The sequence below is a fragment of the Babylonia areolata genome, chromosome 8 (genome assembly GCF_041734735.1).
Source record: "Babylonia areolata isolate BAREFJ2019XMU chromosome 8, ASM4173473v1, whole genome shotgun sequence".
NCBI lineage: Eukaryota > Metazoa > Mollusca > Gastropoda > Neogastropoda > Buccinidae > Babylonia > Babylonia areolata.
The window spans coordinates 4,694,200-4,826,699 of record NC_134883.1 but is presented as its reverse complement, the minus strand read 5'-3'; the positions used below and the strand labels follow the sequence as shown (position 1 = coordinate 4,826,699).

General features: G+C 41.9%; 3 protein-coding genes across 10 annotated transcripts in view; 2 read left to right on the top strand and 1 right to left on the bottom strand.

Annotated features, from left to right (window-relative positions):
* The first annotated feature begins 14,636 nt into the window (after positions 1-14,636).
* Positions 14,637-63,479, top strand: LOC143284474 (uncharacterized). Of its 4 annotated transcripts, none has more exons than XM_076591144.1 (16): positions 14,637-16,138; positions 21,156-21,331; positions 24,971-25,191; positions 26,632-26,789; positions 27,040-27,128; positions 27,788-28,013; positions 28,812-28,994; positions 29,294-29,447; positions 30,032-30,114; positions 32,830-33,047; positions 33,740-33,763; positions 36,081-36,291; positions 37,718-37,903; positions 39,368-41,887; positions 46,696-46,790; positions 55,148-63,479. In XM_076591144.1, exons 1-16 carry the CDS (start codon positions 15,260-15,262, stop codon positions 56,211-56,213), a joined length of 6,489 nt encoding a protein of 2,162 aa, XP_076447259.1. In that variant the 5' UTR covers positions 14,637-15,259; the 3' UTR covers positions 56,214-63,479. The 4 variants fall into 4 exon arrangements, with proteins under 4 accessions (XP_076447259.1, XP_076447256.1, XP_076447257.1 ...); XM_076591141.1 differs by having other exon boundaries at positions 39,368-42,292; XM_076591142.1 differs by lacking the exon at positions 33,740-33,763 and having other exon boundaries at positions 39,368-42,292.
* An 8,567-nt stretch (positions 63,480-72,046) lies between these two features.
* Positions 72,047-92,075, top strand: LOC143285010 (DNA replication licensing factor mcm2-like). The gene is made up of 18 exons (XM_076592177.1): positions 72,047-72,088; positions 73,199-73,398; positions 74,464-74,633; positions 75,020-75,108; positions 75,988-76,165; positions 76,615-76,724; positions 77,332-77,441; positions 78,193-78,400; positions 79,167-79,301; positions 81,246-81,437; positions 82,481-82,825; positions 83,395-83,559; positions 83,984-84,058; positions 84,964-85,050; positions 85,924-86,088; positions 86,430-86,612; positions 90,976-91,131; positions 91,516-92,075. The coding sequence occupies exons 1-18, from the start codon at positions 72,083-72,085 to the stop codon at positions 91,624-91,626; spliced, it is 2,685 nt and encodes an 894-aa protein (XP_076448292.1). The 5' UTR covers positions 72,047-72,082; the 3' UTR covers positions 91,627-92,075.
* A 13,724-nt stretch (positions 92,076-105,799) lies between these two features.
* The window catches only part of LOC143284473 (uncharacterized), a 51,138-nt gene continuing 24,437 nt past the window's right edge, over positions 105,800-132,500 (bottom strand). For 3 of the 5 annotated variants that reach the window (XM_076591136.1, XM_076591139.1, XM_076591137.1), the window contains 4 exons: positions 112,624-113,058; positions 111,531-111,776; positions 110,413-110,640; positions 105,800-109,304 (listed from right to left, as the gene is read on the bottom strand). In XM_076591136.1, the coding sequence (XP_076447251.1) occupies positions 108,342-109,304; positions 110,413-110,640; positions 111,531-111,776; positions 112,624-112,764 (1,578 nt within the window). In that variant the 5' untranslated portion in view covers positions 112,765-113,058 and the 3' untranslated portion in view covers positions 105,800-108,341. Of the gene's footprint in view, positions 109,305-110,412; positions 110,641-111,530; positions 111,777-112,623; positions 113,059-116,109; positions 116,206-129,642; positions 130,019-132,500 lie in introns of those variants that run through there. The other 2 variants (XM_076591138.1, XM_076591140.1) reach the window with 2 other exon arrangements.

The window sequence follows — 132,500 nt, the reverse complement described above, 5'->3', positions numbered from 1 at the left end:
TGGGGATTCAGAGTATTTATGAAATATTCAGAGGAAGTGGAGACATATGATGGAGTGATGGCCTAGAGGTAACGCGTCCGCCTTGGAAGCGAGAGAATCTGAGTGCGCTGGTTCGAATCACGGTTCAGCCGCCGATATTTTCTCCCCCTCCACTAGACCTTGACGCGCTCTCCCTGGGGAGAGCAGCCCGAATTTCACACAGAGAAATTTGTTGTGATAAAAAGAAATACAAATACAGAGAGAGAGAGAGAGAGAGAGAGCATCAGCCAACACGGATCAAGAACACCTGGACGTCACGACAGCGGAGCCCATCAACCCCAGGCAAGGAGTGTCTGAAGACAAAACTAACGAGTCCACAGCCGGTAGAGGACGTGACTCATTGTAACCGTATTGTTAGAATGTCCTGCAGTCTTTGTCACACCACTGACACCATCGCTAGCGATACCACTTTCAAAAAAGGTCGTGGGTAAGTAAGGACAGCGTGAAACACGATGTGCAAATAAGGGAATCGCGTCAACTAAGTGGTTCTGGGTCGTTGTTAACTCTGCTGTGTCTCGCCCAAAGTTCACATCTTCCTGCAAGAGATTACACAAATGGCGATGAGGACGATTTTTTTTTTTTTTTTTTTTAATGGACATTTTTATGATGATGATGACGGTGGTGACGATTGATGATAATGGTGATGATGATGATGATGATGGTGATGATAATGGTGATGGTGATGATGATGATGATGGTGATGGTGATGATGATGATGATGATGGTGATGATGATGATGATAGTGGTGATGGTGATGATGATGATGATGATGATGATAGTGGTGATGGTGATGATGATGATGATGATGGTGATGATGATGATGATGGTGATGATAATGGTGATGATGATGATGATGATGATAATGGTGATGGTGATGATGATGATGATGAGTGAACACGGAGGTTGCCTGTCGACATGACTGATGACTTTGTTGATGTCAGTGAAATTGATTGTGATGATGTTGATGACATGATGATGTAGCAAGGCAAAAACTATATCTTGTCGACATCGTCCGTGGTACAAATTATATAATGGTAACAATAATGATAATGATGCTCTTGGTGGTGATAACGACGGCGACGATGATGATGACGATGGCGACAACATTGTGTGTGTGTGTGTGTGTGTGTGTGTGTGTGTGTGTGTGTGTGTGTGTGTGTGTGTGTTCTGAATGCGCAGACAGAGAAAGAGAGGGGGCGGGGGGACAATTTCAGTTTCAGTTTAGAGGTGTCAAAGCGAGCGCACTGATGTGAGCTACACTGCATTTGCTTTAAAAAAAAAAAAGAAAAAAGGAAGAAGAAAAAAAAGGAGAAAAAATCAATACGAGAAAAAACAAACAAAAAAACAACAAAGGCAGATGCCTGCTCTCCACATGCACCCAACGTGCTGATCAGGCCTTGAGAGGCACAGTGTTCGAACAAATATTTGTATTTCTTTTTATCACATCAGATATCTCTGTGTGAAATTCGGGCTGCTCTCCCCAGGGAGAGCGCGTCGCTACACTACAGCGCCACCCTTTTTTTTGTCTTTTTCTTTTTTTTTGTATTTTTTCCTGCGTGTAGTTTTATTTGTTTTTCCTATCGAAGTGGATTTGTCTACATAATTTTGCCAGGAACAACCCTTTTGTTGCCGTGGGTTCTTTTACGTGCGCTAAGTGCATGCTGCACACAGGACCTCGGTTTATCGTCTCATCCGAATGACTAGCGTCCAGACCACCACTCAAGGTCTAATAGAGGGGGGGGAGAAAATGTCGGCGGCTGAGCTGTGATTCGAACCAGCGCGCTCAGATTGTCTCGCTTCCTAGGCGGACGCGTTACCTCTAGGCCATCACTCCACTCCAGGGTGGGTGGGTGTGTGTGTGGTGTGGGTGTGCGTGTGTGTGTGCTATCTATCGGCTTTTTGATGTTTTGTGTTTGTTTTTCTGTCAACAGTTCTGCCGCGCCCTTACTGATCAGTCTTTACGTTTCGGTCATATTTATGTACAGATCGCTTGCAGTCGTACCCAAAGTAAGTGAGAAATTATCACTGCCGACAGGAAACTTCCGGTCGTGACGTCCGTACATTTAAATAGGATGTCTCAACTTCGTCGGAGTATTTCGCTTTTAATAACTGAGTATTTTGAGTCATCAGTTTATAATCCGCAAGCAGACACAATTATATACGGCATACATACATACACATGCACACGTACACACACACTGACACACACACTCGCGCGCGCACACACAGACAGACACACACACACACTCGCGCGCGCACACACAGACACACCGACACACACGTGACACAGCAATTGTCATTTTCATGCATGTACTGACGGATGTCGCCTGAGGAACCTGTCTGGTCAGCTGGCAGGTTGGCTGGCCATCCAGTTGCTAGAATGACACACTGTTGTTGGCTGGTTCGGTTGCTTGCCTTGCTTAGCAAGCTTTCCTTATTGCTTATAAAATGTCCATAACTTCCGCCGGATTCGTACAGTGCCCACCACACCACTTATTCCGTGAACCACAGGTGGTGGTCACACATCAATCAAGCCTGCTGTTTGTCTGATTTCAGGACTTATCCATCCAAGGAACAGTACAGGCACGGCGAAACAGCAGACCCAGTGTCCCGTCAAAACCACTCGCCACACTGTAAACGCCTCACTGGACAGAAGGTGGAAAGTGAGATCCATAGGCGCCCAACGTCATAACTTTTGTTGTTGTTGTTTGTTTGCAGTGGTCTCTTGCCATTTGTCTCTCTTCAGACACTCCTTGAAGAGAAGGACTCATTGTCACTGTAAACTGACGTAAACTGCCACGTCTGCAACATTCCTCTGTCAGTCTCTCTCTCTGTCTCTGTCTCTCTCTGTCTGTCTGTCTCTGTCTGTCTGTCTGTCTCTCTGTCTGTCTGTCTGTCTCTCTGTCTGTCTGTCTGTCTGTCTCTTCCCCCCCTCTCTCTCCCTTTCTCGCATGCTAACTCCCCCTCCCCCTCTTTCTCTCTGTTCCTCACTTACGCATCGACGATAATAGTAACAGTGACGCTGGTGATGATACGATGATAGTGAGAAGAAACTATGATAAAAATGATGATGATGATGATGATAATGACTTCGATGACAACATCCCCAACATCATCATAATGAACACCATCGGCAGTCAGGCAAACAGAGACAACGCACAGACAGACAAACACACCGTTGAGCCCGAGATGCATACGTTGCTATATTATTATTATTATGGTGGTGACCCCGTCAAAACACAAGAGCCGGATCTTTTCAGACAGCGGGCAGAACAAGAGGGGCAGGGAAGGCCAGGTCAAGTGTTTCCTCCGGACAATCCCAGCGACAGTAAGAAGGTTACAATCAAGTGGGGACTTGGCACTCACTGTCCCTGCTGTGTGTGGAACAGGTTGGTTCACTGAAAGGGCAATACAACCACCGGGGCTGGGTGGTGTGGCCAGAGGGGAGGAACAGAACAGGGAACAAGTAGGAAGCTGCAGACAGAGTGTGCTGAAAGGGGAGGGGGTGAGGCGGGGAGGGGGGGATGGGGGGAGTGGAGCTGTTCTTTTCACTTGAAGCTTTGTCAGCAGCATCACCACAACAGCGGTGGTCGTTGTAGCAGTACCAAAGACCTTGTATATAATTATAGTGCCTGTTGTAGTAACAGCGCAGTATTGTGACCTTCAGGGCTTCATCAGTGCCGTTGGGTTGTTAGACTCCGCCACTTTAAAATATATATATACTTTTTTTTTTTTAATAGTAATAGCAATAACAGCAACAGGAACAGTAGTGCTGATAGCAGTAGATGCAGCAGCAGAAGTTTAACAATAGCAAAACTCATGTTTTCTGTGTGTAGTAGAAACAGACGCACGGCAGCGAAAGCAACACCAGAGGCGCGGCAACTGATTACAGCAGTAACACAGATGCTTTGTCTGTCGCACTTTCATTGGTGGCTGCCCCAACACTGAGCAGCACGAGGAAAAGTCGTCAAAGAAATTGGGTTGGTTCTACTACCATCTCTACACTACATTACAGCTCAGTGCAGAATTAACAGTTGTGCATCTCCCCCCTCCTTCTTTGTTCGTGGGCTGCAACTCCCACGTTCACTCGTATATACACGAGTGGGCTTTTACGTGTATGACCGTTTTTACCCCGCCATGGAGGCAGCCATACTCCGCTTTCGGGGGTGTGCATGCTGGTTATGTACTTGTTTCCTTAACCCACCGAACGCTGACATGGATTACAGGATCTTTAACGTGTGTATTTGATCTTTTGCTTGCGTATACACACGAAGGGGGTTCAGGCACTAGCAGGTCTGCACATATGTTGACCTGGGAGATCGGAAAAATCTCCACCCTTTACCCACCAGGCGCCGTCATCGAGATTCGAACCCGGGACCCTCAGATTGAAAGTCCAACGCTTTAACCATTCGGCTATTGCGCCCGTCAACAGTTGTGCCAAATAGTAGCAGTAGTCTAACAACAGCAAAAAATCATGTTTCGTGTGTGCACTTCAAGCAGAGGCAGAAAAAGCAAAACCAGAAGCGGCAATTCATTATAGCAGTAACACTAACAGTCGCATTTTCAGTGGTCAGTGCAGGTTGCACCACTATGGTCAAAGAACTTTGAGTGGTTCTGCTACCATGTACACACTGCATTACAGCTGCAGAATTAACAGGTGTGGCAATGGTGGCTGCAAACCATCGTCGGACAAGCAGTAACAGTACAAATAACGGCAGAAGTAGCAGCAGTGACAGCGGCAGTAGCGGTTGTGGGATAGTCGTAGCGACGGTGTGACGTAGCAGCAGCAGAAATGGCAGCAATAGCAAGCCCACCATCAACACCATCACCACCACCTATCGGTATTGTCGCTGCAGCAATAAATGTTAATGACTGAAATTTAATTACCTTTTAGCGTGTTCGTATCTGAAGGGGGTCGTTTACAATGATATTGATTGCGCTCGGATATATTGATAAAACCAGCGGCGGCAGCGGCAGTACTGAGAAGCAAAGAGTCAACAGCAGCGGAAGAAACAATGAGTGCTGCAGGGCTTCGAGAGAACACAGATCTGCCCATGATGGTTTCACACACATTTTGAAACTCGTTCTCGATCTCCAAAAAACTGGTTGTGTGTCTGTGGTCGATGGAGGGTCCGAGTGAGGTGGCTTAAAGAAGGCGGGGGCTCACTGACTCGATCAAATCAGTCATATAATCTGGGTACAATTAACAACATGTAATGTAACAGCGATTGCTATCAGTCGCGCACGCCCCCCCCCCCCCCACCCACACACACACAAGATTAGGATTGGTTAATATTCAGTGACCTCCCCCCCTGCCCCCCCCCCCCCCCCACCCACACAAGATAAGGATTCAGTGACCTCCCCCACCTATAAAAAAAAAACCGCCATCAGCAACGATGAAGACAAACTTCAGTCATACGTGGGGCGCGCCCACACACACATAAAGACGCTTGCACACACACGTGCGCTCGCGTCCGCGCGTGCGTCAGGTCACTTTAGTGTAATAATGTAACCTGTATGATGTAGACACACGCCTGGGGGAGAGGGGGGGGGGGGGTAGCATGATTCACTCGATGATTTGGTGATTTGGTTCACAGGCGGCAGATGCGCAGTGAAATACGAAATGAAAAAAAAACAACAAAAAAAACACACAAACAGAAACAGAAACTAACCCCAAACCTGAACGCATGTTCACGCCATCAGCTGGGACTGATGAAGACAGACGTCAGTCACGACTTGAACTGTTGTTGTCATGACGTACATGAAGCGGGGCACGTCTCTGTCACCATGGGGAAAGAATGCTCACTTCCCTTGTACACTGTACATTGTTTTCTGCCAAAAATAGGTGGCTCACGAAATGTCGCTCAGTGGTATTGGTGGTGAGAGTGTGTGTGGGAGTGGGGGACGCGGGGGGGGGGGGGTGGGGGTGGGGGAGAAGAAGAAAAAAAGTGTCGACTGCTGGTATCTCATTACCTTTGTTGGAATTAAATTTCTCTTTCCTTTGAATCCCCCAACCTGTGTGTGTGTGTGTGGTTGCCAATAGTCACAGTCTGGGTGATGTAAAATATATTGGGGGTGAACGGCACAACTGACATGAGCGTTCAGGACTGTCAAGAGCGGTATGGTGTGCACCCAGTTGGTTTGAGTGCTCGTGGGAACTCTACCACCCCCACCCCCACCCCCACGCCCCCAATGAGGTGATCTGGCGGTTCCACAAGAACAGGTCTCTTGATCAACCACGTCACCTCCATTTGCCTGGAGTCGCTTAGTCGCTGACATCAGCAAATTCAGTCATGTCAGTGTACGTACGTGTGTGTGCCAGTGCATGTTTGTGTGAGTGCGTGTGTGTGTGGGTATGTGTGTGCGTGCGTGCGCGCACGCGCGCGTGTGAGTGTATGTGTGTGATCGTGCTGTAACGTTGACATCGTTTGTGTGTGTGTGTGCGTGTGTGTGTGTGCGGTGTCACATGGTATGCCTCTGTGTTTTGTGTGTGTGTGTGTGTGTCAGCGTGTGCGTGCGTATGTGTGTTCATGCATGTGTGAATCTGTGTGCTTGCGTGTGTGTGTGTGTTTTACTAGAGTATACACGCGTGCGAAGTCGCACACACACACACGCATGCACGCACACACACACACACACACACACACACACACACACACACACTGGTACACATGCACACACATATATATGTATATGTATATATGTTGGGTTTTGTGTGTGTGTGTGTGTGTGTGTGTGTTAATCAGGAAGATATCTTCAATTCTTGTTACCTTCCTTCCCCCTAAAGCCACTCCTGTATCTACCCATGTCAAAACGGGTCTGCAGCTGACATCGATGGTGACACAGTGAACTCGTGACGGTAAACGAGGCCGATGTAGTCCCGGTAAATGAAAGGAGGGTTAATTTGTGTCAGTCATCGACTGTTCACATTTACATCCGTCACGCAAGTTTCTCATTCATGTGTTCTGTTCCCCCCACCCCACCCCACCCCACCCCATCTTATCCGGCTTTCTTGCCGCTGAGTTGGGTTGTTGTTTTTTTTGTGTGTGTGTGTTGTTGTTGTTGTTGTTGTTGTTGTTTTTCTCCTAACACAATATACTTTTTGTTCCTGAACCTCTGTACAAGCGGAAAGTCCGCTTCATGCGATCTTTAGTGACCTACTACAGACATAAACATTAATCCTAAAAAGAAGGGTAAACAAAATTACAGTGAGTGGGTAGGTAGGTACGGCACTACAATGAGGGGTCTGGGGTGTGGAGGAGGGTCGGTGAAAAGTTGATTGTGCAGTACTGGTAGTTATGTGTATATATGGGCTTCGTTGGGGAGATCTATCCAGTCAATCTCCGTGAATCAGACTGACAACATACTTGTCGATTCCTACGGTTTGTCCACAATGAGTACAGAAATACAGAAGAATTTTGTAACTTTTCTCGTCTCTTGGTGATACGTGAATATAATGAAAGATTCTCTATTGTTAAATCAAAGACCAGCCAAGTATGAAGGTTAAGCATCGTATCAGTCACACAAAACCTCGTATTTCTTATTATTTTGACTGATATTTTTGTGGTTTAGTCCGGTACATATCCACGATTCGTATCAGTTTCCACACCGATTCACCTTTTAAGCATTCATCTCGTCTGCGGCAGCGTTAACAGCAGCTAGTGATCTACAGGTTAGGTCCTGTCGGCGCATACACTTGGTCAGTGGACTTAAATAAAAGTTTAGATGGTTTGAAATGATTCAGTGAATTAAGAACAGCAACAATGAAACAGATCATCATCATAGAAAAATTATACATTATCATTACTATTATCATTATCATTAGCATGACCATCTCCATCATCATCATAATGAAAATAATGATACCAGCAATTGAAATGGACTTTACAGAAATGTTCACACAAGTATGCTGGTGGGCTATACTAATAGTTCACGTTTTACACCAACAAAATGCATCATCATAAGCTTCAGCAGGGGAAATGGCCATACGCGGGGCACGATAACTTTGGAAACCTGTTCGTGTTTCCTCGTGATTGAGGTAAATTGAAGTGAAAACACAATTCACTGATGTTTCGATTATAATGCTAAGATTTTTTTTTTTATTACAGAATAAAATGTTATATGAACGGAAATTTGTATCTCTTTTTGTTTGTTGTTGTTGTTGAAAAGTGGTCCTTTTACAAGAAAACTGTTCCATTTATGAACCTACAGAATATGGTCTGTTTCAACACATACTCATATTGTTGTTGCAGCGATCTCCCTTAAAAGAATGACGGAAATGAAAGTGTGATCAAACAAATGTTAAAACCAATAAAAAACAAAACAAAACAACAATGACAATAATAATGCAAATCCAGCATGGTACAAGCTCTCTGACACGTCGAAATCAAGAGAAACAAACGTAGGTATATATAACCGCCTGTAATATGGTTGCCCTTGTTTAGCCGAATGAGAATCAGAACGAATGTGGAAATCATGGACAATAAAATGAATTAAATCTGAATAAGCAACATGTGTGCTGCTGTCAGCCTATTTTGACTCCAGTGGATCAACACGATGACTTTTGTCAGTCTTGTCTTGATTTTGGACGAGCACTGAACCGTAGTTAGTACCTATCCTGCCGGGCAAGGGGACACAGGTCGCGCGTGCACTCCTTCCGAACTGGTCACGGGTCACGAACTGAACAAAGAGGATGCGATGACACAGTCTTACTAGTGTGCCCGTGCCCACCGCACTTTTCCCGCGGCTGTCTAGGTATTAATTACCTGGCACTCCTGCATGGTGATACACACTGTTCGAGCTATTCTGTCTCGGTTTCTGGTATAGCTGATATAACGTAAAGATAATTGTTGTTTTGCATTTTGTCCATTATATCAAAGGCTGACCGCTCTCAGAGAGAAGAGGGAGGGTGTGGGGTGAGAGGAAGAGGAGGCAGCAGAGTGCAGACAGCCAACAGAGTTATGTTTGCGTTGCATTCTTATTTCAGATGTATAATCTAAACTTTTCTCCTTTTTTTTTTTTTCTGTTATTCAAATCATATACTGCCACTCGAATATCGCTAATTAAGATAACGTAGTGATCATTCCAACATTAACAGGCACTTAAAATGCTTTGACAGCTGTTTGATCCTTATCTCTTAGTTGATTTTTTTTTTCTTTCTTACTTTTTTGTTTGTTTGTTTTGGGTGTTTTTGTTTTTGTTGTTTTTTGGGGGTGTTGTTTTTTTTGTTTTTTGTTTGTTTGTTGTTGTTGTTTTTTTGGGTTTTTTTGCATCACCTCAAGCATGTTACTACTGTTTTTAACAAATTCTGAAGTTGCACGTTTTGACAAATCCAAGAAGTGAAACGATGATAACTATAAGATAAATATATACAATGATTGTAAGCTGTGCCGCGGTGTGTGCCGGCTAATAGTATATAGTTAACTATAAGCTGTAGAGCAAGAAGTAAACGATGCTTACACGCGAGTGGTCAGCAGTGGTGGTCAGGAGGTTAGAATTTCCATGTAGCAGGTGAAAGAGAGGTTAAGAGCCTTGAATGAGTCACGCGAAAGGATTGTTCTCTCATTCCGTCGGACTTGGATCAGTGGGGACCTGAGTTTTACAACGACAACAAAAACCAACAACAAAAACAATACAAACCCAGGAAAAAGAACACACACACACACACACACACACACACACACACACACACACACACACACACACACACACAAAGTTCCCACCTGAGCCATGCACTTAACGCCAACAAATTCGATTGAAAACTCTACTTTCATTAACCAAAACGTAACAGCGCAGACACAGGGAAATGGTGCAGTTTACAAATACACGAGGATACCCGCTCCCGGGAAGAAAAATCTAAATACATATATTGAACACAGTGAAAAGTAAATCGACACAAAACAACACAGAATGTACGCCTTCAACCCAATGACAGTTCACCAGTCCTAGAATACAACCCAGACTACAACCCAGTGTGTAATAATCACAGAAATTGAATTAAATCTGCACTCTCTGTTCTAGTTTCTCTTACCACCAGTCAACTCAGACAGTGGAAACCGTGAGTGAACGTTAAAATAAGTTGTGATATGAAATGTCTAGATTTGGAAGAAAACTTACAATTGATTTAACCCCCACCCCAACCCCCCACACAGACACAAACAACAACAACAAAACACGAGTGAAGAAATCAGTTATGAAATCAAAAGATAACGGGTTACCATAATTCTCTTCAGGTCCATGCCAACGGAGACTGATGCGAAAAGAAAGGAAAACATTCGATCGATATCAGCAACCAAAGAAAATGGTGAGCATTCTGTCCTTTACATTTAGGTTGCCAAAGGCAGAGGGAATTTCCAACACTGGCGTGCACGCAGCAGGTTAACTTGAGGTAATGTCTGATACTATGAAAACATGGAGTGATGGCCTTGAGGTAAAGCGTCCGCCTAGGAAGCGAGAGAATCTGAGCGCACTGGTTTGAATCACGGCTCAACCGCCGATATTTTCTCCCCATCCACATTGAGTGGTGGTCTGGACGCTAGTCATTCGGATGAGACGATAAACCGAGGTCCCGTGTGCAGCATGCACTTAGCGCACGTAAAAGAACCCACGGCAACAAAAGGGTTGTTCCTGGCAAAATTCTGTATAAAAATCCACTTCGATATGAAAAACAAATAAAACTGCACGCAGGAAAAAACAAAACAAAAATATGGGTGGCGCTGTAGTGTAGCGACGCGCTCTCCCTGGGGAGAGCAGCTCGAATTTCACACAGAGAAATCTGTTGTGATAAAAAGAAATACAAATACATAATAGATATAAATGCTGACCGTTGACTCCGTTGTCCAGTCAGATAAAGAGACGTTTGTAAGCTTTATCCGTGGACAGGTTGGTCAGAGCTTGGCAAAGGGCATCCAGTACTATCCCGATCATTAGTTCTGTTATCGTGGTCATCCGCAGTGACAGGTTGGGCGGGTAAGCGTCATACTCAAAACTTGGATCACTTATAGAAAACTGTACATTGACACCGCCATTGGCTACTGACTGGCAATGAACACACAAAAGAAGCTGTATCCGCATGTTCACAAACGCTATGCGAACTATTGCAAACAGGACATGTCTGCACTTCTGCATATTGGACTTTCTTTTTTTATCTTAGCCCCACTGACCTCATCCCAGGCTATACATTCAGTGATACTTTCATCTCTTTCGACCGTTTTACATTCACTTATTTCACTGAAAAATTCTGTGTTTGGCTCTAACCAGCCGAGTGAATGCAAGAAGAGAGAGAGAGAGAGTCTGAGAGAACACAATTGATTTATATATGGACAGGTCATTGCACCATTCGAATGGGGTGTGAGTTCCAGTCATCTGTGCGCAAATAGTTTACAATCAGCATACCACAATAAACACGCTGATCCCATTCAAGAGAAGATGAGATCGAAACTCATGCATGTCACAAGTTAAATGGTTCGCACGCCAGTATGAATTGACATTTGTTTGTTCATGGGTAAATGCCATGAATAAAAAAAATATGCAGTTGATTTTATTTATAGTTTTTTGTATCAGAGTTGTGTTCGAAAGCGACAGACAGCGGACAGTCAGCCGTCAGAAAGCCGCCGGAGAGACGGCCGGAGATCATCTACAAGGGTTTCATTCTTTTTTTTCTTTTTTTTTTCTGTCTTCTTCTTTATTTGCACCTATAAACATACAGATGTGATCTCACTGTCGAAAGAATGGTCCCCGCAAAATTAGCGCAAGGTATCCGTACTATGAAATAAAATTCACGGAGTTACAGGGGCACACACGTGCGCGACGGCGCGCGCACACTGACGACACACACACACACACACACACCACACACACACACACACACTTTTTTTTTTTTAATGAAAAAAAAAAAAAAAAAAAAAAAAAAACACGTTAACCCTAATCTCGTGCCATCTGCACGTCGACATGGCACACCGAAGAATCGATAGCTCATGGGCTAGGCTTATGGATTTCTAAAAAGGTAGCTCACTCAGTGTTTTCGGTGTCATTACGTCACTGAGTTGCACCCAGAGTTCGGGTAAGGTGTTAAATCCGAATACTGCTATGACTCGAAAGTTTCTGAAGTGACGAAATGAATGGAGAGGAGTGCCCACTGTTTCTCTGCCAATGTGTGAAAAGTGAAATTTAAAGGGAACTCTATCACACACTGACGCCGTCGCGAATGTGCTGTCATTTCACATAAATCAGTTTAAAAAAAACTATTCTTTTCAACTTCAGTTCTCTGTTACAGACAACACATAAATTGTCTTTTTTATCTTGCGATTCAGCAGTCAGCGGTGCACGACATGGACTGTCAGATTTTAATCAAAATATAAATGGTATGCGAAGGTCATGCGGCTGTGGGAACGAACCGAGCATTATTTCTGAGTCACACATATAGTCAACGTAGAAGGTAAATAGCAATACAACAATATTTGCGTACTCCGACACCCAGAGTTTTCATTTCTTCCGCCGGTTGAAAGGACATGTTCACGGTACATTCTGTTGATAAAGGACAACACAACAACGACAAGGACAGTAAGCAAGCTTTATGCCAAGTCTGCGTATTTGTCAAAAGGTTAAGTTTGAGTTTGTGTCAACGAAACCAGCTGAACTTTTGAAGGAAAATGCAACACCAAGTTCAGTGTGTTTTAGGCGTACACGACCCAGCCAGCAGACGGTGATTTTTACTTGGCAGTTTCAAGAGGCAAAATGTATAGTCTTAGGGTTTGTTTGTTTTTTTATCTTTTTTTTAAAGACCACTCTCACATGCCTTGAGTTCAAAGGTTAGGTTAGATATGTTTTATTCCCGTCATTTTTAGAATACGGAGGTGCCCGACAACTGATGACTTTAACTGAACGGTGTTGCGGTATTCTAAAAAGATCGTGCAGTTTTAAGCGGTGTGTGAAACGATATTGTTTAACTGAGCTTGTTACGTAAGAATAATAGGGCATCACATTGTAAATATCATTTTAAAATATCGAAGCACCATGACAAACTGACATTAAGCAGGTCTATCATCAAGACCTCTTGGACAGGCTTGATTCTTCATAATAGTCTGAATTAATGCATAATCACTGAACCGCTTCGATTAAAAGAGGGTGGATACACACAAATGATTACAGTGGATACAACCCAAAGGCATATTACGAGTACCATCCAGGATAAAGTTGACCACAGCCCGACTGACACATTAGATCTACATAATCATTTTCACGGAGGTAAATGCCCTGCTGCCATGCAATTTCAGTTCTGTTTCCCAGAAAGTACAGAAGCATGCTTTCAAACAATTTTCCCAAACATATGCCGTGTTTCCTTTTTCTAAAATATGAAATTAACAATTACAACCACTTTGAAGTCTTGCACCAGTACACACAAGAACACACTCACACGCTTGCATCGGAATATACGTACTATGCAGAGAACATTTCTTTTCGTTTTTTGTTTTTGTTGTTTCCTTTTCTAATTTATTTATTTTTTACATTTTATGAATCATTCATTGATTGGTTCATATGCTTTTGTTCATTCTTAAATAGTTATCAACTTAGAAGAGAAATTCAGAGCTGCTACATATTATAAATATGGCTTGTTTGCTTAGTTCTCAGCTGATGTTTAATTGCAGTATCATCCATTACTTGAAATTAATGCATTCCTGTTAGCAAATATCTACGTGCTTTCCCGTTCTTCGTTTTTTCCTTTATCCACTTGTTGACTGTTTTATTCAATGCATATTTTCCCCACCGTTTTTTTTTTTCTTTCTTTCTTTCTTTCTTTTCGTGTTTTGTCTGGTATATTTATCAATCTATGAAATTGATAATAGGGCATTAGTGTTTTAGCCATTTAATGTGATTTTTCTCTCATTCAAAAGTTTATTTTACCGATTGGAGATGACTGTGACATTCAGGTGGACTTAGATAATATTCAGTCTTTCGACTTGTCTTTCAGTGAAAAAGTCAGTCTCTTTCATGGATGGGTAGTATTTTGTATGCATACATATATATTTGACAAGTTGTATTATAACCAAGACACACACACACACACACACACACACACACACACACACACACACACACACACACACACACACACTGACACATATCAAATTCACACACACACACACACACACACACACACACACACACACACACACACACACACACACACACCGCGCACGCGCGCATGAAAGATTGCCCTATCCTACGATCGATGTCACATTGTTGTCGCTCTTCACTGTCGGCCGTGCGCACTGCTTGAAAAATATCAGTAACAGACCGAGGGTGCAGTGATGCCGAAGACGCTTCACGCGTGTGCCTGTATCACTAAACCACAACCTTACTGTATGCGCAGACGGATATCCGACGAAGCACGCATATATCCATGGGCAGACAGAAAAGAAATCCATTTGTTTCACATTAATTTTGTATCGTTTCCCATCGGTAAAATAAACTTATTTGGTCGATATTACAGTATACACTAGCTTATATTTCTCTGTAGGGAAAATAAGCTGTCATTGTTCAACGTAATCGGCTTGTTCTTGGTTAGGGACTATTTTCAAACTGTCTTGCTGGTGAAGTCCGCCATACTGTGTTGTGCTTACCCTGTGTGTGAGTAACAGAAACGCCTCCATCCACTTTGGACGAATTTGAATGGAGAAATGGCTCTGTGGAAATCTAGTCACAGTGAATCTACTGGGGTTGTGCGTACGAACCTTATCAGCAGCTGGGAATTTGTTATTACTTCTTCAGTCGTCATAATTTTTTAGCGGTCTGTACTGATCGCGTGGGCTGTCTTCGGAAGAAACGTCTGTCTTGGACAACGTTCACGTCTGTTTTACCAAACAAATGGTCGTTGAAGTGTTTGTGATTCAAATGGAATATTTCAAATAATGGATGTACTTCGTACTCAAGATCACATCGTGTCTTATGAATTTGGGATAAAATTAGTTGACATTGTAGCCCTTCAAGGTTCTTTCTTTTTTGACAATGTTCGTGTCAGACTCCCGGGTTTGTTGCTTGACATGTGGCCATCTTTACTTTTGAACAGAACACGACGTAAACCCAGCGGATCATTAGCTGGATAAAATTCAGAACATTCAAACACGGTGTCTCACAAGTTCGTGAGAAGGCAATTTGAAGCACCCGACAATTGTTCTGCTCATATTGATTGTGAAATTTCGTATGGCATATTGTCACAAAGATGAGTAAGATTCAGATAGAGAAATCTCCGAGCGGAGGATTTCCTTCCGAAAATAACTCCGAACATTTGAAATCAAAGCGAACGCGCATAAGAAGAGCATCTGGAGATGTGGGGCAGAAAATCAGCTCGGCCTTCAGCATAAAAAAAATTGAACGCAACGGACAAAGTATGGAGAAAGCTGGTGGTGAGACAAAGGAAGCAATAAAGACAGGAGTTTCCTGTTTAAGGACCAAAACATCAACTCCATCAAGAGAACGCAGATGCGTCTCAGAGGAAATATCAAAAAAGATGGAAAGTGCAGAAAGTGATGAACCAGTGCCACCTGTGAGGAGACCATCACGATTTCATGTTACTAAACTGCCTGTTCCTGAGAAACCTCAGACTCCCATCAGTGAAAAAAGTCACAATGTTCAAGAAGATAGCAAAGCAAGGACTTGTGGTGGTGCTAGTTTAGTAGGAAGTGCAGATAGATCAGTTGATACTAACAGTATTACAAAAAAGGACTCGGGTAAAAATAGGCCTTTTAGGGGGATGCAATGTGTAGAAGAATCTGATGACAAGAAACCAGAGTACAAATCTGAAACGGACAAATCCTTCTTTGATCTGCCAGCAGGCCACTTCTATCCAGTTGAAAGAAAGAGTGAACCTGTTATTGACAGTGGATATGCTGACACAGGGATGAAACTTCAGCTCCAGATCAAAGAAATACAGGAACCTGAGAGTGTGAAAGAAGTTGAAGAAATTGAGAAAGCTGTTGCCCATTCACCTGATAATCGTTTTCTGAAGTTTGAACAAGAAATTGGTCGTGGTTCTTTCAAGACAGTGTACAAAGGATTGGATACAGAACTTGGAGTAGCAGTTGCATGGTGTGAACTGCAGGTTTGTGCAACTCACATTTACTTCCCATATTTAAATTACATTTTTGTGAAAGGCTACAGCATATATATATATAGAGAGTCTATATATATATATATATGCAGACTAAAACTAAAATCTAATGTGAACAAACATGCAAACACAGTGCATACAACACACACACACACGCACGCGCGCGCGCACACACACACACACACACACACACACACACACACATACATATATATATATGTATATATAGAGAGAGATTTTATTTATATATATATATATATACATGTGACTGTATGTTTGTGTGTGAGAACGAGAGAGAGAGAAAACAAGAGAGAAATTGATTACCATATGAACTGAGAAAGCAAATATTTTAGATTTTTTTTTTTCTAACAGTAAATTGAGATCTATAGGCCTAGATCAACAGAAATAGAAATGTGTAAACATGCACTTACATGCCATAGATCATAGATATTTTCGTAAATTCTTTTTGCAGTTTTGAATTAAAGTATTTCACTTCAGCAGTTATTAGTCGTTTAATGCATAAAGCTCGTGTTAAAATATTTCACTTAAGCAGTTATTCATGTGTAAAGCATGATGGATAGTGATATATGGCATTAGACCGATTAGCAGTAATGAAATAGTGTCATCACATAATTTGCCCCAAGAATTAAGATAATAATTAAGAATTAAAAAATCTAAAACATAAATTTTGTGGTGGCAAGACTGTTCATATACATAACTTCAATTAAGAGGGGAAAAAAGAAAAGAAAAAGCCCACCTTTTCTTCCATCCTTTGAATAACCCCAACAGCCATTGACTGATTTGTCTGTTTCAAAAAAAAAAAAAAAAAGGGGGGGGGGGGGGGGTGAGTTTAAATCTGCAGAATACTATTTTTGCTCATTATCCAGATTACACGTTATAGATTGATTGTAACATTAGGCTACCAGACTCCCAACATAATCAAACATTGCAACTGAAAAAATCAAACATTGCAACTGAAAAATGCCTCCCTTATATTTCCTTAAATATGCCAGTTGATCTTTGCACATCCACTTTTCCGAACACACAGGTTCATACACAGTGACACAAAACACATTAGATACTGATATGGCATTTCACACCTGGTACTGAACTTTTGTCCAATTTCAACTCCTTTTTTTATCTGTTCTTTTTCTTTTCTTTTTTAGGTGTGCAGTTTCATTTATGCTCAGACTCACTTAGTAATAAAATAGTAATTCTCAAAGATATACATTGGTCATAGTTAAAAAGGATTCCTCTGAGTTTCCCAGCCAGCTCAACCCTGGCAGTAGTTAGCAAGGGAATGGACACTATGAAATATGAAAGGAAATGGTTTTAAAAAAACGACAATAAACAACTGAAGTCAGAGTAAGTCTAAGTAAGTTAGAAGGTTTGCATTTTTTTCCCTTTTGGGATTTAGTCATTTCTTTTTATGGTATCATTTGGCTGTGACCCTGAGCTTTGGATTAACTTGTTTCTGATCAGAGCTGAGGAACCTCACATCTGGTAGGATTTTTGATTGCACTTCATGATTCATTGATTGGATTGGGCCTCTTTTTTTCTTTATTTTTTTTCATTTTTAATAAAGGATTGCATTATAATGTGTCTGCATTCAAAGTAAAATGAAGTTTTGTCTTAATATCTATTTATATAAAATTAGTTTTTGAGAAAGCCATCAAATTTTGAAGCATTCTGTTTCTTTTATTATCTTTTTCTTCTTGAACTTGTGTAGAGTGTGTGTGTGTGTGTGTGTGTGTGTGTGTGAGAGAGAGAGAGAGAGAGAGAGAGAGAGGGGGGGGGGGAGATTAAAATCTATCAGAAAATTTTTTTTAAAGAAATTAAAGCAGGTCTTTTTTTTTTTTGTTAAGTAAGCATCTAACTTCTAAGAATATTTTAAAGTGGGGAATGGAGTGTTTTTCATTTACTGTAAAACTATGAAGTTAAATGCTTTGTTGTAAGTTTTAGTGCAGTATCAAACCAGTTATTTGTATACTCTTGCATTATGACTATAATAGTCATGTCACCAATGTGTTCAGTTTAAGTATTTATTCAGTAACTGCAGACTTCTATCCATAGTTATCATTTGTTTGATGTTTTCACAGCATTTGCAATGTATGTTTGCGTGGAAACTACACACATAAACACACATACACACATGCAAACACACTCTCTCTCTCTCTCTCTCTCTCTCTCTCTCTCTCTCTCTCTCTCTCTCTCATGAATTCAGTAGCACTGGCCATGAGATGATGATTTTGTTATTATATATTTGTTTAAGTCTAGCCACAACTCTTCTTTCTTATGAATCATGTTGAATGACTCTTGATAACGAAAGGCTCCTGCCATCCCAGGTTAAACGGTATCCCAATATGATGATGATGATTTTGAGCCACTCATATCATGATCTGTCCCTGCCTGGTTACCTGGTGGTCTTTTAATAGTACAGTTTGCAGCCTGCCTTCAGGATTTTTTTAAATTATTTTTTAAATTTATGTGTGTGTGTGTGTGTGTGCAGAAATTTCATCTTTTCTGTTGCTCTCTTTGTTTCTGCCTTTTTTTCTTTCTTTTTTTTTTTTTTAATTCCTTCAACGTTGTCTGCCTTTTCTGCTTCCCAGTTTATTGCTGTAGTAGTTCCTTAGCAAGCCTTGACATTTTTTTGGCTCCCGTATGTGTTAATACACTATGCGAGTTTATATAATAACACTGTATTTCGGTTGTCTCTGAGTGTGTGTGTTTGCCCATGGTAAATTTTAACATAATTCATTTTCTCTGGAAATACTATGCTGACACAAACTAAAGTTTGGCTTAAAAATAGAAAATCAGTTCTTTCCACAGTTCTATTTTTAAAATGACTGTGCACTTCTGTGAAGGGCACCCCCACCCCCCACCCCCACCCCCACCCCCTAAAAAAGAAGCTGAAAATGTTTCTAATGTTGTGTCAGTTGACTTTACTATTAAATTTTTCATTCCTGTGCACAAACTTAGCACTTTTATCTGATATGACACTCAGATTAACTGCAAGCTGCCATTTTATCATTTTTTGTTCAAAAAGGAAACACTTCTGCGTTGTCACAAAAAGGAAACACTTCTGCGTTGTAAATGTAATGGAAGTTGCATTGGAGCATACATCAGCTGTGGAGAGCGGAATTCTACCAGGAAATAGGACATCAGTCTGAATGTACTATGGTGAATTCTATCAGGAAATAGGAAATCAGTATTTGATTTGATCTCACTAATGTAACCCTTTGTCACTTACACTGTCCGTGCACATCCATTTAATTATCAGTAGGTATGTTTGCACACAGACAAACATAGAATGGTTCAGATTTATTCACTGCCTAACTTAAGTTAATTTGCACTATAAATGTGTGTCTTATAACATTGTTAGTTACTATAAAAAGTATAAAAGTATAATTGATAATCTCTTCCTCAGTTCATCTGGTTTCTAAATATATAATCTATTAGTGCAGCCATTGGAACCAAGATTTCTTCTTTTTTTAAAACAAAAGCTGCAAGTTCACTGATTCCAGCAATAGGAAGTTTTGTTTAGTAGCTCATGTCAAAGTTAAAAGCATATACTTGATATAGTGCTATGAGGTGATAATAAGTTGGATATTACCAGTGCATTATGTTTACTGTAAGTGTAAGTCTGTGGCTTTCATAATGTGCACACTTGACAAGTCAAGGAGAAACGTGCCCAATCCTTTGATCTGGAGTGATAATGTACAGTCAGTTTGGTTGGTTTGTCTTTTCTCGCTTTTTTCCCCATTTATCAAGCTGTCAGTTGCGCTGAAGATAAGGAAAGTTTGAAACATTGTATAATTTGCTTGAAGATTTCTATTATGACCATAAAACAAAGTAGTTGCAATAGATGTGGGCTGCTGAAGATGGTATTGTTCCATATCCACCCACTGACCCAGCCTCTTGTTTTTGATGGTGAGCCAAAAAAAAACCAACGACAAAATTGTGGTTTGGATAGATCTGTATCAGTGATTGTAACTTGTAAGCACTTTTAATCACCCCTGCTCTGCCACTTCGTCTACTGTTTTCTTGTTCAGTTATTGTTCACCAGAACACCAGAAATCTGCAATAGCAACATGTCTTAATAGATGAATAAATCACACACGAGTCATGAAGGCTTTTCCTCTTGTTTCTCTCTTTTCTGCAGTCTGTACTCTCAGTGCTGTTTTGTCTGGTGATTAGGCAGTGTTATTCAACTTACTGTAAAGACTGGACATGAGCTGTTCTTTCGGCAGTTTTACTTGCCATGATGGTTTCAGTTTCAGTAGCTCAAGGAGGCGTCGCTGCGTTCGGACAAATCCATATACGCTACACCACATCTGCCAAGCAGATAGATGCCTGACCAGCAGCGTAACCCAACGCGCTTAGTCAGGCCTTGAGGATGGCCTTTCAGAATGTTTTTTGTGTAGCTTTGAAGTCATTGCTGAAAAAAATATATCCTTTTACTACGAAGTTGTAATCTGAGGATGATAAATCAAGTAGAAGAGCTGATATCCTCAGCACAGCCATGTCCTCAGCACAGCTAAGTCTTATAGATTTGCCAAATGGAACCTAATCAAGTTAATATTAATAGTTCAATTTTTATGAATGTCATGAACTGTGTTGTTTTGTATGTGTTTGTTTGCTGTTGTTTTCCTGTTGACAGACTTTTGTGTTTAACATAACTGAAATTTTAATGGCCTGTGCAGTTGACTGGACTGGCTTAAGCAACAGTGTCAAATGTCACAATAACTGATTGATGCAGGGAAAACATAAGATACCCCATAGCCAAAGTTGTCAGTAAAGGTTATGATATTAGCCAGTGACATTTAATGGTGTTTTCTTATAAATGCAAATCAGTTTCGAAATAAACAGCTGTATTGAAGTGATATTGCTCAAATTATTAATCTTCTAGAAAGTTATGGTGAGTGATCATTTCAGTCTTTTTGTATTGTATATTCTGAAAAGTATTTTGTTTTGTGATCAACATCCATTTATTGTGTTTGTTTTGCAGGATAAAAAGTGGAACAAAGCTGAACGGCAGAGATTCAAAGAGGAAGCGGAGATGTTGAAAGAACTTCAACACCCGAATATCGTGAGATTCTTCGACTACTGGGAAGAGCACAATCACAGAAACCGCAAAGTCATTATTCTCGTCACAGAACTCATGACTTCAGGAACTCTCAAAACGTAATGATTTCATTCTTCTTTTGTTCTGTTCTGTTCAAACTAATTTTTTTAACTGTGGTATGGGAAGGGGTTAGAGAGAAGGGCAGGAGGGGAGATGCATGCATGTTCATCTTTCTGATCAAGCATTATATACATATGTGGGACTTCCGGATCAAGCTGGATTTCCACTTACTCCAGATTCAATCTTTTAAATAGTCTGTCACACACATGCAGTGGGGCTTGACACTTCTGCCAATACATTCAGCAAGAGAGGAACCAGCTGCACATATTCATAACTTAAAGTAGGAGTAACTTTGGGAAAATTTCAAGAAAACTTTGAAGAAGTTGACAAACCCGGGACCCTCATTTGATTGGCATCTGTCTCTCACTTGAACATTGACACATTTCTTTATCACCATTGCCTTGTTCCCCCATGGCTTTATTTCCGTCTTGCAGATGTCAGGCATGCATGTGTGTTGGTGTGTGCGCATGCATATGTTTGGGAAAAAAAAGTGAAGGAAAGAAAGAACATGAACGGCACATCCCTGCCATTAAAATGGTGTTTAACAAGAGTTCTCATGATATTTTTGGCCCTGGGATTTCTATATTTTCTTCAGTTTCACAGGGCTAGAACCACACTAGGGGTAGTGCCCACTGAACCAATACTGGGGGCTTACTGCTGCCCCCAAACACTGCATTTCAGGATACAAACATTTTTCATGTCCTGCCCATGTGTTTGTGTTTTCTCTTGACTCTCTGTCTTTCTGTCTGTCTGTCTGTTTCTCTCCTTTTTCATTTGTATAACATCTTTTGAAGTGTTATGTTTTCATCTCTCCATCTCCCTTAATGCTCATTTTCACCATATTCATTCCCACTACATTGTATACAAGCTGTCGTGCTTTTTTTACTCGCGGATTTTCCATTCCCTTGTTTAGTTGGGGTTTTTTAAGCTGAAGGTACTTTATATAGAATCTCAAGTTAATGGATTTCAGTATGGTTTCCTTTTGTTAATTATACTATAGTGTCTACAGTCATGTAACAAATGTTGTTTTATGCAAAGAAGCAAGGAAGGAACCAAAAAAACCCAGATACATATACTGAGTTTATTTGCTTTTCAGTCAGTGCTGGTACTACAAGAGTGCACAGTATTTTGTTATTTTTGCAGTCTTGAATGATGCCTGTGGAGCACGGTTAGGATGGTTATTTTATATTTCACACTTTTATTTTGTTAACTGTTCAAACAATTCATTCTCTGTGGACATATCAGCAGTTAAGATTTGCACTAAGGGTGGTTTTCTTATCCCCAGCAATCATCAAAATATGATTCACATTTTTTGTCGTCACATCCAACATTTAACAGAGCAGTCATAATATGGAGATGTGAATTTACTGTTTTCAAACTTTTTCATTCAACTTTGAGCGTGTAAAAATGGCTCGGTTCACCTGTAAATGCAAATCTGGCAGTATTTTCATGTAAAGTTCTCCATGTTTGATTTATAACAATTTCAGCAAGAATTTTGAAAATGTCTCATTCCACAATTATGACCAATATATAACAATGACATAGTCTTCATCATTATCAAGACTTGCAATTATAAGCACGTTTTCATGAAGAAAACTGAAAAATACTTCTTCTTTTTTTATCTCTCTCCCAAAAGTGGAAGTTCAGTAAAGGGCATTCAGTTCCACCCACTCGAAGCACTGCTGTGTTTAGACTTTTACAAGTTTAGAAACAGATTTGTTAAACAATGTATTAAAATATTATGTGCAAAATTACTCATTTAACTGCGCAGATTAATAATTTGATGAAGATCTTAGTACAATTGTAGTAAGTGGTATGGTAACTCTACAGTATTAGGTATACCTGTGTAATTAACAGTGGTTATCAAATTGCCATTTTGCTGAAATAGCAAAAGATGATTTTTTTAAAGTTGCATATTTATGTGGATGGTTTTATACATATTATTATTAATGTTTGTGTAACAGAAGGTATATATTTATAATGACAAAGTTAAACTTATACACCAACCATTGCTGAGGACACCCAAGTGTCAAGTAGTCATTAATAGATTACTACTTTGTGTGTGTGTGTGTGTGTGTCTGTTGAAAATTTGGAAAAATTAAGTAGTTGTATCCCAAGTAAGATAATGATGAATTGTTGCAAGAGAAGGAAAAAACATCTGTATTTGGGTCTGTTGTTCTAAATGTACAAGTAAGAATCCAGTTCGACCACATTTTATTCTTGTTTTTTTTTTTAGGTGTATCATATAACACACTGTTCAGTGTTTAACTTCCACATATACACTAATGCAGTGATACACAAAAAGTATTCAGAAGCCATTTGACATATTGATATAATCATGCACTTTGTCTGCATTTTGTCCATTTTGTATGCACACCTTCTACAAGTTCTAAGCAATTTTGACACATTTAAAATTGATACTTGAACTGAAAACTAAAATTTAGTTATGGTATTGTCACTTGTCTCTGTACATTTGGAAAAATAGATACTTGGTCAGTGATGTCATATAAAAAGAAATTGTAGTGATTCGTTCACAAATTAAATATTTATTGTGCACTCATTACTGTGTAGATAAATGTGCATGGATGGAAAGTTTGAGTAAGGATTTAGGTCAAAATTGAAATTCATGTTTTTTATTTTATTGGAGACTCCCCAAGAAATTTCTTTTTTATTTCTTTTAACTACATATACAATACATCCTCTTCGGGATCACTGTTTTAGTGTTTAGTGTTGAAACTGTAAACAAACAAGTTACCGCAAAGAGGATGTGGTTAAAATAAATCAAAAAGGAATTTCTGAATGAGTCTCCAATAAACTTTAAAAACAAAAACTACATAATTTACTTTGATCAGTCAGTTGAATTGCATGGAGTAGTGACTGAAACATGACACATGAACTTGTTGAAAATGGATTGGAACTGGAAGAAATAGCCAAAGTAGATTCTATTGAAAATTAACAAATAATGAGGCCAGGACTGGCAGGAGATGAACTGATTAACAAATAGTAAAGAGTGGTAACTCTCTCCATTCACAAGGTACACAACTTCAAGTCAGTGCTGCTTTCACTACCAATTCAGCTAGCACACGGGTAAATAAAAGGTACATTGGAACAAACCCAGTTGTGTACCTTGTGAATGGAGAGAGTTACCACTCTTTACTATTAATTTTGTAGATTCCATTGAGTTTTAATTTGTAATGATTTTAATGAGTTTATGAAAGTTAAACTGGATTTTGATTGTCAGTGTTTCAGCTATGTTATAAGTAATATAACATTTGAAGTACAAGTTGTAATTTTACATGTACTTTGTTTGAGTTGTAATTACTTAGCTGTTTCATGTTCTATCTATGATTCCATGTGTGTGTCTGTCTGTCTTTCTCTCTATCTATTTATCTATCTACCTATCTTAGTATGTAGATCTAACATTTATTAATGACTACTGACTTTTGCATATGACCATTGATTTAATTTGTTAACTGTGCCTTGTTTTTAGAAAAAATAGGCCAGACACCACATGTTTATTTGATCTTAATTGATTGAGATTTTATTTATCTATCTTAGTATCTATTTTGTTTAATTTATAATTATTTATTTCATTTCATTTATTTAAAAAAAAAAATTTTTTTATAAAATGTTTTTAGTTATCTGAAGCGGTTCAAGAAGCCCAATGTGAAGATATTGAAGAACTGGTGCCGGCAAGTCCTGAAAGGGCTGTACTTCCTTCATACTCGCACACCACCAGTCATCCATCGGGACCTGAAGTGTGACAACATATTCATCACTGGCCCAACAGGCTCAGTGAAAATTGGAGACTTGGGATTAGCAACTCTCAAGAACCAGTCCTTTGCAAAGAGTGTTATTGGTAAGCCATTAGCTTTCCTTTGATACTACTGAACTAAACCAAATGGAAACAACGTGAAAAGAAGAAAAAAGTATGATTAAAATTTTTTTGCATCTTGATGGTAATTACTTGCATATATGACTTTTTCTTGCCCATGGAATTAATTCAAAAAATCTGGATGATTTAGGCAGATCTCAACAAATGATCATGAATCCTTCTGTTGCTCAGTTATACATGTGTTGATTTGGAATACCTGCAAGGTGAGTTTCAACTGTTTGTTTATTTTGTGGTCTTGTGTACTGTTGAAAAAGTGCATATCCACTTTAATACATGTACCAAGGTAAGGAGTGGGGGGGAAGTAGGTATAAGTCAGTGCTTAAGTTTCTTTTGTGTGTGTTTACCTGTGTACTATTTGTTTTGTTATAAATAAAAGAAGAAAAAAAAGTAGAGTTTCTGCTTATATATGTGTATGTTTTTAAAACAAATGTTATTTCTTAACATTAATAACAACAACAGGTTAATAGTTTAATGCTTTTAAAGGTAACACTAACAGAAAGGAAATAGTCTCAAAAGGTGTGATTATTAATTCAGTTTGTCAAAAGAAAACAACGTCCAGTGTCAGTCAGTATGTGTATACTTTGATGCCTTAAGTATTTATTTTCATTGCAAAGTCTATTATATCAAGAAAACAAATATTCAGATTGCATGTTATGTTGATTAATAAAAAAAAAATAAAAAAAAGTATCCTTTGATTTTTTCCTCAGGTAGGTTAATGATTGAAAATATATTCTTTTAATTACATTTTTTTCAGATTGGTATGTTAATAAGTAAATTATAATCAAACAGTAAATCCAGTAACTATTACTCTGTCTTTTGAATAAATTTTTCAGCTGTTCTGACAAGCATTGCAGAATGTTTTAAAATAAATTGCGTTGTGGGGAATCATTTTCTTGACTTTTCTTTTTTTTTTTATCAGAATTTCAGATAATTAGCTAGAACTGCAAATTGTAAATAAAAATAATAAAAAATTAAAAAAAGGTTGAAATCTCCAGTGTGTTCGACACAGTCTGGCACAAAAAAAAGAAAGAAAGAAACAATATGGTTGTTGAGGCTGTTGCTTTTACTGTGTTATTTGTCTTCTAATGCTTCTTTCTTTTTGTCTTTTGTTTCTTTTGTTTGTCCTCCAGCAAGATAGTCTTCTCATAGTCTTCAAATGGAGGTTAGTATGTTGAGAGTATATTGTGGTGATGTGACAGAAATTGTTATATGTTGTTAACAGTTGACTTCACTTTGCAGTATGGAAAAGATGGATGTCATTGGAGCTTTGTACTAATCTTCATACATTGGCATTCCTTTCTTTTAGGGGCATGGAGCTTTGAGCTGTCTGCTGTCAACAGTCTGGACACACTATCACCATGCTTCAGCAACGGGTCACACATCGTCCTGCTTTGTCTTGTGTAGGTACCCCAGAATTCATGGCACCAGAGATGTACGAGGAGCACTATGATGAAGCAGTGGATGTCTACGCTTTTGGCATGTGCATGTTGGAGATGGCATCGTCTGAGTACCCCTACAGTGAATGCAGCAATGCTGCTCAGATCTACAAGAGAGTCACTACGGTAAAAAGAATAATGTCTTTTATCTCTGTATGTTGTGTTACATTAAAACAATTGACATGAAACTTTTTTTTTATACCAAACTTAAGTACTGAATTCTTAAATCAAGATTTTTCATAACTCACTATTATACTTTTATAGAAAAAAGTTTATCTGTTTGTTTTTTCTGTCAATAGATAGGGTTTACATTTTTTTTTTTTAATGCTTATATATATATACACCAGTATATGTATATTTGTTTATACTCTTTCAGGGTGTGCTGCCAGAAGCACTAGATAAAGTGGCAATCTCTGAGATCCGAGACATCATCAATCATTGCATCTGCAGCAAAAAGGAGGAAAGGTAAAGCTAATTATAGATTGATTATTTGGAGGTACCAGTATTTGAAATAGATGGGTGAAAAGTACCTCTTAGTCCTACTGACGCCATTTGGAGGTATCTGTATTTGAAAGAGATGGGTGAAAAGTAGCTCTTAATGACGCCACAATAAATAAAGCAAGCACATTAACTCACGCAGTACGGCCAGTCCTCTCTTCTCCTCTACACAGACCCCTCAGATGTCCAGTGGGTGTCTGAATGACCCAACCTTTAGCTTCCGTCGTCAGAATTGTGGTATTCTTTGTCAACATTCACCTCTTCAGTATAAGAGCCTTCCACTTGCAATATTTTGATGATGGTAATTGGGGGTGAAACGCTGTTAACGTCATCTCTTTCGCCGTTCGTATGGAGAGAGTTAAAAGAAGATAGGGGCCAATTCTTTCAGGAAATAATCAATATAATATATAGCTATTTTTTATGTTCCATAATGATGGTCACTGGAAATAGATCATGATGCATAGTTATTCTTTATGCTCCATAATGATGTTCACTGGAGATGAACAGTCAATATTAATCATGTAAGGAAATATTTGTGTTTAGATGTTGGTGTGTTATGCAAAAGTAAGACTTCAATTTTAAACCATGTATCCATTTACTAGCATAACCATATTCTGTACATGCAGGTACACCGTGAAGGCCCTGTTGCAGCATGACTTCTTCCTTGAAGAATACGGTTTTAAGGTGGAATTGGTCAACAAAGAGGATGAAATGAACAACCGGCCCAATATCCAGATGCGCTTGCGTGTGGTGGATGCCAAAAAACGCAAGGACAAGCACAAGGACAATGAAGCCATCCAGTTTGACTTCAACATCCAGACTGACCAAGCAGAGGCTGTTGCCCAGGAACTGGTAACATTTTTGTTTTTCTACAAGTGTCCAATGCCTCAAATATAATAAATGCTATGGGTGACCCATACATTGTTGATGTTACATCACAGGGTGACCGTTACACGCTGAGATCAAGATAAAAATTTGTGAGTGCACTTTTCTGTTTATGACTGTTTTAAACTCCAGCATTTTACTATTTTTAGCAGCCATACCTCGTTTTGGGGGTTGCGTTCATGCTTCTACTACTGAACTTCACTGTCATGGATAACAGGACATTGAACTTAAAAGAACCTGAGAGACATACTACATTGCAGGCCAGCAGTGAATATCTCCACAAAGCGAAGGAAGCTGCTAGCTTAAAACAAAAAATGATTTTAGACTTTTTGTGTGTGCATGAATTAAACTTAATGCGAAGAATTACTATGCAGAGCGTTTGGCATTCAATCAGTATTCCCACCTCTCAGAATAAAGTTTAGTAATAACGGTTTTCTATGCTCATCACATCATTGTGTGGTCATTACACAGCAAACATAAGCGCACACTATGTACAGATACATACAAGTATTACACACCCAAGAGTGCTGTTGACTAAGAACCAAATAACACATGAATTTTCACATTTTTGGATGTTAGGATACCAATTGGGGAGGAAGAAAATGGGCGTTTTTCCCAACTCGGTTTTGAAAATGACCCATTGATATTTTGGTGAACCAGTCAGATGATACTGTATGCTGAGCAAGACCTTAACTCTGAATTTAGTTTGTTGGCTATCATGTCAATTCATTTATTCCTTAGTGACTAATCGTTTTATTTGTGCAGGTAACATCTGGATTTGTTTATGAGGATGATTTGCGCATAATCGTCCGCCAAATTCGTGACCGCATCATGCATTTGAAAAGAGAAAGAGAACGTCGAACAGAGACCGGGAATCAGCAGAGTGTTCAGTCTACTGAGTCTGGTGTTTCTCAGCAGCCTGGCTCTAACACACCCGCACCGCAGCAGGTAAAGTTAACTATCAGCTTACATCATTTGTATATGGTTATGTATCTATGATATACAGGTTTATATTTTGACATAATTAATTTATATCTATGAAAATAACAGGAAAACACTGTTGTGTGAAATAGATAAAATTAGTATTGAAAATAAGGTATGTTACAAAATATAATTGGTGTAATTTGTTTCTTTTTTTGTTTGTTTGTTTTTTGTCGGGCGGGAGGGGCTGCATAATTGAGAATAGTATTTAATCTATTATGTGTTTATAGTTTTAATTATTGTAAATTCATATGTCTCATCATCAGGGCCAGCAGCAAGGTTCTGGAGACTCTAAAACTTCACAGGGCCAAACAGGCACTCCACAGCCATCACAGCTGACTCCAGGGTCATATGCAGCTGCTGTCCAGAAACAGACAACGCCCCCTGGACAAGAAGTCAGATCTGTTGTGGATGGAAGAGGTCAGTTTCAAAGAGATATGCAAAGCTTTTCTGCTTACAGGTCTTTTCTATAACCATGAAAGAGATGCTTTCCAATATTGTGCTGCCAGGCATATGCAGAGATGAAATTTTCACTGGGGGTCATTTGTTGCAAACCATGTGTTGGGGCAGAAATTGTTGCCAGGTATATTCTTGGGTAGAAATTATTTACTAGTTTTGTTTATTTTGTTGTATTTCCTTTATTTGTTCTGATATTTCTCCAAACAAAATTTGATTGTTTGCTATCCCCACACATGCAAAGCATCACTTCCAGCAATGCCAGTGTCGCAACAGATGACCCTTTAAAAAGAAGGTACATCTAGTTTTTGTTATATTCAACTTATGAAATTTATTCAGATCATTCACAAATTGCTGAATTTATAATAGTCATAGCACATTCTTTCCCCTAACTGTACGCTCATGCATGCACACACACAGACACTCAGTATTCACACACAGTAAAGAAAGTGTTTTGCCTGCATCCAGGATGGAAGGGCTAGGATGGTAGTAACTCATTGTATAGTATTGTCTTGATGTTGTAAAACATTTTTCTTATGTATGTGCAGTTGGAAAAGATGGCACAGATTCCTGTGCCATATCCCAGAGTGAAGTCACTCAAACATCCACTGGCGGCCAACAAGATCCCTCAGTAAGTGAATACCAGAGATTTCCCTGGCGTGCTTTTTCTGTGATACTAATATCAACTGAACGTTTCTCTCACCCAACCATGTCTGCCTGAGTGAGACCGAGTGTGTGGCTTTCTTATATGTGTGTTTGCTTGTTTGTTTATTTGTTTTAAATTCCCAAAAGACATTGTGGCATGCCAGAAATTGCTGAAACATTTTCATTGTTTTTTTTCTAGGATGGATGGGTGTTTGTTTTTTAATGATTTGTTTTTGTGTGGCAAATGCACTTAGAATCACATGCATGTCATGAAGGCTTCACTTACTTAAAAAATGCTGAAGCCCAGAGTAAGGTCTGGAAGATGACAGGAAGTCCAACTTCTCGGATAAGATGCGAACTTATCTTTTTTCCAGGGACATGGGGAATAATTTGACATGAAAAAAGTTGTTTGGGAATGGTGGGATTTCTTCACTTTCATCTGTGATGTGGTTTTTTTTTATTAATGTGTGCTGTGTATATTTGCTATGTCTTATGTTTGTAAAGTCCTTTTTTTTTTTTTTTTTTTTTAATCTGAAAAGAGAAATTGTCGTAATCAAATTTCCAGGAAAGCCGCAGCACCATGCATTCTGTGCCTCAGATTCATACTAAAAGGTTTCTAGCTAAGGTGTGGTATTGTGGGATTTTCCACCACCTTTTTCGCTCGTGTCACCACTTGCTTGCCTTTCTCTTTCTCTCTCTCTCTTCTTCTTCTTCTTCGTCTGTCATTTGATTCCCTTTTCTTTTTGAATGTCATTTGATTCCCTTTTCTTTTTGAATGTCAAGAAAGGCTTATAATTATGGTGTCTTTTTTGTTTTGTTTGTTTTTGTTTATTTTATTACTTTATTTTATGGGACAGGGTTTTGCATTTCACTGTGCTTCAAGGAGCTAAAAATAACAATAGCTGCTGCTCTTTACTAAATCCTCCTCACCAGCTTTTGTTCTTTTCTCCCTACCCGATCCCTGCTAACATTAGTGAGAATAAATGAACAATGTATTTCTGACCAGATCAGAATCGTTTTTTTGTGTATATTCATCTGTTAAAAATTTCCTGTTATTTCTCATTATGGAAAAAACAAATGATTTGAGCCATGGATCTGCAGTCTGCGGATCTGGGATTCCAAACACCACCTTGGCGTTTTAGTGAACTGAGTCTAATTGTGTTTCTGTTTTTTTGTTTTTTCCTCAGCTCAACATACTTGATAGTGCTTTAACCCCTTTCAAGCATATAAAAGCATGTAAAAGTTGAAATATACACAGTAAAGATCCTGTGATCCATGTCAGAGTTTGGTTGGCCATTGGGAAAAAAAAGCTTATTGAGCATACACCTGTGGTGACAGAACTGTCAGTAAACTGGTTGTGTGGAAGAAAGAAGTTGTTGCTTTTTTCCATTTTGTGCATTTTTGTTTGTACTAAAAACTTGGTTGTTACTGTTAGATCATGAATGAAGAACATCCAAAGGGGGGATAAAAGAAAAATTGCAGTGATGTTAAATGAGTGCATGGGAAAAACTATATAGTACTAGTAGTGTGTGAGTATAATGGAATTTTAGGTCTGTTGACACACTTTTGTTTATTTTGCTTGAGAAATGAGGATCTTTTTCTAGTTTAGCAATAACAGATTGTAACTAATGAGCTTTTTGAACATTAGTCTTCTGTCATAGAATTAGTTGTTTGGTTGTGTAATATTGATACACTACATGCTGTGATTTAGGTGCTTGCATTTCTGTTTGACTGTGCACATTTTATGCTTTTGTACTACGATCATGTTTTGAGGTGGAAGGGAAAACTTGGATGTTTTTAACAAAATGCTTATGTTTTTTCCTTGATCTAATTTATGTGTATCTTTTTGGTCTGTTGGTTGGTTATTTCTGTGTGTTTTTGTGCATAGCAAAGTGACATCTTGAGAAGGAAGGATAATTTTTATGTCAAAGGATAAACGCAGTTGTTTTTGTTTCATCTGTCTCTTCAGTATTTATTGGTTTCATGATATACATTTCAAGGGATTTTGGTTTCAGATGCTTCAGTATTTATCGGTTTCATGATATACATTTTAAGGGATTTGGGGTTTCAGATGCATCTCTCATGTCTGTCATACTTTCTCTCTCTCTTTCCCTTCTCTTCTCATTTACCCAACCATACCAGTTTACTTTTATCCCTGTATGTGTACAACTTGCCACAGCTTATACATTATACAATGAAAATTGAAATACTGTTCCAAACTATCTATATAATTATCTTGATTAGTTGATAGATGCAGTTCATATAATATGTATTCTGTGTTTTTTAGTTGTTTATTAATACTTTATCCCTTGGCTTTAAATCCAAAAGAATGATTGATGGATTGCAGTTCACCCTGTCTCTGTCTCTATTTCTCTCTCTTCATTTTTTTTTCTTCTGTTCCCCCCCCCCCCCCCCCCCCCCCCCCCCTTATACTTTCCTAGGTGTTTGGGATAGGATTTTGGGGAAAGAACTTGTTTGGAGATGAGTCAACTCTATTTTCATTGTCAGGACCTTATATTCACTTGCAGCCCTGGTTGCGTGTGCACTCTGAAGAAGTGCATGTCAGGAAAGAGGGAGAGACTCCACAGCTAAAACAGAAAGAGAAAGATATTGAGATTATCAAGAATATAGTCCTTTTTTCTGCATGAAGCTGTATAAATGTTGCAATTTTTTTCTCAATGTTTTTGACTGTGTACTACAGGCTTCTAATCTGAGTCACCTGGACATGGCTGCTGCTCAACAGCTGCAGCAGCAACAATTACAGCAGCAGTCCCAAACAGACACATCTGCTCGATCTCAGGTATCAAGCAGTGGTGTGAGCCATGGTCCACCTTCAGCAACAGCCTCGCAGACTGCATATGGGACCTCCTCTGGCCATGCCTACCTGACTGATGAAGCCTCCTTGTCTAATCGTGAGAGGTAAGTTCTGAGAAAATGAAGAAATTTTTTATCAGATATTCTCTTACAATTGAATAAATGTTAGTTTGGAATGAAATGGCAAATTTGCAGTCCCTTTCGCAACATGCTTTTACAGACATCAAAGAGTCAGCAGCAAGTTGTCCTTTTCAAAATTGTCTAGGTTAATCCCCTGTGGTAAGTAATTAGATTTAGATATTTTGCTCACACAGCCAAAAATGCACCCCACAGGACTGTGGCATCTTGTCCTAGCAGGAACAGCTTGAATTTCACACATGAATCTGCTGTATGTGTTGTATTTTCTAGTTTAGTTGGTCCTGTTTTTGTAACAAGTCATCATGAAATCTTGAAATATACAACTTTGAGGGTTCAGCTCATGCCACGTTTCATGAATTCCTCCATACATACTAATAGCCACCTCCAGGGTTGTTACAGTGCATTCCAAGCTCTAATACTGGCAATAATTCACAGGAAGATGTTAGTGTGAAGCCACCATGAGGCCATTCACAGGTTGAATATTAACTTGCTGCTGAGTCACTTGTGTTGTATTCTGTTGTGTTTGTTCTCATTGAGCATTATATAATGCTGAACACCACAGTCATGTGGTACAGGTACACAGATTTGTTTACTTTGATGACTAAAAAAAATCAGTCCTACTTTCATTGTGCATCTCTTTTTGTTTCTTTTTTTTTCAGAGATCAGCAACAACAGAAAACGCGGTTTGTACACTCCTTGAAACTCCATAGATTTCTGAGATTCATTTTCACGGCCATTGAAATTGAGGGAGTGGATAATTTGTGACCTTTGAAACTAAGCTATTGTCAAGTTTATTTGAGATTCAAATATAGATTTTATTATTTTTGTGCAATTAAAAAAAATCGAGACATCATTAAGCAAATCATTCTGAATGTGATATCAGTTAATCAAGGAGTTATAATAGTGATGTTTTCCTGAAGAGTACATAGAGCTGCATTTCCTTCTGGTGGTTTTCTTTGTAATGGTGGTGTTCAAACAGTAATGTCTGAAATAAGATGTTGATTTTGCTGTCCGTTCGGGTCCGCCATTACCATGTTCCATCACACACAGGTGCTTACACAGAGTAACAACAATAATTCTATCTGTCCTGACATACCAGTCTGGAAGGTTTTGAGTAATAGATTCCCCCTCTGCTTTCTCTCTTTATGAGTGATGGTTGATTCTTGCTTTCTATCCCTACACCCTCACCATCCATTGCTCAATCTCAGCAGTTACGCCTCTCTGTATGTCTGTTCCTTCTCCATCCTCCTTACACTCCTTGCCTTCATCCTTGCCCCTTCACCACCTCATCATTGCTCTCTTTACAACATTGATGAGCAGGACAGAAGAGACGTTGAGCATCATAGGGGGAATCAAAGTCCAGATCAGCTAGAGGGTCAGACACAGACTGGTAACTCAGGCACAGCACAAGGGAGAATACAACAATCAGTCTGGTAAAAGATTAATCTGCAATACATGTACCTTGTAGCTGTTACAGCTGTCTGACCACCTTCGACTGCAGCTCACTCGGTTTTTCTGTCCCAGTCTTGTTCCATGTGTTCTGTCTCTTTATACATACACTGCACATTTTCAGCTTAAAATTACTCTAAACTTTAGTTTTAACTAAAGTTAGGTGTGTTTGTAAATCTGACCCTCGCAAAATTTTTAAATTCTGATTCACACACACGCACACAGAGTTAAAAAAAACAATAATATTCTGATTCCTGACACACACACACACACACACACACACACACACACACACACACACACACACTGCCCCTCTCTTTGTTTCATCTTTCATCATTTTGTCAGTGTGTTCCGTCATTCTTTCTTCCTCACTCTTTCTCTTACTGTTTTTCTTACTGTCTCACACACATGCATACACCCTGAACACTATTTCTCACTTTGTTTTTATGTCCTTTCCTGTCTCAGTCATCAATCTCTTTCTCTCTCTCTCTCTCTCTCTCTCTCTCTCTCTCTCTCTGTGTGTGTGTGTGTTAATAGTAGATTGCTTAAAAAAGCCGAAAAGGAAATGAAGTGAAATGATAAGTCCTTTCATATTGTTCAGTTGGATTCCTGCTGCAGTTCATGCCCTCTCCGTTTGTCAGTAAGCACAGTGATTATATGTACACGTATGATGTGTGGTTAAAAACAAAGTATGAACCCATTTACATATTTGATTGATCTCTATTCTACTCATTTTGACCAGCCACATTTTACACAGATAGAAACATCTGTAAACAGCTCTGAAAAAGTTTCATGGGCGATGAGTATGAACTTCTAACTACTTTAACTTAGATTGTCACATAGATTTTTTTTTATATAAAGATGAATAAAGCATTTTTTGTAGATTGTCACATAGATTTTTTTTTTATATAAAGATGAATAAAGCATTTTTTTGTGAGGTTCCAGGCTCTTGTACATGTTCGTGCTGATAAATCTGTTGACTGCGCTTTTTTTTCTAATTCACTTGCATATTACATCCTTATTGTATTTAACTTTCTTTGAAATCAGTTTCAATTTAGTTTTGATATAAAATAACCCAATTTCAGTTGTGTGTGTGTCTATGGTAAACTTGAATTAATTTTCTCTGGTCCACAGCAAATTTGGCTTGAAGGAAGAAAAAAGAAAGGAAAAGGGGGAGGGGGGGGGGGGAGAAATCACTTCTTTCCTCGCATTTCAGTTATAATGACAATGCACTTTTGTGAAGTTCATGTTAGCTGCTGCTTACCACCCAGCACTTTTCACTTTATTGTTTTTTTGTTATTGTTTTTGATAATCGGGGTGGGTGTAGGTGTCCCTGCCCCCTCAGCAATTAGGATGCATATGTAACCCATGAAGGCTTTGCCTCTTGTGTTTCAGTTTATTTTCATTATTTGTGACATATTATTTACAATATATTTTTGGCAGACCTTATGTCAGGTCATTTACAATATATTTTTGGCAGATTTTATATCAGGGTGATATAGTTATATGCCAGGCTAATATGTGTTGTATTTTCTTCCCCTTATTTTGCAGTGAAACAGAGATGAGTGGAACTGGGGACAAGAAGAAGAAGACCAAAATGAAGAGGAAGAAAACCAATGACAAGGCACCTCGACTGACAGTTCTCAGTTATGAGGAGGAAGGCCAGGAAGTGGAATGTCTTCTGGAACTGTCAAACAGAAATAATGTCACCTTCCGATTTGCTGTGGAGAATGATGAACCCGAGGAAATTGCAGAAAACTTGGTGAGTTCAATTGATCTTCATGGGAAAAAAAATTGTGTCAAGCACCTTCTCAACCCAATCACTGTCCACTTGTCAACCAACCACCACTCATCATCCCTACAATTAGGGTGCAAAAAAAATGTGTCATGCACCTTGTCATCCTTATCACTGTCCACTTGTCAACCAACCACCACTCATCATCCCTACAATTAGGGTGCAAAAAAAATGTCATGCACCTTGTCATCCTTATCACTGTCCACTTGTCAACCAACCACCACTCATCATCCCTACAATTAGGGTGCAAAAAAATGTGTCATGCACCTTGTCATCCTTATCACTGTCCACTTGTCAACCAACCACCACTCATCATCCCTACAATTAGGGTGCAAAAAAAAATGTGTCATGCACCTTGTCGTCCTAATCACTGTCCACTTGTCAACCAACCACCACTCATCATCCCTACAATTAGGGTGCAAAAAAATGTGTCATGCACCTTGTCATCCTTATCACTGTCCACTTGTCAACCAACCACCACTCATCATCCCTACAATTAGGGTGCAAAAAAATGTGTCATGCACCTTGTCATCCCAATCACTGTCCACTTGTCAACCAACCACCACTCATCATCCCTACAATTAGGGTGCAAAAAAAATGTGTCATGCACCTTGTCATCCTAATCACTGTCCACTTGTCAACCAACCACCACTCATCATCCCTACAATTAGGGTGCAAAAAAAATGTGTCATGCACCTTGTCATCCCAATCACTGTCCACTTGTCAACCAACCACTACTGATCAGCACTACAGTTAGGGTGCTTTTAATTTTTTTAATAATTTTTGTTGTTGTTAAAATGCTTTGAAAGCCAGTTGCTGAACCACTGGACTGTTGAATGTGACAAGTGTATACATGTGTCACAGAACTAAACAGGAGCAAGTCCTCCTTTATGTAAAAGGCCCCCTCTCTTGTCCACCAGTTCATGCCTCAGTTTCCTCTTATATTCATTTCAAACTTTCAACATCTTTCCCACAGTTTCCCTCAGATCCTTCCTTCTAGTCCATATCTGAGCAATCATCATTGATTTTTTCTTTTCATATGTCGTTGCTTCTTCCCAACATTCATCCTCTGAATATTGACTTTTCGTGTCCACTTTCCACTGAACAAATGATCCCATGCAGTACTTTTGAACACACCCACTCTCTTTATCTTACACATACATGATGTGTGTTTTATTATTATTGCTACTATTTAATCACATGTATGTGCATGCACATGAGAACACACACACACACACTCACTCACTCACTCATTCACTCACTCACTCACTCACTCACTCACGCACGCACGCACGCACTTAGACTCTTACACTCTTTCACTTTCCACGCATTCCCATATAGAATGTATTTTGCTTTGACACTGTACAACACAATATTGTATTCTTTGTTGCAGAGGAATGAAAACTTGCTCCATGAAACACAGGCAACAGCTGTGGTTCAGTTACTCCATGAGCTGGTCAACACAGTTATAGAAGATGGAAAAGAAGCAATTGGGTGCTGTGTGAATTTCATCACGCCACTTGTCAACCCAGGGTCCGTGCACATAACCAAGCTGAGTGAAGGCACTGAATATGAAAAGGTAAGTAAGATAGATGTGTTGAATCTTTCATTGTAAGTGGAATTTGATAATACATGTGATAATTATCTTGTTGATCTCAGCTACTAGATTTAACCCTTTCGCTGCCAGGAAAATAAGATTTAAGTGAAATCTATTTGCCAGGGTTTTTTCACAAAAAAAATGTGCTCTTTGTTATTGGAGAAAGACCCATAAAATTATATATTTTCTGAAAGGTAAATGAATAAAGAATATAAAACACATGATGTTTTCCCATTTTATATATTTTTAGTGACATGCTGTTGTTTTGAAATCAGTGTTTTGTTTTTTGTCACATTTTCAACTTGTTCATTACAAACATTAGTCAGGCAGTTTGCACTAAGATATAATATTTTTTGGACAAATGGATATCTGCACACACAAAATCATACTAGAACAACCACAATAAAATAAAATTGAAAAAGAAATGGATACACACAAAAAGAGATAGATACACAAGGCATTGTGACTTCTCCAAGTGATAATATGGATACGAGGCCATGCTCCCTCAGTCTCCACCCCCCTCCTCTTCACCCCTCTCACACGGTCACTTACCCAGTTCTCATCAGACCGCGTTGGCTGAGTGCCAAGAAAATCGCTTACACTGTGTCCTGCTAATAATTCAGTTACTGTCTGTCGTCTGCTACGCCTATGCAGCCGGCATCACTCACTGATAGTCGTATCTTGGCCACTCTCTTGATTGCTCCCTTTATTTTCTATCAAATCATCCTACAAATGTTCATCACTGTCTTCTCCTTTGAATTTACACTTCAATTCTTTCTGAGCATCAGCTAAAGAAAGCAATCTTGGTTAATTTAGTTCGCCATGATCGCATGTCTTGAGCACAGCGTCAGTCTGACATTTTGTTGAGTGAGCGAGGAGAGGAGCCAGGCAAACACTGTGGCCAGTAACCCAACCAAAACATTCAAATAAAGGACTGCCTCATGACGTTGATGGTGTTTCTAGCTATGAATAGAATCTAGAAAGATACCCCAAGCTAAAGCAACCAGCATTTTTGTCAACGAACTGAATGCAGAGCAGGGAAAAGTCAGAATATTTCGATGACGAGTTATCTCGTCATGGTGGCAGCGAAGTGTACATGCTTGCCATGATGAGTTATCTCGTCAAATAGGCAGTCTAGGGGTTAATTTTCAATGAATTTCAGTCACACACACACACACAGACACAACACACAACACAGACTACCAGAACACAGGTTAGTAAAAAGACACTTTGTGTGTAAATACACAGGAGAGCCCAAAAAATGAGAGTAACAGAAGGCAAATGAACTTGAATAAGCAGGATTAAGAAACTTTGGATTTGATGGGGATGAAAATAATTGAGATTATTCATGTCACTGCCAAGAACATTGAAAGCTTATAAGGTAAACTTGAAATAGGACATATGACCAAATCTTTTCAAAAAAGAAAATTTGTTTTTCTGTTTCAGAAACAAGATGGATCTGTGGTGGAGGTTTCAAAGTCTGCAGAAGATAAAAATGAACCAAAAGACATGGATGAGGTGGATTCATCTTGCTCAAAAGTCATTGTCAGCAACACCAAGCGCTTCGTCATCAGCTCAGTGGTAGAACAACAAATGACTGATACCCGAATTGCAGAAGGAGATGAAGAAGAGACTAGTACATCTCCAGATAATGCACCTGTTGCTACCATTCAGCTCACAGGAGGGGCAGACTCTGATGAGCAGAAATCTGTGAAGAGCGTGACTCGTCCTGCAGTGCCCATCAATATCACAGACCTGGAGAACAAGCTGAGTCGTCTCCATACAGTACAGAAACCTGTTGGTGGTGTCAGCCAAGCCAGTTCCACAGAAACGGGTGTTACTACTTCTGTCACTCCCACTGGCCCACAGGTGGAGCATATAGGACAGACGCAGCAAGAAGGCAGCCAGGCAGCGCAGTCCCATCATGCCCAACAATCAGTTGCACAGTCACAGCAAGGTCGTCAGCAAGCTCAGCCACAGACAGGCCAGCCAGCACACCAGTCTCAGTATATGAACCAGCAGCAAAAACCTACTCAACAGCCTCAAGCAGTTCAGCAGATATCAGCTCAGCAAAACCAAATGGCACAACAAACAAGCCAGATTCAGTCTCAAGCAGTTAGCATGGGTCAGCAGCAGTCCCACTCTTCTCAGCAAGATCTGCATCCTCCACAACCACAAGTTGTCCAGCAGAGTGGTCAGCCTCAACTTCAGCAGGCCAGTCCACATGTTCAACAGATTGGCCAGCAGCAGCTCCAGCCAGCACAGCAGATGGGTCAGCAACAGCTGCAGCAGATGAGTCAACAGCCAGGACAGCAGATGAGTCAACAGCCAGGACAGCAGATGGGTCAGCAGCAGCAACAGCCAGCACAGCAGATGGGTCAGCAGCAACAGCAGCAATCATCTCAGCAAAGTATTCAGCAGCAGTCTCAACCTCAGATGGCCAGTCAGATGAGTCAGCAAGCTCAGTTAACTCAGCAGATGGACCAACACCAGCCTCAACAAGAATCCAGTCAGCAGCAGGTGCCAGCTCTTCAACAGCAAGCTGGACAGCAGCAGAATCAGTCCGTTCAGCAGGTGTGTGTTCAGCAACCGCCACAGGGGCAGGACCATGTCCAGCAATCCATACCACCATCAGCTACACAGATGAACCAGTCAGTTGCTCCACAGTCAGGAAGCCTGTCTCAACACACTGGACCTTCTCAAGTATTAGGAATGGGAAGTCAGCCACCACAGTATGTGACCAGCCCAGGAAGACCTGATACCGGTAGCGTTCAGTCGTCTGTCCAGCAACCACCACAGGGTGGTACAGCTGCAGCTTCTCTTGAAGAGAATCCTCACTCTAAAATTCAACATGACACAGGCCATCAGGGTGGCATTCACTCTCAACACTCAATGCCAGGACATCTGAATCACCATCAGTTGCTTTCAGCCATGCAGCAGATGTTCCACTCTCCACACACTGGCTTCCAACCCCCCAATCCTGGTTACTACCACCAGTCAAGCAATTTCCACCAGCACATGAATAACATGTGGCAGTTATATACAATGTATCTTCATGTCATGCAACAACAACATAACTTTCTCCACAACCAGCATCTTCAGCAACGTGCAGCTCAGTCTGTTCACCAGCACCCAACACAAGCGGGGATGCCACCTGCCAACACTCCTCCTCAAAACACTGAATCTGGCACTCATACACCTATGCGAGTTATGTCACCACCTCGTTCACCAACAATGGCACGACGTGGAACTGTTGATGACGGAAGTGGGGTTGAAGGGTCTGGAGATAGTAGTGCTGTCCAAGCCATGCCTGCACAGAGCAGCAAAAACAAGCCAGAAGTGGCCAATCTGATGAACTTAGAACAGGCCCTGATCAAAACCATGCACGGTCACCGGAAAGACATGGCTGCTGTGCCTGCAGCACAGACTCCACATGCAGGTGTGAATACACCAACAACTGACAGTATGGCTGAACCTGTGGACAATCAGCGGCCAGTTGGGGACTCTTTGGTGCAAACAAGCTCTGGGAACACTGTGTCTGATAGCAGCATTGTGAGAGGTGGCCCTGTGCAGAGTAAATCAGAGCCTGCACTCAACCAGGGACAATATGCTGTTGTATCTCAGAGCCAAGCACAAACACTTGCCAGTCCTGTAAATCAGTTCTCACCACTGACAGATGAATTGAATGTGGACACAAAATGCCCCCGTGTAAGCTGTGCGTCTCCTGAGACACAACGTGTGGAAGCAACGAAGGTGAAGGGAAGGTTCACAGTCACAACGACACGGGACAGCAAGAGTCATTCTGATGTGTCGGAATCTGGAACATCAGCTCTGAGCAAACAGGATGGGGAAGATTCTTCTAACTCCACTGCTTCTGCTTCTGCTCTAAGCTCTTGCAGTAACCCCCCTGTATCTTCTGCTAATAAGGAGGATAGGTCCAACAGCCTGTCTAGACAACCCTCCAATGTAAGTAACAGTAATCAGTATCAGTTTGTTGTAAAAGTCCATGATCCTGAGGGTACACCTATCTCTGATAAAGATCAGTTACTGTCACAACGTGTAAATCGAGCTGCCTCTTTTGATGTCTCTGAATCAGCAGAGAGATTTTTAGAAAAGCAGCGCTCTTCTTCTTTAAGTCAGGTCCCCCCTCCTAAAAGTCATAGCAGTGAAAGGCTTTATGTATCTGGTAATGGGGCTTCCGCTTATGCTTACATGCTTAAATGTAGCCAAGCACTTGCAATCTCACAGAATAGCCAAACATGGCCAGTTGGGTCATCATCTTCCAGTCAAGCTGATATAGCTACCCAGACATCCCCAGCCATTCGGAAGAGCATGCCAGCTTTTGTCAGAGTGAAAGATGTTCACAGTCTGGTAAGTTTTTTGATATGAGCAATTGAAAGATCCTCATCTGTATTACCCCACATGTACTCATTCCAGTGTCATTGTATTCAGAATGTTCGTAACCGGATCAGTTTTGGCATATGATAAATAGTCTGTTATCTCTCATTGTACTCCAGTTTTAATAACAAAGACAGATATAATCTGTGAGCAGCAGGGACACCAGCATAGCAAGACAGTAGACCTCTCCAAATATTCCTTTTAAACAACTTTCATACAGTTTCAAAGGACATTACTTGGTCGAGATAGCCAATTAAAGAGACCTAGAAAACAAAGAAACAAAACAAAAGTAGAAGGAAAAATTATCCATTTTCAGTTTGAAAGCATTTTGATTACACATACTTAACTGTGACCCACTAGTGCAGACTCTGGCAGGGGTCTGACATTCCTGTCCTATGCAAACTACTCTCCGCCTCTGCAGAGAAAACGAAAGTAGCTACGGCCGATAACCTCCCAGAAGTAGAGAAAATTTCCTTTTTATGCCATAGTTACACATGCCTCTGCTAGTACTGACTGTGTATTTTGTGGTTCAAAATTATGCAATGATCTGGAGGAAAAGATAATCTTTGGGAAAAATGGGTGGTGGTTGTCACATGTTTTGGAGAAATAACAGGCAGTTTTAAAATATGAAAAGTTATACTGCACCTTTTTAAATATGCATGTGTAAATGTAATCATGAAAATATTCTGATCCACAGATCGTATCATATGTAACTTCATATATGCTTATGTGATTACATTCTCACTCTTTAAATGAAATGAGTTGGTTGAAGTAGTCATTAAAATGTCACTCTTTTTTGTTTAGATGAATAACATAGTTATTTATCCATTGTTAAGCTTACTACATCATAATTAGCTGCATATAAATTCCATTTACTTTTGAGGCATGTGCAAAATTTGATCTTTGTAGATTTTCAGGAAAGAAAAAAGATTGTAAGAAATACTGCTTCAAAATAGAATATTGTGTTGCTATTTATAAAACTGGTTGTTTTGTTTTTACTGATGAATTTTAACATTAATTCTTCATGCCAATTTAGTCTGGAGATTTCACTTTTAGTTACTATAATAGTTGATGGATGTGGGGATTGTAGATTGAGAATTCAGTTGAACATTTAAAAAAAATGGATGTAACTTTCACTGAAGAAAAGATTGGTAGGAGAGAGAGTTTATGCTTGTTTGTGTGTTCTGAGTGGGGGTGATATATTAAGTGTTCAGAGATTAACTTATCATTTAACTAAACTCATTAAAGAGAGATTTATAAAAGGGAAGTTAAATGCGCAAACATACTAGTTAGTGAAAATGGAAGTAAGAAAGTAATCAGTCAAACTTATTAGAAAAAAAATAAGCAAAAATAAATGTCTGAGCAAGAATGATTTTGAGAGAGTTAATTATTATTCTTGAAGTTCAGCCTGTGAAAATTCTTGATAAAATGACATAACCCTTTCTTAGCACTACTTTTCTTAGACGCTTGCTGAAAAGTCTGAAAATTGAAACAAAGGATTGGTGACGTGTGTTACACATTTTGTTCAATATAATGTTGGTTGGCTGCTTGTACTTTCATGATTTGTTATGATTTTGACTGCCTGACCAAAACATGCTGATACATACATACTAGTACTTGTATCTATATGGCATGTTTGTACAAATACATAAACACTCTTTCTTTTCCCCTCTACTTAGCACTTTTCTCTCTCATTTTCATTTATGTTTCATTGTATGTGTTGACCTTTTTTGACTCACTTGTGTAAACAAAGTGAGTCTATGTTTTAACCCGGCGTTCGGTTGTGTGTGTCTGTGTGTCCGTGGTAAACTTTAACATTGCCATTTTCTCTGCAAATACTTTGTCAGTTGACACCAAATTAGGCATAAAAATAGGAAAAATTCAGTTCTTTCCAGTCATCTTGCTTAAAACAATATTGCACATCTGGGATGGGCACACAAAAATAAAAAAGAAGCCAAATTATATACAAACTGCATTTACTGGGGGTTTTTTTGGGGGGGGGGTTGTTGTTGTTTTTATTCTCCAAACTTGGCACTTTGATCTGATATTCTGACACAACAACAAGAGCAGTCATTTTTATCATTTTTTGTTCAAACAGGAACTTCTTTTGCTAAGCATGAAAGTTATATTTATTTTGCATGTCTTTGGTGCAGATAGTAAAGAAGGGACATTAATCTGTAATTAATGCTAGGGGACTTAATTTGCTTTAAACTGATCTTTCTCATCTTAAACATTATGTTTTGAAATTATACTCGATACATAAAAAGCTTGTGTGTTTTACTCTCAGTGTACACTGTACAGGGCTTTCACTATGTTCATTCGTGGATTTTATAGATCTATTGGCTGAGCCCTGAAGGTCATGGGCAAAAATCGATTGCGTACACATATTTATACATATTCAAAGCGCGTGCTCATATTCTTCGTGAACGCGAACGACGTCATTTTGTTTCAAGTTGTTGACATGCCTGTTCAATCCTATATTCAATCGACAATACACAATAACATGTGATGGAAAGTTGGAGAAGGAGACCATTAAATATTTATTCAGAGAAAGATTTGTGAACGCCTCATCACTTACTTGATTATGCCCCAAACTGCCATAAAAATATCTACAGAATCAGTTGGAATTCACAGTTAAAAATAATAAACCATGAGAGTTAATACCCTTGAATTGATGAAACGTAAAAATTTCCAGTCTTGACTTTTCTCAAAATGAAGTGCTTTTCACTTCATACGACATTTAGAAGTACTTGTACTTGGCTCTACATGTTATTAGTTTAACAAAATACTCAATTTTCATATCAACTTTAAAACTATAAATCTAGAATGAACATAAAAGAGAAATTGAATTGACCGTGTCAGCCGGGTGTAACTAAACTTGTACATCTATCTAGATCCAGAGAAAACAGTTAAATGTTGCAGTGTGATTGCAGCGATAGCCACGTCTCCTTTACCGCGGACTTAAAAAGAAATTTTAATTACCCTTAAAGATTTTTTGAATGCCCAAGATACACCAGAATAATATGATTTAAACAGCGTTCTCACTGCGAATACCGCAATCGATTTATCGCCCTTTAAAAAAGCATGTTTGAATATTATATTTTTGAACGTCATTTAAGGAGCCACGATAGTGTAATGGGCAGGACAGTTTCTTCTCACCCGAACATGCGGAGTTCGAATCTGCCATTAGGACTTTTTTTTTCATGTTCTTTTAACCCGAAGCTTTATAATAACAAATACAGAACACATTTTAACGATTAGATTTTTTTTTTCAAAGTGTATCACAAGTGAGTCTTGAAGGCCTTGCCTCACTTTTTCTTTTATTGTCTCATAATGGCCTTCATTCCTCTTTGTTTTCTTCCTTTTCCTACTCTTCTTTCTGCCACTCGCACAGCAACAACTACCTCATATGATATGTACATGCTTCCACCTAAGAAGCTGTCATATCAGCAATAAGGTTGGGGTCAGATTGAAGTAGATCTCAAAATAAGATTGTATCACCATAGGTTCATAACCATGTGTTTTGAATACATGTTTTCATCTGTCTGCTCCATATGCAGCACATTGTATATTTGAAACAGATTATTTCAAAGTTCAACCATACAGTGTGGCTTTTAGAGATGACAACAGTGATCACTCTTACTCAACAAATGATACCAAAAATAAGTCTCAAATCAAATCACATTGTTATTATTTTGTGTTCTATTTTTTATCACATCAGATATCTTTTTTCTTCTGTCTTTAAAATTTAGCCAGGGACAACCCTGTTGTGGTGGGTTCTTTCACATGCATGAACTGTTGGAAGTGCATGCTGCACACTACTACTACTACTAATACCTTACTTTATCATCTCATTTGAAAGACTAACTTACCTGGTATGTATCTTTACCATGGCTGTGACATTTCATTGAAAAAAGTTATAAAATGTATACTCCAAAAAAACTAGAAAACCAATAACACAAGACTGAGCACTTGTGTTTGTAAAATTCAGCATAAAAGAAAATAACATAATGCTTAGTGTAGATTAAAACTTGATCAGGTGCTCGACTAGCTCTTAACTGCATAACATTATCATTGAAACCTAAGTATACAATTAAAAATAATTTTAAAAGAATCATGTCAGCAATAATACACAATTGTTCTGTAGTTTGGGCCCATCAGTTTTGGATGCATCATGTGACAGTATCTGTATGTTTCACATAAACATGTCTGACCTATAGTTCAAATTATCCCACTCATACAAATGGATATGAGCAGGTCTGGCAGTGATTTCTTCACCTATCATCCTCTGTGTGTGTGAGTGTATGTGTTGCTTTGTTAAATAAGATGCAGTCTGTGCCCAATGTGGACTGTAATTGATGTTGATTCTTTTTCAGGATGACCCAGATGTTGAGGGTGGTGCTGCAGCAAGAGGAGAAAAGAAAACTAATACGCTGGAAGAAGACCCTGAGTTTCAAGAGCTTTATCACATGTAAGTTTTGTTGAATTATTTTTGATTATCTGAACTTGAAATCAGCATGTGTTAAATGCTAAATGGTTTTTTAATTCTAAATTAAAAAAAAATTACCTTGGTATGAGAAAAAAGCACAACAATTTATGTTAGCAATATAGAATTAAGAGGGAGTAGGACAATAACTATGGAAGACAACCAGTTAGGTTATGCTACTGAACTTCAAGATTGCAGTATATGCATTGAAAAAATAGCTCATTGTAGAATTATTATTGTTAACAGCAACTTGTTAAAAAAAAGGTTTTTGGAATAATCACATGGAAGATAGAGTATTTTGAGCAAAAGACGTGTGCTCATTCCAGTCTGTGCCAGGTAGTGTGAGTTGTCAGTTTATTATTTGTGGCGTTCAGTGGTGATTCTGATTCAGCATCTGTGCAGGATGCAATCTACTAAGCCCCTGCTGATTACAGTAATTGCTTAGTCATGGAGCAAGACTAATGAGTTCCTTCCATGAAGTAGGTATCACCATAACACCACTTCAGTGACAGCTGTTATGGATCTGTCCAGGCTGCAGGCTGATACAAAGTTACTTTTCAGTTTGGTGTGAAAATGAAGGGGAAATCAAAACTGTTCTTTCTTTTTATGGTGGATGGGGGTGATGATGGTGTTATGATAGAGATTCATTCAGGTTTGAGAATGTATGGCAAGCCTGTAGTCTGTGCTTCCTTGCATATCATATCTGGTGTCCGTCAGACCCCAGAGGTAAAAGACACATGCACTATTACTTGGGAAATTTGAGCTCCAGAAGGCATATCCTTGAAGTGGATGACACTCACCTGTATGATCCCAATCTTCTTATTTTAGTCCACAGTACACTCGTCTCTGATTAGCACCAAAACAGGAGTGAAATTACTGAAAATACTAAAATATATCCCTCACTGGCTCAGTGATAAGCCACAGAGTCTATTAAAAATACAAAAATTAATCCCTCAGTGATACACCACTGAGTTCAAATCATGACCTTCCCTCTAATACAAATCACTTCATCTTGGTGGATGGTCTTGGCTATATTCCAAATCAAGAAGAAAGGTGTCTTCTTCCAGAACTATGTTCATTTAAATAGTATTTTGGTGTCATATACTGTACCATGTCAAACTGATATAAAGATGCCAAGCCAAGTCCGCCCTGCTCTAGCCAAACGCTGTTAACAGTTATAAGTGATGACTCATTTCTTTTGGCCTTATTCTACAGAGACATCAAATTATCTTTCAATTTTTTGGTTCTCATTGAAACAAACTCGGTGAAAGAAAAATCTGAATAGACGCATGCCAACAGGTAACAGCTAAATGGCACTGGCGAAATGCTTTGTCTCGTCTGCTGACAGCTTAGAGGCATGGAGTGGGTTTATGATATTTGAAATGGATCTATGTAAGTTTTTCTTAATAAATATAATTTATAACTGAAATTATTACCAGCTCTCCATGGGCTATTTGGAATGCTACCATGTTTGATTCTGTGTTGGTTGTTGGACAAGTGTTTTGGAGTTTTTATAGTGTATTATCCATCACTGGAAAGTCATTGTAAAGACAGGAAAAGGTTGAACAGAAATATTGTAAAATTTATAATGATATTAAAAAGTGATATCCTGATTTATGTTACCAGCCTAAAGTGGACGCATTCACATGCCAGCACACAACTTTCCATTCAGCAAAACACCAATCTGTGGCAGTGAACAAAAGATAAAATGTGGGTCAGTTGATGTGGGTTTACACTTCTATTTTGTTGACAAATCTGTGAACTCCCACTAATGATTTGTACCCGAACGTTCATTTGGTGTCATATACTGTACCATGTCAAACTGATGCAAACTAGGCCTATTGGTTTGCTCTGCTTGGCCAAATTTTGCGCGGCTAACAGTGAAAAGACGGGCCCGCCCGCTCTCAGCCAATCAAACGCCTCTAAAAGCTATAAGCGCTGAATCATTCCTTTGGCCAAGGCTCTCCACGCCATCTTGTCAGGTTTACGCTCTGTCTCGTCTTACGCTTTTTTCGGCTATTAAGCGTATCCTTTTGGCCTTATTTTGTTGCATGCGGCTTGTGTTTATTGTATTCTTACATTCTGTGTACTCGATTCGACTCGGCACCCTCGATTCGTTCGTTTTTTTCTGCCTCTAAGTCGATCCTGTCTTTCCTTTCTCTGTTGGGGGTCGGATTTTCGCTGGGTGCCTAAGCGCGGGTTCCATGCCTCGTGTGCCATACCACGAAGAAAGGGATCATGATGCTGGGATTGAGACTCGGCAAGAGACTCTCCCAGGCCCGGAGCTCATGATTCCTCCCGATACGGACCGCGGCGATGCGTCGTTAGACGCTGATCGCGGAGGCGACTTTCGTACCAGTAAAACAGTCATGAAGGGGACCGGGGGGAAAGAGGTACGAGCGTCGCCTCCCGAGGTGTCCCAGCGCGAGGCGGGGAGAAGGGGGAATGGCAAGTCCTCTCCGGGCTGTGGGGACTCGCAGCTAGGCGCGGACTCCCCTTGGGAGTCCGCGCCCGGCCATTACCCGGGTCCCCACTCGGAGACGGCCCTCACGGGCCCCATTCTTGTTCCCCCTCCTCCCTTCTCTGTCGACCCCCCTCTCCCACCTCCTTTTGGGTGGGGAGAAAAATTTGGTTCCGGGGGGGGGTCTCTACTTTGCCCACCCTGGGCCAAGCCACCCCAGTCTCCCCACGGGAGGGATTCAGGGCGCGTCAGGCGGTTCCGGGCAGTCAGCCCGCTCGTCTTCGGGTGGGACTGACACCCAAGTTGGACCTGACCTCCCTCCGACTTGGCCAGGTTGTTCCCTTCATGGAGGTCAATGCGCCAGTGACCCTTGGGGTTCGGGTCACAGTATGGCTGGTGCCCACGGGTGGTTACCCCCATTCTACCCGTACTGGGGCGCACCTAGGGTGCACGCTGGGTTGCCGGGAGCACCAAGGGCCAGCCCCTTGTCCGCTCCCCACCGGACCCAACCCAGCACATCTCACAGGGTGACACACACAGCCCCGACAAGTGGGATCGACTTCTTGTCGGTCAGGTCGAACTCCTCGACCAATATTGCCACTCTGTCCACAAATCGGGCCTATGTCAACCCACAGGTGACCTCCACGGTCACAACAGCCTCCTTGTCAGGACCTATGGCTGCTGAGGGGCCCTACTCGGCCCGGCGGAGCCTGCGGTTCCCACCTGCCCAGCCCTCGGTCCTACAGTGAGATGAGTGGGTGTTTGTCCCCTCACAGTACTCGTGGGTCCCTCTTGCATCCAGGGACGCCCTCTCTGAAAAGGTGTGGCACCCACCATCCCAAGCATGGTTGGACCTACGGTCCACATGCTCCCCACCCGCTTCAGGTGTCAAGGACATAACAGTGGCGGCCATGGTCCCGGCTCGGGATCGTCCCAGCTCATCCCACTGGGCTGACCACAGCTCACAGGACGCTCCAGTGGGTACATCCACTTGGGATGGCACCCAGCAGGGGATGGACTGCGAACAAGAGTGGGAGCCCCTGTCTTCGGATGAGGACGAACAAGCAGATGAGCACTCTTCGCCCACATCCCAGGGGGGACAGATTGAGCCCGCGCCTCCCTAGGGACCAGCCTGAACCAAACTCAGACTTTGCCAAGCTCGAACTGACCCTCCCCAATAGGGTCACGTATGCCGAATCAGTCCCTCAGACTACTTTGTTACCCTTGACCCTCCTTACGCCATGTGACTCTAACTCCAGAACCACAAGGCGACTCAGAGTGCCAGAAATGGTGCAGGAATGGCTTAATAAGCCAGCCCGCACTGTCAGGGGTGCTGCTTCCATCCCTCCTCCAGGCAGGGAGTCCCTCTCTGCCCTGGGCGCCTTTTCCCCGGGAAAGTTCCTTAAAGATTCCTCCAAGGGAGGGGTGTGGTCCTGGTACACACAGGACCACCCTGCCTACAGCGGAGCAGAGCCCTCCGCACAGGACAGGATGTTGGTCTCACAGCGCACCACCTTCCCCACTTCAGCTACCCTATCCTTTAAAACATTAGCAGAGTGGGACAAATTGGCCCGCCGCTGCCTCCTTGAGGTTTCCACGGCGTACACCTTCGACGCATTCCTCCACAGGGCCAATGAGCTGTGGGAACAGTGTCCGGTTAATCAGGACACGGGGTCTCCTTCCTCTGTCCCGCCTGGCCTCTTCACCGACCAGAGGTTACACGCTTTTGGCAATAGGGTGGCATCTGGTCTCACGGCAGCTGCAGACACAGCTTCCAGCCTTCACTTCAATACTGTGCTAGCGCAGCGTGATGCCATTCTCAGCCTCTCTAACATTCCTGTGGAGGAGAGGGCTGCCCTGCGGTCCATCCCAGCACAGCAGCACTCCCTCTTCGGCCAGTTCCCGCCCCATTTTGTCAGCCACAGGACAGAGACAAACAGGGAGGTGGCCTCATATTTGCCCCACATCTCTCATGGGCTCCAGGGTTCTATGCCATTGAAGAGACCGGCCACCAGGGCCCCTCCATATACCACGCCGCCTAAGTCAAAGCAGCGTGTGCAGAATCAGTGGCAGAGGAATAAACCACCTTATGTCCATCCAAGCCGACCGGCCATGCCCAAGGCCAGAAGGCAGCACCCCCAATGACTGGGCCCTGATTCAGCACCGCCAGTCGTTCAGCCCCTCCAAGTAGGAAACTTGTCCCGGCATGCACATCAGTGGTGTGCTCTGGGACTCAACGACGGGATATGTCGGTGCTAGAGTCGGGGTGCATGCTGTCTTGGGTGGAGGACCGCCCCCTTCTAAGATCCACTCCTCCTCCTTAGGTGCCCAGCTCGACGGAGCAGGAGAGCGTCCTAGAAAAAGAGATCGCACCCACTCCTCATGGGGCTATATCTCAACTCTTGGACCCGGGCCCTGGTTTTTACAGCTGGTTGTTGGTGATTCCAAAGGTCTCGGGAGGGTGGAGACCAGTTTTGGACTTGTTCCCCCTCAACAAATTCCTCCCCAAAATCAAATTCAAGATGGACACACAGGCACAGATTCGGGAGACCATCCAACAAGGTGATTGGCCTACCTCTATCGATCTGGAAGATGCTTATTTTCATATACTCATCCATTCGGCATCCCATCGGTACCTGAGGTTCGTGTGGAGGGACAAGGGGTTCCAGTTCCCGGCCCTCCCATTTGGTCTGTCCCTTGCCCCTTTCCTGTCTACCAAGGTGGTGCGGGAATTGGTGTCCATCGTCCACTCGGAATCCATTTGTCTCTGTGTGTACCTGGACGACTGGCTTATCCTGGCCCAGTCGCAGGCCCTGTGCCTGAGTCATACGGCCAGACTTCTAGACCTTTGCTCCCAACTGGGCTTCCTCATGGACCAGCAGATATGCGATCTGTCCCCACGTCAGTCCTTCGACTTCTTAGGGATGAGATTCGACACGCGGTCCATGATAGTCTCTCTGGCGCCAGATCACTGGGACCGTCTGGCAGGCTTCCTCAGCCACTGGCGCCACTCCTCCCAAGATACAGCGCGGACACTTTCTTCCCTCTTGGGCATGAGGGAGTCCACGGCACCTCTCATTCCCCTGGACAGGGTTCTCAAGCGCCCTCTCCAGAGGGCACTGAGGTTACGCCGGTCCCAGAGCACTCAGCCATGGGATACCCAGATATGTCTGGGCGAGTGGTTCCTCGAGGTGACATCAGAGTGGTTAATCACCCCCCTTCGGACACAGGGGGTGCCCATAGCCCCACCTACTCTTCAGGTGGCACTCTTCACAGACGCCTCCTCCCTGGGCTGGGGAGCCCACATGGACTCACTCCATGCAGCAGGGACTTGGTCCCCAGAGGAGCGCCTATGCCACATCAATGTTCTGGAACTGGAGGCAGTTCGCAGGGCTCTCCTGCACTTCATGGGGGAGGCCACTGGCAAGACCATCCGCTTGTTCACGGACAAGACGACGGTCGCATGTTATGTGAACAAATGGGGGGGAGCGCACTCGGCAGACCTCTCCATGCGGACTGAGGCTCTCCTCCGTTGGTGCCACAGCAAGGGTATTGCACTTTCAGCGAGACACTTAGCAGGAAAAACCACATCTTGGCAGATGCTCTCAGCAGGTCCAAGAGTGTCATACGCACAGAGTGCACCCTGGACAAGGACAGCCTTCAGTGGGTGTGGGAACAGTGGTTTCGGCCGATGGTGGACCTTGTTCAACAAGAGACTTCCCACTTACGTCTCTTCGGTTGCCGACCCAGAAGCGTGGGCAGTGGATGCTCTCTCTCTAGACTGGAGCAGTCTGATTGCCTCCACGTTTCCTCCCTTTCCATTTCTGTCCAAGGTGATACGGAAAGACAGATTGGAACACCCGCAGCTGATCCTCATTGCGCCGAAATGGCCAGCCCAGACCTCGTTTCCGGACCTTCAGTCCCTGACACATGTTTCCACCCCTGGAACTGGAAACCAAATCTCATCTGCTGAGGCAGCCTCGCTCGGGCACTCCTCATTCCAATCCTCAACTGCTCCACCAGCACGCATGGCTGCTGTGCGGTCGGAACTGTCAGCATCACCATTGAAGTCCTCGACCCCTCGGTCGGCCTCTGTGTCGGCTGCGCTGACCCAGGGGTGTGCCTCCTCTGACCTCCTCTCCATAGTCACCAGAGCAAGGAGGCAGGGAACGGAGACTTTGTATGACTTTCGCTGGAAGAAATGGTTGCGGTGGTGTACAGCTCAGGGCATTACCCCTACGAACCCTACGAGCATGCAGCTGGCCAACTTTCTGGCTCACTGCTCCTTGGTTCTCAACCTGTCTGCTAGTTCTGTGCGAGGGTACAGGTCTGCCATCTGTACCACAATTCAAACAGCTAGGTGGTCCCGCCTTTGAAGCGGATTTCCTGCTCAGAGAGGTGGCTAGGGGTGCCCCTCTGAAGGAAGCTAGAGACCCCAGAAGAGTGCCCCTCTGGGACTTGTTCCTGGTGCTGGATTTCATTCGAAAACAGCCCTTCCTACCATTGGGGACTATTCCTTTTGACATCCTCACCCTCAAGACCACTTTCCTTCTGTGGCTGGCCACAGGCGGTCGTAGAAGTGAGCTGCATGGTCTTAGTGGAATGCCACAAGATCTGGCCTTCCACAGAGATGGTTCCATCACTATTCGTTTCCTTCCAGAGTTTCTGGCTAAGAACCAAGACCCTGAGGTTCCTTCCCCCTCTCTGAGGGTCAGACCTTTGTCTGATATTCTTGCCCAAGATGATGAGGATAGGCACCTCTGCCCTGTTCGGTGTCTCAAATATTATTGGGATAGGTCTCGCCATAGGCGTTCTTCTCAGAGGCGTCTGCTCATCTCCCTCAATGAGAATTACAAGAAAGACATCGCTGCAGGCACCATTTCCCGCCGGGTTTCCCAAGTCATTCGTAGAGCCTACTCTCATGCACACAGGGATATCGGCTGTCTTCATCCCAGAGCACACGAAGTGCGGGCCATAGCTACTTCAGCTGCTTTCCAGCACTCAGTGCCAACGCAGCATGTCTTGGAGGCAGCCTTCTGGCGGTCTGAGAATCCCTTCATCAACTTCTACCTCAGGAATTTCCGTATGACCAGGGCTGACGGTTCCAAGGGGATTTCCTTTGTCGCGGCTAACACTGCCGTCTCAGTTACAAGGGCTCCCCATACGAACCAGTAGGCGTTGCCCTCCTCCATTTGCTTTAAATTCTGCGTCAGTTTGACATGGTACAGTATATATGACACCAAAAGGAGGAGTTTGTATTATACTCCATGTTTGGTGTTACATATACTTACCATGTCAAACTCGAATGCCCGCCCGTCCGTCCCCGCGGCTCCGCCATGGTTCTCATGGGGCATTTTTGTTCATGGCCACGGAATGATTCAGCGCTTATAGCTTTTAGAGGCGTTTGATTGGCTGAGAGCGGGCGGGCCCGTCTTTTCACTGTTAGCCGCGCGAAATTTGGCCAAGCAGAGCAAACCAATAGGCCTAGTTTGCATCAGTTTGACATGGTAAGTATATGTAACACCAAACATGGAGTATAATACAAACTCCTCCTGTTGATTTGACCGAATGAACTGGTGCTGCCTTTCCTTAATCTGGCTAGTGTGATGTATGCGTGTGTGAGAGTGTTTCACTGAATGCAGAGAACTTGGCTCTTGAAGTCAGTCAGTCATCCAGATTAGCATATAGTGAGGAGATTTGTAGGTGTTTTTGTTTGTTGTTGTCTATTTCTTCAGAGGGGGATGGGCATGGGGTCCATTACATTGGAGAAAGGTTAAAGGGGAGATGGTTATTTCTGCGTCTTTTACATAGCTCATTGTCTTTTCATTGTGTATTGAAGGAATTGAGAGAATCAGGTTTTCCTGTGTTCATGTTTGTGCAGGCTGATGCAGAAGCGCGAGGAGCTTGTTCAGTGTGAACGGAGGCTAATGGATTTCTACCGGAGGAAAGGTTTCAGTCAGATGATAAACCCATTGCTGTCCAGCCTGTCTGCACCATCCATGCCACCTCCTATGCTGATCGACACCTTGCCTGGTTCTCTGTTCAGTCCGCCACATCAAGCCACTGTTTCTTCTGCCAGTCCAGACAGGTTTTCAACCTCTCAAGCTGCCTCTCACCAAGGACTGATGGAAAGCAGGATGCAGTCAGACAGCCCCACCCCAGAGAAGTCCCGTAAACCCTTGAAAATGGAAGACATGTTCAAATATGTGGACTTTGGTAATAGTTCACAACAGTCTACAAAACAACCAGAGGTGAAAAAAACATTGAATGAACTGAAGCAAGAGAAAGACATGAAGGGTTGGGAGATCCCCTCATCAGCTGATACTGCCAGTGCATTTGGCTTGCAAGAAGGGACAAAGCCTTCTACCTTCCAGTCAGACCAACCTGTTGACCAGGGCTCAGATTCTGGAAGTCGCAAGTCCAGTACTGACTTGTCTGCTTCACAAACTTCCATTCCAGAGGTGCTGCGACAGCAGCAACAGACCCAGATGACATATTCTAGCAGTGGGATGACTTTGCCTCCTTTCTCCAGTCAGTTTAGCCAGCAGGCCATGGCCCATCACCCCCAGCAGATGTCACATCCTTTGACTCAATTCAGTGGTATGTTTAACTCGGCACCATTCCCACCCTACTTTTATGGTTACAACGGACCATACACCACTTTTCCAGGATCAGGAAGTCACCATTCTGCCTTCCCACAACTGAGTAGCACCACCTTTGTAACCCCACCATATTTGGGGCAGAGTCATCCTGCATCCCAGCATGGTCATCAGTCCCAGCCTCATAGCGCCAGCTTTTCCCCAGCAACCAGTGGTGCTCATCCCACCCCAGGGACTGGAGGAGGAGGTGGTGTGGGCAGTGGCAATAGTGGCCTTACCATGCCCTTTGGTTTCCTTCCTTCAAGTCAAGGTCCGGGGCATAATAGCCAGCCTGGTGCTAGTGGCTGACCCTTCAAGTTATATACCACAAGTCTTTCGGTTTTGTTTCATGTCCTGATGGTGTGTGTTTTCCTGTTACATGCATTCTCCTGTCACTCTGCATACTTCACTTCTCCAGGAGATAATGGTTGTAACATCACTGAGGGATTGTTGCAGAGAAGCAGTTGACATTTTTCTTCTTTTTTTTCTTCTTTTTTTTAATACTTTTTGCACCTTGAGGATTGAGTAAAGCGGTTTCAGATGAAGTGATAGCTTGATTTGTGACAAGATCATGTGACACTAAGATCAGGACTAGTCTGTCAGTTTTATGGCATGAAATACTGAGAAATTATTTATGTATGCATACATGTTTTGTTCTGAGAAGCATCTGAATCACCCCAATATTTTTGCATAGGCATAAATTCTTTTTGCAGTCAACAGTTGGCTGGAATATAGAATACATCAGTTGAGGTGTTTTAATTTGTCAGTTCCCAGTATTATCCTTTCATGTTTAAGCAGTAATATTTGTGCATAAACTCAGTGAACATATTGACAATGCAAGACTGAAAAAATGAGGACAAAATAGTGAAGCTATTTCCAAAGGCTTGCACTGAATGGGTCCATTTAATATACTTTTATCGTGTTTGGTGAGAGAGAAGTGTATGAGATGTGTTCTTTCCTCCCCATGCCTCCATTTTTTTTAATGTGTTTGTGTATCCATGCTATTAGTAAACTGATCTGTAATCTTTACCTTTAATGAAGGTCATTGAAAGGGTTTTAGAATTTGTTCTTATACTTTTTGTCAAAAGCTGGCAGGCTGTGATTTAACAGATACAGAGGAAACACTGTCATTGACTACAGTTCTCAGAATTTACAGGCTCCAGAATCCTGAGTGACTTCAACTAGAGTAGATGGCTGCTATACAGTGTCCAGTAATGATTCCAGAATTTCACAATACCTATGGACATGATACAGCAATAAACTTGATCTAAGTCACAAGGTTAAGAATAATTTGTCAACCTCTCACTGTTATGAAATTGGACATTAAAAATCCAACAGCAAGAGTTGGAGCTTACAGAACTTGTTGCTTCTGAACCAAATTGGTCTATCTCACAATGGGGATAACCAGAACTGTCATCAGGGACAACTATTTTCCCCTAGGCTGTTGGACTGATAATGGTTAACAGTGACAGAAATAAGCTTAATTAACATCTGCTGGGTTGATAGCAGTGGCAAAAATACAGCATATATGATTTTGACATACTCAGAACAGGATTTTGAATGTCAGAATCTCAAATCAGTTTTAATGATTATTTTAACAGCGACCTTCATTCAATGATTAGTGTGTGTTTTGGAGAGTTAGTTCTTGAACAATTTCATTGACTGTCAACACTGTTGTAAGTCTTGAAAAAGCAATCTTGAGCTCTTAAAGATTGAGACTTAACAAGTGACTTTGATCCTTGATTACTTTTCTGTTCATATTGAATCAGATTTTTTTCATGGCACAGATGTTTATGAGAGAAATGAAAATAGATGTGAGTGATACAATTACATCTTAGTCTCTCATATGTGGCTTTTGAAATTGCACAAGATATTCATTGGAGATAGAGATTGCAGATTTGTGTGTGTGTGTGTGTGTTGGGTTTTTTTTTTTACTTATGTGAAGTGGAAGAAGATATGAATAATTTAATACCATTTTTTAGCACATCCCTGCTGACCAAGAAGTGTGTGACCATGAGTAGTGGTCATTCTGATGTGACAAAATATGTTTGAATGCATGATGATTGTAATCACACTGGTATTGGGGGGAGGGGGCGGTTGTTTGTTTGTTTTTTAAATTTGGAAATGATTTTGTCCTTTGTTCATTTCATTGATTACTCTTATACCTTTTTCTTAAGTTTGATGTTGTATCACTAACTTGTTTCTGCATTTTCTTGTCTTCTTCCTCTTCTTGGAGTTGAGAAATGTTATCACAGGATTGTGTACAGAGCATGTGCTCCAGCGTCTTATTTCAGTTTCAAGTAGAAGATGAAATTTTTTGCCTTATACTTAAGGGGTTTGTTAACTTTATTTAGGTATTTTAGCTGAAGTTTCATTCATATCCTCTGTGATGTTTTTAATGTTTTGTTCGGAAAGGAGGAGGCAGGGAGGAAGTGGGTACATACGTAAAATAAAGAACAACTTGACATGAGATGACCAGATTTAAGAAAAATGCTCTGAGTTAACAGATAGCATTTTCATGTGTTTACTGCAAAATGTTTACTAAAAAAAACTAAAATACCTACACTTTCACATTTTAACATTTGTCTCACTCCACTCCTCCAATTATTTTCATTCCCCACCAACTCTTGCCTGAAAACAAAAACAAAATGTAATTACAGATGCGCGTGTGCATGTGCACACACAGACACACACACACACACACACACACAACCTTAACATTTTTCTTTCCCTCACCGATCCATCTTTTCATAACTTTTCTTTAGATTCAAATAACAGTAAGCTGTCTTAATCTTTCTTTTACATTATCAGATAATGATATCCATTCAAGGGTTTATCATCAAACAGGGAATGACCCTGTTTATTAATTTCAGTCATCCAGTGTTGATGGGGCTGACAGAGTATTAGTTATATTTGTCAAGCATAATTAACAGTCTGACTTCAAGAGTGTAGAAGGAATAGTTGTTTATTGAATGTTTTTTTGTTGTTTTTAAAAAATGTTTTTGTCATGTCAGTGCGATACATTGTGGGACTGAAATGTAAAACCTTTTTTGTTCGTTTTATTTTTTGCTCACCCAACCCCAGTAATATGTATTATATTCATAATTGGTTTGGTGTTTGTGGTTTATTGCGGCCAAGATGATACATATTGTTCCTTGTCAAAGTGATCCTTATTATCTACTTATGACAATGAACCATCAAGCTCCATTCCCCCTTTTCCAGGACTTTGGTTTCTCACATTTTTTCCTTTTTTACCTTAACTTTGTTCATATTCTCTATTTGATGATAAGTCATACTTTGTTCATATTCCCTTTGATGATGATAAAAGTGGATATAGTTTACTTGATGATTGCAATATTTGTCTGTTGGTGGATAGCATATGTGTGCACATGCCCATGATTGGGTGCCCCAAAAAATGTGTTCACAGATTACATGTATGGTATTATATCATTCTTCAATATTTGTGCAAAACAAATTTTGAAATAATATTCCATTCCCAACTGCAGACACATACACATCTTGTATTGTCATTAAGAAGGCCAGATATTGTCTTTTTCCCTTTTTTTTTAAATCAGTATTTTCATATGCTTCCTTGTCATTTTCATACATATGACAAATGAAGGAAATATTTTAGTGTGTATGTTCGTGCACATGTATATGTTTGCTATGATCTCTCTCATTTTTTCCTTTAAACTTTAAGCCATGCACTCTCCTTTCATGACATTGTGGACTCTAACTTGCTGGCACTGTTCCCCTGAACTTAATGGAATCTGGCAGGCCAAAAGCATTGATGTGAAGATGTTTTTGAAGAGTAAGGGAAACAGAAGATCAAAAGATGAGGAACGTTCCTATCTTGATAATATGGGGGTAGGGGAGGTGGATTATATAGATTTATAGCTGCTTTTTTAAGTCATCAGTATAACCATTTTCAATGCACTATAACAAAACTGATAATATTTATTTCTGACCATCAACTGAAGGGAAATACCCCAACGATTTTTTGTCTACCTCACTGTTTCTGCTTTAAGAGTTGTTGGAATAGGGATTGTCAAGTTTAAGGAATAATTTATTCTATTTGGATTCACTTGGTAATGTTGTTCTTGACACATTTGTTTCAAAATTGCAGTTTTTTTTTCTTTTCTCTTTTTATTTGGAATCAAACAACAGTTGCTGAATTCTCGGGTTGTGAAGACGTGCATTCTCCTGTTTAAAGTGTCAGGTGGGTTTTTGGGTTTTTTTCAAGAAGGAATAATCTGCATTTTTATGACGAAGGAAAAATGCGTGTAACTTGTAAGTGATCTTGAGAACATGGGGAGGAAAATTATAACTCGGTGTCCTTTTAGTGATAGAATTGATGTAGAAGATTTTTCAAATTCAATTGGATCAGCTGAATTGTACAAGTCTAAAACTAGACCGACTGAAATGGACAAACAAACAGACAAAAAAATCTAGTTCTGATACAAAGTGAGGTAAAAGCCAACAACATTTAAGTTTAACTTGACATGAGTCTGCTTCCATACTAATAATTTCAATAGAATATGGCAAAATACAACCTAACAGCCTTATAGTTTAAAGTAGGCTAAACATGCATAATACAGTGAAAATGGAAACAAAAGAGTTCAAATGCATTTTCCCCTGTGTTCATGAGTTGTAACTTCTTGTTTATTCACATGTTTTACCCTGCTATTAAGACAACCATATTCAATTTTCAGTGGTGTGTGTGCTTGAAATATTCTTGTTTCCATAAGCCATTGAATGCTGACATTGATTACAGGACATGCAGCTTAAATCTTCTGCACATGTATACATACAAAAGGGACAAAGGCATTTTAAACTGCACACCTGGGAGATCGAAAAAGCCATTTCATCCCCCCCCCTCCCACACACACACACCCTCCCCTCCTCAAGCACCAGTACTGGGAGGCCAGGATTGAAAGTCCAACACTCATCATTTGCGCTTATCATTCATAATCAAATGTAATGAAACCGAAAAGAAAATGTTATCTTAAGTTTCTAATACAGAGGTGAATGTTATCATGCATGAGGACATCCATGTTCCTGCCTTGTCATATCGCTAGATGCACTGAAATCTTGAGGTGACAAATAACATATTCAAACTTATCTTTTCCTTGTGAATTTTCTAGGAATATCCTGATTGTAGAATTTTTTCCACAGACAAAAATAATTTACCACATCTAGACATTTTGATAGATTTTATGGATTCCCAAACTTCACCACATTTTAAACCAAATAAGGAAAAGGGTGTGGTAAGATAATCATGATTAAAGCGGAAACACTGTACTACACAGGCCCAGAAATATGTGTTCCAAAAGATTGTCATTGTTGTGTTTCTTTGTGAGGTCTCCATGGGTCAGCAGGAGCTGTTAGGCATGAACAAAAAAATGAAGCGTCACTTGAAAGGGACAGATCACCATCAGCACAAGATAACTGTGTTACAGAAGCACTAATGTGAATTGAAAGTTGTAATTTAAATTTATGGTATTTTATTTTTTTTAATAAATGATAAATAGGTTAAAACTCATCACCATACCACAACAACCAGTCTTTGAGGGACATTACATGAAGGATGATGACTTAAAACAGTCATTTCTGGAATAGCCATATCTCTCTGTTGTAGAAGTGAAGCACATTGAGAGCCATCCGCCCTTTGACATTGTAAGGTCACCTTTTCCTCTGCTAGTCTCGCTTTGTTCCTTCATCTAGGTTTTTTTGAAGGAATAACCAGGCCTTGGTATACTGTGACCTTGGAAGGGGAGCTGATGTTGCTGCTGTTTAAGAATCTTCCAAGATTTTACAACATTGATTTAGAGAGATTGACATTGATATTCACCCCCATTCATAATCTTCCAGTTTTGGTGAGCATGTAAATGCTTCCACCTTCAGCTTCAAACCTTTCATGGTAATGGATGCCAAGGACAGTAACCTGTGCACACCAGTAACCTGTGCACACCAGTCTGGGTAGGTGGGCATGAGGTTTTGTTTCAAAAGGAAATAGCAGAATATCAGTATATGAAGTTCAGTCGTAAAGTCTTTTTTGAGAAACTTAATGTTTCATTTTGACAGATGTACTACAGAAGTTACAAATTACTTCAAAAGGCTTTCTTGTTCAGGGGTTTGGTCTGCCAGCCTATGTTCTGATTTCTGGGTTTAGAGTACAAAATGTACTGATCTCAGACTCAATACTTTTTTTTTTTTTTCTTTTTTTTTTTTTTTTTTTTTACTTGGTTACAGATAATCAGTGGTTCTATATTTATTTTATTGGAAGTAATTGTGCAGCTTATTTCATATTGCTCTTTTCAGTAAAAAAAAAAAAAAAAAAAAATGTAGGTAACAAAACATACTCAATTCTTTTGTGTTTAATGGACAGATGTCACTTTTTTGTTCTTTTTTTGTGGTGGGGGGTGAGGGGAGGGTATTGAAAAAGTCAGCTGAAAGTGGAATGAACAGATCAGAAAGCTAGAGAAGTACTGGGAAGCTGTGAGACTGGGTATAGGTCATGTAAAAAAAATGAATGGGATTAGTGGGAATAGATTATGCAAGAAACAGATTGGAGAAGTCTTCACACTGACTGCTATTTAGTCTTTTGCTCTCTCTCTCTCTCTCTCTCTCTCTCTCTCTCTCTCTCACACACACACACACACACGCACACACCACAAGCACAATTATTTTTCTTTTCTTCCTCTTATTTTCAGTAACATAATAAGTTCTGTTTTGCAACTGTTTCCTATAAATGTTTCAGAACATGTAATGTTTGAAGAGAGTTTGGGGAAAAGGTGTCAAAATTTCTCATCTCTTTGTGTGAATATAAATCTGTGCGTTTGATTCCCTTTGTATGAGTGCATGTATGTGTTCTAACATTCAAGTAAGTTTGCATCTGTGTCCATTTGTATGTTCTGTGTTTTCCTCAATGTAAAGATAAGTGTAAACAGCATTATTAGGTATGACTGTCGACTGATAAAAGTAATTTCTCACTCTAGTCTCTATCCACCTCAGTTTCAGTCAGCTGTATTTTGCTCAATGATTGGTGGGGGGAGTGGGGGGGGATTTTGAAATATCAGAGAATGTATGCATATCAGTATTTTCTGCCTTGTAGTAATTAGTGTTGCTTACCCACATCCTCAGAAGTGAAGGATGGTGTTTAGAGAATATGGTGCAAAGTAGCAAGATTTTGCTGTCACCTCTTCCATTCTTCTCTCTCTCTCTCTTTCTCTTTGGGCAGATACCCTTCTATCTCCCTACCACCTTCTAGTACTTTTTCTTCCCCCATCGCCCCCCCCTTAATTTTTTTTTTTAGCCCCCTTTCACATTTGGAAAATGATTACTTTAAGTTTTGTTTTTTTTAAGTTAATTTTTGTCATGTTCATTTATTACTTTTATTCTTTTCTCAAGTCTGTGTTTACAAAATTGTGTTTCACTTGGCCTGTGTTCTAAAACTAACATCTAGAAAGGGTGTGACTTGAGTTTTGCTTGCTTTAATGCATTGTGCTTTACTGCTGTTTGAAAGTTGAAGGTTAATTGAATGTGGAAAATGAAATAAACATGCTACAACCAGTCTCCGAAGGCTTTTGCTGAAATGAATACTTATGGTCTGAAGGAAAGCAGAGAATGAGTGATTAACTGTTAGCAAAAATACCATCTCACCATGCCTCCCTCCTGTCTCTCTTCAGCTGTGTACACACACAAATACACAGATACACGTATATGTGCATTATATATATAAAACAAGAGGCAAGGCCTTCAAGACTCGCTTATGATAAACACTTTATATAATAAAGAACTAATGAGAAAAATGTTTAAAATGTGTTATGTACTAATAATAAGCTTGAGAAAAAAAAAGTGGGGGGGGGGGGGGGGGGTCTCGAGCGTAATCAAACCATTCTGTCTTTAAGTTCAGAAGCACGAAGATTTCCCCAGGGCCAAGACACATTTGACAACAGGCATCCAAAATTAGATTTTGATATTTGAAAAAAAAAATTTTTGTGTGTGCAATGAATTTATTACTGTATTTGAAGTGATAATACTTTTTAAATTATGTTATTTGGATGTATCTGGATTATTTAAGTTTTTTTTAAGTTAAGGAGATATTGTGATTGCCTCAGGCACACCGCAATTTGTTTCCGTTTTCTCCAGATTTACCACGCACGCACACACCACTCACACCCACACACAAAACTAAACACCTGGTTATAACATAGAATCTCTCTTTGTTTGTACAAGTGAGTCAAAAAACTGTTCACAAATTTAATCCAATGTCCAGCTTCAACAAAGTATAATATTAACTCATTGATGAAGTAAAATTCAATACGACACACCATCTGAGTGAAATCTGTTCATCAGGGATTTTGTTAGTTTTAAGTGGACAATAACATTTGTTAATTAATTACACACACATCTCATGAACATGAATTTACATACTGATGAGGTTGAAATTTATCACTTGCATGTACCAAAGACATTGTGAAGAACAAAACTAGTACTTTAAACTAGAAGCAAGAGATGCATAATTGTCTGATTGTATTTGATGCATCCAGGTGTGCTGTAAATTTCTGGCATTACACCCGATTGAATTTCCTGTGGTACTTCTTTAAGGGAAGACTTCTTACAAGTGTCATCCACTTAATGCCCCCAACACAAGAAAACACTGTTGATTTCATGTACTTTGTCAAGAATGTTGTTGAAGAATGGCGAATGCAAGAGAAATACATTTTGTCTGCAAGGAGTAAAAAAGCACAAAAAAGTTAAAACTTTAACAGCACATACAATGACTTGGTAAATACTTTTAATTTTTTTAAATTTCTGCACTGAGATCATTTCAAGATTTTCAGTGCATCACCCCAGTAGCACACAGAAGACAGATACACAGGTTAAAAAAAAGAATGTGAAATCCATTTTTGCCCAGCTGTAGGAACTTGTAATGTCACTGCTCCAGTTTTATCAGTCCAGTCCACAGACAATTAAAGCCTCTCCACTCCCCTTGTCTTATATGCCCTCTCAATGGTGATATCATTGACCATTCATCTTTCCCTTGCACCTCTCCCCTCTGTCCACTCGAGCACAATCACTCAGATTCATTCTGTTAAAATTTCAATTCATTAAGTGATGAATGTCAGGTTTTTGGCCACCCACCTGAGACGATGCACTGCTGCAAAGTCACAGTTGTGTTCATCTGACTGTGTACCACTTGTAATTCAGGAAAACAGGACACCACAATAACCCCTCAATGACCACCAAAAGAGAGTGCGCATCCCATCAAAGCATCCAATGAGGTCCACAAAAATCTCTTGATGCCAAAGACATAACAGGAACTTCTTAAAAGGCACAGAAGAATTTCCTTACTTTAAATGGTTGCATAAGGTCCGTTAGAAATGATATAAAAAACCTGAACATTGAAATTGATAATGACATTGCTTTGAAGATGAGAAAATCATTACAAATGATACATTCAGTGAAAAAAGGGATGATTTGTTGCAACTGAGCATTAATTGGAAATAGACATTTAATAAAATACACAAAATAAGTGATGTGAACTTAAAATGGTTTCAAATAAGAATAGTTCATAGGATTATTGCAACAAACAGGTGTCTGAAACAGATGAATATCTCTCATAATGATAAATGCAGCTTCTGTGGATCACATTCAGAAACCATTGAACACCTTTTTTGGAGATGTGAGATTGTGCAGAGATTTTGGACTGCTTTCCAAACTGATATTAATAACAAATGCAATAATGTGTACAATGCCCAATTATGTGAAGAATTAGTTTTATTTGGAAACTCACACACATTTGCTACAGATGACATTTTAGATCTCATTATTTTACTTGCCAAAAACTTTCTGTACAAATGCAAATTCAGTAAACAACCACCACAACTCAATGCATTTAAAACACAGCTCAGATACAGATACAAAATTGAAGAATATGGACCTTATATACTAATGAACCGTCATGCTTTCCATACAAAGTGGAACACTTACCTTCCAATTATGGAAACTGTTACTTAATCACAATTTTGCATGTTCCATAGTTATCATTCTGTATTACTATAACAGTGCTTACTTTGTACTAGCAGGTCTTTATTTATTTCTTATATTTATTATTTATTTCTTTTTTGAATTTTTATTGTTGTTGTCTTTACAATGTGATTAACTACAAAGTTTCTTTTCCAATAATGTAGAAATGGTTTACTTGTTGCTCCTTATTATGATATTATAATGCTATCACCCACTTTCACCTCATCCTTTGATACCATTACTGTGATAGTTGACATAATTGATGCTGTTGCTATGTTACAACTGGTCCAGGTTATTTATTATTCATGTCATCTTAACTCATCATGATTACTGCAATCAATAATGTGTAAATATTGACTGATTGAATGATTGGACAAGTTTTTTTAGTGTTTTTTTCTGTATTTGTTAATGTTGTTGTTACTGGTTTGTTGAGGTTTGTTTTGTTGTTGTTGTTGTTTTTTTGTTTTGTTTTTTGGGGTTTTTTTTTTGTCTTTCTGTCTGTAGTGGAGATGCCACTGTTCGTTTTATATTGTTTGTTTCATACTGTTCTCTGTATTGTATACATGTCTTTGGAAAAAAAAAAATTTTAAGTTAAAAAAAATAAAATAAAAGGCACAGAAGCGAAAGGCCACAGAAACTGAGCATATTTTCTACTTCATGACACAGCTGGTTATTACAGCAGTATTGGTAACAACGTTGGTAATTTGAAATGATTGAATATTCTATAGAATGCTGTCCATGTACGTTGCACACACAGGCACACACACACACACACACACACACACACACACACAGAGAGAGAAAGTAATGCAGACAAAAGAAAAATTCATTTCTGTGTGAAGCAAAACCAAATCAGAACATTTCTTGGTGTTTAGTCGTGAAGAAAAAAACAACAACACTTATTATGACTGGCAACAGAATTATCAGTGTGTTGAATACCATTGTTCACACTGCACTGGCTCCTGTGAAGTTGGAGGGTTTTCTGCTCTGTAGCAGAACATGACCCAGTTGTTACAGTATTTACACCAGCAATGCTTCCATCTCATCATTGGCATTATAATATAAATGGAGGGATTACGTCTTCAACAGGCCAGAAGGCAATCTTCAGAAACAAAGCCAACTTCCACTGTATGGAGGCCATTGATCTGATGTTCAACCAGTTGCGCTCGGCAGGGTGCGTCATTTGTTTGGATGATACGCTGTGTCAGGGTACATGAGACAGAGAGGTTTTTTCCCCCCTCTTGCCCCAACATACCTTCTTCCCATAAAATGTATTAAAAACAAATGAAGCATCCACTGTTTTTAGCTGGCATCAACCACTAGAAGAAGAACCACTGGCATGACAAAAGAGAGGCCGGTGCTCAACATCAGAAAGGAAGCAGTACGTGCACATCCTGACCAAGCCTGCAGCCATCCCAGTTGCACTTCAGTCAGGAAAGAACGCAATAAATAAAATAAGACAAACAACACAGTGAGCTTCATACCTGACATGGATCGGATCCATGACTGGTGACCTATGACCCGTCCTTTATTGGCCCAAAGCCAGACTGACAAGCAAGTGCTCATGAAACGATGTCCACTTTGGATCTACGCATTCCAACGCCAAGCCAAGCAGTTGTAAATTTAGTTGTATATTTATCATTCAGCTGTATATTTATCCATTGCAATATCTATCAATCAACATCAAATGAGAAACACACATTGAGCTTGGACATTCAAAGACAAAAGCATCTTTTACTCCCTTGACTTGTAACCATTGATCTTTTGTGTATGCAGGTGATACTTGAGTAACATCTTCAAACAATCTAACTTAATCGTATTTCTGAAGTATATAGTCAAAATGAAAGCTGATCTTCATTGCTTAATTGGCTGTTGTGTTCAGCTAATATCAGATCATGCAGTTTGCTGCTGTATCATCAGATGGTTAGTCTTTTGTGAAGGACACAACTATCATATATATATATATATATATATATATACATATACATATATATATATATATATTATCTATATCAGATGGTGAAAGCATCACAATTCTCAGTAGCTAACCACAAAAATTACTTCCTGTAGACTGGTAAAATATTACCCTAAATGGCATTTGGGAAGTGTGGTTTTGTTTTTGTTTCTTTAATCCTTCCATGTGTAATCAGGAAGCATTTATTCTGTTTTGAGTTGCCTTTATTTCTTTGGTTGATTATTTGTTGTTGTTTTCTTCCATAATTCTGGTGTTTTAACTCACTCAGTACGGCCAGTCCTCTCTTCTCCTCTACACAGACCCCTCGGATGTCCAGTGGGTGTCTGAATGACCCAACCTTTAGCTTCCGTCGTCAGAATTGTGGTATTCTTTGTCAACAGTCACCTCTTCAGTATAAGAGCCTTCCGCTTGCAATATTTTGATGGTGGTAATTGGGGTGAAATGCTGTTAACGTCGTCTCTTTCACCGTTCATATGGAGAGAGTTAAAATATACTTTTTAAAGAGGTTTTTCTTCTCAGAAAATGTGATGAGGACCGTGGGCAGTATCAGTATCAGTAGCTCAAGGAGGCGACATTGCATTTGGACAAATCCATATACGCTTCACACTATCTGCCAAGCAGATGCCTGACCAACAGCGTAACCCTACCTGCTTAGTCAAGCGTTGAGAAAAAAGAAAAAGAAAAAATATAATAATAATGATAACAATAATAATAATAATAAATAAAAATGTAAAAAAAAGACAATAATGATGATAAATAAATGTAACACACACACACACACACACACACACACACACACACACACACACACACACACCACACTGACATGCATAGCAGATATGCAACAAACATGCAGTTTCACAGACATGAAAGCACAAACACTCATAAACGTACACGAGCCCCCCCCCCCTCCCCCCCCCCCCCCCCTCCTCCCCACACACACACTGACACACACACACGCACATTCACACACTCACTTATACAAGCACGCACACATATGCCCATACCCCCCACCTCCCACCCCCGCCGCCCTCACACACACACACACACACACAAATACAAATATATATACACACACCCGCAAGTTCCAATATTCCGTTGCTTCCACGATACAGACATGCAAACACACACACATACACACACGTGCACAGAGCTTTCCTGACACATGGGTACACTTACACACTCGCGCACGCACTGCACACACAAACACACAGGCTGCCACTGATTGGCTGCAAGAGGGGTGGGAAAAGATCTCTGATGCCAGGAACGTGCATCTGGCGCGTTGCTCAGTCTATTGTATTTGGAAAAGCCCAGTGAAGCTGTTCCGTTTTGAAGAAATTTGCGCAATGTTGGCTTGGAAATGATGCCAATATTCTTTTGATTTGCAAAGCATCATGCTCTACCTTTCGTGCTAGACTTATGGCCACTCCCTCTCTCTACCTTTATTTCTTTGAGGCGATCGATGGTGTGATGGCCTCGTACCTGTTCTGTTTGTTATTCTTTGACTCAGTTTCTGAGGATTCCCAGTTTTTCTAGATGTAGGCTGCTCGTTGTTGTGTAACCAGCAAGTCTGTCACCTCGCTCATTTCCCTTAACACCTGCATGTCCTGGGCAGTATGACTATCAGTGTAAGGTTTTTGACCATGTTTCTCCTCTCCTTCAGTCTCTCCACTGGTTGCCTGTTTCTGATCGAATATTGTCTTATTTATTTATGTATTTATTATTATTATTATTATTATTTTATTATTATTACCATTACTACTACCTTTTTTATATATCATAATTATTATTTATTTATTTATTTATGTAAGCGTATCTATTATTTATTCACCTTTTTCTTTTTTTTTCTTTTTTTTTCTTTTTTTTTTTTCTTCTCAAGCCTGACTAAGCGCGTTGGGTTACGCTGCTGATCAGGCATCTGCTTGGCAGATGTGGTGTAGCGTATATGGATTTGTCCGAACGCAGTGACGCCTCCTTGAGCTACTGAAACTGAAACTGATCGAATAGACTATAAGCTATCCACTCTGACCTTTTCTGCAAACAACGGATCTGGCCCCAAGTATCTTTCTGAACTCCTCCACTGATATCTATACCCCGTCTCGCCAGCTCCGTTCTTCCTCCGTCTGATACTCGGCGACTTCTCAGGATACCTCACGTCAGAAGTAAGACCTATGGACACAGATCGTTTTCTTTTCAATTGGCAAAGACGTGGAACAAGCTCCCTGATAACCTCCGTCATTCTGATTCCCTTGCATCTTTTAAATCTCGTCTCAAAACTCACCTTTTCCCTCAGCAGTAAGTTCAATTGTGGCAGGTCCACTTCCTTTGCGTTGGCTGTGCTTGACTATTGACTATGTGTGTATACATATGTATGTGTACATAACTACATGCATGCGTATGTATGTGTATTGTGTGTGCGTGCGTTTATGTAAGTTTGTGCCTGCCTATGTGTGCGTATGTGTTAGGGTAGCTGTTAGATACACATGTATGTTAAAATGTATGTATGCAGTGTGTGTGTGTGTGTGTGTGTGTGTGTGTGTGTGTGTGTGTGGATGTAACATAGATGTAATGTTTTATGTTAACAAAGCGTTTTTGTAAAGCATCTAGAGCAGATTTCTGGATAGTGTGCTATATAAGTATCCATTATTATTATTATTATTAAGGTTTTGAATCTGAAAGTACCCGCACTGCCTCACTAGTGCCACTCCATCTGGTCTTCTCATTCCACTTTCAGTTTTCTGTATGAGGTTCATCGTGTCTGTTAGAATCATGGCATGTTGGTTTCCAGGCATATAGATAGACTGATGATAGCCACTGGAGAGCATGTGTCATAGCTTCAACTTCCATCGTTAGATTGGAGGTTGTGACTTTGTTGGCAGCATTCTCTTCCCTAATTGTTTTTCCATTTTGTTTCGCAGTGAATCCTCAACCGGATTGGCCGGGTCTCAAGTTTGGTGACTGAGCCATCTGTGTATATGATGATGTCCTCTTCTTTACTGTTTTCTTCTATGAGTAGCTTCACTTCTGCATCAGTTTTGCCCTCTGGCCATTCCTGACAATGTCTTCGTAATCTAGAGTGGGTGAAACGGCTGTGTTGAATAGATGATTGAGGTGTTTTGGGGTTTTCCCTCCATTCTTTTGTTTCTTTCAGGTCTTGAAATCGGCATTCTAGCTGGATTGTATCTTCTGCCTGCCCCATCCATGATCTTCCTTGTCCTAGATGGCTGTCTTTTGGTTCCTTGACTGCATCATGCAGTCCCGGGATTTCAGTTGAGGCCGGCCGGTTATCTAATGCCGGCTCTGAAGGTCTTAACCTGTTCAAACTTGTTTCTGGCCTGCGTTGATGGGAAGGTCAAGCAGGTATTGCATGGTTTCCGTAGGCGTGTCTTTTGTTGTACCAAGGATCAGACTCAAAGCTTCATTTTGATTTTGAATTTGAATTTTCGGAGGTTGCTTTGAGACGGTGTTGAGTTCTGGGCAACGTTCCACAACTGGACCTGGGCAACTGCTTGAAGAGGGAAAGAAGTCTGGTACGACACGTTCACACTTCGGCTAACCCTGCCAGCATAGCGGTCCCGGGTCGCACACCCGACTCGACTAAAACCGCATTTGTCAACCCAGCCAGTGCAGTGCGAGGAGTAAGGGTTTGGCGTTTGCCACCATACCTTGATGACCCGCCTGAAAGCTTGGGGATTTGGGAGGAGGGAGGAATGGGGGCTTTGCGGTAAAAAGATTGTTCTTGAGCAAAATAAAAGTTCTCCGAACTCAATTCCAACTGATTCATACCTATATAAACGAAAATAAAAGAACACACGAGGTGTGGTTTACCATTCGAAAGTTCTTTTACTTACGCCCCACCTCACAGGGATGGGCTAAAATTAGAAACGGAAGTAAGAATGTTGAACCTTGTGTGGCCTCCAGAATGGCGCGAAAACTGCGGATGAATTACTAAATGAAATGGGTCTTTTCGGTCCCTTTTCTATGTTTTATGTAGGTTAGAAAGTAAAAGTAAAAGTCAGTAAAATTGAATGTCTTTATTTCACAGTCTGATGCATCTTGTGCCATTTGACGTGAAAAGTGTTTGGAACTATATTTTCATCTGTGCACTCTGACCTCTAACCTAATTTGCACTTTTCCCGCGGTTTGGACCACAGCATCCTGAGACGCAGCCATGTCGGTGAGTTACAAAATTATTAGGCTAGAGAGTATTATTGTTAAAACTATGGCTGTTTATTTCATGAACGAACGACAGATGTAAGTAAACATGTTTACCCTTTCTTATCGGCTTCTGACACACTGTATTTGGCGTTTGTTGTGAGAAGTCTTTCACTCAGCAGTTGAAACTGATCTCGAGAAGTCAATGCTAACATAGTGGGATGTTGATAATATCACCACAGTCGATCTTCTACTTGCATCGAGTATGTGCAAATCACGCAGACGATGAATGCTGAAATGGTGCTTCACATCATGTCTCCCAGTTGTTTCCTTTCCAGGGACTGTAGGACGGATGAATTTCAGTTTTGCTTTCCCATATCAAAATCAACGGGGTAACTTCAGCTCCAGCTGTGTCGTGTAAGCTTGAACCCCATTTCGGGCTACAGTATAATGCAGTATGAAAGAGAGTTGCTCTAGAAGTGTGAACTGCAAAGGAATCTGAAATAAGGGACAATTGAAGTGCTGTTCTGTTACTTGCATGCTAAGGCACACGTGCACGTAACTTCCCCACTCATCTTTCCACTCATGATCGTCTTTTTGTGACTGCAGATTGTTGGATATATCTCCTGTGCCTCTTTGTGTGTGTCCGTGTGTGGTGAGAGCCGCACTACTAGTAGTGTGTATGTGTGTATTAATTATTTATTCCGCAAGGCTTGACAGGATGTGTTTTAGTTAACTGCAGGTCGGGCATCTGCTTAACAGATGTGGTGTACTGTATCTATATCAGTATATGATACGAATTTGTCTGAAGGCAGTGACGCTAACCTTGAATAACTGAACTGATCTGTCACTGTCATTGATTACACATAAGCAGTCACACATCCTACACACACCTAGGAACTGAACTCAACTGATCTGTCTCAGTCATCTGATAACATACAAGCAAGTGCACATGATGATGATTTGGATATTTATATAGCACCAATCCTCCGTTGGAGACAGTTCAGTAAACACCTACTTATCCCTTACCGCAGGGTAATGAAGTTCGCATCTGTTCAGTTTCATGGCCTGTGAGTTTGATAACTACTTTTGACATTGTCATGAGAGAACCTGAAACAATACTGATGTGCAGAGCGAACCATCATCGGACCCCTTTTCTATGGCCACTAGCCCTCCGGGGCCAGCACAACCAAGCAGTCGAACTGATCGGTCATCAAGTCCTGATCGTGACCTTCCACCATTTGAAGATGAGAGTGACTTGGTGGGAGGAGAACAAGGGGACCAGGAGGTGGAGGAGGATGGAGAGGAGCTGTTCGGTGATGCTTTGGAACAGTGAGTACATCATGAGTTACCATGTCCTCTGCTAGTCTTGCAACACCTAATATTTTCTCCAAAGGTACATGCATGGCAATTTCCATGTTGCTGTTGCTTTTTCGGCATTCCACAAGAAGACCTCGAGAAAAACAAAAGTACAGTATTGTCTTTGCAGTATTTCAGTATGTGTGCAGTGGATGGAGGGCCAGAAACGGACTGCCCTGAATTATTTATTCAGTGTATTTCAGTTGGTTCTTACTGTTCACATGAATATATCATCCTGTGCTGTCAGCTTCAACTTCAATAGACATTGAAGGAAAATAAAATGGGATTGATCATATAAGGATTGATTTTGAGCAAAGCACAAAAGGGGACAAGTAACCTTGTCAGCCAGTGAAAATTTTCTTGTTTTGAACATCTGATCCATCTGAAGTTTTTGTGATTTTCTCCACTTCCTTGAGTATTATATCATTCAGGCTGATCTCACCTGGCTCAACATCATTGAAGTAAAGCAAATAGGAAAAAATGTTTTCATGGACAGCAAAGAAATGAGCAGCAGTGTTAATGAGAAGCTTGTAGCAGTGTACTTGTATCTTAATGCACACCACATATTCTGTGCTGTGCACCAGCAAGACGTCAAAACAATATGATCTCTTCTCATTATTTGCTTTCTTGTAAGCAATTTGGAGTTGCTGCTGTTGTTTTGTTTTTTTTACAAAAGCCAGAAAGCCAAAAATAGGGAAAAGTTTAAACATATGTTGATTCAGTAGTAACTTTCTAAAAGAGGAATGTTGATTGATGTTGACAGGACTGCAAAGATGTGTCTGATTGAAATGATCACATAACTTTTCCTTAGCTTAGAAGTAAAACGATGTCTACTGTCTTATCATGTGAGTTTCTGTAGGGAGGTTTTAAAAAAAAAAAAAAAAATAGTACCCAGACCAGAAGGTGAAAATACAGACATGAAATGACAAGCTGGCATAGATTCCATAAAATCTGCCAGGTTATATTAAAAACATTGATTAAAATGATCACTGTTTTCTTTCCAGACAGTTTCAGAGTGAATTACTTAATATATTTCAGGGACTACCGTGTCATTCCCGAACTGGATACGTATGAACAGGAGGGACTTGACATGTCAGAGTACTCTGAGATGTCTGAAGGCGAGCGTCAGGCAGCTGAACGGGAAATCCGAGATCGGGATAGAGAAGAAGGCAGAGGAAGAGGTCGAATGAGACGGGGCTTGCTTTATGGTAAGCTTTGATTTGTAACTTTTGTCTCCCTTTTAAGCAGTGTGCTTATATATATAATGGAAATATGTACATATATATATATATATATATATATATATATATATATATATATAAATTAATATATACTTTTTCCACCAATAACTTGGTAAAATCTGGATGTGATGTTGAAATAAGTTGTACTGGTATGTATGTACTAAGGCTGCCCTGGCTCTGGGAGGTTTGACAATTCACACTTAACACCCGAAGTACTGGGACTTGAACCACAGACATAAGACTCGTGGAAGTTCATTGCTGGTCACTTCATTGGGGCTTTTAAAAAAAAAATCAATTGCCTTTTCCCCCCTGGATCTTTTCTTTGACAGATGGCACTTTTTTCTTGGTTTCAGATGAATCTGATGATGAAGAGGAGCGTCCAGCTCGCAAGCGACGAATGGCCGAGAAAGCTGCAGAAGGGGAGGGAGAAGATGATGAAGATGTAAGTTGCTGTGTGGTTGTCATCCCCAGCATTTTTCATTTAAATGAAGTTGTCATCCCCAGCATTTTTCATTTTGAATGAAGTTGTCAACCCTAGCATGTTTTCACTTAAAGGAAGTTGTCAACCCTAGCATGTTTGCCTGGGATTATAATTGTCATCTTGATTATAGAAATACTGTTAAACCTTCATAATTATTGTTCTTTAATGTTGCTGTTATGATCTAATTGTGAATATATGTTATCCTAGGCACACAATCTTGCCCTAAATATTTAAGGTAAGAATCAGTGAGAATTCTGAACTCTTGTCTGAGTACGAGTGCTAGGTTCTTGCCCCTGAAGCTAAGTGCAATAGCAAGATGATCAGGTTACTGGTGACCTACAGGTGCAGGCTCATTGCAAGGCTTGTCCTCTGCTGCACATCAGATAGCTAAAGCTCTCAGGGGGTTAACATTTCTAATTGTAAATGAAAGCATCTCTGCATTTTCTTGAGGTAGTTTATACATTGAGCATGTGTATTTTTTACACAGTTAAATATCAACAGTCTGAGCAGATGTGAAGTATCATGTCTACTTTAAACTTGAAATGCACAGCTTTTAAGAAATATCACACATTTGCTCAGGCATAGATTTGCAGTCTCACACCATTGATGACCTTATGGAAAGAGGATTGGGACCAGCCTTCTTCTGATAAGCCCAAGACTCAGTAGATATGGATTCACTGCCCATGTGGCTCGATTAAGCTGTAAGACCTTTAATACTTTAGCCATAACATTAACTGTCTTATTTTACCTTAAGTAATCTACATATGTCCTAACCTGCAACTGTCTTGTCTGGAAATAAGAAGGAACCAGTTGTCAGCTTACACTCTCTTGCTTTCACAGATGTTGGTGGAGAGCGTGACCACTCTTGAAGACACGAAAGGCCATACTGTCAGGGAGTGGGTTGCTATGCTCGGACCCAAGACAGAGATTAAAAACAGATTCAAGAACTTCCTGCGCACACACATTGACGAAAACGGACACAATGTCTACAGGGAAAAGATCCGACAAATGGTGGAAGGCAAGTTGAAATTGCTACTTTGTTTATGAAACTTTCCTTTTACTTAGTATAAATATCAGAAATAGATCTGATTCAGCCTTGTGATCACTTACAAATTAATTTGGCTGTTTTTTGAACCAGTTCCAATAGAAAATGAGGTGGTTTGAAATTCCTTCTGGTGGCATGTTGGTATATTTTTAGCAGGTGTCGGAATGCTACTGTCACTGTCAGGACAACACATGGTAAGATATACCTTTGGTATCAGTGGATAGATAGATGACATGTCACATTTTGAAAGATATGACCAAAAGGAAATTCTTTAAAATGTCAGACGTGTATACAGCCCTGAATACATTGGAATATTATGTGAAAATTGTTGGCACTAAGATTTATAGATCGATGTGTGTGGCGAAGTTACATGGGTTGATTTGTGTGGTGGAAAATGACAAGCAGCTTGAATCTTTATCCAGGCAACCACCAGAGTTTGGTTATTGACTACAACACATTGGCCGCCAGCCTGCAGGTGTTGGCTTACTTTCTGCCAGAAGCTCCTGTGGAAATGCTTCAGAACTTTGATGAGGTAAGCAGTGCATCCACATGCTGCACAAATGATGGTATATACCAAGTTTTAATTACACATACTTAACCGTGACCCACTAGTGCAGACTCTGGCAGAGGTCTGACATTTCTGGCGGAGTCTGCACTAGTGGGTGACGGTATGTTATTTGAACGTAATTTTAGGAAGAAAATTTCCTTTTGTGTGTGTGTGTGAGGAAGTGAAATGATTGTACATGCTGTTTTGTGTGCGAATGTGAAGAAGGGTGCATGTCTGTGTGGTAGTTTTTCCACTTGGAGCAAAATTAGACCAGAAAAAAGGTGCTGGTTTAAGGGGGCAGGCATATGTCTGTGTGTGCGTGTCCAGGTTTGGCGAATGTTTGCACATGTGTTGCATTGTTTTTGGAAATAAGTGAATGTTGAAAGTGATTGAATATGAGAGTGCGCTTTCATATGTTCACAAAGTTTGCTTTCTTTCTAAATTACTGGATGATATCCATGATCTTTGTAGATTTAGAATGCACTATTTATTTCTTATTATTTGAAAATAAAATTTTATATCATTTGTTCTTTGGCCTTTGTGTGTTTGTCTTCCAGCATGAAGCATTGAAAAATTGATTGCTGTGTTCCAGGCTGCCAAGGAGGTGGTACTTGGCATGTATCCAAATTATGAGCGCATTGTTCAGGAAATCAAGGTTCGCATCCAGGACCTGCCTTTGGTGGAAGAAATCCGCTCGTTAAGGTAACTTTGAGATTTGCTTGTAATAATGCAGCAGAGTGGCTATGTTGAGAATTTCGTCAGGCCTTACGGACCTATTTCTTTGTTCTCTTGGGTGTCTCTCACTTACCCCTCCCCTCGCCCCCACCCCTCCCTCCCCTGCCCCTTTTAAAAAAAAATATATATATTTTATTATTTGAATTATTAGGCAAGGAAGAATATGATTGTAAAATTGCTTGATATCAGTCAGAATCACTCTTTCTTTATTTGTGCTTACACACTAATGGACACCCTATTTATTGTGGATGGGATGACCGGACTTGTGCTAAAACTGTTCAGGTTTCTGGTGTACAAACAGGTGAAAAGTTATGGCTTTTGGTGTACCAACAGCTTCACCTGAACCAGGTTTACTGATACACCTTTGCTTGAACCAGGTGTGCTAAAACAGTTGTGGTTTTTGGTGTACAAACACCTTTGCCTGAACCAGGTGTGCTGAACAGTTTTGTTTTTGGTGTACAAACAGCTTCACCTGAACCAGGTGTGATTGAAGAGGTATGGATTTTGGTGTACAGACGGCTTACCCGAACCGGGTGTGATGGAACAGTTGTGGGCTTAGGTGTACAGCTTCACCTGCACCAGGTGTGATATAACAGGTATGGAAATTGGTGTGCAGACAGCTTCACCTGAACCAGGTGTGATAAAACAGTTATGGACTTAGGTGTACAGCTTCACCTGTACCAGGTGTGATAGAACAGGAATGGATTTTGGTGTACAGGCAACTTCACCTGAACCAGCTGATCAAGACGAACGGGGTGGTGACCAGTGTGACCGGGGTGTTGCCCCAGCTGGCCATTGTCAAGTACGACTGCAACAAGTGTGGCTTCGTACTGGGCCCTTTCTACCAGTCCCAGAACACAGAGACCAAGCCAGGGGCCTGCCCAGAGTGTCAGTCTCAGGGGCCTTTCGAGATCAACATGGAACAGGTGAGGATCAGGACTGACCACCACCTGTATTGAGGACATGCCTAGTTTATGGTGAAAGGTTGTTAACATGGCAGGCCACCTGTTTCTGCATTTTCTGCAGTTGCAAGGAATAGAATAACACTCTTCACGTGGAATTGTGATTGTGCTTGTAGTTTTTTTTATTTAATTTTTTTTTATTTATTTTTTAATTACACATACTTAACCGTGACCCAACTAGTGCAGACTCCGGCAGGGATCTGACATTCCTGTCCTGTGCAAACTACTATCCGCCTATGCGGAGCAGACGAAACTACGGCCGATAACCTCCCGGAAGTAGGTAACCTCCCCTTTGTCCCGCTGGTTATCGCCCTCTAACAGTGAAAAGACGCCCCTCTTAGTAATTCCATTTGATAAGTGTAGGAGAGGTAATCCAGAGAATTATATTGATAAAATGCTCTTGCTGCCGTGCTTGCAGTTGTACAAGTGCCAAGATTGAGTCTGCATGCTTGAATTGAAAAAAAAAGTTTCTTCTCTGTTGGTGCTTACTGAGTCATCAAAAAACCCCAAATTTTAGAATGATCAAATGGACAGTGTTGTGTTTTCTCAGCAGAAGTGGTGTAGCGTATAAGGATTTGTATGAACGCATTGACGCCTCCTTGAGTAACTGATCTGATCTATGTTGTGTTTTGGTTTTTTAGGTAGAAGAACTCAAAGTGGATGACATGCCAAGCTTTGTGATTATTCATGCGGTGACACATAATAATAAGTGGGTGATGTGTGATTGCAGACATTGTACAAGAACTATCAGCGGGTCACGATGCAAGAATCGCCAGGCAAAGTTCCAGCTGGTCGATTACCTCGATCGAAAGATGCCATTCTCCTGGATGATCTGGTTGACACTGTAAAGCCAGGCGATGAAATAGTATGTATACTATTGTATCCTCATTGTTTATTAATATCAAGTCGAAAAACCACCGGGGGAACCATGTGTTTTGTATTGTCTGTGTGGCTTGGTCAGGATTAAAGAGGCTATGCCAGTCTTGAATAAAAGCTATATTTGTGTTTGCACATTTCTTCTGTCATTGCTGCTGTGTGCACATGTCAAATGATCGGTATAAGGGCAAGCCCGGCGCTTCCTTTTTTGGGGAAGTGTCTGGATTTGTTCCAATGTACCTTTTATTTACCTGTGTGCTAGCTGGTAGCGTAAGCAGCTTTGGTTTGAAGTTGTATACCTTGTGTGTGGAGAGAGTTACCTCTCTTTACTGTTTGTTAATTGTTTGATCTCCTGGCCTCATTGTTTATTAATATGAAATGGTATGTATACATTTGAATAATAATGTGTATACGGTATTCCACAGGCATTCACCCCTGTTGATGTACACTGTCTATAACAGGCTGGGGAATTTTCCGCTGAAACGCGAATTTCTGTTGAAAAATCTTTTCCACTGGAAAAAAAAAAAAGCCACAATTATGTCAAAACTTTCTTTCAAAAACCCATATTAATGCCAGAATCCAAGCTGTCGAGATGAGATGCTTTCGTAGACTACTTGGCATCTCCTACAGAGACCACATCACTAACATGGAAGTGAAGAACAGAATCAAGCAAAGTATTGGACCCTACGAAGACCTTCTGTCCATAGTGAAAAAACGCAAACTTAGGTGGTATGGACACATCTCCCGATCATCTGGTCTTGCCAAAACGTTCCTGCAAGGCACCGTACAAGGAGGCAGAAGGAGAGGACGGCAGAAGAAGAGATGGGAAGACAACATCCGGGGGTGGACAGGCTTGACGCTCGGTGACGCCCTGAGGAAATCAGAAAACCGTGGAGAGGGGTGGTGGTCAGGTCAGCAGCGGTGCCCCAACGGTCTGAACCCAGACTACGGGAGAGGTGAAGGTGATATTAATGCCAGGAAAAGGCCTACAAATGCCTTAAAAATTGCCAAGTTCAGTTTTCTCTGGGGTAGGGGGCTTTGCCTCCCTGGTCCCACCAGCAGGGCGTTGCCCCTGCACCCTATTGGGCCAAGGTGGCCCCTGCACCCCATTGGGCCTAGGTGGCCCCTGCACCCCATTGGGCCTAGGTGGCCCCTGCACCCCATTGGGCCAAGGTGGCCCCTGCACCCCATTGGGCATAGGTGGCCCCTGCACCCCATTGGGCCAAGGTGGCCCCTGCACCCCATTGGGCATAGGACCTGGACCCCGGCTTGGTTTCAGTGTCTTCTTCTTCAGTTGTTCCCCAGCCTGTTTAAAACAACACTGTTCAAGTTTTGCTTACCATTTGCAGAAAAGTAATCCAGTGGGCAAAAGCATGAAGAATTAATTTCTTTATGTATGCATGGGATGTTGTTGAAGTGTGTTTGGGTGTATGACAGAGTGAAGGGGGTGGTGGTGGATTGCTGTGTGACCTATTCTCTTGTCATTTATGTCTCTGTTTCCCCTTAGCATATAGACTGTATAGCATGGTGATAGATATTTTTTAATCTGTTACCTTCAATAGTTTGGAGACATGACTGAATAAAGATTACAGGTTGTGAAATTTCTTATTCATGAAGCTTTTCCCAGCGTAGAGCATGGCAAAGTATGTCTGCCAGTGAAAGGTCAGGTGACCTTATGTGTTGATGTATGATTTTATTGCCATTGAATTTGAACTGATCATGCCAAAGGCTTGACAAATTTTATTATCTGTCAAAAAATTCATTCCAAGTTTTGTTAATGGATTGAAAGCTTCGTGGACTACTAATTGAACTAGAGCTTTTTCATGAATATGTATTGGATATTTTGATCAGATTTATTTATAGCCTTTTTAAACACTTTAAGACATTTAAAAAACCCAATAATAATAAATAAATAAAACCATTTTCTGTGCAGGAGTTGACTGGTATCTACCACAACAACTATGACGGTTCTCTGAACACTGCCAATGGTTTCCCAGTGTTCGCTACAGTGATCCAAGCAAACTACATCCAGAAGAAGGATGACAAGTTGGCTGCTAACAGTTTGACAGATGAAGACATCAAGGCTGTTGTGGCTCTTTCCAAAGACCAGAGAATAGGAGAAAGGGTAAGTTGAATTTTAACTCCTAGATCTTGTGTAGATTTAAAAAAACAAAAAAAACAAACCAGTTCTCATCGTTCATTGTACGCATAACCTTGAACATAATTTCAAGTGTCAAAATTTTGTAGAATTATCTTCACTATGGAATTCAGCCTAGCTACAATGGCTTCCTAGGTTATGTGCAGCACAGCAAAATGATAAACGAAGCTGTGCACCACAGCAAAATGATAAACGGAGCAACCAGTATCAGAGTAACTGCAGTCAGAAGGGAAGGGAGACAACTGAGAATGGTATGCACCAGTTTTTTTTTGTTGCATTTTTTCTCCCCTAAAGTTTTTGATATACTTTCTTCCTAACATAATGTTATGTAAGAGAGTTTCTGATAAATGCAATATAAAAGGAATAAAAATCATTCACTTAAACCCAAGACATAGACCAAAAAATACAATATCATTTATTCCAAGATACACATGCATACAAGTAGACTTTAAGGTGTAAGCTACTTGTATCTTTTTTGATGTTCTGTCATGTATTAAGGCCAAGATACATTTATATCAAATTGAACACAAGTATTATGTAAGTTAACTATTTTTGTGTAAATTATATAGCACTCTTTTATATAAGTATTCTATTTTAAACTGTATTGCAGTTTCAGCGGGAATCTTTAGAAAAGGGACACATCTTTTGAGGAAATGGTCGATTTTAACACTGCAGAGTTTGAAGTTGGCTGGGGAAGTACCTGTCTTTACTGGTTTCGATTTTAACACTGCAGAGTTTGAAGTTGGCTGGGGAAGTACCTGTCTTTACTGGTTTCGATTTTAACATTGCAAAGTTTGAAGTTGGCTGGGGAAGTACCTGTCTTTACTGGTTTCGATTTTAACACTGCAAAGTTTGAAGTTGGCTGGGGAAGTACCTGTCTTTACTGGTTGTGTAAGCAGTGCAATCAAAGTGGCGTCAGTTTGCAATAAATTTGTAACGTTTGCATTTAAGACAGTTTGTGAGAATGCACACACAGTCCATTGCATACTTTCCTGATGACTGTTCCACAGATATTTGCCAGCGTGGCCCCATCAATTTACGGCCATGAAGACATCAAGCGCTCCATTGCTCTGGCTCTGTTTGGCGGGGAGCCCAAGAACCCTGGCGGCAAGCACAAAGTGCGAGGGGACCTGAACATCCTGGTCTGCGGTGACCCGGGCACGGCCAAGTCCCAGTTCCTGAAGTACGTGGAGAAGACGGCACCTCGCGTCGTGTTCACCACAGGTCAGGGGGCGTCGGCTGTGGGTCTGACGGCGTACGTGCAGAGAAACCCAGTGTCAAAGGAGTGGACGTTGGAGGCTGGAGCTCTGGTGCTGGCTGACAAGGGGGTGTGTCTGATCGATGAGTTTGACAAGGTGAGCAGGGTTTATTAGTTGTTTTACTTACTGCGTATTTTTGGTTACTTAGTTGGAAGTTCTAGGTAGGGTCATCTCTGTTCATTATAATTTCACCCTGTTAGGTGTATTTCATCCTGTATTACTTTCTTATCATGCCAGCTTTACATTTACATTTTATTACTCATTGTTTCTACTTAATGATAAGTTTGGCTTCTTTTTTTCCCCACCCCTTTTTCTGTCTGTTAGTAGTGTTGGTCTCTTAGTGGTTGGAGTGTTCTTAGTAATCGCAGGAAAATAGCTCGCATCTGTATTTTTCTATTAATTCCATAAATATACTATGACCCGTTGGTGCAGACTTGCAGAGGTCTGGATTCCTGTCCTGAACAAACTACTAGTGAACCTATAAGGATAAATCAAAAGTAGCTGCGGCTAATTATGTAAATACTTGTTTGGTGTCATATACTGTACTATGTCAAACTGATGCAAACTAGGCCTATCGGTTTGCTCTGCTTGGCCAAATTTCGCTTGTTTGCACAAAGTAGTCCTGTGTTTCAGGTTAAATTAAAACAGCTGGTTATGCGTTCCAGATGAACGATGCTGACCGAACAAGCATTCACGAAGCCATGGAGCAGCAGAGCATCTCGGTGTCGAAAGCTGGGATTGTCACCTCTCTACAGGCTCGCTGCACGGTGATTGCTGCTGCCAACCCCATCGGAGGCAGATATGATCCTTCACTCACCTTCTCTGAAAATGTAAGTTCTCTTCTGAATTCATCGTTGAAAGCAGAATAGCACAGTGTGAATATGTTTAGGGCTGTTGTATAATTTTCAGTGTTGATTTAGAGAAATGAAAGTGTTATTTATAGTGTTTGTATTTGTTTAAAGCACCAGATAGCTTACAGAAGAAGATAGAAGCTTACATGCTCATTTATAAAATATATATATTATTGGAGAGTCAGTTGGAAAAAAAGACCTGTCGGCAGTAATTGGTACCTGACCTTTCTATTCACAAATAGTGTATACATGCCAAGTCCGACAAGGAATTGAGACTGCTTCACTACAAATTGGATTGATTAACTTTTATAACTTCATTGTTGGTGTATTCTCTGAGGTAGGGTAAGGAAGGTGGCTCGATTTGTTTTGTATGTTAATTGAATGTTTCCATTCGTTGATCCAGGTGGACTTGACTGAGCCCATCCTGTCACGATTTGATATCCTGTGTGTCGTCCGAGATGTTGTGGATTCTGTTGAGGTGAGCTGCTTTGAACTTCACTGTCTCTGTTTTGTTTTTTTATTCAAGAGCTATATATTGGGGGTGCATGTAACTCTTACAGCTTTAATGCAACATTGACTGTTTCACATTTTTATTTTGAAATCATATTTATCTGTGGCCTTTTTACTTTTCAGCATGGCATGTATATGAAGTACTTTAAATAAATTCTCAAGAGTTGGAATAAAAGCGAGATTTAACAATGAATTTCAACTGCTTGAGGCAGAAACTGGAGAACAATGATACATTGGGTGTTTTTTCTTAGCTTGTTTCATATAAGCAACTTTGATCCTGCACATTGTGTTCAGTGTAAAGAGGAATGTCAAATAATAGAAAAAGACATTGAAAGGGCTATTGGGCCACTTCTGAAAACATAAAAGCTGCGTGGAAATCAGTGGGCTTGATACTGATCAGAAACTGAACATAATACTTTTAAGCTGAAGTTTGGAAATGTGTAATTGAGTGGGAATGTTGTGATATTGATAGCATATTATGGTGGTATGTGTGGAAAGGTTTGCACATTGTAATTGTGGAATGGTTGGCATATGATGGCGTGTGTTGAATGATTGGCATATGGTAGTGGTATGTGTGTGGAATGGCTGGCATATCATGGTGGTTGTGTGTCTTGAATGGCCGAGATGTGGTGGTGGTGTGTGTGGAATGGCAGAGATGTGGTTGTGTGTGTGGAATGGCGGAGATATGATGGTGGTGTGTGTGGAATTGTGGAGATACGATGGTGGTGGTAGTGGTGTGTGTTGAATGGCGGAGATACGGTGGTGGTGGTGGTGGTGTGTGTGGAATGGCAGAGATACGATGGTGGTGTGTGTGTGGAGTGGTGGTGGTGATGTGTGTGGAATGATTGTTGACATGTAGTGTGACTGGTGCAGGATGAACGCCTGGCGAGGTTTGTGACCGGGAGCCACATCAAACACCACCCTGGTGCCACTGCTGCCGAGGGGCAAGACGAGCCCATGGTGAGTGTGCCATCTCACTTTTCTTTTGTTGGAATTATGTTTGTATTGGATTGTATTACTTGTCGTCACAACATACTTCTCCAAAGTGAAATCCAAACTTTTATCAGGAAGAGAGCATCACTACATTGTAGTGCCACCCACTGTTGTGTTTTTTTTTTTTATCCTGTTTTCTGCCTGCAAGTGTATTCATTTACTATTGGAGTTGATGTGGGTTTTTTTGACAGAATTCTGCCAGGGACAACCCTTTTCTTGTCATTGGTGCTTGTATGTTTACTTCGTTTTACACATAGGACCTTGCTTTATTGTCTCCTCCAAAAGACGAGTGTCCAGGCAACTATTAGAATCTTGTGGAGGGGGAGAAAATACAGGGAAAGTATGGCTTTGACTGCACCGAGCTGCTCGGCAGGGCTGCTCCACAAAAACTGCAGTGCAGTTGCACTTATGGGTACAAAGTGCTAACTTCACCCACTTGTGCAGACTGGCTGGAGGTTTTTTTTGGGGAAAACATTTACTTTGAAGAGTGTATGGTTAAAAAAAGAGGGGGTGGGGAGTGTTCGTCTCCCTTCCATTTGAAGTTTTCTACTTAAATTGTTTCTACTTAAATTCATTATCACCAGTATCTTTTTTTTCCTTTTTAAATGACGGAAATAAAAAATGCACTCAACAGTCAAAAATGTACTGAGGTAATTGACGGTTTGTTGCCCAGATGTAGACTCCTTCGAATATAAACACGACTTACAGAATATATATTGTGTCTGTATATTTTTAATCAGTGTATTAAAAGAGGGACCAGATGCACAAGAGTACCAGATGCTAACTTGCTTCTGAAATGAAAAAAAAAAAATATATATATATTAATTTTTTGTTTTGCAGCCTCCCAGCTTTGAGGGTGATGGAGACAACACTGTGGAGCCCCTGCCACAGGAACTGCTGAAGAAGTACATCATTTATGCCAAGGAGAAGGTGCACCCCCGCCTGCACCAAATGGACCAGGACAAAATTGCCAAGATGTATGCTGATTTGCGACGAGAATCCATGGTAAGTGTGAAGTTTGTCGCTCGACTTTGACCAAGTGTAGACGCTTTCACAGGAGGGGGGGCTTTCATCGAGTGAGGATGTGTTTGTTTGCATTTCTTTCTTTGTGTTTTGGAAACATTGAAATCAGGTGGGAAAGGTGTACGTGGAGGAAATACTGATGACTTTTTAATGTTAAATTTTAAGTATCTAAAATCCATGACACCATGCTTTAGTTAATACCTAAACAATAGTGATTTTATGTCATTTATTGTGATGCATACATCACAGAAGTGTATCAACATGCAGGAATTGAGTGATGAAAAAACACTTGTTAACAGTGAAGCATTCGTCTTTCCCAACAGGCAACGGGCAGCATTCCCATCACTGTCAGACACATTGAGTCCATGATCCGAATGGCTGAGGCTCATGCACGCATGCACCTGCGTGACTACGTCAATGAGGATGATGTGAACATGGCCATCAGAATCATGTTGGAGAGCTTCATTGCCACTCAGAAATTCAGTGTCATGCGCAGCATGAGAAAGGTAAGTATTTTTTGAAAATTATAGTAAGAGGAGGAGGAATGGTTTACTGAGTGTCCATTAAAAGAGAACAGAAGTCTCTTTTTTTCCTGTGAAGTATATCACAAATTTTTCATCTTAACAAACCCGTCTTAGGCCAGATAAGAATGGGGAATGGTTGATAATTGAATCAATGCTTAGGAGACTTTCTCTACGGATGGATATGCAATGATTAGAGGGACACTTCTTCTGCAGATTTAACCTTCACCGTACTTGGTTATTTTCCCACTTATCCATATTTTGTGGGTCTCACAGACCCACACTCGCTAAAGAAGGAATCCAGAGCTTACCCCCTATTCATACATCGTGGGTCTGACAGACCCATACAAATTAATGTGGGCTTTTCCAACTTCAATAGACTGAGCAACACGTTCCTGTCATCAGATCTTTTCCCACCCCTCTTCCGGCCAATCAATAGCAGCCTCTGTATGTGTGTGTCTGTGTCTGTCTGTGTGTGGCAGCCTCTGTATGTGTGTGTGTGTATGTGTGGCAGCCTCTGTATATATATATATATATATTTGTGTGTGTGTGTATTTGTGTGCGTGCGCGAGCGTGTAAGTATACACGTCAGGAGAGCTCTGTGCGCGCGCGCATGTGTGTGTCTTCGTGTGTGTGTAGAGGATGAGGTATGTGTGTGTTTGCATGTGTACTGTAGGAGCAACGGAATATTGGAATGTGCGGGTGTACACACGCACACGCACGTACGCACACGCACGCACGCACACACACACACACACACACACACATATATATATATATATATATATATATATATATATATATGTCATCGTCAGGAAAAGTAATAGGCAAGATGTACGTGTAACAAAGACCATGTGCGGCGCCGAGTGTTGGACAGACCATCGCCTTGTAGTCTCGAAGCTGAATATTCGAATCCAGCCCAAGAGACGCCCCCAAGGCCAGAAGGCTCCAAAACGGCTTAACATTGCTAAGCTGAAAAACATCACCATCAAACAGTCCTTTGTGGAGCTGCTGGAAGATCGTCTGGAATCCGCCTCTCTGGACAACCAGAATGTGGAGTCTGACTGGAGGACCCTGCGTGAGCTGATCTATAGTACAGCTTCAGAGACCCTGGGACCCATGACCAGAAAGCACAAAGACTGGTTTGATGAAAACTGTGATGAAATCAAGCAGCTTCTGGATGAGAAACGCCGTCTGCATCAAGCCTACCTCAGCAACCCAAAGTCCACATCAAAAAAGGATGCGTACGATGCCATCCGCAGGACTGTTCAGCAAAAGGTACGCCAGATGCAGGATAAGTGGCTGAGTGACAAAGCTGATGAGATCCAGGGATATGCTGACAGGCACGATATGAAGAGGTTCTATGATGCCTTAAAAGAAGTCTACGGCCCCACATCCTCAGGATCATCCCCCCTCCTCAGTGCAGATGGGAATATCTTGATCACCGAGAAGGAGAAAATTATCGAACGCTGGGCTGAGCACTTCAACAGTGTCTTAAATCGCCCTTCCTTCATAAATGATGAAGCCATAGACCGTCTCCCACAAGTCCCCATCAACGAAACACTGGACGATCCGCCAACACCTCTTGAGACCCAGAAAGCAATCCATCTGCTATCCAGTGGCAAAGCACCTGGCTCAGACTCCATACCAGCAGAGGTCTACAACGATGGAGGCACTGTGCTGACTGAGAAGCTCCATCAGCTGTACTCACTCATGTGGAAAGAAGAGATGATCCATCTATCATTCACTTGTACAAGCGAAAGGGGAACCGGCAAGCCTGTGATAACCATCGGGGCATTTCCTTGCTCTCCATCGCAGGCAAGATACTTGCCAGGATCCTACTAAACCGCCTCACAGCACACCTTGACCAAGGTCATTTGCCTGAGAGCCAATGTGGATTCCGGAAAGAGCGCGGAACCACCGACATGGTGTTTGCTGCAAGGCAGCTGCAAGAGAAATGTCAGGAGCAAAATGCTGCTCTGTTCTCCACCTATGTCAACCTCACCAAGGCCTTCGACACCGTGAGTAGAGAGGGACTGTGGAAGATCATGGCCAAGTACGGATGCCCTACCAGCCGCCATGGCGAAGTGGTTAGCGTCGCGGACTGACGGCTGGGAGGACGCGGGTTCGAATCCCAGTGGAGGTGGGTTTTTCAGCCCGTGGCCGGCTCCTACCCAGAGTTGAGTGTGCTGTGGGCTTAAATGGGGAGACTGGGACCACACAGTCGAGTGTCATCCACTTCAAGGATGCGTCTTTGGGTGTGTTGCTCTAATTACCTGACCAACACTGCAAGTGTCTGTATCTCTCGGGCCTGGTTAACGCCGGGATATCATTATGACAGGAAGCGTAGAGTACAGCCTTGTCACGCAGTCCCAAACCAAAATGGACCTCCATAGCAACATCGTCATCATCATCGTCATCCTCCTCCCCCTTCATCGTCATCAATATAAACAAAATAGTCTCAAAGTCTGTGACCTTTCATGCCCTGCTCTCATGGTGACCTCAGTTTCGATACCCCTCCACTTCCGTGCTTTGGGTGAGTCCTGTCAATGTCGTCAGATTCATGGGGGGGCTGTTGTTTGAGGGACGTGGTGGCGGTCTCCACTCTGGGAGAGACGCTCGCTCAGTCTGGCTCCGCGACTAAGCCATTATTGTCGTTAGTAGGGGGCTTAGTAGGTGGTGTCCTAAGTACGTTAAAACAGAACAGGCACCACTGAACACCACTGAAGTGACTCAGCAGCAGTGCAGGGTCTCCTCTGGTGTGTGGCCTCCAGGCGACCTAACATCGATGGTTCCCTGTGGACTGCCGACGCTGGGACTGCGACGGACGAACCCGGGTGTGGCCGTGTATGGGGGAATCTAAATGAGCGGCGTGGGAGTAATGCCACTGAAACGGCGCAGATGATGGGGCAGCAAAACAAAAAAACAAAAACAAAAAAAAAGTACGGATGCCCTCGGAAATTTATTTCCTTGGTCAGCCAATTCCATGAAGGCATGCAGGCTCGAGTCCAGGACAATGGCGAAACATCTGCTCCTTTTGCTGTCACAAATGGTGTCAAGCAAGGCTGCGTCCTGGCTCCAATGCTGTTCAGCCTCATGTTCTCTGCAATGCTTACTGATGCCTTCAGAGATGGCGATGTTGGAATCGACCTAAAGTATCGAACAGATGGCAAGCTAACTTGATGGCAATTAATAAACTTGATAATCATCAAAATATAACTTGCCTGAGGCAATGACACCGGTAGCCTGCTGTACTGTTGTGTTCTCCGTGAGAGCCGGATGCGATGTGCCAGCCAACTACAGAAGCAGTGAGGTAGCCTATGTGTCATCAGTCATGTACGCACAATCACTTCGTTCCACGTAGTACAAAGGGATTATTGGTTTGTTCCCTTCTTTTGCGAGTATGGGTCTGAGAGACCCACGAATTACGAATAAGGGTACTTAGTGTTTTCTCTTCTTTGGGGAGTATGGGTCTGTAAGACCCACAACGTAGGAATGCAGGTAAAAATTTTCACAATTACGTAACTGATAAACTAATCAGTTAAAGTGTACATTAATTTACTAAAATGATGCATATGTTGTGACAACAAAAGTCATGAAATTTCAAATTAATCGGACACCAAATATATTTTAAAGGCATTTTTTAAGGCAAAAATGGGTCTGTCAGACCCACAAAGTACGGTGAAGGTTAAACAGGTGTTACAAGCTTGCTGAGGCCCCTGAAAGACAATTGATCTCTTGAAAAAAGTAATTAGTAGGAATACTCACAACACGCAACTCCAAACACTCCCACAGTTTACCAGTGTAAATTTTAGCAGTCCAGGAGTCCTCCTTGCCTCCCCGTATAAAGAAACCCAGACGTGTTCTTGCTTGATCATTGAAAAATTCAGAGGAAAGTGAGTTTAACAATATCAGACGATTTTATACCCCATGACTGGCTGTTTTTAATTCTTCTTCTGCGTTCGTGGGCTGTAACTCCCACGTTCACTTTTTGTACACGAACAGGCTTTTACGTGTATGACCATTTTTACCCCGCCATGTAGGCAGCCATACTCATGTTTTGGGGGTGTGCATGCTGGGTGTATTCTTGTTTCCATAACCCACTGAACGCTTGCATGGATCACAGGATCTTTAACATGCATATTTGATCTTCTGCTTGTGTATATACATGGAGTTTAGGCAATACCAGGTCTGCACATATGTTGACCTGGGAGATTGGAAAAATCTCACCACCAGGCGCCGTTACTAAGATTTGAACCCAGGACCCTCAGATTGAAAGTAGAACGCTTTAACCACTCAGCTATTGCGCCCATCACTGTTTTTAATGATTCCTCTTGGTATTTTGCAGACATTCAGTCGGTACCTGTCCTTCCGTAAGGACACCCACCAGCTGTTGCTGTTCCTGCTGAAGCAGCTGGCACAGGATCAGTCGGCGTACCAGCGCAGTCGCTACGGCACTACACAGGACCAGGTGCAGATTGCTGAGAAAGATCTGGCTGACAAGGTACGTGTTAACACTGCAGTATTGATTCATACCATTGATATTAGTTTCTCTTAACTTCCCTGTTATACATACCTTTTATTTTAGATTATCTTTACCTTTTGTGGTGGTTGTCGTTTTGCCAACAAGACTGCAAGGTGCGACCAAACCTTCAAAGGAATTGAAAATGGGGGCCAAGGGGAGAAGGTGAAGGTCACAACCACATGATGGTACATTTCCTGTCATCTCTGCTAACAAGATTGATTAGGATTCAGTAGTTTTCTTTATCAAAGAAAATACGTTTCATGTGGTGCTTGCTGCAGTGAACTCAGTAGTACTTGATTCAATGAAAGAATCATGTCCAGTATTTTGGATATAATTTTGATAATTCTTTCTGCTGTTTTGCAGGCTCGTCAGATCAACATTCACAATCTGACATCCTTCTACAGCAGTGACCTGTTCAAATCCAACCACTTCACACTCGATAACAAGCGCAAAGTGATCATCCAGTCCTTTTGATCATGTGTGGAATGCAGGACAGGAAGACAGTGAATACATGAACAAATGTTCAGAGAAAGTGGGACTCGCGCATGAGTGGTTGAAAGTTTGACACTTTTGATGAAAGAAGGTAGCAGTTTGAGGGGCAGATGTGATAGAACCAGTCTCTTCTGACTTTCAAGTCATTAATGAATCTTAAAATAAACATTAATGACAGATTTTTTAAAGTGTGAATTCTAAGTTTTGTGAATTGAATGAGGTTTGGTTTTTCTGTGACTTCAGAAATGATTTTGTTAAAGGGTGAGTATAAGAAAGGAATGTAATATAATATGAAATGGAGGGGGGGGGTTGTCTTTGAGCTTTTGCTATTGTCATGTTCAGTTTGAATTATCATATTGGGGATGAATGCCTGTTTGTAAATGTGCAGTTTGGTGTCAAATTGGATGTAAACTTGTACAGAAGGAAATAAACATTTGAATTTGTAAAATATACCTAGTTGATTGTTTCATAAAATGGTCATTCATGAGAAAGATGTAAATCCTGCATGTCACAAGTGACAGAAATACATTCACATTACAGTAAAGGCACTTCATGTAAGTCAAAACAAAGATGGACCTGTTGCCCCAACATGACTAACGTGTAAAGCTTGCAGCCTGACAGGTTAGTTTTTGTGTGCGTGTGGCTGAGTGCTGTCTAACACCTCCCCTTCAAACTGCCCGACCAAGCAGTCTCCCCACCCCTTCTGGTTGTTTGCATCAGAACGATTGGGTCTGCTCTTAGGGATCTCTCAACGCCGCTCCACCATCCCCATGTGGTGGTCCTGGAGTTACATTTTCTCTGTACAACTCGCTCCTGTCAACAGCTGAGTTTTATTTTGTCTTCACACCCAAAAGCAGTGGTTGGTGTTTGCAGTGATTGAGCTATAAAGAGGGTACGCATATTGCCAGGTTAGTCAGTTTGACAGAGTTCACTTTCAGTTTGAGCTTCCCAAGAAAGCATCACTGCGTTCAGGCAAATCCATATGCGCTACACATCTACTAGGCAGATGCCTGACAAGCAGTATAACCAATCACACTTCAACCTCAAGCGCATGCATATGTATTTGTATACCTGTCGAGTGGACTTCTACTTCCGAATTTTGCCAGAGGACAACTGTTGTTGCCATGGGTTCTTTTTTTTAGTGCACCGAGTTGAGAGCCATTGTCTTGTCTGCAGAAGTTGTGAATGTACTGCATGAAGCTGGACAAGACATTGTTGTCACAGTAAATGACTGGAGAGGAGTGCAAGCCCAAGATGAAGTTCTTGAGAAATGGCTGAATGCAGTCCAGCAGTGATAGAAGCCATGCAACGTACCTGACACTACAGCACATCAGGCCACGAGAAAGAACTTCGAGAACTTTCGGCTGCGCAGTGGAGTTCTACAGAGACCACTGTGGATGGAGAGAGACAGACTCAGAGCTACCTGAGAGTGAGAGCAATATCAAACAGGCTTTGAGAGGGTTGCACAACATCAGCCATCCAGGATGAGAATGCATGTTAGGACAAGTTTGTGAACGCTTTTGGTGGCCTGGTGACTGGACCTGTTGAACAGTGGATCAAGAACTCTCCACATTGCTTAATCAGAAAGCTGAAGACAACACAGCACCACCACCAGTCAATAATGCAATAGTGTTTGCAGCAAATCTGTTATATTTCTGTTGCTCCAGTTTTTCTCAATCTCCCAGTTTCCACTGTCTCTTTTACATGCAGACTTGAAACAGTTTGACTTTCATTGCTCACCGGTAGCTGTGATTCAGCCCCAGAAAGTGCGGAAATTGCTTTCCTTGTTGTTCGACATAAATCTACATCTACTTTGTACAAAGGTGAAATAAGTCGACCAGAAACATTACAAATCACTGTGAGCACATGGATAACGGAAAAGTGTAAAATAAAAACCCTTAGTTTCGTTCATTTGCCAACAATTACTAAGTTGCTAATGGTTTCAAACTAACAAGTGACTGGTTATGCACCTTCAGTTTTCTTCAATGACAAAGTAGGTATTGAGAATTTCAGAGAAATAGGCACGGACATGCAAAACTATTTTTGTTATAATCATGTACTAAAATGGATTAAAAGCCATTATTTCTGACAACCTTCATATGTTCCCTGTGTTCTCTTGGACACTAACAATATGAACTGAATTGATCATTTTCAACACTTTTTCTGAGTTGAGGGAACTCCTGTGATTTAGAACGCGTTCCAGTAAATCCTCGCCACCTGTGGCCAGTCTCTTTTCAGCAGGTTATAGTCTCTTGTCAGCTTGTAACTGAAATAACCGGCACTCTATATAACTACTAACTTGACAGATGTGTTCATAATACCATAATCAAGAGTTACCAAAAAACAGGCAGCGAGAGAAATACACACACAGACAGTGACGCTGCAATAACCTTTCTCTGTTCTAGAAGTGAAAATCCGTCAAGAATGTAATCATAACACACACACAAAAAAGAGTGCCGACGATTCAGTTAATTTACAGTGACTGACGAACTAGTTCACTTGAGAGACCAAGTAACCTTAACTTGGCTCAATGCAAAGACCGCTGAGTTGGCTTGAACATGAAGCAGTTCAACGAGCCAGTTTGGTTGCTAACTCGTGTATAAAACTCACCCTGCACTTCCGAACACCCAACTTGTGCTAGTTTGCACTGAGCAGCTGTATGCCTTCTGTAAGCTTAATCATTTGGAGGATGGATAAAAATCCTTAAACTTCTGAATTCTGTACACAGCTTTTCCTTAACTCTTTCCTTAGATGTTTGCTATTCGGTAATTCCACACAGGTTCATTCCGCTTCCCCTTTGAAAACAGAGTTCCTTTGACATTAACAAAAAAAAGAAGAAAAAGTGAATCATGCACAAACGTGCGTGCGCGCATACAGGGTGTGGACGGGGGAGCGCACACAGAACGGCGCGCTACTTAACAATGGGGTAAAGAGGAATATATTGACATTTAGATGTCACGAAGGTGTATCGACCGATACGATTGTACTGGCATAACTTGCCGGAGGCTTTTTGGGTTCGCACGATGGGCAGGATGTCAGGAAAAAAATCCGGTGCACATTTTTGTAGCACCCTAGCTTCATTCTCGGAACTCACAGGGCGCTTTAACAATAGGTGATGGCGACTATCCTCACCACCTGTGGCCAACCTCATTTCAGCAGATTACAGCTATTGACAATTTTTTAGCTGTTGCAACGCCTTCATGTGTGAGAAAAGTTAGCTTGGGACACTAAAGGAAAATATCTTTGATAATTTAAAGTCAGTTTCAGTTTCAGTAGCTCAAGGAGGCGTCACTGCGTTCGGGCAAAACCATATACGCTACACCACATCTGCCAAGCAGATGCCTGACAGAGATATACAACTAACAATTGTCTTTGATTTTATAGATACCAGCATCTGCCCATTCTTTGATATAATGAACTTCCCTGTCTCTACAAATATTCAAAGTATAGTGCATACACTGCGCCGTAAAGTCAAAATTTCATGGCAGGGCTTTGGTGTAGATTTTTTGGTCGTCTAAGGACGTCTTTTCTTGAAATAATTTCTCTTATTCGCACCACATTTGCATATTCCCCGCCTAAAAGGAGTAATTTATCGACGGAGTCTCCCGTCGGACCGACGGATGAGTAGGCAGACAGGCTTATCTGTCCGTTGTGTGGCCTCATATGGGAGAAGAGGCCGATTCAGGATGTGCAGCACTTCCCACAGGTGTTGCTAGGGAAAACATCTCCAGAAGTTGAGCCCTGTTTACTTCGCTCACGCTTCTCCTTAATGGCCAGCGTTCTCTTATTTTCAAACGTCTTTATGCCACTAGAGCACAGCATCCTCCAGCGAGAGCGGTCAAGGACATCTGTTTCCCAGGAAGCGATGTCTATGTCACAGGCTTTGAGGTTTGTCTTCAAGGTGTCATTGAAGCGCTTGCAGGGTCTTCCAAGTTCACGGTGGCCTTCCTTCAGCTGGCCCTACAAAAGCATCTTCCGGATCCTGCTGTCTGTCATGCGGACAACGTGTCCTGTCCAGCGTAGCTGGCACTGGATCAGCAGGCTTTCGATGCTAGGCAGGCCGCTCCTCTCTAGCACCTGGAGGTTGGAGACCCTGTCTTTATGCCGAGGATCTTTCGTAGACATCTCTGGTGAAACTGTTCAAGTTGATGAATGTGACGGCGATACGTCGTCCATGTTTCACAGCAGTACAAGGTGGTCAGCACAACAGCTCTGTAGGTTTTGATTTTGGTGCTGAGCCTGATGCCTTTGTTGTTCCACAGCCTGTTGACTTGTTGAGTCTGCCAAAGGCGGAGCTGGCCTTGGCGATGCGCAGCGTCACTTCTGCATCAAGGGCTCCGTTGCTGCATAGGGTGCTGCCCAGGTAGCAAAACTTGTCGACTGACTTGATCTCTGTGTCATCGATCTTGATTGCAGGTGGGGGGGGGTAGGTACTGGCGTTCTGTGAGCTAGCTGGTTGGTACATGGACTCGATCTTGCTGAGGCTGATATCGAGTCCAAAGCGCCTGCAGGAGGTTGAGAACCTGTCCATAATGAACTGCATGTCCTCAGAGGGGCGTGCAGCAAGCGCGCAGTCATCAGCGAAGAGGAACTCTCTCAACAGTGCCTCAAACACCCTGGACCTGGCATGAAGTCGTCGCAAGTTGAAAAGTTTGCCATCTGTGCGAAACCGAATGTAGATGCCCCGGTCACAGTCTTGGAAGGTGTCAATCAGCATGGCAGAGAAGAGAATGGAGAACAGTGTGGGTGCCAGGACGCAGCCCTGCTTCACTCCATTTACCACAGGGAACGGATCCGACATGACAATATTTTCCTGTACTCTCGCCAGCATGCCATCGTGGAATGACGCAATCAGCTGGATTAGGCTGTCTGGGCAGCTGAACTTTAGGAGGATCTTCCACAGACCACGGCGGTTCACTGCGTTGAGGAGGGTGTTGAAGTGCTCTGCCCAGTGGGCAAAGATCTTCCACAGACCACGGCGGTTCACTGTGTTGAGGAGGGTGTTGAAGTGCTCTGCCCAGCGGGCAAAGATGTCTTTCTTGTCTGTCAGGAGGGTGGTCTGGTCCAAGGCTCGGACAGGGGTTGATCCTGTGACTCTCGACCTATACACAGCTCGAAAACCATCATGGAAGGTCTTCATGTCGTGAGCATCAGCAGCGGACTTCCTCTCCCACCAGGTGTTCTTCATCTCACGCAGCCTCTTCTGTACGAGTTGCTTGGTTTGCAAGAACTGGTCCTCCTTCCTCTGGCAGTCTTTATCGGAAATGTGATCCTGATTCCGTATATGCAGTGTGTTCAGGAGCTTGGAGATTCCAGAGTCGTTCTCGTCAAACCAGTCTTTGTGGTTCCTCCAAGTGTGTCAGCTGTTGCTGTGTACACTGCATCACTAAAGGTGCTCCATACCTCTTCTACATCAGTCGATGCAGGAATTTCTTGGAGAGCTGCTTGGATTTGCTGCTGCAGTACGTCCTTGGTGATAGGGAGGCGGTGGATGTTCAGCTTCCTAGGGGGTTTCTGTCTGGCTGGTTGGAGTTTGCGTGCAAGTCTGATGTTCATCTTGCTCCGCACCAGGCGACGGGCTGACCAACAGACTGCTCCTCTCATGCAACGTGTAATGGAAACAACACCTCTGTCCCTTTCCCGGACAATCACGTAGTCCAGCATGTGCCACTGCTTGGAGCAGGGGTGCATCCATGTGTTCTTGTACTTGTCCGCTTGTTGGAAGGTGTTGGTGATGGTCAGTCTATGCTACGCGCAGAGCGAGAGCAAAAGCAGTCCGTTGGAGTTGCACTTGCCAGTGCCATGCTGTCCTAGGACTTTTGGCCACGAGGAGAAGTCCAAGCCGACGCGGGCATTGAAATCCCCAAGGATGATCAGCCTGTCCTTTCTGTCCACTGCTGAAATGGTGCGACTGAGCTCCTCATAGAAAGTTTCCTTGATGTCATCAGGGTTGGTTATCGTCGGGACACAGCAGCTGATGACTGTGGAGAAGCGATCCTCGGACAGATTCAGACGCAGGGTCATCAGCCTATCGTTTATCCAATGTGGAAGGCTGTCAAGCTGTCGTGCAAGTTTGGTTCGTATGGCAAAACCCACGCCTGAGATTCTTGGGGTGCCATCTAGCTTCCCAGTGCAGTAGAAGGTGTAGCCCCTTCCAACTGGGTTTCACCAGCAAACCTGGTTTCGCTCAGGGCTGCTATGTCCACCTGGCAGTGATCAAGCATTCTAGCAGTAAGCACTGTGCGCCTTTCTGGTGTCGTCTCTGTGTAAAAGGGTGCGGACATTTCAGGCACTCAGAGTCAGGGCATGACTCCTGGTTCTCTTCTTCTGTTGTTTTCAACCGCTAGTGTTGGATGTCCAAGTAGATGCAGTTTCCTACTAGGTACTAGGCAAGGCAGGCTTTGTTTAGGGATCCTTTTATCTCCCCTTCCCCATGTGGGGAGAGCAGTGCTGTCCCTAAAAAGGGCTGTTTTGACACTGTGGGAGGATACGGCCGCCGCATATGCCCCAGTCTACGGCGGACGACCATCACCCCACATCCGCCTGCGTGCAGAGTCGTGACTAGGAGCTGCCAGCAGCATCCTCTGCCTGTTCCCGTTACCACCTCTCCATCGTCGCAGGGCTTGGGAAAGCTGGGTGTTGAAGGGCTGGCTCGTCGTTCCGACATTAGCCTGGTTGCCTGACCAACACAGGTGACTTTTTTTTTTTTAATGAGGAGGAGTTGTGCAGTCCCTTCCCCACTCTCTCGTCTACCAACGCTCAGAGTCCCACAGGTGCAGATACTGTCACGTGTAGGACGGCCTCGGCAGGTGCAGGTTTTTTCTTCGGAGCTCCAAGGATAAGAGCTCCCCCTGCCCTTTGGTCATCCTCTTCCGCCTTCACAGCCGTTGGGAAAGGTTTTCTCCTCCGCCTGGTCCGTCGTTGGGAGACTTCACATGCGGCAGGTAGTAATGGGTTACATGGTACCAGTAGCAAGGGCTATGCCCCTGACCTAGAGTTTTGGAAAAAGGCTAAAAACAAAATTCGTTGAGTTTTTGGCCAGTCTGTGCTACCAACTTGATTTCATGGCTCTCGATAAAATGAAACAATCATTTCATCCTCCGCCTTCATATTATTTACAAACCAGATCCTACCTTTCTTTCACCACCATTGGATTAAGCGTTTTTCATACCCTTTTCGACATGATTGATGATACATATTTTATCCTCTCTACACAAAGGGAAGCTGACACAGCTGGAGGTGTTAAGACATTAAATACACATTAGGGAAGTATCATTTAGCGATCGCATGTACGTGTGCGTGTGTGTGTGTGTGTGTGTGTGTGTGCGCGCGCGCCCGCGCGTGTGTGTGTGTGAGGGCAGACAGAAAGACCGTAGAGTTGGAAGAGAGGGGGAGGGGGGGGGCGGGGGCCGGGGACAGTTTTGTTCAGATTTAGGCCAAGGCCCCTCACTGAATGGAGCAGCCATAAACTAATGGCAAGCGAATCTGGTACATCGGGCAATGAATAAGGCGATTATAATTGTTTTTACAGAAACAGAGTTTTATCGATCCAATTCACATCACTGCTGCAGTCCAAGCTTCATGAGGGAGACAGAGACAGAGAGACACGCAAACACAGAGAAGAGAAGTTAGAAGAAGGAAAAAAAAGTTACAACACTTCACTTTCCCCATTTTGCTCAGCAGCTGTCTGTTCAAACACGGTTGATCGAATGGTGCACCTACACACTGGTAAGAGAGAGAGAGAGAGTGTGCGTGTGTGTTCCATCGAACTATCATCCCGCCCTCCACCTCACCTCCACACTGATACAAAATTTCCCGCTCTTCCTTCAAGAACGCACCGAACAGTAATGGAATAAGCGCAATCCTCAAGCCCTGCCGTCACTCCTCTCTTCCATTCACACACATACGTGTGCACGCACACGCACACGCACACGAAAGCATATAAGTGGGAAATGGAGTTAATACAATTTGGCACCAATTGTGCCAAATCAACTGACACACGCTCACGAAGACGTTGGTCGTGTAAAAATGGATCGTTTCGGAGCACAAAGGACCAAGGATTTTCGAGTCTAACAGAATGAAATCACATCACAAAGTGGAATTAGATGTGTTGGCTTAGCAGCTTTTGGACCACGTTGTCTAGGTCCCTCCATTCGGAGCAAGCAGTGCTGTGCCCAAAGAGGGCTGATGGTCACTCTGTGCCTAAAGAGGGCTGACTGGTCACTCAAAGTGTGCCTACAGAGGGCTGATGGTCACTCTGTGCCTAAAGAGGGCTGACTGATCACTCAAAGTGTGCCTACAGAGGGCTGATGGTCACTCAGTGTGCATAAAGACGGCTGATGGTCACTCAGAGTGTGCTTAAAGAGGACTGATGGTCACTCAGTGTGCCTAAAGAGGGCTGATGGTCACTCAGTGTGCCTAAAGAGGGCTGATGGTCACTCAGTGTGCCTAAAGAGGGCTGATGGTCACTCACTGTGTGCCTAAAGAGTGGTCACTCAGAGTGTGCCTAAAGAGGGCTGATGGTCACTCAGAGTGTGCCTAAAGAGGGCTGATGGTCACTCAGAGTGTGCCTAAAGAGGGCTGATGGTCACTCAGAGTGTGCCTACAGAGGGCTGATGGTCACTCAGTGTGCCTAAAGAGGGCTGATGGTCACTCAGTGTGCCTAAAGAGGGCTGATGGTCACTCAGTGTGCCTAAAGAGGGCTGATGGTCACTCAGTGTGCCTACAGAGGGCTGATGGTCACTCAGTGTGCCCAAAGAGGGCTGATGGTCACTCAGTGTGCCTAAAGAGGGCTGATGGTCACTCAGAGTGTGCAGAGTGTGCCTAAAGAGGGCTGATGGTCACTCAGTGTGCCTAAAGAGGGCTGATGGTCACTCAGAGTGTGCAGAGTGTGCCTAAAGAGGGCTGATGGTCACTCAGAGTGTGCCTAAAGAGGACTGATGGTCACTCAGTGTGCCTACAGAGGGCTGATGGTCACTCAGAGTGTGCCTACAGAGGGCTGATGGTCACTCAGAGTGTGCCTAAAGAGGGCTGATGGTCACTCAGTGTGCCTACAGAGGGCTGATGGTCATTCAGAGTGTACAGAGTGTGCCTAAAGAGGGCTGATGGTCACTCAGAGTGTGCCTACAGAGGGCTGATGGTCACTCAGAGTGTGCCCAAAGAGGGCTGATGGTCACTCAGAGTGTGCCGAATGTTGCCGCCTGACAGCGTTCCCGCTGCATCACTACACCTGGAAAGGAGAGGACATGAGTCGCATCACTTTCCTGACGGGCGCAATAGCCGAGTGGTTAAAGCGTTGGACTTTCAATCTGAGGGTCCCGGGTTCGAAGCTCGGTGACGGCGCCTGGTGGGTAAAGGGTGGAGATTTTTCCGATCTCCCAGGTCAACATACGTGCAGACCTGCTAGCGCCTGAACCCCCTTCGTGTGTATACACAAGCAGAAGATCAAATACGCACGTAAAAGATCCTGTAACCCGTGCCAGCGTTCGGTGGGTTATGGAAACAAGAATATACCCAGCATGCACACCCCAGAAAGCGGAGTATGGCTGCCTACATGGCGGGGTGAAAACGGTCATACACGTAAAAACCCACTCGTGTACATACGAGTGAACGTGGGAGTTGCAGCCCACGAACGCAGAAGCAGCAGCATCACTTTCCTTTAATGAGCGGGGCGTCCGGCCCCAGACCCTGTCTGTCCGCCCCTTGGCTAAAATCATGAATGATAGTCAGTCGTGTCCGATTATGACAATCAGAACAGCAGAGGAGGTAACTGCCGTCCCGACTATCAGGGCTAGAATATGATTATAGTGGAGTGTCTTGCCCAAGTTGCATCCCCACTCTCTCGGCCAAGAGGGTTATCAGTGGGTTTTAGGACAGTCGGCGTTGGGGATGGTTCCCAAAGGCCAACTAGCCCCCAAGGCTGCAGCACTGAGCACCAGTGCAATTTCCAAATTAAAGTTTCTAACAACAGATACAACCGTGTCTGCATCGCAACGTTTATGTTTCGTTTCGGTCATCACTGAGTCACTGGCGCATACATATTTGTAATGTCCAAACGACGTGGCAGTCAGTCGGTCACATGACATTGTTTATCAGAAAGTCGGTCAGACCAAACGGCCTGCCGAAGGTTTCTTTCAATCTCCTACAACTGCGTTTGCAATTTAACTTTAAAAAAAACAACACACACACACACACAAAAACGTGACTGTTCGGTGCCAAAATGTGCACCGAAAACCATCCGAATGATTCATATTATGCTTGTACATTGTGAACTGCAGTGGAATACAGCGCCAGTGTGTGTGTGTGTGTGTGTGTGTGTGTGTGTGTGTGTGTGTGACTGGAAAGCTCGCTGATAATTGCTGGGATTTCGTAACAAGCTCTTTGTCTGACCGTGGAACTCTCACGTATACTGACCAAATGGACTGAGCGACGTAACAAATTCATGAACAGCAAATAACTTGAATGCAGAACACGACTTTTTACCCACAACTGATGCCTTCACTGAAACAGCACTTTCATGTGTCAAACAGGAAAAAGAAAAGAAAAACTGTGGGCTATTTTCCCCTGAAGCCGGAAAAAAGAGTAGATTTTTAGCGCAAGCCGATAGGTCAGGTAGTCACAACAAGAGGCTGTCCAGGCTGGTAAAAAAAAGAAAGAAAAGTTCTCTGGCCGTGGAACTCTCACGTTGAAATGCACTCGTTAGCAAACAACTCGCATGTTCAATGCACTGATACACACAATGCACATACCTGCTATTTGTGGCAATGTCCTATTCTTCCAGCTTCATTACAGAAACAGCTGCGTTGGCCAGAACTTTTGCACAGTTTCTCACACGACATGAAAGGTTGCAAGGCAATCTTCCAATGTCCCGCTCTCTGCATCCGCTTTTTGCTGATTCGTTAAACAAGTCACATGCTCAATTGCGTCGCAATCGTGCATGTGTCAAAAGAGGCGCCCGCAAGAGGAAGATTCTTTTAAGTTTGTTGGCAAGTTTTTCCAGCGTCTGGGGGCTGGAAAAAAATTGAGAAAAATGTATATATCTATTTCTCTAAGTATGTATGTGTATACATTATGCGTGCGGTATGTGTGTGTGTGTGTTTTGGCCATCCGATCCACTATTTTGTTGTTGTTTTTTTAATTGATACATACCGACATACCAACTCAGTGAAGTTATTAATGTCGCTGTAGTGGGGTGTTGTCAAAGTGACCATCCCACTTCACTGGTCTCTCTCTAACTGGATGTTGCTCAGTTTGGGATGTCACCGAACACAATTTAAGGCTTGGAAAAGGAAAGCAAAACCAGCAACATTAGCTGCCATGACTTTGTCATTGTAGTCAACCAATAGTCCTGGTATCGACTGTTTGCACTTTTGCTTTTATTCATTTCTTATTTTTATCCATAGATTTGTTTTCTTACTTATTAATCTTTAAACATCCCACAACCATGCGATCAGTTCAAATAAATTACTGCTCCGGCGAAGTAGTCAAGTGTAATAATCTTCTCTGGGGAAGGACAAAGTCTGATGATTTACTGCTCCGGCAGAGGCTACGAGTACAACTCAATACAATCAATGGCGCTACGATCTGTTTCATCACAAACTGGAGGAAATCAATAATGGTGCAGGTTTAAGAGCCACGCATCTCTCTCTCTCTAGCTCTCTTAGTACACTCTTACGACATACGTGAGCATCTCTCGATCGATCTACTGTAGTCGTGGGTTATTCTACGTTTACTAAGTGCATGCTAATTTCGGGGCCAGTGTATATCGTCTCATCGGACAGACCACCTCACAGAATACCGAAAAGGTTAGTGGAGGAAGTGTGGAAATGGGATTGGGGGGACTGAGAGGAGATGCAACACACACACACACACACACACACACACAATTCTGTTCATGAAAAGACCCAACCATATCATCGGATTTCAGCTTTGCAACAGTTTTATTTTATATCTTTTTTTTTATACTTTATTTTTTGACAATTATCACACGAGTAAATTCGAGAAACCACCTTCTTGAAAAACATGAACAATTAAAAACAGCAGATATAAAATATACAACACATAGCAAAAAACAAACAACAACAAAAAACGATTGCTTACGTTCGCTAAAGATTTGTTTTAGTTTAAAAAAAAGTTTCTTCTTGTGAAGAAAATCATTTCTTGGAACGGTATGCAACACGCAGTAACAACTGCAGCGCTAACCAAACAGAGATAGGAGCATATTTGTGGTAGACTAAGGAAAAATCCATATGTATAAAGATGAATTCACTATGGTATTTTTTAAAGGTTTTCAAATGATCAAATGCATTTTATCGGTTTGACACCCTGGAACACTTGCATCTTCACAGGAACGAAATAACACACACACACACACACACACACACACACACACACACACATAATGGCAGATAAGCATACATAGTTACATACAACAACTGGTAATTAGGACAAACTCACAGGACAAGATAACAAACATTTGCTGCAGACAAAAGACATGAACTGTACATTCAACAATCACAAAATGCTTTCTTCAAATATGCACTTGGGCTTGCAGAAAAAACATGGATGAAGGAAGGGGAAAGAACGGAAAGGGGGGGGGGGGATAAGACCTGATTGTTAACAGGAACAGTTTTACAAACCCCTCCCTGCTCCCCACCACAGATCTGGCACTGAAAACACGCGCATACGCACACACTTACACACGTTTTGTTTTCATAGGGTAATCGCATGGAAGATTTTTTTTTTTTTTTCAAATAACAATGTCTCTCTTGAAACATCAGAAGCACAAACAACTGTAAACCCAGACAGACACAGACGCAGACTATCTAAGAAAAAAAAAGTTCTCTCTTTGATTAACGATTACTTACCAAAAGAATTATTTCTTTTTAAACCTTTTTTTTCTGAATGGCGATTTGCTAACAACAACAAATGATAAAACATCTGTTTACATGGTTAAGTTTTCATTAACACACATACACACACTTTATACAATAACAAACCACAGAACAGTCATATAGTGTGGGTCAGTTTTCATTAATATTTTTTATATAAACACAGTTTGCACTTGTTTGCATAAACATTATTTGCCCTGCACGGATCTGACGATTAAAAAGAATGGCTCTATATAAAATAACGCTTTCTTGAAATAAACACTGTGGACAAAAAGTTCACAGAAAAAATAAGTGTACAACCCACAGAAAACTAGTTACATTCCAACGATGTAAATCTTTGGGACACAAGATTACGTACACAGAATAATGAAAAATGATAACTTTGCTAATACAATTATTTCTTGGACAAACTGTTACTCAAACAGCCAACTGATTTCAACAATTTCATTTAAAGATAATCACATGCACTTAGGCCAGTAAAACAGAATTCATGACGAAGATTAATCTATTCAACACACACAGAAACACACACACATTATATACAATACATATTGGAATGATAATAGCGAACAATAAAAGCTTTGCATAAGCACGAGATCAGCCGTGGAATTTCAATGATACACCTGAACAAATTTGTAAGAAACCACCAGGAACATGAGAAATCTGCGCCTAACTTGTGAATCATTGTCATATCACAGGTTCACCTTCGAAAACCTTGGGAGTACACAAGTGTAATTAGTCACTGATTGCTTCAGGGTGGAAATGGGAAAGGATGGAATGGTTTTGTTGGATAGGAACTGAATAATAAAAATATGCCCTTCCAGAAGAAAACAAAAATCATGGCCATCATTACACATAAGGTCTCCTCCATGTTACCATTCCCATACTGCTAGTGCCAATGCAACTCAGCTAATGTTGGTATGGGGGATTGATAGTAATGATGATGAAAATGAAGATGTCAATAAGGGATCACTGGTCTGGTCAAGAAACATCTTAGATTTTCAGCAGAAGAAAAGGACGGCGAAATAGTGGTAAAAAGGGCCGAACAAGGTGGAGGAAAACGATATTGATGAACAAAAATAATAATAACAAAATCTGGAGGAAAACTATATTGAAGAACAAAAATAATAACAATATTAGCGACAACAATTGCCCAACACCCCTAGCCTGTACATAGCTGCATCAGTATGTGTATGCAAATACTCAAATGTCTGTCTGTTTTTGTGCGTGTGTACGTGCACGCACGCGCGCATGGCTTCGTGCGGTTTGTTTTGGTTGTGTGTGTGTGTGTGTGTGTGTGTGTGTGTGTGTGTGTGTGTGTGTGTGTGATAAGTGGGAAATAACTAAGAACAAGAGTGGACTCTGGCAACCTTCATCAAACAAAAAGGCACTTCGACTGGTCATTTGCAACAAATCATCAGTCATTTGCATCCAATTAAACAAATGAAAACGTACGAACAAACGTACAGACAAAATAACACTGAAAGAAAGCGAAAATCGCTGATATGTTTTGTTCATGAGTTCGCTTCATGAAACGTTGAAAGATGTTTGCAGGAATGTCGACTGACATTCCCCCTCCCCTCCACCTCCACAAATCCTATCGTCCAAACAAAGGCGCTGTCATCCGTCTCTGTAATAGTTTTACAAACATGTAATCGAACATACACTCACACACGCACGCGCGCGCGCGGGGACTACAGAAGATCAGTTAGCTCATGGAGATAAGCACAAAGTGGAACACACACCCAGTCAACGTGCACGTAGGCCTGCCAGTGACCTAGCCCTCCTTCCTCTTTCCTTGCTGCAGCAAAACATCAAATGCGCAAGTTTGAGATCCTGTAAATTAATGTCACTGTCCGGTGGTTATGGAAACACGAATATTCCCTGCATGCACCTATCCCAGAACGCGGTTTGTGGAAGACACTAAATCAATGGCAGGGTAAAAGGGTCAGACATGAGCATGCCCACTCGAAGAAAAACGTATTTTACCAGCATCCGACACACAGATGCAGATCCAACCACTAACCTGATCATTTCTGGGTTGTGTTTGATACACAGACCAAAATGCTCAAGGGGTCTCACCTTTTCTTCATTTCGCGTTCGTGATCGGCTGAGATGTCAGCCAACGGTAAAAGGAAAGACTTCCAAACGTGTTAGGTAGTTCTGCCGTCTGCTTTCTCTTTCCTCATGCATTACAGAGGGGCCATCCAGTTTCCGCTCTGACTATACACATACTTTATGTGTGGGAGGCTTCAGCTTTAAGTCGGAATGTCTCGCTTTCTCTTTCCCATTGATTTCTGTGTTGTTTTGTTCTTTCAAATAATCATTTCTGGTTAATATGCACAATTGTTTTCCTTGTGATCTGGGACATTTGATTATGCATTAGTATTAATACTTTCTCTTGTCTCTCCCGCCTCCACTAGATCTCTTCGATGGACGTATTATATTAATTTCGTTTTAAAAGGTGTGATGTGAACAACGTAAAACAGGAGAGGTTATATCAATACCAGGTTGCATATTTATACTTTGTTCTGTTTTCTCTCAGTGGGCTGTCAATAATCAGGCAGGTGTAACTCACTTTCATTATGTAACACATAAAAACATCGATTTGTTGTTAACCACACAAGCGACGACACACGCACATCCAACATATAGTCAAAAGTAGAGCACGCACCATTGTGGGCATGTGGAACATGCAATGAGTAACAGAGATAGTGTTAACAAGGTTAACTTCTCTTCTTGGTTGCACATTGGTATTTATACTCCAGGGGTCATTTCGCATATTGGTATTTATACTCCAGGGGTCATTTCGCACATTGGTATTTATACTCTATGGCCCATTTCTGGTTTTCTCAAGAAGTGGCGAAAAAGCCAAACGCCATTTCCATCTCCATCATTTGAGGTTCTAATCACTAGCGTCACCAAATAATTGAAAATACGGCAACCCAAGTTGTGATATGAAGGGAAAAAACGTGGTTTTTTTCACGAAAGACACTGTCGAGGTCACTTGGGTATATTGAACAATGTCATCCTGTAAGTAAGCCAGCAAAAGCACAGGACAAGACACCACAATGATAACAGAGGAAACAATCTGCGCAATTCGAACACTGTTTGTACTAGTTCTGGTGCTCCTGGAAACATTTGAATACGTGTTGTATCAAATCTTAAGTCATGCACACACTGTCATATACTTTATACAGAAAACTTTTTTTTATTCTCTCATAGTTCTATGCTACTCCGATTATTCTGTTACCATTTTGAACGTGTCAATGAAGTTTGCATAGTTGTTGACCGGTTTTCCATTTCTTTGTTCAAGCCTGATATTGCTGAACATTCTGTGCATGTTTTTCGCAAGCACCGGAAAGGCGAGGGTGAAAAACTCGACATTTTTCGTACAAGGTAAGGCTTGGATGAAAAAAAAAAAATCAATATTCATTAAATGAATGTGGAAATATTATTACACAATTGTCATAAATACTTGACGAATTGGGTTACACACGCACACATTCTCCACCGCCCCATTCTCTCACCTATACTCCACCAGCTCTCTATTTCCCTTCTCCCCCCTCTGTATCAGTCACTTCATTCCAATACAGTCGTAACTGAACACAGAAAAAAAAAAAAAAAAAAAAAAATCCAAGCTCAGTCTAGTTGTATACTGGGTGACCCACATTCTATTTTTATCCTTTAGTTTGCAACCGCAATCAAATCTCGTCTGCCGAGATAACCCAGTAGCACAAAGACACACACCCACAGTCTGTTTTCGTTACACCCTCCTTTCTGTTAGTCGTGTAACCGTACATGTGATCACCGTCCGCAGATGCTCTTTCTCATCTCCTTCACCATTTTGACAGCCACCTGCGGTGGAATATAGGTCCTCTGGTTGGGCTTCTCGTTGTTGTTGTTAGTGTTCTGCCACGTCTGGTAGTGCAGCCCCCTCCAGGTGGCCATGGCCCTGAAGTGCCGGTTGGCCTGGGGCCAGTAGGTGGGGTAGAACTCCAGCAGACCCCCGTGAGGCGGCAGGAAGAGGGTGTGGGACAGGCCGGCCCCGTGCATGCCCAGCAACACGTCCGTGCGGGCGATGTGGTGCAGCTGGGCCTGCATAGGCAGGGCGTCCAGCTGCACACCCAGCACCTGGTCCGCCGGGCCCGCCGCTCCCCGCACTGCCGCCAGCAGCTCGTCCTCGTTGTCGATCTTCCTGCTGATGCGGCCGCCCTTGTTCCGCGGGTGAGCGGCGTAGTCCCTGCGCCAGATGAACAGCCAGTTGAGGGAGGAGCAGTTGGCCTTGCGGGCGCCGTCCAGGCCGTGCCGGCTGAGGAAGAAGTGTCGGAACTCCTCCAGGTAGTGCACGGACGGTCTGGAGTGATGGTTCAGCGGGCTGTTGTAGCCCATGGCCGCCCAGGCCAGGGCCGAGAACCTGGTCGGGGAAGAGAGGACTCCAGCCCGCACCACCTTGCCGAACAGGGTCTCCCAGGTGGAGTCCAGCCCGCCCTGGGGGTGAGCGTCCACCCACAGGATGGTCACGTCGTCTGGGTGCTGGTTGAACATAAGCATGGCCAGGAAGGCGTTGTAGAAGTCGGTCATGGTGTGGTACAGGTTGACGTATTCGTACCGCTGGATGGCGATGGTCAGGCCTCCCACTCTGTTCGTCGTCAACGTCTTCGTGTCATTCATGGCGCAGCGGACAGCGCTGATCCAATGGCTCAGGTGGTCTTTGGGACCAAACTCGGCGGCTGGCTTTGTCACGCACTTCAGTGTAAAGAAACCCTCCTATTTCAAAAACAAAACAGGCCAAAAAAACACGTCAGGATTTTTTTTTTCCAGGAAGTTTATATTTGCTTCTCCATCTGTCTCTCTTTCGTTATTTATCTTTATTATATCTTTATAATAAGAACAGGTTTTTATGTTTGATGCTTTTATAATAATCGTTTTCTTCTGTTGACAAAGAATGCCTGTTTCAATACATAATCAAAGTAGACAGAAGCAAAGCCTTCTTGGCTCACGTGTGATTCCTGGTCATTTTACAATCAACAGTATTTACCGATTATTGGGTTTTTTTTGTGTGTTTTTTTGTTAACCCATGAAAATCATACATAAACAAGCATACAAACAGAAACAAACTGCATATATCGGTCCAAATCATATTTTTGTTCACCATCCGAAATGAATATTTATCACTTATTGTTATCAATAATGATAAACTACTACTAATAATAACAATAATCATAATATTTACATTTATCGGTATTAATAATAATAAACTACTACTAATAATAATAACAATAATCATAATATTAACACTATTATATAGCGTCTTCAAACCTTTATAAGGGCTTCATAAGGGCTTTTCAGGACCATGTTTCAGACATGGTGTACAAAAAGAGACACACACGTGCGCGCGCGCGTACAATGGCTGCTGGCCAGGGTCAAAGAAATGTGTCGACTTACCCGATGAGTCAACTTAAGCGAGGTCGACTTGAGCATGGACGACTGTATATATATTTCTATCTTCTTTTTTTTTCTGCCGGCAAGTGTATTTGTCTTCCTATCAAAGTGGATTTTTCTACACAATTTTGCCAAGGACAGCCCCTCTCTTGTCGTTGTTCTTTTACATGCTTTAAGTGCATGCTACAAACGGGACCTCCGTTAATTGTCTCATCCGAACGACTAGCGTTCAGATCACCAGCTGAGACAAGCTCTAGTGGATGGGGAGAAAATACTGCCGACTGTGGGATTCCATCCCATGCACTGAGTTTCTCTCGCTTCTTATGAGGACGCGTTTCCCCCCTGGGCCACCACACCACTTACACACTACCACCATACACCCAGCCTCTTTTCGAAAGACTGACCCAAACAGACCCCAGGCCCGTTTCCTTGCCTTCAGTTTCAGGTACTCCGCCTCCTCGCTCTGGCCCCACACCTCCTCCATCTTCTCCCCGCCCTTGGCGCCCGCCTCGAGGCATGCTGGGTCCACGGTGACGTCATAGAGCAGCGCCATCATGTTGTCGTACAGGACAAAGTGGTCGTCGGCCAGGAACACGGGTTTGGCCAGCCACGCGCACAGAGGGTCTCCATCCAGCGTTAGCCGCTGTCCGAAAAACTCCACCTGTGTGGACATGGGTGACCGATTAACTGCAAGACTGGAAAACAAAAACGAAGAAAGAAATGGTGGATTGGGAGAAAAATGTAAAGCAATCCGAGAGAGAGAGAGAGAGGGAGAGAGAGAGAGAGGAGGGTGGGGGGCAGAGGCACACGGAGAGTGAGAGAGAGAGAGAGGAGGGGGGTGGGGGGCAGAGGCACACGGAGAGTGAGAGAGAGAGAGAGGGAGAGAGAGAGAGAAACAAGATGAGATAAGCGATCAATACGCTTTTTTTCACCCAGCCCTGAGATAAAATAAAGAAAAGAAAAAGAGAAAGAAAGAAAAACAAACAAAAAACAAAAAAACATATCATAAAATCAGCATAAAAACAACCCCAAAAATCATATGCTCACATGAGAGAAAAACTGATACACAAAACCAAATACAGTGAACCAAAGAAAAAAGAAAACCAAAAACAACACAACATCAACACAAAACACAACAGACAACAAACATAATAACCAAACAGGTCACTCACACGACAACACACACACACACACACACAACCAATGAATAAGAGCGAGAGAGAGATAGAGACAAGAAGACAGTAAAATTATTATATTATATAATATATTATATATATATACACAGAAACAGATACATACATGGACAGAGACAGAGACATTCATAAAGAGAAACAGACCTGTCCACGAACCCTGAAAGCACGAAGGAACCACCACCACCAGTTTCAGTTTCAGTAGCTCAAGGAGGCGTCACTGCGTTCGGACAAATCCATATACGCTACACCACATCTGCCAAGCAGATGCCTGACCAGCAGCGTAACCCAACGCGCTTAGTCAGGCCTTGAGAACCACCACCAACAACAAACAAACAAAAGCCCAACCCACAGCACTCACCTGTCTCACAACCGAACATGACGAACTCCGCCCTTGAGCAGCCACCACCAACTGGGGGTCGGCCACACGCGGCATCGCTTTGACCGGGTGGCTATGGTTGGAGGGGTAGGCCTTGTGTTCGTACACCGGAGGCTCCACGTTCTTGTTGCGCTGGCTTTTGACCACCAAAATGTCGTCATAGTTGTGCAGGATGTCCTCGTTTCTCACGTGAACATGGTGCGACGAATCTGCACCGTTCCTACGTACCTGCACAAAACACGCACACATATACTGATTTTTTTCAGTTCTTTCTAATATTTTTTTCCCCGTTTGTTATTTGATTAATGGTTTCTCGTTCGTTTGTGTGTGTGTGTGTGTGTGTGTGTGTGTGTGTGTGTGTGTGTGTGTGCTTTGGTTTTTTTTTTCTTTTTTTTGTTAAAATTTTTTTTCCATTGAAGAACTAGTTGACTCGTGGGTTCCATAATCTAGTTTGGAAGTTCTGAGGTTTTTGTTTCAGTGTTTGGCGCGCGCGCGTGTTTGTTTGTTTGTTTGTTTGTGTGTGTGTGTGTGTGTGTGTGTGTGTGTGTGTGTGTGTGTGTGTGTGTGTTGCTGTTTGATTGACAAATTGACTATTTGTTCTTTTGACCTTTTCTTTTCAAGTTTTTTTTTTCTTTTTGAAAGGAAACAAACAAAAACGGAAAAAGCTGTATATCACAGACACAACACCTGTCGAGTAGAGCATAGTTTGTAGAAATCTGAAACGTTCTCTTGATCCGAGCTGTCGTAACGCTATTGCCGCTCAGATCTAAAGGGCTATGTCCAAGATCTACTGATTAAACACACACACACACACACACACGTGCATGCGCGCGCATGCATAAAGTGAAGTGAGTTGTCACAGAACAAAAAGCAAAATCAAACGAAATTTGGTCTATATAAATAACCTTCATCAGGTTCATATTTCTTTGGACTGACAGATAGCGAAGAGAAACTGGGGAAAGAGGCAGGGATAGAGTGGTGTGATGGTGACGCTGATATGAACCTTTTTAAAATTATCATTATTATTATCATTAATTTATTATTATCTATAAATTAAAAAAAAAAATCAACCCACCTTCACCATTTCGCGTGAGGTCAGATTGTGGATGGAGGTCCAGCCAGCCAAGAGCGCCAGAACGAACAACACGTAGGTCATGGCTCCCATCCGGCACACTGACTTGTAGCGTAGCATCGTGCACATGCGTGTCAAACCCATCTTGGTTTCCAGATCCCCTTTTCGCGGAATGAAATCCGGGACTTTGTTCTCGACCTGCTTAGCTGTATTCCAACTCTATGGGTTTACTTACTGGACCAACATGCAATCCAACTTTTTGTGCTGTGGACAAAGATCCTCCATCTTTGTACTTCTGTAGTAAAGACGTCCTTGAACTGTGGAAAAGTGGGAAGGCTGCTTCTTGATGGTCATCCTTACGTCATCGGAACGACGTGTTGTCATAATCCGCTTTCTTGCATCGCAGGCCTACGTCACTGCGGATTATTCGGGTTACGTCTGGAACAATAAATAACGACATTTGGACTCAGGACTCGTTTACTGTCCATACCAAGGAACAGAAATTCGCTGTTTGACATGTGCAGGCATAAGATCCAGCCTGAGTGTGAATAAAATGAAACTGAGTAAGGCTCGACTAAGTTATGAACTTTATTTGATTACTCTCAGTAAATTCTAAAACAAATATAGCATTGTAAATATATTTCATCATGACCCACAAAACAAAACAAAACAAAAAATATGTGTGTTGTCCTTTATTTATACTTATTTCTTTTGTACTGTTTGCTTTATTTTCAACTTGGTCTTTTATACATAGCATACGAGATGCAGTTGATGAAGTAATTCAGATTTTCATTATGTACAATACTGTATCGCTTTTGCCCACTAACCCTACATGCGTGAAAGCATCTCCACCCCCATCACACTCACACACACACACACACACAAACGCCGCGACTAAAGAGGGGAGGGGGTGAGAGAGATAAGACCGGAGGTGGGAACTCACCAACTGATCTGTTCAATACATCACAGGGTCCAAATGCCATAACATGTTGTATCCTCCCCGCACCCCCTACCTCTCGCTTCCTACCACCCCATCCCTCTTCACACACCGGATTCCATTCACCACCTTGCTCATCTATCTTCCGCACTCTCTTGTCCCCCACCCCCTCCTGTTACCCATAATACGTCAAACTTTCACCCATATTACGTCAAATACCAAAAGCGTCAGTCGCCAAACTTTGGAAGTGCATAATCTGTCATCGGTCATCAGGCGTGATGCTCATCGCCAATTCCTCACGTCAGTGTCGCGCAAATCCCTTGTAAGCCCACAATTTATCGCAGATTGCGAGAATGTGTGGTCGGTCGTTCCCCTTCACAATGTGTGAGAAAGCCTTGGAACCCCCACTTATATTTGATCAAACATGTTTCCTTTATCATCGGAGTTGGTTTATTGTCTCCTCCCGATGCAAATCTTAAGAGAAAAATGACAGGAAAAGAAAAGAGAAAAAAGAAAAAGGGGGCGACGACAACGACGATCACAGTGACAGTACGTTAGCGAAGACATCAACAGTAACGACACTAAAACACATCTATTTATTTTATTTCACATAAGATGAATCACTGCAATAAATCGACCTCAAATTCCACATCGGAATCACTGGCAAACAACGAAATGAAGGCAATGTGTACAACTCGAACAGAAATATAATATAATATAATATGATATAATATAATATAATATAATATAATATAATATAATATAATATAATAAGATTTGATTCGATTCTTCCCCAAGTTATGTTAGGAATAACACGAAAATGATTAAACTTTTTACATAAAATCAATGTGATAGAAAAAGTTTCATAATGTTTTACGTAACCTCACGTAGAGAGCGTGAAAACTGGACAAAATAGTGTTGATGTTTGTAGTGATGCAACCTTTTCTCTCACATTTATTTAACTTCTTCATTTCATGCTTGCTTATTTGTTTATCTGTTTGTGTCAGCATCCTTTCGCGTGCAAGACTGCACTGAAAATAGATTCTCAGTTTCATAGAAGACACCAAGGGCATGAAACTATTATTCTGAAAACAGAAAATGTTATTTTAAATAAAGAGTGAAAGAAGAACAAATCAACCAGCCAAGTAAACAAACAAAAGGAAACACACACACACACACACACACAGAGTCATACACGAACACACACACACACACACATATGTCTTCAATCACCGATATGTGTGACGGGACATTAAACAAAAATTCCTTCCTTCCTACACACACACACACTCACTAACATACACATACATTCACACATCTTTTTTTTTTTTAATCAGTACTGTGCCATCACCTCCACCGTCTGTTGATTTCTTCACTAACGCCACTGTCATCATAATCGTTGTTGTCGTCGCACCCCCCACCCCCCCTCCGCCCTCCCCCACCCCCCATTTCTAATTTCTTCTCTCACTTTCTCTCAGATTTACGTTGGGAAAAGATAAGAACCCAATTCCGATGACAAAGAAAATATTTTTGATTAAAGTAACGGGGACTGCCCACGCTTTTTCACACATTGTGAGAGAATTGTGGGGATGCCCTGTACGATTTTTCGCTATTGAGAAAAATCGTGGGAGTGCGAGAAATCGTGGCCCAACCCAGCTCTCCGTCACGAGAACAACGCTTTGTCATCAGTCACCACGCGTCACGATGTTTATTGCCAACTTCGCACGTGTAGGTCGTGCATATCCCTCAATGCATCACGGATCAAGCTCAGCTCCAGTCTTGCCATCTGCATGAGTGGTAAATGAGGAGGTGTCGTGTGGTCAGTTTTAATAAGACTGCTGTCCGCGGTACCATCATGTTTGCCACCTTGTCTCTTTTATTTCTCTTGTTCTGCACGTCACGAACCACACCACAGGTTCACGCACGGAAGTAGGTTTCGAGGCGCAAATGTGTTCCTTTTGGATCACACGTGAAGTTGCTTCATGTGTGTGTGTGTGTGTGTGTGTGTGTGCGCGCACTTTATCAGCTGACCAGCACGCGCGTTAGCACGGACATTTGTCCGTTGAATGAGCTATGTGTGTGTGTGTGTGTGTGTGTGTGTGTGTGTGTGTGTGTGTGTGTATGTGTGTGTGTGTGTGTGTGTGTGTGTGTGCGTATGTGAGTGTGTGTGTGTGTGTGTGTGTCTCTCTCTCTCTCTCTCTCGTATGTGAGTGTGTGTGTGTGTGTGTGTGTGTGTGTGTGTGTGCTTTATGAGCTGACCAGCACGCGCGTTAGCACGGACATTTGTCCGTTGAACTGGCTTGCATACGTGTGATTTTTGTTTGTTTGTTTGTTTATTTTTTTGTTTTTGGTGTGTGTAAACAATGTCTGTTGATGTTGACCGACCATGCATGCCTACAGCGACAGCTTGTTGCGCCATATTGTCGGGGAGCCATTTGACATAAGGATCGTTTTTTACAGGCTATCCAAATACAGGCATGGGTACAAACATGTATGTGGAACCTTCCCTCTAACCCCGGCCCCCGGACATACCCCCCACCCCTCAAACAAACCACATTTGCAGATGAAGTGCAGACGGAGGTGGTGCACCGAAAGTTTTCGAGTAGATGGTAATCCGATCCAGACTGGAACATCGATGGCAGCAGCGGTGGCGCAAGGTGTGTGTGGTGGGCGCTGTGTAACAGATCGATGGCCTAGCACTTAATTACTCCGCAGCAGCAACCCAATACTGCACAAACAGCTTCGCACAATGACGTGATTGATAGCCTCGCCGTTTCGCTCGCAAATTAGTCTATTTCTTTCACTCACAAAACTATTCAAGCACAAGAACTTTGGTCGATTACTGATTGGATGTGGGGATGAGGGGGATTATCGAAAAACAAACGGTAAGCTGTATTTCACGACCAATGCGACAATACATCTTCATGAAATATCATCATATATGATCAAAACGAAAGAACGGGAAGGAGAGAGACAGACAGACAGACACAGAGAGTGTCACATAGAACCCAAACACGACCAGTGTAACTCAAAATGTGTAGGGCCTACTAGAGAGAGAGAGAGAGAGAGAGAGAGAGAGAGAGAGAGAGAGAGAGAGAGAGAGAGATAAAGAAGTTGTGTATCTGTTTAACTTCAAGACAGCGAACCAACTCGAGAAGAATTTTCTACAAACTATGAACACTTTTTGAAGTCAAAGGCTGACATAAATGTTAGGTGTTCTGGATTACGGATGGAATAATTATAACCTTTTCATTGGAACAAACAGCCATGGTTTGAATTCTCTTCAGCTTTGAAAGAAGCAAAGCAATTATCTATAACTGAATGAATCAAGACATATCCCATTCAACCCATCCCCATCTTACCCCACACACCCACCCGCCTGTACCGTCCTGTCCTGTCCTTTCCAGTTAGAGATCCACTGCAGCCATTGCTCGCCCTCAAACATGATTCAGCAACGTCTCCAGTGCCTTCCTTCTGTGTGTGTGTGTGTGTGTGTGTGTGTGTGTGTGCGTGTGCGCGCGTGTGTATGTGCTTGCATGCACATACATGTCCGTGTTCGGGGATGGGAACGGGAGATCGAGGTAGACGGGGATGCTGGTGGCGGAAACTGGCCAGAAATAGCCCCGCTGTTAGTTCGTACACCGGCCATAAAGCGTCAACCTGGACCAGCCACGGAGTGTGGCTTCTGAATGTCTGTCCTTTCAGTGCACCCTTGTTATTCTCCTTTTACTGCCAGTCCTTTCACTCAATGCACCCTTTTTATCACGAAGGCGTCAGTTCAGAACGTGCGGTGGCGGTGTTTCTGAGCGTGGGGACAGGTATTGGTATGGGAGAGTGACGTTCAATTCTCTCTCTCTCTCTCTCTCTCTCGTTTTACGGCAAGAAAACACTAACGGAACATGGATTCGGTCTGGTCTGGATGTACCAAGGAGTAGGGCACGAGAGCGACTTCGTATCTGAATTTAAAGATGGACTTATAACATGTTACAAACAAAACTGGCACGGAGAAATAGAGAGCAATGATGAGAATAAATGGTTCTATTCATTTAAATCAGTTTTTCAAACAGAAAAATATATCATAGAATCTGATATGCGAGGCTCATATTGAGAGCACTTGGACTGAATGCCAACAGATGGTTCGATTCTGACGTAGCAACATCCCCTTACCGAATGTGTGGCGAAAGCCCAGAAGATGAAAGCCATTTCATATCTAACTGCAAAAGATACGATCTGTACCCTTTTCAATACAGCTCCAGAGCAGAGATAAGATTTGTTCGGCATACTGATGACGGAAAATGAAGATATGATACTCTCACTATAAAAAATATGTATCCGAGGCAGTAAATATACGTAAAACGTCTACTATGGGTTCAAATTCTCATTAATCAATTAAAAACTTAGCATGGGTTCTGTGAGGGGGAAACAAGGCATAGACAAAAAGGAAGGGCTACATCTGGATGGTTAATTTCGACAATGCATTTTTATGATGTGTTCGGATTGATATGACGTGTTTCGGTGTTACATGCTTAAATAATCATTATATGTTTTATATGTGCTTTGTTATGTGTTCGTATTGATATGATGTGTGTCGATGTCACATGCTTAAAGCCTGAACCGGACTATAAATGGCGGGCGATTTGAATCAAGCCAGTTTCTCACCAGAGTCTGACACTGTGACGTCGGTGAAGGTTTATTCAAAATAAAAGCCTAATAAAGCTACGGTTTGGCTTCATTTATGGCAGAGAGCGAGATTTGCCTAGCAGCTTCCAATCTAGACCTGAATTGACTTTGGAAAGTACAAAATGTGTCAGCTACACGTAATACAAAATTTGAATGCAGAGAAAAGGGGCGCAACCGAAACCTTGCTCTCGGGAGTTAAGACTTTAAATAACTATTATACGGATTATATGTACTTTGTTTCCAGTGTACTGTTCAAACCTTGGAGACGAACGACGGGGCGGGAGGGGTGCGGGGGGGAGGGGGGGGGAGTGGAGGGGGAAGAAGGCACAGTACCCGCCTGCCACATGGACTTTTTAAGCGAATGACAAAGTACCAAAGTACCGCTTATCCCTTGGTAGTTTAGTTTACTTTGATTATGTTTTTCCATTCTGTTCCATTTTATTTGTTTTGCACCATTTTTGTTCTGATTTGTACCTGCTATGTCACCAGAGCTTCAACGTTCTCTCTCTCTCTCTCGTCTCAGTAGATGGAAAGTACACAGATGTTTCAGAAAAATGTCGTCGACCTTTAGATAATGATGACAACACAATGTGAAAGCTAGACGGGAATACAAAAACACACTTGTCAGAAAGAAAAAGATGTTTGATAGGAATCTCCAAGATACTCAAATGCATTCTGTCAATAGCTAAAAAGAATTAAGGAAAATATAAACAATATTTTTCCCAAAAAGAAGCACCCGAAAAATATTTTCACCGAAGAATGGTTACGTTTTATAGCATGACTTGATCAAGAGTTGTGTGACTGCGACGGACCTGTTACCAGATTTGGGAAATCATGAACTGTCCAATTTCCCGCAAAGAAGTTCTGTTTGCACATGGAAAAAAAAAATGAATAAAGCGGGGTGGGGGTGGGGGTGGGGGGGCGGGTGGGGGGAAGGGGGGGAGGTGGGGTGGCGGGGGCAGGGGGGGGGGTGCGTAAAGCTATGGGCCCTAATGTGATTACTGGATTTTTTTTAAAAGCTCCTTGTGAACAAATCGTTGACTTCTTCGTAAAATGTTAAAATTCTTTGTTTGATATGGGCATTTTCCCTGAAATGTGGCTTGAGTGTGTTACTCTCCATCTGTATATAAAAAGGTATGTAGATCATACGAATAATTATAGATACATTATCAAATATCAGCTGTAAAATGTTCAGTACTATTAAAAGAGGACTTCAGGAGTATATAGAACAAGATAATATAACAGGGGAACATCAAGCTGGGTTTAACTTTAAGCGGGCATATTCTACAACTGATCATAATTATGTTCACCCTTTCGACATCTATTCAGAAGTAATTATCCTTAAATCGCAAACTCTCTGCCCAAGCCTGAAAAAAACAAAAAACAACAACAACAATTTGCTAAACTTTAATTGCAAGTTTTAAAGACATGGACAGACTACTGTTGTTTTTATCTATCTATCTATCTATCTATGGGGAGGGGGCGGGGGGGGGGGGGGCACGTTTCCATGTGCGCATGCGTGTGTATGTGCAGGTGGGAAACCTATTGATTCATTTGTATGAAGCATTCAAGTTTCGATCTATTGCTGTTTCTTGAAGGTCTGATGACAGACTGCTCATTGATGTTCAGTTGACAATATAGTTCATGACTGTTCTGCTGCATCAAATCATGCTACTGATGCGCCACTGGTACGACACGCCATCAGTACTGTGGAACACTGTGTCGCATTGCGCTGGATTGTACTCAGTACAATGAACTGTGCTAAACTTTACCATTCATGTTAATGACGGATTTCTGTATGAAACTCCGGCTGGTCTCTCCAGGAATCTTGCGTCGCTTCAGTGAATCGCCACTTTTTTTTTCTGTCTGAACCGGTGAATGCATATATGCGTAACAAAAGTGATTTTTTTTTTTTTCGTATATAATTCTGTCAACGCCAGGCATACTGCAGAGCGCCTTTCCGCTTGCATTACCACTTCAGTGTTATCATGTCTATTCATGTTCACCTGCGTGTTTTGGTTTGTTTGTTTGTTTATTTTCTCACAAAAAGTAGTCCGAGTTTCAGGCCAGGATTAAGTTCGTGTACAAGCCCAAACAGCCATCACTCAACTGGCAATCCTCAAACGACATTCATCAAACACAGTCTCCCTATCTCACCGTACTACTTTTTTTTGGGTTGTACAATGATAAAATATCGCTCGCGAATACTGACACCCTTTTTCCCAAGACAGACGCGTGCGCGCGCGTATGTGTGTGTGTGTGTGTGTGTGTGTGTGCGCGCGCGCGTCTTAATGGCTGCACACGCGCTCGCGATATCAAACCGCTTTAATTTAAATAGAAATGGCTCTTGCACAGGTTCACCAGCGATATTTATTCAGATCCACCTTCGTGTCAGCGTTGGCAAGCGTTGCATAGACGTGGCTTCAATGGACAAAAGGGTGGGACAATACTTGCAACGATGTATTCGAGTCTACACTCTCACAGGCCTAAGCCAAACACGTCTATAGAGCGACCAGAAGAAAGAAACAGAAGAGATGAAACCAAAAAACGAAGAGAAAATAGCGGTATGGGGAGGAAGGAAGAAAAGAAACTCGTATAAAAAAACAAAACTTAACTGTCCAAGAAACGAAAGGGTAGAAAACCGCAGGGGAAAAAAAGAAAAAAGAAAAAAAAAGGAACGGAAAGAAAAATCCGCATTTCAAAACTGAATGTAACTGAACGAATTGAATGAATTTCTAAACAAAAGTAAACCAAACGGACGCCCCCCCACCCCCACCCCCCCCTGCCCCCCAACTCTCTCATACACACAGAGGGGGGGAAAAAACAATCAACCAACCAAAACAACACACGATAAACACAATGTTTATATTCCTTTCAGCCCATTTTCGGAGTATTGAGGGCACTAACAAAGAGCAAAATATCATTATTTAAAATAACTAATCTGGACTCACACACACCGACACACACACACATACACCTTTACCACAAACACACACTCGCACCTACGCATTCTTTCACACACACACACATTTACACACACACACACACACACACACACACACACACACTCTGACTCACTCCACTCCTCACAAACATCCCCTTTTTTTCACCTTCCACCACGACCCCGAGCTGCCCCCGGCCCCGCAACACTCAAACAATCACCACAACAACAACCACCAACAAAAATTAAACAAAACAAACAAAAAAACAAAAAACAACGACACTTCCCCCCCCCCCCGACCCCCACCTCACCCCTCCCATCGCCCTAGACTAGACCAGCAGCCTTCCTACCGTGGGGGGAGGAAAGGTAGGGGGCGGGGTGGGGGTTCAATCACACTGTCGGTGAACTGCTTCAATGGAGGCCTGCCACTTCAAACCACACTGTACTGTCCCTCTGCAGCAAGCCGCCAATGTTTGTGACCTTTGACACCTTCACTCGCAGCAAACAGCGGTGAGTCTCCCTCACAGCCGCCACCTCTCTCTCTCTCTCTCTCTCCTTTCCCCCCTAGCGTAACACACCCACCCTTATCTTCTTCATTCAATTTCTTTTTTTTAAATATTTTTTTTTTTTAAAGTTATCACTATCAGCAACATGTTAATCATTCTCATTCTTCTTGCTTATCGTCCCATCTTTCGTACCCTCTCTTGAACAGTCACAGATTCTGGAATACTTCGATTTTCTCTATTGCATTCATAAGTATTGATGTTGATGACTACGACGCTAAGGAATGACGTTTAGGCTTAAGACTGCATGTCAGGGATGTAAGTACTATGCCACAAAAAGATATAAAAAGGCATATATTTTTTTTTTAATCCTAGCGCCAGCCTGTACCGAGGATTGCAGACACTCGCCGAGATGTACGCTCGTGTCAGCACCAATCGCAAAGACACGTCCGTGAAACAGATGTGACTCAACTGGGTGGTCCCAGTCTTCCTAACTGAGCCCCGAACACACTCAGTTCTAAGTGGAAGCCGAATGGGTCCCGAAACATCTCACATGCAGTGATCTATGTAGGCTTCTGTCGCTGACCGATCCCTCGGTCAGTATATCAAGACCAACCAAGGGATCACAGTGGCCGAGATTCAATGAATGTCAATATGCTGTCAACCCTGCCATGCCAAAGAACACTGCTGTACGTTTTGCAGATTACGTTAGAAACAACATTTCCGAGAAACCCATTTACAACACAAAAAGGGATACTTATAGAAATTATGACAGTCATAATTAAGATTTGTCATGACAATGGTGATGATGATGATGATGATGATGATGAAATACGAATAGTTGTTAACCTTAAAGGGTAAATTACCCCCCCACCACCCCCACCCCAAAAAGGAAAAAAAAAAGAAGAAGAAGAAAAAAAAGGCAAGAATAATGACAATCTTGATGACAATATTGACGATGGTAATGGTAATGACAGTTATGTTGATGAAGATGAAGCTGATTGCTCATTGTCTACCCTTCCTTGTGTTGACAGGATTTTTCATCACAACAGTTTTCTCAGTGATTCCGGACGGGAGTATCATCAAAGCCGCGATGTCCCCACCCCTACCCCGCCTTTCCCCACCCCTCCCCCGCCTTTCCCCACCCCTACCCCGCCTTTCCCCACCCCTACCCCGCCTTTCCCCACCCCTCACCCGCCTTTCCCCACCCCTACCCCGCCTTTCCCCACCCCTTCCCTCTTTATAAAAATATAAAGGACAACTATCTTATTGCCTTGGGTTATTTTGCGTGCGCTATATTCATGCTGGAAATGGGATCTTCATTGAACATCTCACCCAGAAGACAAACACCAAGACCACCCTCAGGATCTAGTGTATGAGGAACAAAAAGTAAATAATTTCCTTCCAATGCAGACTCGATATAAAAAGCCACAGTCCGCCATGAAGATGATGATAGTGATGATGATGGTAATGGTGGCGGCAGTGATGATGATGATGATGGCAGCGGCGGTGGTGGTGGTGGTGATGATGATTATAATGATGATGATGGTCACAAAGAAGATGGTGACTTACAGAGTGCAAACACTTCACTCTGCAAGAAACGAACAAAGGAAGGCGGCAGTCACACATGAAACGTTCGCTCAGAACCAACGCCACAACAGACAGTGCAGAAGGCACACATCCTCGGACATGTCCGTGCAGCACGAGTGTGTTTAATAGGGAACGAGCGAATGACGTCACGCGCAATGGATTGTGGGATTGTTCACCATTCTGGTAATACGCAACGTGTAAACAAACTCGCGCGTCCGCGATCGTAATCGTTGTCGATGCTTTCAGAGCTATGAGTTCGCTGATGTCTTGTAGATTGCAACAACTCTTGGCATGTTGGAAGAATTGAAAAATGATGTGGGAATGAAACTCTTCCAACAGCTTCTTTACAATTAAGTTTTTGTGCCTGAGGCTCCTTTCAAGTTTGCACACACCCTCACATGCGCGAGTGTGTGTGCGCGCGTGCGTGCGTGCGTGTGTGTGTGCGTGCGTGTGTGCGTGCGTGCGTGCTCTTTCCACCTACCTTTCCGCCTACACGACACCTCCCTCCGTAGCTCGACAACACAGGAGACAGAGGATGAGTGTGCACTAATCAAACCGCGTCCTGTTCTGTCACACCTCTCCGGAGTTGAGCATGGGAGGGGCGGGGTGTGGAGGAGTGTGGTTGGTGGGGTGGGGGGGGGGACGAACGGGCTTGCACACCCGTTCAAATAAAAAAACGACGCCCAGGAAGAGTGAGATGGCAGTTTAATTGTCCTCCAGGACCCAAGCAGGGTTCAAGACACTGTCAGGGAGGTATATAACGAGATATACATTTTCCTCTGTGTGTGTTTTGTGTGAGAGTCGTGGTGGCCGATGAGTACTGTGTGCAGGAATTTCCGCGCCGTATAAGTGTATGTCACTAATGTCATTTTCTGTTCGATTCTCATGGAGACGTAACTGAATTCAAACCAGTAACACCTTGCCATCAATTCTGATTACTTTAAGACGTTGCACGGCGTCTGGGCAAATCCATGTGAATGACACACCACATCTGCTGGTCGGATTCTTGATCAGCAGCAAAAACCATCCTGCTTGACAGGATTTTTGTGCAATATCATATTTGTGTGTGTGTGTGTGTGTGTGTGTGTGTGTGTGTGTGTGTGTGTGTGTGTGTGTGTGTGTGTACATGTGTGTTTGTGTCTCTGTGTGTGAATTTTGAACTAGAATAAATGATTTTCAGATCAAATCTCCCCCCCCTCTCCTTGGAAATAAATGGGTTCATCTCTCTCTCTCTCTCTCTCTCTCTCTCTCTATATATATATATATATATATGTATATATGTTTGATTTCTTAAAATACCAAAAGTCCAGTAGTCAAAATATTTTATATCTGATTTTTAAAATTCCACAATAAAAATGAATGGAAATTTGTTAAATCAGCTCAGGAAACAGGCAGTTTAACAAACTCAAAATATGATTAAATCAGATGAGAATTCCTCTGTCTGTCTGACTTGTCTCTTTGTATCTCAATACAGACAGCAACATGCAATAAACCACACACTGAATAAAAAGAAAAAACCCTCCCCCCACCGCCCCCAACACACACAGATGTAAACCATTTGAATTAATTTTTTTTAGACATACTTCGCCATGGTGTGAGACACATACAATTTGTAATTTTCAAAAATACTTATTCCGTTTCAACCATGAGAGTTACAACCATGCTGATGAAAAACATGCAACACACACATGCACACACAAGTGGACAGAAATCATACAAGCAATATGCAAGTGACCTGAAATAAGAAATGAATAAGTGGAACAAGAGCCTGAGGCCCATGATGTTGAACCAGAAATGGAAAAAGATAGTGTATCAGCAGCTTACTCTCTTGAGGATGCAAGAACAGACTGCCAGAACATTCAGAAACTGATGGGATGAGGGAAGAAATAAACAAGCATATATGAAAACAGAAACTTGAGAGAACAGTTACAGATGAAAGAAAGTAGCTCAGTGTTGTATGGTCAAATTTGTAATGAACTGACGACAAACATTATTTGTGAAATCATGAAGCACATGTTGTAGTGTACAAAACAAGAGCTATGCCTTTAGACTTGTTCTCATAAGGAGTGAAGTAACAGCACACTTTACGTTTGATCCAGTAAAAAGCAACAAGACCACTGCTAATAGTAACAGACGTTTACATGCTGAGAGAGTCTTAAATAGAATACTATTCATTATGTTATCAGTTGCAATGAATGAATAATTGTGGATGGTTGAATACATTGTCAAAATGGTTATTTAAAAAAAATACCATTGTGAAAATATGTTAAGAATGTGTCATAAATTCAAATATACAGTGTTTTTATATATATGTGGGAGATAAAATCTGCCAGATTAATAGATCAAGCAGACAAAAGTAAACAGATCAATTGCATAAGGGCAAAATAATGGTTTTATGCACATAATATGCACAGACACACACAGAAAACACGCAAATACATAAGATTAATCAGTTTCTATTGTCATCATCGTCATTGCTTTAATCACAGACAGAATTATTCCAATGTCCATGCTATTATCAGTCATGTTTGTGATGACATGGAACAGTGACAGCTGAGAATTGCAACACACACACACACATACACACACACACACACATACACACACACACACACACACACACACACACACACATACAGACTGACTGACACAATAATGGATATGCTCACACGTGCACACATGTGTACATGTGACAATACAAGAAAACAAGAGCAAAATTATCTTTCAATGCAGCATTTTCCTCCCTAGCTGTCATGGTCATTTACTGACTTACTTTTGAATCAGAAAAATAAAAACAAAAAACAACATCAAATAAAACAAACAAACAAAAAAACAACAATATTTATTATTTTACATGATTTAGATAATAGTAAGTCATCCAAGTACAATCCCCACCAGTGATCATGTAAGTCTTAAATGCAGCACACAAAGAAACTCAGAGGGAGTCTCGGACACAGTGGTTGCTGAAGGGACAAGTGACAATCGGAGGAAACTGAAGCAGGAATGAGGAATCTGATTTCATTCTTTGTCTTACGTTTGCCCTGACTGTGTTATCGTAGATCCTGTACCCAGCTGTCGGTATACCACATGTGCGCTTCTTGACTTTCAGTGAAGCACTTTGACTGCTCAAATGTGTAAGCGCTCACGCCGAATACACGATCACGATGGAATCCGACTCATTCTCATTCCTTTGAATCGCTTGGATCAAAACCAAATAACGCGCTCGAACTAGCCTTTGTGTCCTAGTGACTGACGTTATATTGTCCTTCACCCTGAGTTCTTCCATGCTCAAATAATAAATTGGACTGACACCAGAAACGAAAGGGAAGGACCAGAAACGCCGACCTCTTATCACTGTATTACCATCATGGCGGACATCGCTCCGCTTTTTTAGGAACGCTACGTCATCGCTCGTTCCCTATCATGCCCTTTGGTCCTAAAGGAGCAGAGGCCATCGGCGACTCTTCTACCCTCCTCCCTCGTCTCGACTCCTGGCTGTCCTTTCTGCTTCTGTCCATTTGATCCCCCGTCTCTTCAGCTCCAGCTTGGTGTCTTGCCTCCAGCTGTTTCTGGGTCGTCACGACTGGGTTTACAGCACACACACACACACACACACACACACACACACACACACACACACACACACACAAAATACGAAACTATCCAGAGCGAGAGTCCATGAACGATCCAGTCCAACCATCATGAAAGAAAGCCAATTCAGGGTGAGATGTCGGGGCGTAACCTTGTCATGGCAGGCTGTGCCAGCGTAGCATTTTTGTCTATTAACATGTTCTAATCAGCTTGGGACAAATATGGTGAGGGGTGGTGAGGTGTTAGTCCAGCGGTCAGCCCAGATTTGTGAGTGATTAAAGACGACGAGAAAGCTCCTTCAAATTCCCTGGATCGAGCACAGGACCAATGAATATGTACAGAGCGGAATTAAGAACCTTGCTGGACCTCAGGAACCTCTCCTTTCAACTGTGAACAGACGCAAGCTGATATGGTTTGGACACAACACTCGACACACCAGCTTGTCCAAAACAATCATGCAAGGCACCATCGAGGGCGGGAGAAGAAGAGGAAGACAGCGGAAGAACTGGCATGAGAACATCAAACAATGGACCGGACTCCACACACGTGAGCTGCTGCCAGAGGCTGCCGACAGAGACAGATGGAGAAGGGAGGTTGCGTCTGCGGTCCTCAGGCTTCCCCCAACGGCTACTTTGTAGTTATGGGCCTGAGGTGAGGGTGAGGTGAGGTAAAGACGACGCCCATGTGATTTTCACCCCGGAGAATTGGGAACAAAGTGCTATACCAGTACCATTGGACTCAGCATTATTTCTTGCACCCACTCTGCTGCCTACGTCAGTATTATCTTTACACATCATTACACTTGAGTGAAGGGTGACACGGGCTGAAACAGCATTGGACGTGGTTCGTGAAGCAAAGCGTAGTGAGAGAAGTCAGTATGAAGAGGGGGGCGGCGGGGGGTGCCAGTGGGGCAAGGATTTCTTCTTTCATTTCATCCCTTGCACGAGTTCCCCAGCTTGATAGGAACGTTACAAGAAAAATGATCCAGATTCTGATTTCACACACACACACACGCGCGCGCGCACGCTCGCGCGTGTATGCACACACACACACACACATATATATATATATATATTATATATATATATATATATATATATATATATAGAGAGAGAGAGAGAGAGAGAGAGAGAGAGAGAGACAGACAGACAGACAGACAGACAGACAGAGAAAGAGGGTCAGAGACAGAGAAAATGAGATTTTTGTTGTTGTTGTTGAAACAAGGGAGTAGCTCATGTTGACAAAGTTTCGAACTTCATCATTTCGATTGCAACATGTGCACAACGCACTGAGCAAACTCTGTGTTAATGCAAGTTGACCTACACAAAACGCTTGCCCAAGGCGCCAGTCAAGACACTTCAACTGATTTAACACAAATTTATTGTTCACACATTGTTGCCTATCAAAGTTGGAACGCGTTACGCAACTGAACTGGTAAAGTCCTTACGGTATTTTCCCCCACCTCCCACCCCACCACACGCACCTTTATCTTATTTCTTATCTCCAACGACAGACTGTTTAGTGCTAGGTCAAGTTCTAATGTGTAGGTTTCCTATTTTTATGAGCACCGCGCTGAAATGTTCAAATCCACGTTTTTGTTACAACTGTCAAACGCTTAATATTGTTTTTGGCGACAGAAAACAAATGCTCATAAAAAAGAATAAACAAATAAAGAGCAACGCTGTTTTCAAAGTGACTTTTAGAATTCCATATTTTTCATGGACTTTCTCTAAAACTAATTTTCATACCGGTGGTATTGTAGGACATTCAAAAAAAGAAGGAAGTGTTCCCACTTCAATAAAGTGTTCAATCTTTGCAGAAAGAATGTTATGGGCATGTCCCATTTCATTCACAGTGTCTGCTGGATATATGCGAATCATTTTCCAATGCAGCTTCCATAGACTTATTTCCGTTGTCACTTTCCGTTCGATAAACCAACACCATTTTGTGACTTATTTCCGTTGTCACTTTCCGTTCGATAAACCAACACCATTTTGTGACTTCTTTTCGGAACCTTTCTGACAGAATGTGGCATTCCAGGATCTTCAACAAGCAGGATTAAAAAAAAAATTCTATGTTTATTTTTTAGCTCAATTCATTCCTATGCCTGTGTGCAAACATAAAGGGGTTAACAAGGCAAGAAGTTAATTTTGTGTGTCCCCTGGCCAATCGACGTGTGAGCGAGATGTTGGAGACAGGAATAAATAGTCTCATGACGATCACATCCGATCTCTGGCCATGGGCGACGGGACCTATAATCATGTCCATATATCCTGATTTCCGATGTAAACCCTCGGATCGACTCAGAAGAAGTCCTGCAGGTGTGTGTGTTGCCCTGAGATATCGGAAATACTCCTCCCATTTTATCCCTCGTCCACCAAACCCCGTCACCATTCCAAGCGCGAATGTGATCCGATAATTCTGTTTGAACGTCTCAATACCAAACAGTACTTCTCCCCACTTTCAGGTCCCTGAGGTTTTCTCCCGCTAACAGCACTCCACCTGATTCAACCAGCCTGTTTACAAAAAAAGAAAAGAAAAAAAAAGGCTATTCATGGGCTGACTGTGCACGCATGGATTTGATCTGAGCCGATTATATCACGAGAACTCTCTCAGATCACTTGCACTTCATGTATGCTATCAATACAATCAGGAAAATGGGCACTGAAGCGTCCATATTCTCCGGCTGAAAAAAAAATCACCATGGAGCACGTTTACACAAACAAAAGACACCGTTGTAAGTGCAGATTCACAGCCATTATAACCTAACACATACTCACGTCGCCACTTTGAATCTCCACCCGAAAATAACATGAGCACAACACAAACACAGGAAACCTTCACTGCACCAGCACAGGTGAAAAGCTGCCGACAGTCACCATCACACATAAAAACCTGTCTGACTTAATGTGTTAGCGGTGGCCGGGCGTTATCGTTTTTGTCAAGTGTCGACCTGGTTTTTCACTGTTATCTCTTCAATGTACAGCGCGGGTCCCAAAGCTGCCTCTGTTGCTCAAATCCAAACATGCCCGCCGTAATCTCCCTGCAGTCCTCAGCCAGCTATATTCTTTACCAGGTCTGACACCAAAACTTGACTCATGAGGAAAATCCTCGAAACAGAATTTTACTCCCTTTAAAAAGGTCACTTCTTTCCCCCCCACCCCCCCAACTTGCCCCCGCTCCTACCCTCCGCCGCCTCAGTTCTGGTTAATCGTCAACATTATTCAGTTACTTGCAGGACAGTTTTCTGCTCTGGTTATGGACCACCTCTCTTCTTTCAGTTATATGATTATTTATGACTATGATGAGAATGATTATAATTATTATGATTATTATTATTATTATTTAATTCCTTGTTTTTAATCTCCGCACTCTTTCAGTGGCATTACTCTCTCTCGACCCTAACCTCAGTCCTTGACTAACCCGTGTACACAGCCACACCCAACATCAGTCTGCCCAAACTGAAAAAAATAACCCTTTAATTCAATGTTTGCGGACCTGTTTCCTGTTATGCTCCGATGTTCACACACTTTGACAAGCACGCGGGCCAGACCTGTCAACGGAGTCTTGTAAGCAAAAGAGGACACACCGGTCTGTTCTCTTTTCTAAGGTTTTGGGGAGAGAGAGAGAGAGAGAGAGAGAGACGGATACGGATGTTTTATTCAGTACAGGCCATGGCCCCTCATGAAGGGGCGGTGTAAGCAAACATTACAGAGGTAATATATTCAGATCTGTAACATAACACAGTTGTAACCTGAAAATAAGAAAAACAGTCATTATCTGCATTTAGTTTTATTTACACAGAATAAAAAAAATATATTAAAAAAGCGGAAAACTAGCGCACACTCCACTGCATACTGTATTTCTAATCTTTAGGGCTTTATGCAAGTAAATTGCTAGCTGTTTATTAAGGTGTTCCTTAGTGGATGACATAAGCAGAGACATAGACACAGACAGAGAGAGAGAGAGAGGCAGAGACAGAGACAGAGAGAGAGTTGGAGGGAGACAGAGAGACAGAGGGAGAGAGAGTGCATTGGCAATGCTTTTAATGTCCATTCAATAATGAAGACTTCGAACAGGGGGACATTACTAACAATCGTGACACACACACACACACACACACACACACACACACACACACACACAGGATTTATTTAAGTATATGTATGCTACTGCCCCTCATGGAGGGGTGCATACACATGATCATATAACAAAAACAACAAATAATGCGAGGTCATGCAAGCCACGAGTAATGTTAATCTAAGCTGACAGGGAAATGTATAGATTTTAGTTGATATATACTTTGTTCTTAAAGCATGCAGGTCAGGACAACTTTGGACGAAAAGTATTTCATTTTCTTCCTCCTTGCTGCAAAGTCTGCACAACAGGTCAGCTGCGTTATGTGTTCTGTAATGGTAATTATGTACTGCAATTTGAGGTATACCAAGTCTGAATCTTGCCATTTTTTACTTTAAGTGTTGATTTATGTTTTGAAAGTAAATACACTTTGACATGTGGTACAGTTCGGAAAGTTCTGTAAACATTAAATTCCATGCAATTATTAAAATAAAAATCCTATTCCTACCCTCTGCTTACAACTAACCTTTCTTTAAATACTCTAACTAGCCTAAGAAATTCGGCAATACTCTCTACGCCTTGGTTTGACCAAACGTAACCACATCCAAACATATACCATTTACAGCGGATGTCTGAAACCCAGTTTCTTTTGTCACGCGCATCCAGATCGAACAAAGTTCGATATGATTTGTGAGGTAATCTTGTACATGAATTAATATGAATAGGGTACCTGTTTCCATATACAAAATCATCTCTCCAAAAAATCTCTTGAGGGCAAATGTACTTTTTCACAAAGAAATTCTGTATTATCTAAACCCCATATCTCAGCACCATATTGTAACATGGGTAGAATTTGTGAATCAAATAACTAAAGAGTATTCATGGAACTACTTTTCAACGTGTATAATTTCTGTAGAATATATAATAGGGCGTTTTTGGTTCTACTGGCTAAGTCACCACATGCTGCCACAAAACTCAGTTTTATGCATTAACTACAGGAACAGATACTCCAGTATAAATCCATCTTTCTCTGACAGATAAGTAACCCCCCTTTCAAAATACAAAAATATCACTTTTATCCATGTTCACTTTTATACGTAGCGCAGAAGCTGCACGAAATAAACTGTTCAGCTGCGTTTGTAGGCCAGTAACGGCTTCAGACACAATGGCAAATTCATTAGCCAACAAGAGAGGCAAGGCCTTCAAGACTCACTTGTGATAAATTAAGTCCCCTAGCAATAATTACAGAGTAATTTCCCTTCTTTACCATCTGCACCAAAACGTTTGCAAAATAAATAAAAATTCCATGCTTTGCAAAAGAAGTTCCTGTTTGAACAAAAAATGATAATAATGATTCCTCTTGTTGTTGTGTCAGAATAAGAGGTCAAAGTGCCAAGTTTAGAGAATACAAAAAATATAAATATAACAGTAAATGCAGTTTGCATATAATCAGGCTTCTTTAAAAAAAAATTTTGGTGCCTATCCCAGAGGTGCAATATTGTTTTAATCAAGATGACTGGAAAGAACTGAATTTTTCCTATTTTTATGCCAAATTTGGTGT

What these genes read in the sequence shown, in the direction of transcription:
- LOC143285010 (XM_076592177.1), top strand. An exon ending in GAAGAAATCCGCTCGTTAAG is followed by an intron (nt 77,442 to 78,192) that starts GTAACTTTGAGA and finishes TTTGGTGTACAG; the next exon opens with GCAACTTCACCTGAACCAGC. An exon ending in TCGAGATCAACATGGAACAG is followed by an intron (nt 78,401 to 79,166) that starts GTGAGGATCAGG and finishes GTGTGATTGCAG; the next exon opens with ACATTGTACAAGAACTATCA.
- LOC143284474 (XM_076591141.1), top strand. Translation starts at nt 15,260, where the DNA reads ATGAGTAAGATTCAGATAGAGAAATCTCCGAGCGGAGGATTTCCTTCC. An exon ending in ACTTCAGGAACTCTCAAAAC is followed by an intron (nt 21,332 to 24,970) that starts GTAATGATTTCA and finishes AAATGTTTTTAG; the next exon opens with TTATCTGAAGCGGTTCAAGA. An exon ending in TCCTTGTCTAATCGTGAGAG is followed by an intron (nt 33,048 to 33,739) that starts GTAAGTTCTGAG and finishes TTTTTTTTTCAG; the next exon opens with AGATCAGCAACAACAGAAAA.